This window comes from Numenius arquata, chromosome Z (genome assembly GCF_964106895.1).
Source record: "Numenius arquata chromosome Z, bNumArq3.hap1.1, whole genome shotgun sequence".
In the NCBI taxonomy this organism is placed as follows: Eukaryota; Metazoa; Chordata; class Aves; order Charadriiformes; family Scolopacidae; genus Numenius; species Numenius arquata.
Genome location: NC_133616.1, coordinates 43,055,287 through 43,199,465, shown reverse-complemented (window position 1 = coordinate 43,199,465; position 144,179 = coordinate 43,055,287). Strand labels below are relative to the sequence as shown.

Below are 144,179 nucleotides of genomic sequence, written 5' to 3'. Positions count from 1 at the left end.
GAAGTTTACATCTTTATGATAAAGCTATCCATATTACTGGATCATGAATACACTCTGACCTAGGGACTGAGCCAAGAAGAGAAATCTCATCTATTTTTTTAAAATAATGAGATTATCTTTCCTACCCTCACACTAAAGTGTCTGTAGAAATTCATCAATAACGCTCTCAGAAGGTAACGTCTTGTCGATCTCTCTGTTCATGTACCACTGAAGCAGAAACTCACCTGTCTTTCATTGTTGTTTGTTGCATCAAAGTACAACATTTTGATGGCATCAGTAATATGAAAATGTCATGTAGCTCCAGTTGCAATGTATGCATTTGCCAGGGTCATATACATATAGTCTGAAGGAATTACAGTTACTTCTCTTTCATATAATGGACTACAGGTGGTAAAGGAAGAGTAAGCAAGGAATTTAGAAGGAAATCTAACCAGCATATGCAAAAGTTTAGCCAAACTTTTCACTATGAATTTTCCAAATAGGGAAAAACACCTCCTCCCCCCAAAAAAACTAAGATTAGGCAACCTTGCTCAACGTTATGATCTATCTAACTTTAAGGAAATGAGTTAAATAATAAACTATTTGAGTGCTCTAGAGCAGATTCTAAACCACTGATAGAGTCAAGCTCATTTCAGACCAAGTGGAAGCATTACAGCAACAGAAAGGGAGTGACTTACGGTGAGAAGCTTTCAGAAATCTGCCAAAGTTTGGATTTAGCTAACTGCTCCTAGAAGAGGTAGCTGACTTGAGTGAGAGAGAAATTAGTGCAATTGAAAATGCTTCTGAAAATCTCATCCTTAATTTATTTAATCTGTTAAAATAACACCAAATGGAAATTTCAAGAGAAAAAAACCCCAAACCCACCAAAACCAAATTTGGCTTTTTGACAGAATGTTTGTTGGCTGGGACTAGCAAATAAAAAATAAAATTAAAAAAAAAAAAAATAAAAAAAAGAAGGAGTTAATCTGAGAAAATCAATCATCTAACTCCATTTTAATTGTGGTAAATCATAGACTATATAATTAGTGGAAAAGTACATTTTTTAATGGTACTATCACAATTACAGGGTGAGATAGTTGTACTTTATAAAAAATTATATGTTATGAGAATGATTGACAAACGTGATTCATACTTTTCCTGGGTACTCCAATAAAAGTTTTTCAGAAAAAAACCCATACATATTCGTGACTAAGCAGTAACATAATTCAGAGGCCTACTATAAATCACAAGATAGTCCTAAACATACTTTAAGAATACTGAAGATTGTAGCCACTTATTTTTTGAAATCTTAATTATTTTTTAAATTGCCTATTTCTTCAAAGCATTTTAGACACATTGCAGCTGGAGAACAATCTCTACAAATTAGTAAGAGTTTTCCTCAAAAGTCAGGAATGCAGTTTTTGTTTCAATGTCAGCAGCTGTTTAAAAATGTCAAGTAAACACTGTAATATAGAAACTTGCAACCACATCAGCTTTGAAGTATTTAGAGTTCCCTTTTGATTACAAAGTTATAAGAATTCATATTTCTATGGTTTAATGCTTTGAGTCCTTTGATTAACTTTTGCTGTGTATTAATGATATTAAAAATAAGCATATCCTCAAAGTCTTTTAAAGAAAAAAGGCCTGAAATGAAACATATGAAATATCCTATTCATGTATGTAGCAGCGGTGTTCATTGGCACAGTTCTAGCCCTTTTTAAGTTAATGCATTGGTCTTACAAGTTACTTCAGTGCAGCATGAATGCTCATGCAATACTGTTATCTTCTGAGTCAAATGTGTACTCATTTTGCTGAAAACTTTTCCTTTCTTTGTTGCCATTCCTCTTTTTTAAAGCAGTATCCAGAGGTTAAGTTTTAGCATACGAAGTTTAGAAAACAGTATTCCTACTGGTCACACATCTGGTAAACTTCTTTTTTTCCTCTTTACAGTATGTAGAGGGAATACTGGAGTAAGAAACAGGAAATGTCACCGTATTTTTGGGAATAGGCTGAATTGCTTCTTTTCGATATACAAACAACATTAAAGGAGTTTTGGAAAGAACAGGCATGGTTTTTGAAGTGCACCTTTCCAATGTGACTTACTGACTTCTTAAATTTTAGACTATTGTGGTGGATTCTCCTTTTGCTGAAACCTTCCATGAATGTCATTATGAATTTTTCTCAAATGCAACTTAAGGACCAGCAGAAGGAATAATTTAGTGAAAGGTTATACCTTCTGTTTTATACATGGGATCTGATAATTGTACTGCAACTGCCTGTTGTGGATACATTAAGTCATTGTAATTTTCCTTCATGACGTTTATGAGTTCCATTTTCTTGAGCCTGCCTGATGACAGAGTACTAAGTGGATTTCAAAGTGGGATTAATTTGTAGGTTTAGTACCCAAATCTGTAGCAGTCATCAATAATTCTTTCTCTACTGTGAAACACAAGGGTGCGGAACTTGTGACCCAGAGGTTGAATACAGATCATGACTCTACTTCCTCAGGCCCATTGCCATCTCTTTTTATGCACATTTATTGGCTATTACTAGAGTATGTGTTAGTGACTGTAAAAAATCTTTTAAAAGCTTATTTGGCCCTGAGCAGTGAGGGTTCCTCTCCTTCATCCACTGGTAGTATCAAAACTAGTATCAAAGATTAAATGAGCAATTGAAAAAAAGAATTCTATTAGTGAAGGAGGATCAAATTAGAATGAACTTCTCTCCTGAGTTCACTGCCCATAATAATGACTTTATTTGAAACAAAATTATAGGAAAGTGCCACTTTAAAATATGCCCTGTGTCTATTTCAGTGTCAAGTTGAAGCAGATGCTTTGTGGAATGATGGGATGGTTGGAGTGGATGTATTTGAGAGCCAGAGATATGCTTTTAAGATGAGCCTCGAGTGTTCTTCTGAACTGAAAGATTTAACTGGTAAGGCAGCGTCCAGTCTGTTGGAACACATTCTGGAAAATGTTACAACCTTTTTTTTAGGAGAAGTAGCAATCTCTCAGAGGGATGATGCGGTCTGAGCCTTACCGAGACACTGTCTCTGAGGCTGGAAGTCGGGTATACTTTACAACCACTGCAAGGCAACTTCATAGAGACTTTCCTGTGCCTATATCATTCTGTTTTACATGAACCTTTCTGCTTTGTTCTTAAAAGAAACCTGGTCTTCCAGCTGGGCTCCTCAGAACAATTTTGGCAATAAATCACAACTAGTGTGTGAGTGCTTTCTTCACTTGTAGAACTACTTCATGAAGCAAATATAACACAAGTAGGCTGGCTGCAGATAAAGTTTGTGTTTTATTGCAAGAATTCTTTGAAACATCAGTGAAATTATCTGTAAAAGACCACAGGCTGGCCTTCTTCCAGGCAGTATTTTGATCTAGCGTAAAGCAAGCTAAATTTAAGAAAAGAAAAAAGAAATTCAGACTTTTGTTATTTACCTGGGCATCTAAGCATGACTTGCCCCTGTTCTATCAGCCCTGTTAAAGGGTCACATCAGTCTTTCCTACTTGTTCTTGGTTACTGATTTGTATCTTCTCCTTTATGAAAACGTTAAGAGATACCCATAATACAGTAAAAGAAAAAGACATCAACCTCCTAATTCCAAGAAAGACATGGACATTCCCCTTGATTTTTTTTTACATAGACAAAACCAGAAGATAGTAGGGTGGGTTTTTTCCTCCTTCATTTCTCTGGAGCGCCTACACATCCCCTCTTGTGTAAGAAAATGTGTAGTGAAATAAATTAATACTGGATTTTTACCCAGCATATAAAATAGACAGGCCTTCACTTCCACATAAATATTCCATAAAAACATTGAAGAATGACCTGCATAATTCAGTGTTTGGTTGAGTCTTTACCATTTTTTCTTCATTTGTCTGCACGCTGTTTTACTAGCCAATGATCCAGAGAGAAAGAAGAAAGGCTTAAGCCATCTATAACTTTTGTTTTTGGAAAGATTGTAAAGATCAGTCAGATAATTGTTTGCCTGGAGTAAAATTCATTTACTTCAATGAAAAACAAGATTAAAAACCGTAAGAAGTGCAGTGGCATTTTTAATCATATATCTCACTTGTGTGTATCTTTTCAGGAGTTTACAAATTGTAGATGGGATCTCTCAGCTGTGAGTGCCATTGTGTACATCAATTCAGAATAACATTGGGCATGTAGAAAAATTAATAGACAGTTTGATATCTCTCTGCTTGAACATCCAGGTCCTAAAATTTAGCACATTTATTCCAGTAGGTCTATTAATTTTTCCTATTCCATTATCCCGCTGGGGAGAGCAGTCACATAGTCTTTTTCTGCTTTATTTCTGTATATTCCTAATAATATGTCCCATCTCCTAAATGGACTCAGAGCTCTAACTTTAAGCCCAGTCACTCTGTGATACGGCCAAATAAGTAGTGTTGTCAGATTTGGGGGACTGCCATGTAGCGTTAAGATACAAGTGAGCTTTAAACCAGTGACAGCAGTAACAATCTGACTGCAGCAGAGAATTGCTCACAACAGGCAAGCTGATGCAGGAGAGAAGTCACCTTTGCTGTACTGAGCACTAGGATTCGAAAAATGCAACCAAGCTCTCATTTGTTAGCTGCTCTGTGGTAACTGTACATAGATATCCCTTTGCAGCTGCAGAATAATTCAGTTCAGCTTGACTGGACTAAATCAGCTCAGACCATGTCTTATTTGCATGGGCTGAGAGCAGGCAGAAAGGTGACTTAGCTGACATGAGCTACATGTTGTCTCACCCCTCAGTTAGCAAAGTGTACATCGCTGTATTTTTATGTGATTTTCTGTGGATCTTTTCTGTAGATCTTTTCCCCTACTAGGTTTCTGAGTTGTATAAAGATATCTTCTAAAATAACCGTCTTGATGTAGCACTGCACAAGATTTGAGTAATTAAAATGCAACTAGTGGTTTTCTCACCTTGATAAGTGCATTCAGTTTTGATTAACTAATCTGAAAAAATGTACTGGAAAAGTACAAAAGAGAAGATAAAAACATTGAGAGGAGAGGCACAGTGGAAGTGGAAATCTAAAAAGAGTTTTTGTTGTTTTAATTTGGAAATTAAACTCATTAGTAAGAAAGACATTCAGATATACTAAGTAGAATAAAGAAGATCAAGAGAAGGTCAACACAGGAAATATTTTATTTTCTCTGAATATAAAACCTAAAGAACTTTCAGTAAATTAAAATGTAAACTATATATATATCTGTATAGTTTTAGGTGGTACCTTTGTATTCTGTGGAACTCATTGCCACAGGAAGCTACTTATGTAAATAAGTATTTGCAGAAATGTGCACTGGATTTACACTAGCTGTGATAAAATTACAGGAATTACAATCTTTATGCTTTAAATCAGAATGTGAATACCTCACCTCTGCAGAAAACTTTTTCCTGCTTTATACTACTGCAAAACTAGTTATCTTTTGTTATGTGCATACCTTCCCCTCAGATATTTATAATTATTTTGAGACAACCAGATCACACGAATCACTGTTTTTTAAAGGTTATTGGTGGATTCTTTGTTCCTAAATTATTTAAATAACAAAGTCACAGACAGCTAATGTTTCAGCCATGACAGCCAGTAAAATAATTGATTAAAATATTTAATAAGCTTGTGTGCAAGATGGAACTCTAGATGGAGCAGTTCCCTTTGTTTGGACTTGCTTTGCTGGATTGATAATGATTTCACTAAGTTAGTATCTATTAGTCAAATGACTGGCAGAAATATGATAGCACAGTTCTGTTGCAACATTCAAACTTAGATTGGATTTCCTTAATAAGAAGCTTGTGTATTAATATAGGAGGAAAATCCATAGTGAGTGTCCATCTTCCCAAATTTATTATTTGAAATAATGGCAAAAAATATTTTATGAAGTAACAAGATTGTATAGTGCAGCAAACATTAATTCAATGTTTCTTGTCAACCTTGAATATATGATTCACTTTAATGGAAAAATAACATTTAGAAAAGAGAAATACGGAAAAGGTCTAGCTAAATACTGCAGTTATGGGAACTAAACTGCTGTGTTATGTACCAGTGGCATAGGTGTTAAAGCACCTCAAAGCTCTGCTTGTTGCACTGCTTAGAGGGAAGCTGCATGTGGTCAACTTTCAGTCCTGTCTCGTGGGAGAAAGGTAGAGGGTCGCCAGTGGCCAGGCTTTCCCTTCTGAGTTCTTGTCCACAATCAAGACCTCCAGGAAAATATAACCAGTTATCTCAGAGAATTCTACTCGGGCTTCTGGAACCACCATGAGGAGCATGTGCAGCTGCTTAGCACTGTGAATACTACCAGTGTTCCCTCACCTGCACTCCTCTATAGCTTTGTAGGACACTTCCCTAGCATACTTCCGGAAAAGTGGTCCCATTCATTTAGTTTTCCTTCCCCTCCCCCCAATACTTACAGCAGTCCAATCACTGCAAAATCAAAGATCCAAACTACAAAAAAACAAGAGGAATAACTTCCTTTGGTCTGATTGCCTCTGTTCTCCATGCAAAGGAGAACAGAAATGGTAGGAACTTAAGTTCCTTTTGCTAATAAAACTCTCTTCCCAGAAAACCAGATGCAAAAGAAATGGCCTTTAACACCTAACCTCCCAAAAGCAGAGTGGATGCTTGAAGTAAAGCTGTGCACATTAGCTTAATTATCCTTCCCTTCGGAATCAGACTTCAAGGAAAGCAGGCCTTGGACTCCTGCTTTTTTTTAATGGTCATTCCTCACTTTGAAACTAGCCTCAAACTACACAAGTAAAATTATATCTAATGTGCACAAAGACTAGCTGATAGGAAGTTAAAAGTATTTATTCCATAGAATATACAATTCTTTGCACACATAGAGTAATAAACACTTCAAAAAGGAAGGCTTTCATGCCAATATGTAAACGCTTGCAATTCAGAGAATGACAATGATAGTTCTTCTTGCTTTTCATTTGCTTTTCAGACCTCAGCCCTTTACACAGTCAGTATCATGGGCCAAGTTTCATTAACGGAGACTGAAAAGAGATGGCAAAATTACAGGACTTTATTCATTCATTTTTTTTAATCTGTTTTAACAGTCTGTGATTTTCTTTACTCTCCCTAGGTCTTCATCATACAGTACTAATAAAGTATTGTGATGTTATAATAAACCTGGAAGCAACTTGACTCACATGTTCTATCAGAATTGATTGCAGTATTTCTCATCAAGCACTGTAAATGTATATCTAATGTAGCATTGACTTTCTTCAACAATATTGGCTCCCAACTTCTCATGAAAAATTGCTTTATTTAATAACTCTTGCAACATAATTTCCTAACATTTAATGTATTCCTTCTTATATGCATATTGCCTGCTGGTTTTTCCCCGTATTTAACAATTTCCCCTTTCCCTCTGTCCCATTCCATCCTATCAAGTGACACATATACTCCATATTCTGCCTTCTTCGGAATTTGTTTATACAAAAACTTATTTTAAAAAATTGAATGTTTAAAAGGGAAAAAAAATCCCTAATGTGTTAAAAGAGGAGGTATTCTAGGGTGTGGATTAATGACCTATTAATATTCCTATTTAATGGTTTAAGTCAATTGCTTTTCATTCTGTCCTGCCTGACAGCACAATACAGATATGCATTCATAGGCTATTAATAAATGTCCCTCCAAGACTTTTCTGCTAAACTGCAAGCCTTCAGTAGAGTACATATTCAGGGAAAGAATAGGACTTGCTGGGCCTCTGGCTAAAAAATGCCACATTAAATTTGGAGAGACAAGATGCTGGGGCACATTGCTAAATGTAGTGCTTTGACAGAAAACAATCCGTGGGATACTTCTGTTTGCCAGCGGTTGCAGTCTGAGTCAACAGAAATATTCTCTACCTCTCCTGATCTAGTTGAGTTGTGTCATTATAGATAAATAAGTGATATGACCTGACTTTATGATTGCAGCACATTAGTACTCCACATTCATATGTAAGATAAAATAAAGTGGGATACACATTTTCTAATTGGGAATTTCTAAATCAATATTCATTCTAATAAAGGAGCTATGTTAAAAAATGAATATGAGTGGTTGGCAGAAAGCAAAATTATGCCTGGAAGAGCTTACTAATCACAAAGGAAATCAATCACTTCATTTCTGTGGAGCAAGTAGCAGGTAGCAAGATAAACACCACACTGTACCAATTTAGTTGTGATCAGAACAAGGCAAAAGATCGGAAAGATATATGTGGTTTTATGAAAGGTTATGAAATACTGGAACATTAACTCTAGCGTAAATAAATAGTCGATTTTTCTCAGGTACCTAACATCAGGCCAATCACAATATATAGAGTAAAATTATTAGTCAGTTCCTTTGGAAACAAATCACAGTTTTTCCATTAACTTCAGTGGTGGTGAGAGAGGTGTCTTTACTGAATTTAAGCCTCCTGCACATCTGTAGAGTCAAATCCACAGCTGAAAAAAATCACTCTAACTGTGCTAAATAAATTAAATCCAGCAAGGATCTGACCTGAGCGCTGACTGAAAATGTTGCTTCTCAGACACAGATGTCTCCTGCACAGCTTATACAGACAGAGCAGTCCATATTGAAGCATTAAATCTCCATTAATTCATTAATTATCAAATTGACTATGAGCTGAAGATTCAGAACTTCCATGGTGTTATTCTTTTAAAAGTCTCTTTGTTGTAAAGCAGTGTCTGTTGCCAACACTCAAAGAGATACTAATTGGTACACATGGAATAATATACCTTTTCTTAATTCTCTAAGGTTTCTAACTAAAAAAAAAAAAAAAAAAAAAAGAAAAACAAAGAACACACCTCACAATAGGAGCAGGTTTAAAGCACTGGGAAGAAAACCACATTTTTGGAACACGTCTAAATCAAGTTTAAGGATTGATTTTTTAAGTTTTGAATATTATTGTTCTTTCACTGAAACAATATCCAGTTTTCTAGTGAAGATCCCAATTCCACATGAAGTCATTGAGATTTAAAATAATTTAATGAAGGAGAATCTGGTTTCCATCATTTTATTTCAGGGCTCACAGAATCCTCTAAATAACCACTTCATGTAACATATTATAGAACTCTTTAAAAACAAGACTTGCAGTGGTGTTTCTGGGCATCTTTATCTCTCACAGCACCAAAGTGTGTATGGGGTTTCTCAAGGACACATGATGCAAAGAACAGCAGCATTGGTAATTTGAGGATTATGAATAAGGATTCCTAAATTCAGGCAACCATCTAATAGACCTCTCACTAAACTTTCTCAATACTGTCTCACAAAACACTTTCAAAACACAACATACTCTAAAAACCCCTCTGTGGGCCCCTTGAGCACATAGTACAGTAGAAACAGAGTCTAGATGTTTTGTCTAAGCAAGAGCAGGCATAGTTCAAAGCAAGAACGTAAAATGCATTATAAACAAGCTTCAGTTTTCACACCTTCCTAAGTCTGAATCTCTGATGAAACTCTCCCTATGCTTTCAAGCTGTAGTACTATGAAGAGAAGCGAAATGTTCTGGCTTTTGTGTTTTTATTTTTACAGCAATAAAGGAATCTCACTAAGATAGATTTCTTATAAGATAAATGCACGAGCTATCCCAACAAAGCTATTTCATCTAATTATGTGTCCCAAGGCCAGGACTGTGTCTACATAACTTTGCACAAGAATCTTCATGCTTGTCAACATACCAGTAGATATCTGAAATCTCTCCTGAGACCTTTAAGCCTTACTCTCCTGTGTTGAACAGATTCCACCATTGTCCATCGTAAGAAATCTGACTAAAGGAAGGAACGTAAGTCATCAGTGGTCCTTACTTTACAGGAACTTATGTGGAGAAACGGCTCAGCCCTATGATTTCTGCTAGCTTGAGCACTGAATATTTCTAAGCACTTACCTGGTTTTGGTCACATAACCCTAGTGTCTGCACAAGGAGAAGAAGAAACAGTTGAGTGCTACTGACAGCTGAATAGTTAGTGTTTTCTCTGATAGATGTCAGCAATGGTTGCTATCTGATTGCTGCAAGCAATGTTTTCCAAACAGCAGGCAAAATTCTCCCTGTCCAGATTTCAATGGCAAAACTCAGCTGACTTCACTGGGCTCAGGATTTCATTTAGTGCCTCTGTATTTTAAAACTCAGAATTTGCCAGAGGCATACAGTCCTTCAGAGATAAATAATTCTTAAAAGACAGAATGAGAGACAAAAACCCATTGCTTTCCTAGCAGCTAAAAATTCTTCATTGCAATGACTACAACAGCAAAGAATCTTTCTCACTCTATCTTAAGGGGATTTATAGTGTATATGAAGTGTAATCGCTCTTCAGATCACAACAACCTGTTTGTTGCGTTCAGGTGAGAGCCACTATTCCTATGTATGCAATTGGGTGATCTCTCATAACTATTGTCCTGAAGTTTGACACTGCTGGTAGCTCTATTTCCCATCAGTGAAGCTTCACCTAATCAGGGAGATGGAGGTTTTGTTTTGCTCTTAGTGAAAGTGCATTTACCTTTAGTTAATATCTGCAATTTAACTACAAAAAAATATTAAAGTAACCAATAATGATTTAAGAATAAATGAACAAGTTAAAAAATTCACCACTAAGCCTAACAGCTCATTCTGTAATTTCACTCCCACTGTCACTAACCCCAGACATTCAAGGCCCAAGGTAGTGACATTCTCTGGGAAGTCCCATGGTTGTTGTTTAGACAGATTATAGGTCCTGATTGTCTGGAGAAGGGAGTATGACCCTACATCCCCGCAAAATTTTTACTTTCAGATGATACAGAAAGGATTGGCCAGTGGGGCTTTAGTGTCATTCTTTGATATGCGTTTTTGGTATGCAAATAAGATTCATTCAATAGAAGATGGAATATTTCCTCCTCATTCATCTTGAAATATCAACATAATATCTGAAAAAAGCAAGGGTAAAGGGACCTCATGCTTCTAAAGATTCAAATCTCTTTGATAAGGATCAAAAGTACTGGAATCATATGAATTATATTACTTGTAACTCCAACAACCACTTCTGTCATGTAAATATATACACACATTCATTTGTGTCTCATCAAAAAGTGTCTGTCTACAGCCACATGACTTGTATGTACATAAAAAGTGTCTGACTGTATATCTGGAGTGGCAGAACTTGAATAGACAAAGGGTTGTACAAACTGGCAGTATTACTTAATGGTGTGTATGTACATGCTGTAGGAAGGTGAAAGAAGTGAAGCAATCACATCCCTCTCCTACTTTCTAATCTGTGATTAAACCAAGTTGATCTTACAGCCCTCAAGTGCTTTTCATATTAATGACATAATGTTATTCATTACTTAGTTTTAAAATGTTCAATATACTTTATAACAGGCTAGAGTCTAAAATGAGGTCGGATTACCACATCTTTTATCTACCAGGTTCTGCCTCTACGGCAGAAAAAAAACATTAAAGTTTTTTTCATTACTGTATGTTGACTGTATTTTACATCATAAGTTTTGAGCCCAAAGCAGGGTAAATACTTGACATGAAAACCATACTTTTTTCTACAATACTGTGTCTTTCAATCACCCAGTGTTTTATTTGGCAAATAGTTTCATGCAAAGTGGAATGGAGACAGAAAGCAGAAGAAAATTTATTTTGTTGCCCCCTTTGAACATGGTAGCATAGATTTTTGTGATTTTTTCAAAATAATTTTTATTCTCATGCAATAAATATGAATTTGATGCTTGAATTTGTGTTGACTTTGAATTATTTCCAAATTACTCATTACAGCCATGCATAAAAATTGATCAATTAAAAAAAATTTAAATAACAGTACACGTAAAAAACCTAAAAATTTTCACATGAATACGTCTGTTTCCTTTTGTGTGAAAATCTTGTAGGTTTGGGTGTATACTCACAGGCACAGAACACAATAGGCTTCTTAACCCTAACTAACTTTATACCATATGTTGAGATGTGAATCTTTTTTGTAGGAATTACAAGCACTTAACATTTCTTGGTTCATTATTTTCCTCTCAAGAATTTCTTTTTCTTCTAATTTTATTTTTACAAAGAAAACCAGAAATAAGCAAATAGATTTTTTTCTTTTACTTGACGTATTCTGATTCAACAAGTCAAAACAAAACAAAACAAAACAAGAAGGAAATCTTCATGACTAAAAGACAAGGGAAAAAAATAGAAACATATACATGGCTTTGGGTGAATACAACAGATGTTAGTTCCTCCAACCATAATCCACAACATCAAGTAGTCCTTAAACACTTTGTGGGGAAGTGGTTTCCAAAATGCCTGGATTGTCATGATACTGTGTTTGAATTCTAACTATTACTCATTTCAGTTAGGTTCAGTTTCAGGAAATCTGAGAAGCTTTGAAACGTATGTGCCTACATTGCTGTCTTCCCCCCCACCCCACCCTGCTTCTTTCTTTCATTATCTTCTCCCCACAACCTTTTCTTCATTTCCCTTTACCTCATTCAGCTTTCTCATGCTGGCATCCATAATGAATAAATTCACTGGTACAGCTAGGAATATATTACTGTTGAATATTCCCTGCGGCAAAGTTCCATCAAAATTGCTTATCAGTGACAGATGCCCACTCAGACATGCAAAACTGCCTAACTCAGTCGTCCCTTTCCTACCCAGTTTTGTGATATGTGAATGAAAATGGAGGTGGGAGGACAACAGCCTTTGCCTCTAAGGTACAAACTTTTTATTTTTAAGTGTTCTAATTTTTCTAATTCCCATGCAGGCTACTGAAAGTTTAACTATTCCACATGTGCTGGCATCCACCAGCCAGTAAAAATAAAGCCAGCTTGAATAACCTCATTGTTTGAACTGTTTTACAAAATTGATACTCAGGACATTCTTTCAAAAAAAAGGAAGAAGATGGGAAATAACACTCTCAGCCTGTATGAATAGTTCCTGGTTCACTCATGTTCACACACACACGGTGCAATGCCAGCATTTTCTCTAATGATGGATTCAGTTCTTTGCCTCCTCTAGCTTTTTCTGAAAGACAGGAAATCTCTTCTGCTTTAATACCACTAAACCACATTATTTAAAATTTGGCCATCGCTTCCACAGACACGGTGGTTCAAGTGCTAGTGGATGAAAAGTTGGACATGAGCCACCAATGTGTGCTCACAGCCCAGAAAGCCAACCGCTTCCTGGGCTGCATCAAAAGAAGCGTGCCCAGCAAGTCAAGAGAAGTGTTTCTGCTCCTCTACTCTGCTCTTGATGAGACCCCACCTGGAGTAGTGTGTCCAGCTCTGGAGCAGCACAGGAAAGACATGGACCTGTTGGAACGGGTCCAGAGGAAGGCCACAAAAATGATCGGAGAGATGGAGCACCTCTCCTGTGGGGACAGGCTGAGAGAACTGGGGTTGTTCTGCCTGGAGAAGAGAAGGCTCAGGGGAGACCTTATTGCAGCCTTTCAGTACTTAAAGAAGGCTTAGAAGAAAGATGGGGACAGACTTTTCAGCAGGGCCTATTGCAATAGGACAAGGGGTAATGGATTTAAACTAAAAGAGGATAAATTCAGACTGGATACAAGGAAGAAATTTTTCACTATGAGGGTTGTGAAACACTGGAACAGGTTGCCCAGAGAAGTGATGGATGCCCCATCCCTGGAAACGATCAACAGCCAGTTGGAAAGGGCTCTGAGCAACCTGAACTAGATGACCTTTAAAGGTCCCTTCTAATCCAAAATACTCTATGATTCTATGTGTTCATGGAAAGGCATAGCACATACCTTATGCAAGGCATGACCTAGGCCTTGCTTAGAAAGGGAGATAGGGGTATTAAAGCCTGGTTCATCGAAACTCACTGAAAGACATGCTCAAATGCTGTCAATCAAGTCTGTGCCACTACTTAGCAAGTCTGAGCTGCTTTGTATTTGTTGGGAAGAAGGGTAACAAAATGAGAAGTTTTGCATGGCTTTGCTGTGCACAAATCACAGGAAATCTGGTCAATTTTGATCAATTTTTTTTCCAGATATGAAAAGCAACTGCAGACTGTCAGGCTGAAGTATCTTATTTTACATCAAGACAGCAGAGAAAAGAGGCTGTTTCCGGAGAAAACAAAGTGCCAGTATATCTTTTACTCTCCTACAGTGACTGTGTCATAATAGAAAGAAGTATCCTATTGCACTGAAGTAGCGCCTGTCCCTTTAAATGAAGGATTTCTGGGAAAGCAGATGAGACAGCTGAAACTTAGTACAACCACACTGCAAAAGAGTTCCTCCGCCTTCTTTTTTTCTTTTTTTTTCAAATTTAACTCTTTATTCAAAGTCAAACGCGGGGTGTAAACCGAAACAAAAAAAAGCTATGTGAGTCCCACACATATCTTGAGGAAAGCTCTACGTTCTGCACACTTAACAATGCTGTTGGATGAAATGTCCTGTGTACCTGGGTTCGAATTGAAGTTTGCGCCTTTGTTCTCTTGCCAGTATTTTTATGCTATTACAGAAGATTATTGCATCCATTTTTGCCACTCTAGATCTCCAGCATGCTTTGTAAATTTGAGCTTGGCAAAAATGTATTTTAATACAAATACAGCAAAGGAGAGAAAGAGATTTTAAAGAGAATTGTTCTAGGCTTACAGTACAGACAGTCTAAAATACAGTCCCCCAGACCAACTTTCTGCAAGCAGGAAATGTTGAAAGCTACCGAGAACAGCTTTCCCTTTCCCGCTCCATTTCTCTCCTTCCTTCTCTCCTGCACCCCTATGCCATTAATTCAGCTCAAAGATATTTTGCACAGGTGTTTATGTAACTGTGATACACTGGGAAAATTCCAACTCAAATCGATTCAGCTCAAAGATCTCCTAACCACACTTCCATCAGCACAGTGGGGTGGTCTAGATCCATAGTAAATGGCCAGTTCAAGAAATTCTGCAGGCTTCTCTAACCTCCAAAACCAGGCTCCTTAACACTGGTATGTATCAATGAATCCATTGCTAGTCATGAATTTCCTGTAAGGAAAAATATTGCAGTTCTGATGCAAGCAGGGTAAAAGTTTAAGTGACTGTCTTGCTTTTCTTTTGCCTGTGGTTTGCATGGAAAACACATCTCCAATTGTTTTACCATAAGCTAAGTTGGTTCATCTAGTTGCCACTAGGTAATTTAAAAGTGGCTGAGGAGATATTTAAGTCCCAGCTATTCCAAAACATTACGCTGCAATGTTGCAAAAATTAATGTTAAGAAATAAAATTAGCTTAGTAAAGGCATTACAAAAGCTAAATGCTGAATCATTTTTTGATGCAAAATAAAAAAATATTTGGGGAAATTGCTCTCTTGGCAAAGTTACATACATTCATTTGAAACAAAGGATCATTTAAAAGCAAAATAAAGGAATCTGCGGTGCACATAGTCATTGAGAGTCTTTGGCTGTAAATTCTCCTTCCTTTTCTCTGTGGAAGCACATGTCTTTGCCTGCTGTTCATCAGCCTTGATTTTGATGGGGTGATTTTTAGTCAGCTGTCTCTATCATTTTGGCACAGACAAAAATCCTTTAAAAAATGTTACACTTCATCAAAGTGTATCATGAGACTTCACGGTCATTATCTCAATGGCCGCTCTGATGTGCTACAATTGGCAGGGCCACAGACGGTGGGGGGTGTATTAGAAGAAAGCCAGTGTTTCATGTGGAAAGCTGGCAAGCCTCTCCAAGCTTCTGTCAACAACTCAGCGGTCTGATCCGATGCACTGAGTGCTGATTATGCTCTTGTTTCTGTAGGAAGTAAACAAGAAAATGAATTCCACAGCACAACACAGCCTCTTTGTATCTTCAAAATGGTGTGGCTGGAAGCCGGCCAGCCTCGTCGAAAGTTTGGCCATTTGTGTCATCAGGGCCCTGGTACTGATGGAGGTTTTGATTACAGCTTGGATCCAGCACAGAGACCTTTCATGGACAACCACTCAGCAAATAAAGGCATTGATAGGTTGTTGGGTCAATTTAGCCATAAGGGTGCAGAGCAAGGTCCTTTTGAAAAGACTAATGGATTAGCTACACAACCAGCCCCACTGTAGGGCCTTATTTCTCAAGTAACTTCATGACTGCTTTCCAGCTTGGCAGGGACTCTCTTCCTCTAAAGCTAGCTCCAGCTCATTTTTGTTATCAATAGTGCAGCTCAAAGGATTAGACACAAAGAGCTTTACAATTTAATGAAAACAGCTGTTGAAACAACAATTAAGGCAAACAATAGTTTGCATGAAAAACTATTAATTATGCAAAGTTATGCAGAAAGTAGAATACTCTTTTATTCATAACTGCCTAATGTGACTGACAGAAAGTTAGACACCTTCTCCACTGTTGATTTAAAGGTGTCAACAAGTGGTGTCGCCTATAATAATATTCACTATTTTTTGTTAGCTAATGGTTTAAAGGCTGTGAATTCTCTGTGGCATGGCTGCAGCAGGAACAAGTAAAACAGTAATCTAATGAGCTAATATTTCATGTCGAGGCAGTGCTGAGCTCTGAAGTTTACTGCACTACTTTACTACGAACAACGCTTTACACAAGCAGTATGCCCTATCACTATTTACATATATTCTCTGCTTTTGTACCCTGCCCCCTTTACACAGTGTCTTCCATCACGTGCCTTTGCGGTGATGCCTTAAAAACAGGCACTTGGCCAAATCACTCACCACAGGTTGCTTTAACAATATCCACTTGATACCCTCTTCTTTTACTTAACTGCTAGCCCCCTACCTTCTTGTCTCCCTTCTCACCGACTCAGAAATTCATTGCTTCTCTATTTGCAGTCTCCATCCTTGACTAGCAGTGCTGAGAATTGACTTACAGTCTTTTGAATGCAGTATGTTTCACGTCTTGCCTCCTTACAGCACTTTGAGCCATTGTACCAAGAAGTCCCATTTAAAATGTTATTAACTTTGCAGATATAAACACTGTCTTATGCCTCCAACTACTATTTATTTCAGGCTGCCAGTTAATTGGCATGCTCTAACACCCTTATTTAAGCCAACTTGAAAATATTGCTTCAGAATGCCTTGGGAATTTAACTAATTTCATGCTAGAACTTAATAAGTAGGATCCCACACTCTTTCATATCTTCAATAATCCATTAGGTGACTGTAACTCCTTTCAGTGACTGGATGAAAGCTTTATTAGTCATAGGGTCTCTACTCTAAACATGTCACCGGAATTTAGTACAGTATCAGCACTAAAATACAATTGAATTTCTGACTAAATAGACTTCCAATGATGTCACAGAATGTAGTTTTGTTTATCCACTTTAAAAGCTTTCTACTGAACAGGATTATAATTTTATTCAAATATCTATTTTTATTTCCTTTAGCAATTTTAATTTAGCAACAACTATATAGTACTGACATAAAATAAAGTTAAATAAAATAAAATAATTAATCCATATTGGATCAGCTTGTGAAATGATGCAAATGGAGTTGTGCCAAATTATGTTATTTAAGAATCTCATCCAATATTTAAACGAATGTCCTGTAAAGCTGCTTCCTTCTAAAGTCCACTGCATAAACTTGCTCCCCTCCCCCACTTCATCTGTTAAATATCTTTCTTTTCCCCCTTTTTTTTTTCACTCTGTTTCATAAAGGAAAGAGTTGTTTTATCCATGCTGGCTGATGCTTTTAGATTGGACTTTCTGTCACCACTGTGTCTTTAGCAGCCTGCAAGAGTTCATTAGCACACTTGCTGGCAATAATCCAGTTGATGTATATTTGTTTAAAATCTCAAAAAAAAATTTATTCTGAGAAAATGCAAACTAATTTTTGAATGGTAAGTTAGACAGAAAGCAAATATCCTATACAGCAAGTTGCAATTTATATTTTTCACTAGAGACTTCTAAACAGCGTCTGAAATTTGAAAGCAATTATGCCAGTTATCCAGATGTGATTTTTCAATCATCGTGGGTTTTTAAATTTTTATTTTTTTTTAATTTTTTTAGCAGTTCTTATTCAGTGGTACTTCTCATAGCTGTCACACTGGCACGGCGCTCCCATCTCTTCATTAGTCATTCAGCTCATGGAGCTTAATTGGACAAGGCTAGAGCGAATTTGACAAACATCACAGCAGCAGAAAAAGCAATCACTCTTTCAAGATGAAAATTTGTTTGATGTCTTACTGTGTAACTCATTTACTCTCCTTGGGCATCATGTGACCTGAATGTTAATCAGCCATTGATTGGCTTCTTTCCCTGGACAGTCACATGGTGAGAATATTAATGGGCTGGGACCGGTAGCAGCACTGGTAGGCAACCTTTGGATTGGCTGCCAGGTTAAGATAGGGAGATAAGTGGGTGCTTGATGAACACTTGACAGAACTTCACAGAAAATTAAGGCCCTAAAATAGCATGAGAAAGTCTTGTCAAATCAAGCATGATTATCATTGAATGCTTAAGGAATTCATCATCTGCATGAAATTGATACACTTCAGCACCAGCAGGCCCTGCAGTCAGCAGGGACTCATCAGACTTTTATTTATATGTGTTCACTAAATCACATTAATTCTGAGAGCTAAAACATGCTAAGGATGAAGGTTATTTTCTGTTCAATCTAATTTATCTATGACAATAATCATCACTAATAATATGTCAAATTAGATTGCAGTTATTTTACGCATGCATGCTGATTTGGAAAATAGTGTTAAACCATCCCATAGTAATTAACAATTGGTAAAGGTGTGCAGGGCCTCAAGTCACCAGCCTATCTAGATGGAAAATTACATTTTACAGAAAGGAGTTAAAGTTATGTATCCTTACCTAATTCTGAATATAAATTATAACCTGTAAAAAGCAGATGTAATTTTTTAATGATGCTATTAGGGCTAATAATAATTGAGGGATGTGTGTCCCTCTCTCCAAAGTATTTTGGGCCAAATTCTGCTCCTCTTGAAATGGAAAGGAGTTATACCATGGCTTCACAAGAACTAACAATTGATTCTTTGTTCTTCATATTTTCCTTTTTTTTCCTTCCTCTGTGGGTTAACTTTCTAATCATTTACCGACAGCTTCTAGCTTTTAGAACAGATTTAGCAAGGTTCTGTAACTACTTATACATGAGTCTATTCACTGTACAAGCATTAACAGCAGCAGTGGTACTGTAATTACATGTATTATAACAATGCACATTCTGTAACATCTGCCAGTGTTATTAATTTAATACATTCGGATCTTGATGCGATGTTGGTGGGTGGGTTTTTTGTTGTTGTAGTTTGTGGGTTTTGCTCACATTTTTTTCCTTTTAGATGAAAAAAAGAAATTGTGCAGATTAACCCACCCAGAATCCTCTATTCTTAGGGAATCATTAAAGCAAAAACTGCTTCTGCTGAAACACTCTTAATAGGAGTTCTTTTTTTTCACAGTAGGTATTTCATGGTACTGATTGCTTTAATAATACTTTTACAGTCTCTTGACTTATAAAGTATTACTGTATTGCAAAATACTTGGTTTTAAACTGTCTGCTTGGTAATGAAGTTTTAAGGGACCATTTATATCCTTTTTGGCTGGTTTGGTTACAAGAATTTGCACACACACACATATACACACACAAAATCATGCTTTGGCTTACAGAATTACATTTTGAAAATAAGGGGAAAATAATCTGTTGTTTCTTATTTTCCCTACTCTAATCTCTCATGATCCTGGTACTGCTTCTCTCTCTCTTTGGAGGCCCTCTTTATTGATTAAATGAATCTGCTCGAAAGGCTGGTTCCCAGGCTCTTTGATCTAATCCGATCTGATCTTATCCGATCGCTTCAGCAGGACATTGGGGAATTAACAATAAGCAGCTTTACCACAAGTGTTTAATAACTCAACACAATCTCCTTATGGCTCTGAGCTGCTCATGTTCTCATCCAGTCAACAGCTCACGGTGTAACAGATTGGACATCCCTCTGAACCTGAGGAATTTTCATGCACTGTGAAACTAATCGCTTCAAGTTCCTTCATAAATCACACAAAGCAGATTTCAGCATCTTAACAAATTGAAAAAAAAAATAAAATAAAAGGAATGGGGGGAGGAATTCATTCACTGAGCTAAAGACCGGGAAGGGGCACGAGGAGGGGAGGAGGTATAATCTAAATTCTGTCATCTTATTTAATGTGTTTCTCATCTGCTTAACTTTCACAAGCATAAAATAATTCAGGCAGACTAAAGCTTTACAGCCCTTCAAGCTCACACCGACCTTATTTTTTTTCCCCTGTATGATAGAAAACGTGGTTTCTACAGCAGTTGTGTTATTTTTGTCCCTGTAACAACCCTTGAGTTTGCTGTTGGCATGCAGTTAGGCAGGTAACATGTGACATGGAGTGGCAAAGTATTTTAACTTCACACTACATGTACCTACTAACAATGCATGGAGGACCAGAAGGGATGCCTTGATGCTGACAGGAGAATCAAAGTTACTTCTTTGGAATTTGAGAGCAGTAGCATCTTTAGAATGGATCCAGTGTGAGATTTGTTTAATCCTTAGACCTTTCCATGTCACAGCCCTCCGGAAAAATTGAGTTTTATTTCCACTTTCCAAGCATCATAAGAAAAATCAACACCAAACAGACATCTGAGTCTGTGTAGGAGGTAAGGAAAGAAAAGGGGTGATTCAACAGAGAACACCACCCTTGAGAAAAGGCTCAGTTTTCAGACCCATGAAGAAGGCATTACAAAACCTGGCAGTTTTGCTGCGTAGCCAGCTTGTGTGTCCAATGCCTTTGAGATTCAACTGAACAAGTTAAAAATGTATGCAACATCTCAAAATTAAATTCACTAAGTACTTTGCACAGTCCTACAGTGTCAAGAAAGAGCATTAACAATGTAAGTGTACATATCCACTGTACACAGGTTTATCTGAAAGATTTGTGAACCTGATTGTAACAAAGTTTTGTTAGAATTTTAAGGAGACATAATAGATGCTTGATTACTGGTTTTGCTGCCAACATATTTATCAAGTTATGAAGCCTGGATTTGCAATACAGGTTCTAAATAATACCAATTCTAAATCTATTAATTAAAGCTATTAATTTAGCACTTGTTTTGGAAAGCCATTATCTACTGTCCGAAAGTTCCTTGCTGGATTCCTTACACTCAGAGGTTATTCTACAGTGTGGCTTGTAGGTGAAAATGGATGCCTAGCCAAGGTACTGTAAAAGTGCCTCATCTTGCTCAGATCGTAGATCAATGGGAATTTCTAAAATTATTGACACTGCAGTTCATTTTCAAGTACATTTTTGAAAATAAATTTTTAAATTCAAATGCAGTTATGAAATTCAAATACAATTCAATGATTCTCCTATTACTCCCTTATACAGACTACTGAAAGTATGTTCATAAAGGATTTAAGGTCAATCGCAAACTCTTCTGATCTCTGGTTCAATTAAGAGGCATTAAGAAAATCTTGAAGGTTAGCCTGAAGACTATGTGTGTATTGTTGAAGTCATCTGAATCTTTAAAACAATGGCAAGAAATGGTCACATCTCCTATAAACGGAGCTTTCTTCCATACATAGGTTTGCTTTCCAATTATGAAAAATACTTTTTGTCTGGTTGATGTCATGGGGTGACCGTACAAGGGACCTTTAACTGCTTTTTCTCAGTAGCAATCATAACCCACCAGAGACTTCTTTATTCTGTATTTACTTGACTTTGATATTTACCAGTGATGATGGCAAAGCCATGGAAAATTTGCTGAGAGTTACAATGTAGTGATCATTTGAAAACCAACCACAGAAACTCAAAAAATATTGTGTGCTCATCATGGATGATTACTAGAAATCAGCCCAAGGAAGAAACAAAACACAACATACCTTCTTAAATTTATTTAGATGAGGATATTTTCCTAGCAATGAAGCAACATTAATAGAATTTATATATTATGCAGATGCTTCAACAAGGGGAATTAATTCTGTTGTTGTGCTGGGAGTCCACTGGGACTTAACATTGATTTATAGTACTTAGACCTAAACATTTTCCAGAAATGTTGTTCCATTTGGTGACTGCACTTTTCAAAAGCCACCAAATTAACAGGACTGACTTGTGTAAGTGGACATATGAAAAACTCTTTTCACTATTTCTCCTCATGCAAATAACCACAAAAAAGCCACTAAACTTGGAAAATAATTCTGGAAAATATTGTTATATGACTGACAGTTTGGGGCTTTCATGACACCGGCTGAGAATTTTCCAACAAAACAGTTTTTTTCAGAGCACTTTTTCAGAGCACTTATTTGTCACAGGAGGGACAAGAGTTCTTTTTTGTGAACTTTTGATGAAATACAGTCAGCATTCCTTTTGAAAGGTATTTCTTCTCCTGCCATCTCTCCTTTAAAGCCTAAAACTCAACGAGTTTCAGTAGCATACCTGTTGTACAATTTGCCCCTAAGGCTCTGGACTGTGGCTCTAGACAGCTTGATTTGTGAGCCTCACAGTATTGTGAAACAAAAGTCTGTAAGCCTGAGAAAACCCAGCAGCTCAGCAGGAAGTTTGGAGACCTCAAGAATGAAGGCTTGAACTGATGTTCACACGACTTCCATGTTTCCTCGCAGAGCTGAACACCAACCCTCTTCTTCTTTCATGTTTTCTACACAGAATGTTTTGATTAATTCTGAACTAGAATAATTTTCATGGGTGTTTTTCCCACCCATATTTTGGTTTTTCTTTCTAAACAACTATTTTATATTCCAAAAATTGAACTCTGGGTGGTTGTTGTTTTGGGGTTTAGTTTTTGTTTTCCAAATTTTCCTGCAAAATAGAAATGCTGATCTTTGACACTATGCTTGTAGCTGTTGGATCCTACATGACTGCACAGTTGTGTCATTTTGACATCTTTCAGAATCACAGCACTCAGATCTTGCTTAGTGTTTCAATGCAGGACTGTAATGGGAATAGATGCTTGCCTATAGCTGTTTTCTCTCTTGGTTTATTAAATGGTATGAAGGAAAATCCAGAATTTCGCCTTATTGTGAGGGCCAAATGTTACTTGGAGTCTTACACTTCAAAAATACAGCAAGGCTAAAGACATCAGTCTCTGGCAAAATCTGTCCTATAAAGAAAACTGCACGAGTGTTCTCAGCTGCACAGGCTGATATAAAGTTAACAAACGTACTGCACTCACAAAGCTGGTTTGTCAGAGAATGTGGAGACAAGCTAAAGGTTTAGACCTTTATATTCATCATTCTCATTGCTCAGTCTCACTTTATCTAAAAGACATATGCCAGGATAAAGACCATGAATTACAGCCAGTACCTCTGGAATGAAGAAACTTTAAAACCTACTAGTCAGTGTAGAAATGCTTTTTGTATGTAAGAATATGAAAGGAAACTAAAGGTCTTCACAATTTTTACAATTTTATATCCCTGCTTCCAAGACCAAGTGCTTTGATTGCACTAACACAACATGTTTATATGGGTATAGTAAAAATAAACGGAACCCTAACAAAATGAAATTTTGTATATAAGACGAAGGTTAAGAGCAAACCACAAATGGCAGATATTAGTCATGGCTGTTTAATACCCATCTGAAGGTAATTCAGATATCTAAAGATGAGAAAGTTATAGGAACTAAATGCAGAAGTGTTAGGTCATTTATCCAGCTATACTGACTTTATCGAGAAGCTACATTTCTGCCCTTCACCTATGGCTGCTCACCAGTGTATAGCAATGGGTAGGGCAAATCATATTTCATAGAAGTTTAATAATGAAGGAGGTAATGAATGTGCTTTCTTGGTGATGCACTGATTGACCGTGCCTGCAAAGTATGAAGCAGTGATATGCAGAGATATTATAGCTGAAATGAAATTAAAGCAGTGCATCCACTTCCTTGCAGCAGAGCCTGTGCAAGATACTTGCAAGTATCTTGCAAGGTACCACATTGCGCTATGTTGGCACAACCCATCTTTGAATATGGCACAGGTTCCTTGTATGCTTTAATATTTAAGGATTGCAAGATACCAGAGACTTTTTTGCCTGAAAAGTATAAAACAGTACTTATTTTTCTGTTTTTCTCTATACTTTACTTGCTCACATGCCAACCACTGAAATTTGGAGATTTCCTACTAACTATACCGACTATTGTGTCTGAACTGCCTACTTATCAGAGCTTTAATGTACAAATTACAAGGCAGAGCATCTGATTCTTTCTCTTTCCTATAAGACTCCATATGAAAGTAACATGGTATAAAATCCAACAATGATTTCATGTTCTATAGTAGTAAAAATACAATTTTTTGACGTATAGTATCCTGAAAGTCTTGGAAAAAAGGCTCCCTCTTAAAAACAGAATACCAGGCTTTCCTAACTGTTTAGCTTTAAAAATACAGCGCTAGCATTGTAAGAAACATCCTCCTTTTCAATGTCACCAAACAGGCAGTTTTGAAGAGCACACATTGTAACTGCGTAATGAGTAATTAAAACCGAAATTCAAAGTAAGCACCTCTGTTTATATCAGAAATGGTAATGAATTGTACTCAGGACTTAGACCTGAGCAACTGAGGAAACCGTGAACCATGCTACTGCTTTTCAAGTATTTCTCTCCAGGTCAACTTTGAACACCCAAAGTAATACATAAGGTTAGATTAGGCTAGATTAGGTTACGTTATATTTTCTTCTTTTTACCTATATTTCTGTTACTGAGGTCAATGAGCTCCAGTGTTTTGAAATGAGCCGTGTACCTGATCAGTAAGTCCCAAGTTCTTTCTTTAGTCTTTGCAAGGACATGAATTATATGCTTGGGTGCTAGTCTAACGCCTGTGAGTCCTGGTTGGAGGTAAAACAGTTATCTAAGCAAGTTCCTTGGGACCTGTAGATTTTTTGAAAGGTGTCTAGATGCCTAAAAATATGATAAAAATATAATAAATCTATAGGGATTCTGCAGCCTTTGAAAATGAAACTAGTGATGGGATTACTCTGTCCAAATCGACATATCTACATGTAAACTAGTTTTCTGGGCTTTCCTTATAGTCAGCATAGAAAGGCAATTCTAGGTTGCCATTCGCCTCACTCTAGGGCAATTTTTTTTGCAGTAACTTAGATGAATCATTTTCTGGAAGTGCCCATTCTGCTCTATTGGCCCTCAGAGGCTCTTAGCTAAGACAGATGTTCACACTGTAAGGCATCTAGGTGAACTGCATCTCTCTCTTGGTGGTTGCTTGCATCTCTCAATGTAAAAGAAAATCTACAAATCATCCCACCGCGTTTACAGATTCTTAAATTCTGACTCTTTATCTACTTAGCAAAAAGTGTTGCTACCCTCCAGCTTCCCCAGTTAGATTACAGTACAGTGATATTCAAGGTTCAAAAATTATTACAGCAACATGTAAACACATTCTTGATATCAAATATTGCAAAAAAAAGCATTCTTTCCTAGCAGGCTGCTTCCATTCATATGTAAAAGGGCATAGTGTGTTATTGAAAAAAAAAAAAATCCCAAATGAAAGCCACAAATTGGTAAAGAAGTCTATAAAATAAAAAGTGCACCATGTTTTGTCTGTTTTTGAAATATGGCCAGACTAAACCATTAAAAGGGGATCTTGTTGCACAAAATCTGCAGTATTAAACCACAAAGCCACTACACCAAGAATGTTGTGCCAAACAAAACATATCAAAACTAGTTATGCTCAATAAAATCAAATGAATGTTCTTCATGCTTAGAACACTTCCTGATGTCAGGGAAAATACATCTGAGTTCATTTAGATACGGTGAAGTCGTTTGGTGTCAATCCATCCATTAAAAACAAAAAGAATGAAAAAAGAAAAAAAAAAACAAATTCAAGATAGAAGAAAAGGAAGGCCAGGTAATTTTTCATCCAGATTAGTAGATTAATCACCACTTCACACAAGCAGACTGATGCTCAGCCAGTTTCTGAACAACAACCACCCTAGAAAACATAAAACCCCCAAACAACGCTTTCTTCTGCTAAACCAGCTTTATTGCTGAGCATGAGGTTACGTGGTATGAAATATCCCTTTGGCCAATTTGGGTCAGTCGTCCTACCTGTGAGGTTGGACAGAGCAGAAAAAAGAGAAAGTCTGTGCAAAGACTATTTAATAATGGACATTTGTGTATTATGAACACTGTTTTAGTCAAAAATCCAAAACACAGCACCATACTGTCCGCTAACAAGACAGTTAACTACATCCCAACCAGACCTAGTACAAACATTGAAACAGTTAAATAGCATAATATATAATACATTCAAATAATTTCTTTCTATAATAAGTGTATCCAGTTGCATTGCTTTTATCAGCAATCATTACTATGTGTCATATGATACGCTTCACTCAAAAGGACTCTGGTTTTCTTCAGTGCATTCCAGTTTCTCCACAACTTCAATCCTAGAAAAAACTTATTAAAAATACTGCTTTGCAATACACAAGCCTTTTTCAGTCTAGCTGAAGGATTTCTGTCAATTACCTAAACTGTAATGAATAAAAGAATGTATTACATTAAGTGCTGTATCTGACTTTCCTTGGTGTGCTTCAGAAACACATAAAGACAATAACATTGTCCTCATTTAGAGAGGAAACAGACCTCATTATTCACCTCTTTGTAAAGTTCTTGTTCCTGGCAGTCAGATAGCTGACCTTCCTATCTGAGCAAGGTGTTAAAATAGTTAACAGATTTGTTGAAAGTGACTGGTAACAGAGAGCCTACGGTTAACATAATCCTCTACGGAAAACTATTTGCTGTTCTAGCCACAGTAACCAAGGCAAGGCTGTCTTGTGAAATCAGGTCCTTGATTATCTTTTATGCATCATCACAGGTCCAATAACAAACTGAATTTTATTGGACACTTCATATCTCCCCTCTTCCAACCTAACACACACGTGCTGTCTTTTTCTGTATTAACTTGACTATTTAGAAATCATGGACTTTGTGGCTGATTACATTGTCATTTTGGGAAAGAAATAATCGAAGGCTGCCTGTACTTTTTAAATCATTGTGCTTGATTCTGTAACCTGCCCTTTTAAACTTCTTCTAATAGGAGTATTCCTACTGAACGCAGTAAACTTTCATAGGCAAGAATTTGGAAGACCAGGCTTTACTAGGTGAATAGAGTTTACGTGCACAGTACAAAGATCCTATTAGTAATAATTCAAAGAGCTAGTGGCCAAAACACACTAATTTTTACAAGCATCTATAAAATAAAGACTACTACCCTATTTACTGCTGAGAAGCAGGGAGATCAAGCTGGTTTACTCAAGATAAATTTAATGTTATGGCGATTAACCTTTTACCATCCTTAGCCAGACTTTTATGAAAATAGGCTGGTATAGCATTCTTGTGTATGAAAACCTGAAGGAATGTAATAGTTAATCTGAGGAACATTTTCCATGTCTTTCTCAAGAAAAGTGATGAAAAGGCTTGTGGAGAATAGTGTAATTTCTGCATGGTTCTGGGAACAAAATTTCCACAAGAATTTTAAAGTTTTGACATTTTTTGCCTTCATCTTGGAATGCAAAATAGAAATCATGTAAACGTTTATGAACTAAAAATCTGAAGAAAAAAGATTTGGATCTGATCTGTTAAAACTTTCAAATTAGACTCTATTTCTCTGTTTATTCATCCACCTGTTTACGTGTATTGTAATTATGAATATTTACAATGGTTTCTCATTGAATAGTCATTTTGACCTGAAAATCAGAATATTTTCTAAGGAAATCTGTGGGCAAGTTTCTATGAAAAATCTTCAGATTAAAAATGAAAATGATACAGTGAGGAGGAACGATTATCTGTTTTAATGCAAATCCAATTTTGTCCATTAGAGATTTGAAATAGACATTTCATCAATGGCATGATAAAGGCTACTGCATTTCACCTGCACCTGCTTGCAACAGTTGAGCATAGAACATAAAAGTTCTTCAGAGTTTAGTAAAATTCATATAGTTATAAGCATATGTTATTATATTGCAAATTTCATAAACAAAACTGCTCTCTTGTAAGCACAGTTTCTGGGATTCATTAACTTAGTCATACACATAGTTTGTACAAGACACACAGAACCTTCATGTAAACTAATGCAGCATCTTTTAAAAACACATTAAAATAATGAAATTTAATTTGAAAATAACCTCTGTAAAAATATGATGCATAGTTAAATAATGAAGTAAATCAGATAGCTCTTCAAGGAAGATTAATTAGAAAAACTGATGGACGTAACTGGCTTGAATGCCTCTGTTTCCAAAACATTACAAGCTACAAACTTCTGTAACTACTCACGAATTCTATAAACAAGAGTCTATTTTAGACAGAGTTCATGTCAGATGCTGGTTTCCTTTAATCCATGGAAAATAATAGCTGCGGTTAAGGATTTATTTTGCAGTTATCATTTTGAGGAAAAAAAAAAATTCATAAAGCAACAAGAATTAATGATTTCCTTATGACCCCCAATGTATATTCTGGCATCTTAAGCTTTTCCTGGCCTTTCTCGCAACCTACCAAAGGGAAAAAAAAAAAAATTAGTCTGGAAAAGTTATTTTGTTTTATTTGCGGCTTCTCAAAAATGAGAAGTAAAGCAATATTGGTAATAATTTTTTTTTTCCTGAGTTATACACATGCAATTAGTGACTCTCATGTAGTCCTAGACAACTAGGAAACTAGAAGAAACACTTAGACCTGTCACCTCCCTTTTGTATGTGGATGGGAAATAATTCAAACAACTTCCAGTAGGAAGAATTGCTTGCACATTTTCCTGCAAAAGTTTCATTACTCTGTATGAGTTGGTATTGCAATCTAATTCATCACCTGGTCATAACTTCACCATCTCTTGGCACTACAATCTAAACTTTAAATGACTGTGATACTTCTTTTGATTCCTGAGTGAAGGCAATTGTGTGTAAATCACACAAGTCCTCTAAGTAATCCATAGATATTGCAGTGTTTTAAAATCCAGTTCTTGTCCCATTATTCCAATGCAATAACTTCCCTGCTGTTACTTTAAACATTGTAAATAATTTCAGTTCTTTTGTAGTAATTGGAAACTTATGCGATTTTGTGGCTTAATATTGCATATGTAAATATAGGTTAATTGAAATTGCCAACTAATAAATGTTCCTAATATAATATTCATAAACTCGGGATATTTCATACAAATATTTGGTTGCATATGAGACATCTGAATTAAATTTTGCTTTGAATTAAATAAAAAATAAAGATGCTCTCATTTCATTGCATTAGGCTTAAAATGTTGTACTACACATTGGAAAAGTGAATGAATTTACAGAGCAAGATTAAGGCAACTATGAATATTAGAACATGCATAATCATATTGCTCTTCTTCAGTCTTATTAACAATTTATGCTATTAAAAAAATTATCTCTGGATAAGAAACTGCAATGGTTGGTAGTGAAAGGCAAAACACAATCAAGTTTCTCCTGTCAACTTTCCTAAAAACGTCTCTATTTCAGTATATATCTGTTGCACTGAAAGTTATGTCCTCAGCTTGCTCATGCTATGTTTTGCTTACAGCTTCTGAAAGGCAGCAGGTGTGACATAGGACTAGTAAATTTGCTAGTCCAAATAAGAATTTTTAAAAAAATAAGAATATAACCTCATGAAAATGTAAGCTCACTGCACTCTTTTTTAATACGGCATGCTTTGTAAGAAACACTGTTGCACAGCAACCATCAGGCAGGATTACCACTAAGCTAAAAAAAGTCACTAGCGCTCTAAACATTAAATGTGCACTAACACTTCAGGCAGCCTTTTCACCATTGCCTGCAGTCGGTGTCCATGGGTAACTGCACTGATGGCCCCAGGTGATAGAGCTCGGGCAGACTTTCCTCAAAAGTACTAGCTGAGATATCCGAACTAACAAGACAATGACCAGACTGCTGAGATGGTGAATGTGGGGTGGGGTAGGGAGAAAAAAAAAAAAAAAAGGAAAAAAAGAGGAGTATAAAATGTAGAAATATTTTTGCCAATAGGGTGCTAACTTGAAAGCAGAACAACAGCTGTGACATAGCTTTATGTATTGTTCCCCTACTGTTTCTCACCTCACACTAGCTGGCTAATGTATAAAAGGGTGATGGGGTTTGTCCAGCATTAATGTAATTATAAAAAAAAATGAAAATTATCTGCTACTGATCTTGAAAGCACACAGACATCTGTAAGCCAAGAGCTCTTGGTTTTATTAAAACTATTGATGTCCTGTGAATCGGTTGCAGTATTTGGTGGGTAGATACTTTGGGGTAACCAGCCTTTTGTGTCTGCACTCGAGTGTGCAGTGTCATTGTCTGTGAGTTTACAATGGCACAATACTTCTTCTAGCCATAGATCTACCAGCGTTTCCTGTCCATAGCATTCAACAAAGTAGTGAAGAAGTTGCATGTGATTTCTTTCACCAAGACACTTTCCACACCTGAATTCTCTGAATTAGAAGAGTTGCTGGCTCTCAGGCCACAGAGAAAATTAGACTTACATCTGTACAGACGTGAGGGTTGTGTCTGTGTACATAAACCTTTTTCATGTCCATCTCCCCAAATAGCCTGACCTTTTTCTTAATGCACATGGCTTTGAGATGTCAGCAATCTGTCAAAAGCTGAAGACTTGGCGAAGGCAACTTTGGTTAGTAAATTGGTCAGCATGTGTTTTCAATATGTATGCTATTGGTTTAATTAGGTTTAATTAACAAGTGTTTATGTCTGTTGTAGAGGACAATGGCTATCTAGCAAAGGCTTATTTATTGGCAACATATGGCATTCTGGTGAATGATTGCTAGAATAACTGTAATGAGGCATTTAAAAGAACTTGTTCAGTTCAGACTCTTGGAATACTAAAAATGTTTTTCAGATATCTGTGTAGTCCAGGAGGTGCCTCTTAGATACGTTCTTTGAAAATGGGCCTGGTGTTCCTTGCAGCAACTTATGACCTAAGGGGATGGGAGGTAGGAAGAAACTGTCATAGTATTAAATGAATTAAACAAAAATTTGCATATAAAACAAGAGAGATGCCAGAAAGCATAACTAATAGCATTATTTTAAAAAATTACTAAAATTCCTTCTCTATATCCTAACACTGTTAGGTATGACCTAGACTTTACAATGATAATCAAAGAAGTAAGATCTCTATTTCAAGTGACTCTGAAATTTAGCTTTAACTTTAAGTAATTTGTAAAGTAAGTCACAGTTAGAAACGTATACTGCTTATGGTATCTGTGGTAGTGGTTAGTACTCACAGGTACTAACTCTAGTTAAAAAGATCTGCCTCTAAAATTTATCTAAGAAAAAAAATAGGTACATCGAACATAATAACAGACACTGGTCTGAGCAAATTCAGATTTTGTAATATAATGCTTTTTAATGGGATTGGCCAGTAAAAGCACCAAATTCAGAACAATAGTTCGCCATTAAAGTTAATCTTCTGATCCAGAATAGATGCTGACAGCATTTTTTTCTGGATTTTAGCTAGGAGCTTGTTGGCAGTTTAACTGCCTCAGAATACAAATCTTTATTATTTCATGGAATTATCTTGAATTTTGCCTGAGACAACAGGGTGTTAGCCTTCATCAAAGATAATTTTTTTTTATTATATCTTTGAATTCTTGCTCTCAGGCCTGTGCTTGCAAACCAGCAACAGGAAAAGAGTCACACCAGTTCTGGCACCCTTGTGGCATAAAATGGCATGCAAACTGAATTTACAGGCTTCTGACAAGATTGCCTTATAAACGGTAATTTCCAGGAGCAGTTCTTCATTCTAGCTTACTCTTCTCGCTGTCAGCCACATCCTTGATAATACTGACAGTAATCTACACTGTGCCCTTCCCCACCCCTCACAGAAAGAGAGATACATCTCTTGTCTGTAGGCAGCTGCCACAGCTCCTTTCCCTCTGAGCTGGCAAAGTATGTGGTCTGTTGCTGTGCCTTTCAGGCACAGGCAGATTTTTGCATGCAGTCCCATAGGGTTAGGATCTTTGCCCACCCAGGTACTACACAGCTAAATTTACTCGCCCTCCTTTTCACAAATTTCTGCAAGCTTTAGCTTGGCCACAGCTTAGGTAAGAGGCCAGTGTCTTTCCCCCATAAAGATTAAAACTTCCATATATCCTGTTTTCCTAAGGCCGTGTTGGCAGTTCTACACCTCAGCATAAGGTATCATACTTGTGAGCTTACTCTTAAGAGGTTTAGAGGGAATCTGACCACACCCTCATGTGCATACTCACGTTTTAAAAACTGCAGTTAAAACGTTTTACATTGAAAAAAACTTGTAGCTTATTTCATGCTGGTTGTGCTTGAAACTCTAACATCAAGGTTATTCTTAGCTCTAATTTGAACACGATTTAATGTGATGGTGTTAAATGAAACAGTATCTTCAGATTATATTTTGCTATCAATTCACTCTCCTATACTTACAGTTGTTTCTTGTTTGTCCCCTTGAACAGTTCTTTCAGACACGCCCTTTGACTTCGCTTCACAAATGCAGAATTTTGCATTCATCTTTCCTAGAAAGATAAAAAGTTTTCAAGAAGTTCTTTAAAGAAAAATCTTTGCTCTTCTTTGAGTCAATGCCACTTTACTCATAAAAAATGCAAATGCCATAAACACTTGTTGGAAATTAAGAAAGTATATACTTATAAAGATGGTCTTTGGTTGTAAGAGGAAGGAGGATGATTATTGCTCTTTTACCAGGTTAGCAGTCAGATTCACTTCCCAGTGGTACTCATACAGTTGCCTATAATTTTTTCCCCTCACATCAATGTTGGTGTTCCCACGCGTTTTCTACCTAGCTACATTGGGCAGCTCCTGTATGCAAAGGGCAGCCTTTGCCTGTGGAGTTTAAAAAAAGACCCTGGAGTATAAAATAGTAACATGTATGAAGAAGCACTTCAGATAAGCACTTCAGGCGGAGAGGGACTCTTTGTCAGGAGATGTAGTGACAGGACAAGGGGTAATGGTTTTAAATTGGAAGAGGGGAGATTTAGATTAGATATTAGGAGGAAATTCTTTACTGTGAGGGTAGTGAAGTACTGGAACAGGTTGCCCAGGGAAGTTGTGGATGCCCCATCCCTGGAAGTGTTCAAGGCCAAGCTGGATGGGGCTTTGAGCAACCTGCTCTAGTGGGAGATGTCCCTGCCCATGGCAGGGGGGTTGGAACTCAATGATCTTTAAGGTCCCTTCCAACTCTAACCATTCTATGATTCTATAATCAGCAAGTATCCTTAGGAGGCACTTAATAAATAAAAATTTTGTGGGGAAGTGCTATATTGTAACCTCTTTCCTTTCTTTTTGCAGAACATAATATGTGACAATCCTAAACTAGATGAACCTAGTACTAGGTTCTACTTCAAAGTGAATACTTATTATTTTTTCTGTCCCATCTTTACATTGTTTTTCTACTTTACAGATAATCCCACTAAAACTAGGGAAGGGTAACGAAGCTGACTCAGTATATTTAATTATAGTCTACTATACTGTTATGCCATTGCCAAGAGCTAAACATTATCAAATACTGAAATGTGTTTACAAGTGACAAATAAGATATTTAAATTTTAGGGGACTGCATGATTCAGGAGTATGGCAATAGGACACACACCACCGGTTTAAAGATCGTTGGTTCAAATGTGAACAAAGACAATTGCGGGATCAGAAGTCCTAGTGATTACTTCTGTGAAAGTATTTTATCAGTATATCATTTATAAAGAGATCTGCCAAAACCTCTAAATCACTGAAATTTAGCCAAGGCTGGGTAAAAACAGATGGCATTTCAGTTTTTTATTCTGAGAAATTCAGTTTTTTATTCTGTAAAATACTCTGAGGGGATAAAAGCTCACAAAACTGATTTTTATAATGCTGGCAATATGCTTTAGAGAGGAGAATGGAGGAACTATTATCCACTAATTGAAATGCTATTAATCACATGCAGTATGTAGGACAGAGTTGATTTTAAAACTATCATAGTCCTTCAGTGCCTTAGGAGCTAAAGATTCATGTGAAGTTCACATATTCAGGGCAAAAGCAGCCCCAATACAACTCCACAGAAGTCAGTGACATTATACCTCTTACATGAGGTTTGATTTTAGTATGCACTTTCTTGTTTTAATAAGTAGGCCTGCTGCTTGATTGATACTACATTCATAAAAAAAAGTAAACAAGCACATTAAGAAAGTTAGGGGATATTTTTTGAAGGAGAGTATTTTTGTCATTACCTTTGTAATTGGGCCTCCACAGTTATTATTACTGGAATACTTGAGGCACCATTTTGTACCCAGAAAACGTGGACATCAGACCAGTTTCCTCATCAAAGTTTTATCTGGAGGCTCATAGCAAAATGCATTTTCAAAATAACAGTTTACTAGTATCATGGTAGACAGAAACAGTTCAGCAGTTTTGTTACAATTGTTTGTTTGTTTGGTCAGATGCTATGTGAACTAGAAAAGTCCTCTGAAATATATGTTTATTTGTGGAAGGTTAAGAGACATCTTCTGAGAAATGCTGTTGTGCTTATGAAATAGTATTTCATCAGAAGATGCAGAAATACTTTGAGAGGTTAAAATTAGCTAGGATGTTTTTTTAATCCACTCCAAAGAAGGCAAGGTAAAATAATATATGCATAAAAATTATATTTGAAAGCAACATTAAGCAACACGAAGGTGGAAATTCTCGCTGTCCAAAAGGTCAAGAAGCTCCAAGCCAGGTTTCTCCTTGTATACATAACGGTGTCCCTCATCACTTCTGAAGTTTGTGAAGGTTTTAATTATTTATAATTGCCTAATATACACACTGAGTGAATTTTCATAACTTAACGGTTGACAAGGAAAAGCATGTGTTCCTTCCTACCTTACAGCTTGTTGAACAACGTGTCACACAGGCCTTTTAAGTATGCTACAGCAAAGACGGAAACAAAGAAAGTATCCTCACACACAAATGGCTTTGAATTCTTCAGGCTGAACCCTTTCCTGGGAGAGTACTCCGTCAGCTGGTGCTCAACTGAAACATGGTGCTATGCTGGTAAAAAGGCAATGAAATTCACTTTTCTTTCTCCCCTCTATTACTTCAATGCACTTATGAGACTCTCCCTTGCCCAACTGTCAAAAGAAAAAGCTGATGCCTGGGGCTGTGTGTGTTGGTGCTCCCCCACAGTCTTGGGCCTAAGTGATGGACTGGGATAGAAATTAAGACATCAATTGTCCTGAAATTTCCCTACATCCTAGTTGAGGCAGCTCTGTTTTCTATCCAGTGCTCTTATAAGACCTCACCTTTCACACCCATGGTACCAGTAGCCTGAATGTATAACATGAAACTGTGCACTCACTGTGGACTATGAGGAACAAGTGCCTAAAACCAAGGGTCATCAAAAGTCCTAAATCCCCACATGGACCTGGGCCTCAGCACATTGCCTGAACATATCCCTACCCAAGTCAACAAAGGATCAAGCTGCACTACAAATAAGGCTTCAGTTTTACTTGAAATGTGGGGAAAGTGCAACTAAAAATATTAGAACATTTTTTTAACCCAGAAGGCTCTTTAAATCTTTCTCCTTTCTACTTTCTTCAAAATCCCTGACTGTGGCCTTCCTCTTAACACCCAGCACAACATTGCACAGAACCAAGATTAGCCGTGTCATAGTGAAAAATAACCATCTGGCAGTCCTGGTGCAGTGTAACAGTGTGCTACTTTGAAAAGAAACAGCTCATTCTAATTGTGAACAATTAGTTTCATATGTAATACTGTTACTGTGTTTAAAAAGAACTTGGTTATCACTTTCCCTAGGAGGATCAGTGACATTTTTCTATAATAAAGTGGGTGGTGACAAAACTGGAGGGGTGTGTGCAACGAAATTCAAATTTTGTCCTTCTGTTCAGAAGTCTCCTTGCCTGCAGAAAATTATATAAAAAAAATATCTAGTGCCTGCCAGAAATTCAATCCCAGGTGTCAGCTTTTTGCCTCAGAGCAGTATTTCCGTTTACCACTCCTCTTCTGAACTTGTCACACAGCAAGGCAAGCACTGCTGCTGACATGACCCTGATAGGCTGACATACAAACAGAAATGAAAATTATGAAGTTCAGTCTCACACTCATTGCCTGAATGCCCTTATAATGATGCTATTCAGGAGGAGTGTTTACTATTGAAAGTGGTGTTTGCTCTGTATGTCTTGCATAAGACTATCATCACATTTTCTCTAACGTAAAGTGACTTTCAAAAGTTGTTTTAAACACTGAAGAAGCAGGATTAAAATTGGGAAACTACTTCCCTTCTGTATGCTGCCTCAAATCAAACAAAACAAAAGAACAATCTCCTTAACAGTCTTAAACTAGTTCCTGTAGGCCAAACAATGCAAGACCATACCTGTGCAGATAAAAAGGAGCGATAGAAATAATAATTTAGGATATTATTCATCAGATAGTATACTACTCATCAGATGTTTGATTATATAGGCCTTGAACTTCCAACACAGCATCTGCTACAGTAAAAGCTGGTGTTAAAAAGCAATGACCTTAAGATGGGCAGAGCTTTAGTCTCCATGCTGTAGCTGACCAACTTTGTAAAATCAGCAAAAGTTGAAGTTAAAACAGACATAAGAATAATTCAGAAGCTCTTTTCCTCTCCTCCTACTTTTTTCCATCTAGAAATAATTCCACTCCTCCATAAAGTTTTTTAAATATAATCCACTAATTAGATGATGATTACACACTTGCACATTTTACCATTAGGTTTCATAATATTGGTTCGTCTGGACACTAATTGTCCTTTCAGTTCAAATAAAAAGCTTACCTAGCATTTATTCATTATGTACATTTCTGAATTTTCCATGACACCAGGATGCAGAACTTTGGCATGCATTTGTTTTGTGTAGTTCATGGAAAGACACTTTTGGAGAGCCCACCTTTCTCTTTTCTTTTCCTGCATTGCATCTTTCATGATGACTCAGTCTGCAAAGAAGGTAGATCGGATTTTCTTTGTCTGTTAGAAAAGAAAACATCTTCTAGGAGGGGTGAATGTAAAGTCTAATTTCACATTGTGAGTCTTTGAGACAGGAAGTGTCTTGTTTTTCCTACGTGTTGTGTGTATCACAAAGGGATCCTAAGCCCCACCTGGGGTTGCTAAAATAAGGAGACGTGAATGATTTTCTGTGAAAGGCACATAGTAGCACAATCATATGAATATAGATTTTGCAGCATAAAATGTCTGCCTTACATGTAAGGACACTTTTTTTTTTTTTTACAGCATTAAACAATTTCTATTCTTAGAAAACAACAAGAGAAACCAGTAGTCCTGGAACATAGTAATACCTAAAAATTTTTCACAACCTCTATGAATTAACATATGAATAATTCCAATATAAATTAATATAGGCACTTGCAAACCCTTGAAAAATGGGTTCTATGTAACGGAAATGGCAAATGTGATGCTCTAGTAATTACCTCCAAACAGAAGCCAAAATCAAGTTGCAATATTTGAAAGAAAAATATTTAAAAGAATATAATTGCTAAAAAGTACTTAAGGTAAATACAAGGCTCAAAAGGAATTTTAGTTCTTAAATTTGTATTCTAAATTGAATCATCTTCCAGTCTCAAAGAATTTATTTTTCTTTAAGTAAATTGAACTTACTTTAAGGATCAATCAAAACTCAATTGTAATATAGCATAATGAAGTCCCATACTATAAAAGATACTGAGAACTGAAAGATGCATGTGAGCATTTTTGCCCTCTCCTCTCCTCTCCTCTCCTCTCCTCTCCTCTCCTCTCCTCTCCTCTCCTCTCCTCTCCTCTCCTCTCCTCTCCTCTCCTCTCCTCTCCTCTCCTCTCCTCTCCTCTCCTCTCCTCTCCTCTCCTCTCCTCTCCTCTCCTCTCCTCTCCTCTCCTCTCCTCTCCTCTCCTCTCCTCTCCTCTCCTCTCCTCCCCTCCCCTCCCCTCCCCTCTCCTCCCCTCCCCTCTCCCTCTCCCTCTCCCTCTCCCTCTCCCTCTCCCTCTCCCTCTCCTCTCCTCTCCCACTCCTCCTTTGGGGTGAGTCTCAGCACAGCTGTTTTAGTGGTGGAGAGCACAGGCAGAAAATAATGTGCCCTTATTCTTTTGTTCTAGCAGTCTGTTTACTAGCCTGCCAGACAGTCAGACTTTAGGGAAATGTCATTAGCCACCTGCTTTTACACACTCCAAAATAAATATCTATATCTGTGTTTTTCAGAAGTAAAAGGTAACACAGATACAAAGAATATAAACAGAGACATGTTATTACTAATGAAAGGCTTTGAGCAGTAAGGAAGTTAACTCATTTTCTATGAAGGCATTTTTTTTTAAAAACTGTGTTTACTTATAGAAGTGTATTACTGGAAATGAGAGACAGGTAATTGTTTCTTTCAGTGGTAAACATCAATTACTACTTTGTTTCCAAAGGAGTTTCACATGCCCTCTAAAAGCTGAATGGTATGTAAGGTGAAATCCAAGATTGGAAAGATAGAAAAGTTAGTTGTTGATTTTAAGCTTAGTGAAGAAGACAAAGAGACAACAGAGCCATGTGTTGGCATCAGACATGCATGATGCAGGAACATTAGTCATGTAAACAAGGGAAACTGAGAGGATTAATAAGATAAATTATACCCTAGTTATCATTACCTGAAAATCTGAAAGAAAATATTCTATTTAAACAGCACATTATGTGTTCCACAAACAAAGGATAAAAGGTGATAGTCTACCTAATAAAACAGATTCTTACAGCTAAGTTACAGGTTAAAAAGGAATGGAGTCTATGATCCTGGTTTTGCAGTGGCATACATCTGCCTGCTTGCCTACTGGCAGGCATTTCTCTTTTAAGTGAAATCTCTTCTCTTGCACTAACCAAGAATTTGGGCCAGAATTTTCAGGCACTAAACCTCCAAATAAGATATTTTTCAATTTAAACTCATAATGATATGATTTACTAATAGTTGAAATTAATTGTTGAAATATCAGAAATTTGTGCTTGCTTTCTTAACTAGCGCTGTTATATAAGATGAACTGTGTTAACATTAGTCTATAATATGAACAATTAAAGTTTAATATTTTAAATCTAAATAGCTTATCTGTCAGTGTTTGAAAACTATCTTACATGGACAGCACTTGCTTTAACCTATTGAAGGCTTGATTCCTCATCACTTACTTACTTAATACAACATTTCGTCATCAACTGGCAGACATGGGATTAACCAATACTGGAAAATGGATGGGTTTTCTTTACATGGAGATACCAACAAAAGGACGCTCTGAGAGAAGAAATTCCACTGGAAGCCTTTTGCAGAGATTTTGTTAATCATTGACTGAGAGCAATTGGTACTAAACAGAAGATAAATTTTGTTGTCACCTCTTTTTGTGTGTTTTAGGAAGTATTTTGTGGAATATTTTGGCATGAAGCATGCAACACACTTTTGTTTCAAGGGAAAGATGCACCTTAAGTTCCATAGATCAAGGAATCCTAGCCACAAAATGGAAATTCTGTTTTTCACCTAGCTTGAACTTCTGCATAACGTTTTGCCCCACCCGGTAGTAATCCTGGATTACCTGTCTGGCTGGTATCCACTCAGAGACAGAGGTGTTCTCACAGAATTTTTTTCATTTTGCAGAATCAGCATTTTCAGATGAAATACTGCTCCATTGGAAGTTTTCTACTGAGCTTTAAAGGTAGTAGCTCTATCTCACACATCTGCCACAAGAAACCAAGGCTATTTGTCTGCCGGCCATGTGCCTGAGCACAGGCTCTGTGGCTTTATGCTGCTCCTAAATACTCCCCAGAAGTATAAGCAGTTTCTCAATTACTTTTTATTTTGATGCTAGACCAGAAACTTTCCTGTTGTATTTCTACTTCTTGAGGCCTGCCCACACAGTCTGTCTTTGGGACTTGCCTGCCATGTCTGCACAAACTCTTCTATGTCTTCTTAAGTGGGTACATCCATCTAACAGGCAAAGACTACGGAAGTGGAAGCCATGTGCCTCATCTTGCCTAGTCAGCAGCCAAATATCTATGGATTTTAGGAATGCATTTTATATTGCATAGCCCCCTTTCTTGACAGCCACTGCCTTGAAATTCTTATAGGGGTCTGAGACAGGGAAGCATGCTTACTCAAGAGTCCTGCAGATTAGGATCTGCAGAAGTAGGATCCTTCATAGAAGCATCCAGATGTTGCTTTAGGTTCTTAGTGGATGAATAGTTTCATAGCATTTTTTACGGTTTTCTGGAATCCTATACACATTAGTTCTTTACAGGCAAAATCAACTGTTACAGAAAGAGACGTAACACTATGGTAAAGTCCTGTCTCCAGTGACTAGAGTCTAGAGAGTCTATCAGTACAACAGAAGATGCATCTGGTCACATATTGGAACAAACCACCTGCCAAAGTTATAAAACTCACCTTTAAATTTATAGAGTCCCAAGAGCCTCTGCCATTCTCTGAGTCAGACTGAATAAAGCACACTACAAAAGAAAGATGGTGTGTTAAATACCTTACTTTACTCTTTTTGTCACTTCTTAATGCTTCGCTCCCCTCATAATAAGAAAAAAAAAAAAGGCTTTTTGTTCCAAATTTTGGGTCTTTTTTTCAACTAGAAACCTTGAACAGTGGCAAAAAATCCTTCAAGAAGATATGGAAGATACGGAAGTAACCTGGGCTTCCAAACAAAATATTTCCAGAAGAATTAGCCCATGAAAGTCCATATATCTTTCAACAGTTAATGCCCTTCTTGGGCTACTGCACACCAAACACTGTGACTTTTCAGTGCTAGTAAGGCCTTCTTGGGTATTTCTACATATTAATCTGTAGCAATAATGCTTGCATGGAACAAACAGCAGATGACTCAAGGGAACATCAAATTTTCTGAAAAGTTTAACAGATAATTTTAATAAAAAATTAAATTCCTTTAGGAAAAGTGATATTTTTAAATATGTTTTAAGTTATAAGTGCTTTCAACCTGATAATGTGCAAATCTGCTGAAAGGTATAGTGGGATTATGTTATCAAGAAGCAGTGAGGTTAAATTACAAGATGCAGAAATTGCACGTCTCTTCTTTCAAGCAATTTGGATGTACCTGTATTTCTATAACAAGCCTTTTTTTTTTTTTTTTTTCTTAATAACAAGATCCAGAATAGTTCATTTCTGAAGGACAAGAAAATAAATATACGGTAATAACAATAATATACCAGGAAGTACCGTCAAGGTCATTGAATACTGACAGCTGTGCCAATCTGTTGATCGATCTACCAATTCCAGCTGAGATTACTATGAAAATGTAGGTCTCAGTCCCGAGGAATTATCATCCATGATTGACAGAGGTATTTTTTTCCCATTAGACTTTAGACATTAGAATTTCCCATTTTTTCCCAGACTTCCTTGGGGACAGACCAGCTCTTTGCTTTTCCTCACTATGCTGGATTTCAGATGTGAGAATCTAAATGAAGAAGGACACCTGGTAGAGGTTTGAAACAATGTCTTGGTAGATAGAGAATTGTAGAATTGAAAGATAATTGAGTTTGACTTCTACCACACAACAGCAACTCACAGCCATTAGGTTTCTTTCTGATTTAAGCAAGGCTTATCAATTCCCACTAAGCTTCATTCACAGGTTTGGGAAACTTGAGTCAATGCTTGTAAAATGGATAATATGAAAAAAAGTATTCCAGAAGTTCCCTTTGCTAAATAATGCAGGACTTGAACAATAGCATAAAGAGAATCATACTCATATTAAATGAGCTTTATTATTTCAAACATACATATAAACACGAAGGAACACCTGTAACTTGCTGTTTATTAGAAAGTTCAATGTGTATTTGATTTAAAACCTAGATTGATTGATTTTTTTCATACTTCCCACAATTTTTATCATTTAAGTATACTTAGAAGAGTGCTTTTTAGTATACATAAAGCAAACCATGCACTCTATAGAAATATCTACTTACATTCCCCAAATTGCTATGAGTTTCCACAAAAGATTGTCTTATAGTTCTTTTTGGCTAAAGACTGGGAGCAACTCCACCAGAAAGAAAACGTGACTTAAGACCACACATTATCAAGGTGGCATGGGGTTGCTAGTATGAAATCTGTGTGTCTGCTATGTGTTCCTTCCTTTTGCAGTTACTGCAGCTTTATAGGTCTCGACGTATAAAAATATAAAGCTGTCATCCATGATGCCTGGAGTTCTTTCTTGTCATATTGGCTTTGTTGATGTATCTCTGAGTACATCAGCTATCTTTTACTATTTCTTCAGTTGCACCTTGTTTCTGTCATGATTTTCTCTATGAAATGTCAAAGCAAGTATTTGATGAAAACAAACAAATAAAAACCAAAAGGAAAAGAAGTGAGGTATCTTTGTGGTCATATCTGTCTATGCATCCAAAAATTTTTCAAGAAGTAGAGGGAAGTTGTGGCACTACAGATGGACCTGCACAGGATCTTTCCACATCAGAAAGCACTGTTAGGCAGCTACCAAGTCCAAGCATCTTATAATAGCACCCTCTGTGACACAAGGAGAAAGGAACCACCAGAATTGTTCCTTGAAAAGGAACATAGATGCTAGTCTGTTTTGAAAAAAACAAGCTTCTCCTCTTGCTGTTGTGCCTACTGGCTATCCTGATATTCTGTGGAAAGGTAAGACAGGGTCCATGATAGCTGCTGTTACTTCTCTCTCATGCTGGCACTCTATCATGTTGTGTTGGTGTCATTTCAGCAGTTTGCACTAATCAGTAAAGTAGGGTTGTTGTTCCTGTATGGCAGCAACTGTAAATGCCAAACAAAAAAATCAATGCTTTGACTGTTGTTTTTTCCAGTGGAGGCCTCAATAGTACCCCATTGCAATGGGTTGAACTACCTCACCCTTACGGCAAAAGAAAGTCAGCATATTGCAAAACTACATGCCTTCTAAAAAGCTTTTTCCTTGCAGAAAAGCTACAAGGACTGGTTTCCATGAAACTACTGAGTACATGGTTGACAACGAGCTCTAAATGAGGTAGTGTGGACACTGGAAGTGATCTATTGGTGACCTAATTGCAAAGCAAGTTGCGTGTGTGTGCCTCTTCACCGTATTTTACAATGCTTCCTACTCCATTTAAAATCTTTTTCACAGCTGCTATGAGCATAGATCCATGTATTTTGAAGCAGAATCCTAAACAGGGTTAGCAAAGGACAGTTTGGTCACATGAGTCTTTATTCTGCCCCTTAAAACTCACCTCTGACAACATGAAAGAAAGAAATAAACTTGCACTACTTATTTTTTAGTGTTCTTAACCCTAACCTCAGTTCCTACAAAGATGGCACAATAATCAGAAAGGCTAAATTAAAACCTAGGCATTTTTCAAAATACTCCAAAGCAGTTATTAAGAAGTACTTGCTCTTTTAGCCAACATTTTTAAGGTATTCTAGTTGCCAAAGATATAGTTCTAAATTTAAATTCTATGTAATCTTTTTTGTTGGTAAAAAGAAAAATCAAAAGGGATAAACTCAATCTTGGTTATGTGACTTCTTCCCTTCAGTAACCTTCAACACCTAAAGAAGTTGTAACTGGGCCCCTGGTACTTCGTTTCCAAACTACAGACTTCTCCCTTTTGAACTAAAAGGAGAGGTCTTTTATCAGTGAGCTGTAGCTGAACCTGTAAGTCCTTACTGAACTGAAAACAATCACTAGACACATAACCAGCTCTATCATAAATATCAGAAATCCCTCAGTCTGTCAGATACCCATGGAAAAAAGGCTGGGTTTACAACTAACAGGGAAATGACCGAGCCCAACCTATTTGCAACCAAATGATTAATAACTCCACTTGACTAAATCCTCTTTCTTAAATACTTCTGGCACATGAATATTCAGCAGATTTAAGTAAAAGATAAGTGTTAAGTGGTAATGCAACAACAGACTCTTTGATCTAGTCTTTCAAAAACAAAATTTTGAATTAGAATATTTTTAATATAATGAAAAAAAAAAGCTAATTTTTTTCTTGCTTCACAGAAACATTCTCATTTCCCTTTAAAGTAAATTGCTAGACATCAAGCCAAACATTTTTTCCAATCTGGAATTACAAGACTGGATGAAACAGGGTTTCATAATTGTGGCTGTTTTACCCTTAAACCTGGGGATGTTACTTGGCATCTTAAAAAACAACAACAACAACAACAACAACAACAAAACCCCACACGAAAAAATCAAACCAACAAAAAACCAAAAAGACCCAAACCAAACCATCTAGTGGTGCTTTTGTGGGACCAACCAATATGACTATATACATCAAGTACCACAGGAATCTCTGAATTGACTGGCTCTAGTGTTCTTTCATAAAACCAGTGGTAGTTGCTGAATTCCCCTAACAAATGACTGATTCTTTCGTTTTGATGTACAGCAGCCAGAGAGCAAGATGTAACCTTTGAGAATGCCCCATTGTAACGCTCTGCACCCTTGCAAGACACCTCTTTTCCCCTTTCACCAGTAGGCAGCAGGAGTAATGCAAATGGGAAATGAGGGAATTTTTCTGTAGAACAGAAAAAACACCATCTCAGAAAAAGCATCCTGTACTCCAAAAATAATATCTGAGAGATTCAAGTTAACAGAAGAAATACAGGCATATCACTATTCCATATGAGCTATAATATTCCATTCTTCACTATACTAAAATTTCAGTGTGGTACTGAGTACAGCAGACAGATATTTTGCTCTTGCCTTCCAGACCCAGTGTGAAACATACATAAGCTAGCTACGTGGTCTCACAGTTTACCCTTTGTATGCAGATGAAAGGTACATTTATTCTCATGTGTTCCTTTAACCAGACTCAAGGATGAAGATCAGTCCATAGCTTTTTTGCTTCACATCTAGAAATGTAAAACATCATGTCAGCCTCCATTTAATAAGCTAAGGGTCCAAGCATACACATCAGCTAGAATATCCTTTCCACCAATACACAGTCAAATACTTTTTATAATTTCTTTTATTCTGCTTAAATTGATCACAAATCCCAGTGGCTTTCCATCTCCACCATCATGAAGCATCTTTTGATTAGTCTTGCATTCGCTCATGTGAATTTATGACTGTGTGTGTTAGTGTGCACACGTGTGCATATGGAGGGAGAGAAAAAGTTGAACAACACTTTCTCATATTTAAAAATGTGATTGTTAAATCCCATCTGAATGAAGCATATTGCCCCAGAAAAGGATAGACTGGCTTGAAAGGAAAATGCAACAATGAAACAAAATAGTCTAAAGCACAACTTTGAATCAGTTAATGTGGTAGCACTTTTACAGCTGAGTTTGCATTTAATAAAACCAGATTCTTTCCTGAAGAGGAAGGAGTATATTTTGTCTTATTTTTGTATAAAAGTTCAGAAATAAAATAAAGATGAAACAGGAACTCTTACACTGCAAGAAGAATGTTTCAAAATTTTTTATTATATGATAAAAAGTTAAGGTCTTCTGGACTCTAAATTACAGAATTATCCTAAGGTGCTTTATTTCTTCTTATGCTGTCAACAGATACTTATGGTTTTATTTAAACTATTCTCCAAGTACTGATTTGGTGGTAGAAGCTACATTAATATGTCTGTTTTTGCAGATACACACATTTGAAAACAGATGATCTAAATGAAGGTGGTATTCCTTCAGGCAGGCTGTTTGCATTTTTGCATTTATCAACATCACTCCAATACTTCCAGTGTGTTTTAACACTTTCTCAGGTGCCAGTTGCAGTTTGCCATTTATACTGAGGAACAGAAGGTAGAAAATGGTGAAAGCAGACTACAACAGCATTCCCTGGCATCTGATGCTCTAACAGTGACATTTTTAAGTGTTCTGTATTCATTTTAAATAATCATTTGGAACAGGGAACGAAAGAAAGAAAGAAAGAAAGAAAGAAAGAAAGAAAGAAAGAAAGAAAGAAAGAAAGAAAAGAAAGAAAGAAAGAAAGAAAGAAAGAAAGAAAGAAAGAAAGAAAGAAAGAAAAGAAAGAAAGAAAGAAAGAAAGAAAGAAAGAAAGAAAGAAAGAAAGAAAGAAAGAAAGAAAAGAAAGAAAGAAAGAAAGAAAGAAAGAAAGAAAGAAAGAAAGAAAGAAAGAAAGGAAGAAAGAAAGAAAGGAAGAAAGGAAGAAAGGAAGAAAGGAAGAAAGGAAGAAAGAAAGAAAGAAAGAAAGAAAGAAAGAAAGAAAGAAAGAAAGAAAGGAAGAAAGAAAGAAAGAAAGAAAGAAAGAAAGAAAGAAAAAGAAAGAAAGAAAGAAAGGAAGGAAGGAAGGAAGAAAGAAAGAAAGAAAGAAAGAAAGAAAGAAAGAAAGAAAGAAAGAGAAAGAAAGAAAGAAAGAAAGAAAGAAAGAAAGAAAGAAAGAAAGAAAGAAAAGAAAGAAAGAAAGAGAAAGAAAGAGAAAGAAAGAAAGGAAGAAAGAAAGAAAGAAAAAGAAAAGTGAGGGTACTTTGGTTAGACTTTCAGTTAATCATGGCATGAACCAAAGTTTAACACCTCTGGATCAGGTTCTTTCTTCCAAACCCTTTGGGTTGACTGAATAACCTGCCTGGGAATTTAGCAGACCATGTCCTACCTCATGCTGTTGTATATGTATACATGTATGTGTACATGTGTTACATTACCAATATATATGTATGTATGCATAAATAACTTCCTGATTTACTGAAGAACATACGTCTCTTTTTCCAAAACAATCAAGAAACACAAAATTATACCCCGTGTTGTGCAACCTTTTGTATCATATCTACCATTTTCTATACAACACACTTAGTGCCCTAAGTAGTACCTGTGAGTCCCTTTTTCTTCTTAGCTGATGTAAGAGAAAAATGGAAATAATATTTGTACATCTTTGCTGTTATTTTATTTGTACAGGACGCTTACAAAATTGTGTTTTCCCAGAAAATTCGGGAAAACATAACACTATTTCATTCAAGTAACACTTTAAAAGTGATACATCTTATTCACAAGTGGGAAACTAGTAGTCATATTCTAGATAGAAAATGGGTTCAATCAGAGGTTTAAGGCAACACAATCTATAAAAGAATAATCTTTCTGGCTTGGGCCAGATGCTTGTAGTCTAGCTTTTTTGTAGTACTCTTCTACTCATTACGAAAATATCTAACTAGGCCCATGACTTCATATAATTTTTCAAATGTTTTCAATGAAAAAAATTATAATCCAGCAAAGCAAATATCTAAAGTAGCACTTAAAAATAAATTAAATTTTATTTTCCACTCCCTCATGCTTTTCAAATACTTATTATCCAGATAAATGTGTTCTTTGCTTTTGCTGGAGATTTACTGCGGAGTTTCAACTTCTTGCAATGATATAACAATGTTCCAGGGGACCGACAACATAATAAGCTGATTGATTTGAAGACTTCTATTTTTAAAGTTCCACTACATTCCCATTAGAAGTTAAAAATTCTGTGGAATAAATAATATAAAAGTAAGTGATAGAAAACTACCTAGAGAAAGACATATTTTTTTCTGAACTCAACAGCTGCTGATAAAATATTTTCCAATATTGTATTTTCCAGATAAACCATATTCTAGCACTTCTCCATGCAAGTAAGTAACCAGTCCCAGATGTCCTTTACAGGCAAAAGAAGGCGGCATTCATGCAGGGCAGCAAAATTATGAAAGACCTTAAAATAAGAAAGAGTGGACAAAGAGGGACAAATATTCCCTACAGTAAAATTCTGCAAACTACACCCAGCAACATTTCTGCAGTTGCACAGGTTTCTTGAGAAGAAAGCTAAGCTTGACAACTAGGTTAAGATAGGTGATTATGGATGGTTGCTTTTACCTCTCCTTACATATCCCAGCAGGAAATCTCTCAGTGTATCTTAGGACATCCAATATATTTTACTACACGTCAGGTACTTGGGATGAAATCCTATCCCAGCTGAAGTTAACAGGACTTGTTGAATGCATAGAGCAAAATATTCCTATTCTTATGCATAGAGTTGATATTCCTATAGTTAGCCCTGTACTTTATGCATTGAGAGTCTCTCATGCTTTATGACCCAGGAGACAGGGATGCATATCAACTTGATTTATGATATTAAGCAAGGTAGGGTGATGCATGGGCCAGAGAAAAGGACTCCAGGTTTCTGGCCATGATGCAACTGGCAGCCCATATTCAAGGGAAACTACTGGAAGACAACCATCCCACTGCTATACCCCTTCTTCTGTACATGACCTGTTTACCTCCTAGGGCCTTCTGTGAGGTGTCTCACAGCTTGGGATAGAAGTAAGGCAGGAAATATGCTTCCCATTCCTATTGTTTTCAAACACAGGGGCAAAATATGCCAGGCTTTGTTGAGCAATTTGCTTGCGGGAGTTTTGCTCAATTGAGGATTCAGAAGTTGTCTTGTGGTTTGGCTGGCGAGTTTGGAGAGAACCAACCAATATTCAAAAATTATTTAAAAACATGTGTGACCTTGTCTGCACCATCCGGACAGTTCAGCGGGAGCCCTGTGTGAACCACTTAAAGAAAACTGGTTTGGAGCATGGCCTTTTCTCTTTCCATAGTATCTCAGCCCTATGACAGGCCTAAAGTTGAACAATGACCCGTGATTTGTTTTTTCCCCATATTTATTTGGGTTTTTTTGGTCAGTGGAACTGATAGCATAAGAAGAAAAACTGTAAAGCTGTCTAATTCAAACTAGAGCATGCAATTTCAAAATAAAAATATCTACTTACTTAGATGGCAAATTGTGATAGATGTTTGGGTGTCTATCTACATTCAGATATAGCACAATTTATAAGAAACACGGGCAAAATCAAGCTCCTAAGGATGTAAATAAAGACAAAATGGATGAAGCTTACCAGATTAATTAACTAGATGAAATATCTCTGCTCTTTTAGAGGACTTGCATTGAAGTAACTGCCCTTCACTGTAGGTAGTACATCTCTCTCGAAAATTAAATGCCATAATTTGAATTGTTCAGCAAGACTGCAGAATCTGCCATGCAAAATGCATGCAGAAAATATCCCTAAATGCATATCCACCCCTTCCTTTTGTTAGACAAATATTGCCTAGCTTTGTTGAGCTAGAAACAAAATCAGGGAGGGGAGAGGTGGGATGGAGGGGAAGAAAAAGAAAAAAAAAAAAGGCAAAGTATTGTTGGTACTTTACAAAGCAATAGAATGTTTTCATAAAATGTGCCTGACTTCACAGGACCTTGCTAATAATGGGCTATACAACCAGTGGCTTTCTACAAATCACCAAATACTGTTCTTGTCTTTTAAGGGCATCTCACTTGCAGATGTCAAGAACACTGCTATTGAACCACCTTCAGAGGACTAATCATATCTCTCTTTCATTTAAGTGAAATATCTTAATTCAAAAGCAAAATGCTGACATTTAACTGTTATCTGTCCATATGGGCAATATGAGAACATTTAACCCAATGTATAATTATGCTAAATGGTGCATATGCACATCTGTATGCTGCTTACTCCCTGCTTCTCATGGTTTGCATTGGTGAGATTTGCAAACTATTTTGTTGCAAAATTAGTTAAGATATAATGATTTCACTGACATGATCCAGTCTGTTCTCAAAGTACAACCTACTGCCAGTTTTAGGGCCTAGACATTCTCCTGAGCTGTGCTCTGCAGTCATGTAACATTGCAATTTTCTCGTGGTAGTATGGATGCTACCTAGCTCAGACAGTTGAGCACCTGAGTATGCATAAGCACGTTAACAGAGAGAAAAGTTACAGCAGAAAATGTGAGAGGCTGGATAGAAAATATCTTACTACCAACTGTTGAATTTATAATGGTAAATTACAGGTATGTGATACTTTTCACTGCTTTTGAGCTCAGATGAGCTTAGATGTCAAATCATTCTTGCACAAACCAAAAACAAAAAACCAAAACAAAACAAAAACAACAAAAAAACCCCCAAACAACAACAACAAAAAAAAGAAAAGGAAAAAAGCCCCAAACCACACAGCCATCCCCTCCCCACCCAAGCAATTCAGCATACAACATCCTATCTATACTGTACTCATTGGGCCTCTGTTTTCACAAATAATGCCATTTCTGTGACTTTGGATGCTCTCTCCTCAACAACTAGTACTAATCTTAACTCTTCATCATGCTTTCTAACTGCTAAATATTCAGATATTTGGATTACTGGTGCATGGTTATTGTACTGTCTGTGTAACCATATCATATGGTTTTCTGCAGTAGAATCTTTATTGGTGTTTTAGACACAGTAATATATAAGTGGAATTGCATGGGGTGGATCTGTTTCCTGTTCTTTATACCAATTTTATAGTGGGTAAAGCCACTGATTACAAGCATACATGTTTATCAGAAAAAATCAATAGTTCCAAGACATGTCTTTTTGATGGGATGCTTCATTTGAGCATTCACTTGAGGGCTGAGTAGATGATCCATATTAGTGATAGTTCTACATGTATGTCAAACTATGGAATTTATGATTTCATATTCTGGAGGGTGGATATGCTCTATTAGCAATCACAGTTGTCATTACATATTAGGCTTTCAGGATACAAACTGAGACATCTGCACTGAAAGAAGTGGAAGGGTAGTAAGTTCAGAGTGAGAAGAAAAACAGAGAAGTGGGGGTTTTTTGTGATTCTGTGATTCTGTGAAGTGGACAGTGCTGGATGACTGAGACATTTAATTATTTTCTTCTTATACTGTGAGCAACTGTAACTCTTTACAATCTTGCCTGAAGTTCAAGGGTGGTTTTCTAAAGAAATTTCCATGTTTGTTAAGAAATGCATCACATTGGCACCGAAATGTTCCCTCCCTGTATAATTCTTTCTCTCTCCCCAGTTCTCTTCCCCATCACTATCCCTGCCCAGCAACTTCTTTCTCATAATCTCTCCACTTCCCACTAGACCCTAAAATACATATTGGTAATTTCATTCCCTGAAGAATACAAGAGCCCAGAGCTTTTATGGCATGGGGAAAGTTGGAAACAGACCTCATGCCTCCGTGCCACCAGTGCTGGAAGAGCATGCCTGCAGATGTTGCAGCTGTAGCATGCCAGCGCATTACAGCATCCGCATTATGAAGAGACAGCAGGACAGCACAATCTGCTCTCATCTAGACTCCACCAGACTGAAATCTGAGGTCTGGAGTAGAAGGTTGGTATGAAAGCAGCTCATATGGGGTTTATAACCTCAGTGTAGGCAAGAAGTCAAATTCTGAAGAATTGAGAGGCAGAAGTACTAGAGACTCCAGCCAACTTCCAGTTGAACCTGATTCCTATTGGCTGACAGAGAGTCATGATTTTGCACACAGTATTTCTGTATCACATCTGTACTTAAAAGATTCTTCAAGGCTGTTGCTTTCATACACAGAGAACAGATACTAGGGTAAAGGACAAGGCTTCATGTACTTTTGCAGCAGCAAACTGTTGTTGTTCCTAACCCTGAAATGCCAGGGCACTTGGAGCCATCTCTCCCTCTCAGATAATCTCTTTCTTTCTAAGATGAAACTTCCTTCCCTCATTGCAACAAATGTTGTGGAAGCAACACTTCCACAAGACCATTTGTCTCAGTGCTATTTCCCCTGTGGTTTTAAGTCTAAGGATCATTGGTGATCTGTAGACTCTTTCTAAGATGCTATTGACAGCTTAGAGAAAAAAAATAATTAAAAATTCTGCTATTCGTGTCAAAAGAGAATATACAGGGAACCAAAACAGGCTGGAAATGTTTTAGGATTTTGCAGGTCAATGAAAAATAGTGTGCCACAACAGGTCCACTGAGGTGAAATAGCTAACTGTACTTCTATGAAACACTTCCCTTTTAGGTAACTCCCCCAAAATGGGATAAAACCCAGTCTCCTACACTTGTGTAGCCTCATTGGTAAAAACACATGTGTTTTGCCTATGTATGTTGCACACAATCTACACATCCCACACGCATGGCCCTGATCTGGTGAAGACTGACACGGAGATATCCTTTTTCATGGAGGTACTGTCCTTGACTTCAAAGAGAATATTTCCAGGAGTAAACTTAGTCATGAGTGTGACTACAGGATCAGGGGGCTGGTTTGAGCATGTGTCCACAGTTACTGTACCAAACAGACACGCATTGCTCCTTTTGCTGTCATCTCCCGTGGTGGAGGCCTCATTCTGCAGCAGACTGAAGTGTGATATGCTGGCAGGTGGTCTCTATTAGAAAGGTCATTGACATTGTCAAGCATCTTTTGAAAGGTGACATTGCACTAGAAGGTTATTAGGCCAGAGCCATGAAGTCCACAACAATTTCTCTGACAATATTGTAAACACGTAATATATCTGACCCCTTTTTAGACTTAACAAAACACAGGAGATTAAAGTTCTTCTGCACCTCTTTCACCCCTCCATCATCCATGTATACACTTCCCCTAAGCTTTGTCTTGAAGTACCCTGCAGAAGTAGTGAAGTTGTGAAAGAGCTACTTTAATTATAAGTACCATAGTAATGAATTCAAGTGCACTCATTTATCATAAAGGGCTTCCCCATCTGTCTCTAAAGTATGCTCAAAAATGCTGTGTATTTGATAACATGAAGCTTGAGAATTTAACACATTTTATTTTTAAACACTCCATTTTGGTTAGCTTTTTGTAAGATAGTACAACTGCATTTTGACTGAAAGAGCAGACTGGGGTGGGTGTGTGTGTGTGTGTATGGAGGGGGGTGTGTATGGCGGGGGTTGTGTCTGTGTGTGTGTGTGTAGGGGCTCTGTGTGTGTGTGCATGCGTGTGTGTGGTCTCTTCCTAATTTATTTGCACTTCAACCCATTGGGATCAAGCTGCAATCCCTGTAGGCAAAAGAAGATTAGGGAAAGCGACTGACTGTTTTTTCCCAGACACAGAAGGGAAAGCGACTTCTCAAGTACCGCAAGTTTTTCTGGCCACTGTACAAATTGTTCCTGAGTATGGAGAGTTTCCAAAAGACCTAATTAGCAACTCGCTGCAAACATTTCTTTGCATTAGCTAATGATCCGGCTACACTTGTAAGCAAACAGTACCAACATATCTAATCAATGCAGAAAAACCAACAGAATGCCTATTAAACATCTGGATGTAATTTTCTAGTTAGACTTCGAACAAAACGAAAACATATGCAGGTTTCTTTGATCTACGCCTCAACAAAGAAATTGTCGATAAAAAAAACATACTGGCCAGTCAATGTGTCATTTTCATAAAGCCTGGTCATTTCTCTTCAAATATTCCCAGTTTAATTTTGTTGGTTTCCTGCAATCTCTAATTTTACCATATTGTGTGAAACCACAAGGGATTCTTTGGATCCAATTTTATTTGAGGTTTTACTGCTGCACGATCTGCTACTGATGTTTTTTTGAATTCAACTCGGGGAATTTTTAAGGATGAAAGAATGGGGGAAGGGAAAACAGACATGATGGTAAAATGACACAGTGCAACTTTTTGAACATTCTTGCCTACAAGGAAAGCTACTAATTAAAAAGAAATCAAATTACAAAGAGGGTATGCAATGGCTATTAGCCAAAAGATAGCGAATAATTAGAAATGTAATTGCTTTACCCTCCTCACATCATTTGCACTTCATAAATAAAGAAATATTTTAAAAGCGATATTGTTTTGCATGCCCTCATAATAATTATCGTTCTTGCAGCTGTATAGCTAGTCACTACTATACTACATGCACTGTATGACACAGATACTATTTTTTTCTCTATTCCACCTGTGCTGTCCTGCCATTAAAAAAATCCTAACAAAACCAGAAACACCTCTTCCCCCATGCACATACATAATTTTTAAACATACTCCCTGTTTCTCTTTCAGTTGAAAATCCAATGATCTCTCAATCTGAAACTTGGAAAGCATAAAATCTATTGAATTCTATAATTGCATTCTCCCCTGATTTGCTCTGCCTACATAGGTAGTAGAACAGTGGGATAAATCACAAATTTGCTAAATTGTTTCCCGCCCACCTGCAGCAAACTCCTAGTGATTAACATCATCAACATTTTTATTATATGTGCCAGTTTGTGGGAAGTTAAAAATATTGCTTGTAAATACCACTGTTAGCAGTAAAGGAAAAAATATAAACAGTATGGTAAACAGAACATCATATAATATGTCATTTCCCTACAGAACAGATGCTACATCTGAAACCCTTTCAGTACATTCAAACTACATTTTGGACCTGATACTGCTTTTTTGGACTCAAAGCTCCAACTGCTTCCAGTGTGAGTTTTCAGTACATAGTCAATGCAGGATTAGGCCCTTTGCTGTACAAGGTAGGAACACTACATTAAAATGCTTACAGCGAAAAACGATTTCAAACAGCTGAGTCAAATGGATGATTAAAACAGAATGGTTTGGGGGGGGGGGTAACAGTGAAGGCAATCTTTTTATTGCATTTTTAAAACATGAGACAAAGGTTTAAACACAATTATTTACAATCCAGTTAGAGAATTGTCTAGAGTATGTACAGTATTGTGGCATAATGACCTGGTACAAAATACTACCTTGAGTTGAATACAGCTCTTTACAACACAGCCATATTTTGGCCTGTCTTTCAGTGGTGTAAATAGTGAGCTCTGCCATAGAGTGAGGATGTATAGTTTTCTGGGATTAATCGAGATTTATACCGATCTAAGAAAAAGGAAATTTTAATGCTCTAATCAGACAAAGATGATGCATTATAAATTAGTTAAATATCAGACCAAGTCGGTATTGTTCATGCTATGTAACGTCAGTGGCTCTCGTTTGAAAAAAAAAATAATAAAAATCATCACAGTCGATTCTAGTACTGCTTATACAGCTTTTCCGTCTCAATTACAATGGAGAAGATTCAAAACACCCTTAAGTGTATGATTCCAGAATCTAAGTAGGTTAAAAGCGCTCGTTTAAAAAAATCAGGAAAACTGAGCTTTTCTGTTTCTGTTAAAACATGCCTTGGACATTTTCATGACGACAAATAAAGGTTACAAGACATTTCAACTTTCACGTGGGCGAGCAATTAAAAAAAAAAAAAAAAGCTTTTGTTTATGTTCCAAAACATAGTGTTGTTTTAATGTCATATCTGTTAATATCTCATTAACAACTTGTGCCAGCAGGTTAAGCAAAGTACAACCAAAGTTAGGTAAGTGTTACATTATTACAGATGCCATAGCTACTAGGTACACACACAAAGTATATAATAATAGCTTGCATTTTTATGGCATCTTTCATCTGAAGATCTAAGTATTTTATAAGCATTAATTAATTAAGCTTTCTAATGCCATGAACAGAACAGTGAATTGGCTTGTCCAAGGCTACAAGGGAAGAGCTGGGAACAGAATGCAAGATTTTTAGCTTTACTTATGCACACGGAACACCAGACAAGTTTACATTCCTGTCCAGGGAACCAGTCTATCAAAGGTCACTATCAAGGGTATTTTGCCTCATGTCTTAAAAAAAAACATTAAAAGTCCTCACATTTATTTATGCATTCACAAAAATGTACGCATATATACACTAGTATATAGTTTGTATAAAAATACACATACATGCAGACACTTATAGGTGCAGAGAGTTACATGGACACATATACATGCACACAGACAAACACACTAAGACATATATGCATCTGTTTTCAGTGTTAAGAATCTATGGTCCTGAAATGAAGTCCAAATTGCACTGGAGAAGACTGAGGAGGTTTAATTTTCTTTTTCTTTACTCATTTCTATGTAAAACTAGGAATAACATAGTATGGAAATTAGCACTCTGAATGAATAAAGCCATGCCTTGATACCACAACATATCAAATTCCATATCAAATTTTAAACATAGGCTGCTCCTTCTTTAGGATACAAGATGAAGTGTAATACAATTCTAAGTGTAAACATTAATGGGGAATTGTAAGGAAGTGCAAATTATCACTGTGTTTAAAAGATGCAATACAACATTTTAAGGCCTCCTTTTAGGTAGTATAGAGGAATACTAACAGCGTAAGTGCATCTCAAGGCATTGTTTTAAGTTGGAAAGTATCAGCATTTCACACTTTATGGTGCAATTCTGCTACGAGTAAGCTGGTTGTTAATAGAGGACACCATTTGAAGCTTACTTCCCACTGCAAGCTGTGTCACCATTCGTCATCTCAGCAGTCACATACCCAGAGCCTGCGGTATTTGTTTGACCCTCATCTACCTCAAGTGCGCCTATACACATATTTAAAGATACTCATGTTGCGTTTACGACCGCAAAGTTCTCCACAGCTTTCCTCTAGCAGACCCCTCTTACAAAGAAAGACAACTTTCCCATGAGGGCAGACCAGGGGGTCACCCCGGCCAACGTGTCCGCTGGTGTAGTCGAGTGACGCAAACAAGCCTGAGGTTTTGTCCCTCTTTACGGTATTTTCCGTGCAGCTGTGCGCACCGTCGGCAGCTGCTACCGCAGGCACCGGCCTCCGCACACAAACGAGGGGGAGGAAGGCGCCGTTATCTGCCTGCCTGCGCTACGAAGGACATCCCGGGGACGGGAGAAGCTCAGCCTCTTCCCCGAGCGCCCCGGGCCTGGCCCGCTGCCTGGCTGTGGGGGCCACCTCCCGCACCCGCGGACCCCTGCGAGCCCGATACACCCCCGCTCCTCCCTCCCCCCCCTTCCGCCCTCGGCGGAGCCTCAGCAGAACGAAATCTACAGCGGGCTGAATACACTCAGCCCCTCCGCCCCGCTCCGCGCCGCGCCGCAGGCCCCGGCGGAGGGCAAGTGCGCGCAGGCGCCGCGCGCAGGGCTCGCTGGAAGCCCCCACCTCTGCCCCGCCCCTCCGCGCCCCCGGTCCCACGTTACTTTGATTGACATCTCTGCCGGCTCCGCTCTCCTTTCCGCCGACCTTCCCCTCCTCCCCTCGGCTCCGCGCGCCGGGCGTCCTCCCATTGGCCGGCTCGCGGCGCTCCCGCCGCTCCACCAGAAACGGTTCCCAGCGAAAGGCTGCGAGGCGGCAGGGCTGAGGCTGCCGCCATTGGTCCGCCCTGTCGGAGCGCGTCAAGACCCCACGTTGGTGCCGGCGCCGGCGATTGGGTGGCGGCAGGGAGCTCTCTCCGCGCGGCGGGGTGGGCGGGGCCGCGCGGCTGGTTAGCTGGCGGAGTGTGAAACCGCGTGCTAATGTAAGCGGGGCGGGCGCGGGACCGCGGCGCGTCCTGGCCCGTCCCGTCCCGATCGCGCTCCGGCCCGTCCCCGTCCCCTCAGGAGCGGCGCGGGGAAGGAAAAGGGAAGGAAAAGAGACCGGCGGCGTTTCCGGCCGCTCGCCCCGGGTGCGGGTGGTTTTGGGTTTTTTCCCCGGCGGGGAGAACTTTAGCTCGGGTCGGCGCAGAGGAGGAGGAGGGGGATGCGAATGAGGATGCTGCTGAGGTGGATGATAATGATGATGCCGCCGCTGCGATGTACCGCGCTCGGGGGGCCCTGGTGAGACGCACCCGCCCGGAGGAGGAGGCTGCAGCGGTGCCGTGGCACGAAGGAGCTTCCCGTCTGATTTAGCCCCGATACGGACGGTTTTATCTTTATATACTTTTTTTTTTTAATTTATTTTATTTTATTCCCCTCCCCCGACGGGTCCAGTCCGGTCAGCGAACGTTTTTGAGGAGTTTTGTTGTTCTTTTGTCCCGGGGAACCTCTCCGCGAGGAACGGGGGAGTCTCTGCCGCCTGTGTGGTTCCCCCCCCCCCCCCGCGCTCTGCCCTCTGGCCTTCCGTGCGTGCGCTACCGGAGCTACTCCCATCGGGGCCGGCGGTGCAGAGCCCCCCCCTCCCGCCCCCTTCCTCCTCCTCCAGCTCCCGCCTTCCTCCCTTCATCGCTCCAGTGACCTGGCCCCTCCGCCGACACCCGGGAACAGCGCGTCCCTTCCCGGAGACTTTCTCGTTCCCCGCTGGCTTGCGACGGTCCCGCCACTGACAGACAGACACCGCGTCCCGCTTCCCTCGGCTGCATTTTTTTCCCCTCCTGGCAAAAAGAGGCACGAAGTGCGGCGAGGAGTCGCCGCCGCTGCAGCCCGGGGCTTCCTGGCCTTACAATCGCATCAGCAACTTGCGAGCCCACGAAGGGGAAATCGTTCACTCCCGGAGAGCGACGGGGCGGCCGCGGCCCCCCCCCAACCCCGCCCCGACACTCCGGTCCCGTCGGGTCCCGTCCCGCCGGAGGATCGCCAAGCGGCGGTGACGGTCCGGAGCGCGGCCCCTCCGCCCCCCCCGAGCGCCCCCAGCCCTTCTCGGAACAGCAGCAACAAAGGACGCGGCGGCCGGAGGATGTCCCCGCGGAGGGGGCACTGAGCGCCGCCTCGCCCCGCTCCCGCCCGCGGCGGCGGAGGGAAGGCGGCCGCCGCCGGCTGTCGCTGCTTCTGCCCCCGCGGCTCCCCGGGCCGTGAAGCCGGGGCAGGGCGGGGGTGGGGAGCTCGCCGGGAGAACCGCGCTGCGAGGGAGCCCCACTGCGGCCAGAGCCATGTTCCCCCAGAGCCGGCACCCTGTAAGTACGGCCGGAGCCGCCGCTCAGTGGGGCTGGGGGCGTGGGGGCCGCCCAGAAAGCGGGGCGGGGGCTGCTGGCGGTGGCCTGGGCAGCGGCAGCCTCGGACCCCCCCACCCTGCTTGACAGAGGGCAGGCAGGCGCCCTCCCAAGTTTGTCCCCTGCAGGGAGGAGCGGCGTGGCCGGGGATGGAGGGATGGGGAGGGGGGGCGGCGGGTAAAGGCGGACCCCCTTTTGTTTCGCTGGCAACTTCTGTGCCTTGGGAATGACTGCAGGGGGTCGCCGGCGGGCCGGAGAGAGCTCCCCGCCCCGCCGAGCTCAGCGCCCGGGCTGGGGCCGGCCGTGCCCCCGGCGGCGGGGGTCGGCGGGGAGGAGCCGGCACGCCCCGCTTTCGGGTAGAGGGCGGTGGCAAGGAGCGGGTGGGTCGGGGCCGGAGCGGCTCCCCGAGCGCCGTCTGCCTCCTCCCCCCCCCTGCAGATGAGGGACGGGAAGGTGGGTAAAAAGTGCGCGGCGCCCCGGGGTCGGGGCGGGCCGGGCTCTCCCTTCCTTGCCTTCCCTCTAACCCTCCGGCCTGGCCGCGGCGGGTGGCGCCGTCCCCCTCATCCCCATCCCGGTCTCCATCCCTATCCTTTTCCCCGGTCGGCCGCGCCGTGTCTGAACGTGCCTCTCTCTCCCGTGCCGGCCGCCGCCGCGCCAGACCCCGCACCAGGCTGCGGGCCAGCCTTTCAAATTCACCATCCCGGAGTCGCTGGACCGCATCAAGGAGGAGTTCCAGTTCCTCCAGGCGCAGTACCACAGGTGAGCGCCGGCGGGACGCCCCGGTGCCGGGGGTCGTTGCCGCGACCCCGGCCGGGTGCGGGAGGGGAGGCGGGGGATGGGGGGCTTGCACTTAAGGGCCGCGTCCAGGCGGTGGCGTGCGGCGTCGCGGCTGAGCCCCGCCGAGGGACCAGGCACCGGCGGCGCGGGGAGCCTCCGTCCGGTCCCCGTCCGTGGAGGGGAGGTGGGGGGTGTGTGTGTGTGTGTCCGGAGGACGGGGCGATCGGGAGGAGGCAGCCCTGCCCTCCTGCCCAGGGGCGACCCAGGCACCCGCGAAAAGATTGTTGTGTCGAAACTGGAGCGGTTCGGCGCTTGAATGCATAAAAAACAAACAAACAAAAAAAACCAAACCAACCAAACAAAAAGAATTTGTTAGGGATCCTTCTGCGGAGGACTTTTTAAAGTATATCGAGAGAAGACCAGCGCTATTTCTGTGGCCCAGAGCATTAAGGAAGCTAATTTTCGTGTTTGCTAATTTGTGTGTAGTGTTAATTCAAAGATTAATACAATGCTAAGGTGGTGCTTGAAGAGCCAAGAAGGACTGTTAAAGCACACAAGTACTGCAGTACTAACACAACTAAAGGTGACGTGAACCTACTGAAGCTGTGGCATGCGTTTCTGATTGTTATGCTGTCCTTCAGGCGTTCTTACTGCGTTTGCGCTTGCTACTGAGGTCCCTGCAGAGATACAGGGTATGAGCTCTTGCATACACAGGTTGTTAAGGGCCATTTATTCTTAATTTTGTACTTGTGTGTACCTGCAAGACCTGGATAGGAATAAAACCTTTCCAGGTTTCCCAGTTAGAAAAGTGGTTGGTTTTAATTAGATTTCTTCTTCCTTAACTATGATACTGTCGTCTTATCTAAAATCATTAACTTGTTTAAGCCATTTATTTCTTTAGAAATGCAGTGTAAACTGTAAACATTCGATATCACAGCTGTAAGTGAAAAATGCTGGCTTACACACTAACTGTTCCCTAGGTTGCTTATTGGTGTCATAAAAAAAAAATATTAAAACATCAGCGTGCCAGAGAACAAAGAGAATGTTAAGGCATTTGCCCTCAGTGAAAGTAGTCAGAATTATACCCTTGTTAGTGATGAGGTATGCAAGTACTGGATGTAACTGCTTTTCATTTATGAAAACAAAAATAGAGAACTCCCTAGTAAATGATAATAGAAAGTACTAATTTTCATGCTGTGGGCAAGATAACTTTAGAGTACTTAAGGTTAAGGATTATAGACATAGTCAAGTTGTAATTGTAAATGTGTTACTGTTCAATAATTTACTAAATGCTCCATACAAAGAAATACCTCTATTTTACTTCTGAGAAGTAGTAAATTTAGAGAAATTCAAATTCTGTTACAGCTTGAAAGTTGTAGCACTTCATAGCAGCTCTTTGTCAAAGCATGAAGATGAGATACGTTTGCGTCCTGGAAACAGTTTGGGTCTCATACAGCGCCCATGAAATACCTTTTCAATTTCCTGTTTAGCCTTTGTATTTAAAGTATGAATTAAGTCTTTTCTGTGTTGGTTTATGAGGTTTTTTTAATTAGCTACTTCTGTTAATAACAAATAAAGTGGGTAGATGTCAAAACGAATGACATAACAGTTACATTAAAGTGTGATCTATTTTGTAGCCTTAAATTGGAATGTGAGAAACTGGCAAGTGAAAAGACAGAAATGCAGAGGCACTATGTGATGGTAAGTATATTAGGTTTTTCTTTATTTCAGTAAGTACCTCCAAATGCAATGTAAGCCAGCATAAGAAAATAATGTATGCTCCTTTATTTGCAGTATTATGAAATGTCGTATGGATTAAACATTGAAATGCACAAACAGGTAAGGCATTTTGTTTTCTAAACCACAAAATCTGCAGTCTGTCGAATGCACTTAAATGTAGCTGTTCTGTTTATGTTTGGATGACTGTATCATGTGTCTGGATCAATAGGCTGATTTGTAGCTGTGATTAGTAAACCTTTGCCTACCTGCTGTCAAATGAGGTATAGATTATGTTGAGTGACAAGGCGTTCTTGGTATTGGTCCTGAAAGACATTAGCAAAAGTAGGAAAGGTCTTTTGTCTGTGGTTTCAAAGATATAATTCAGTGCTTTCCTTGGTTTTCTTTTGTTGGTGGTAGAGCCTTTGATATGTAGAACTGGTCTTATGTGTCTGTAGCATATGTAGCAGTAGTTGCTCAAATCCTTGCCATTTAAAGGTATGAAAAGATTAGTGACTCGGAAAGCTCTAGTTATGACTATGAGTTTGCAAGTTCCCATAAAATTCACACTTATGGCTACTATAATGGTGAATAAAAAGAGTATTGAACTGGAACAAGACACTAAGGACCTCGTAAGAGAAGAAAAGCTAAATGATTGCTCAGCCCAGAGGACCCTCAATTGAGTAGTCATTGTCTGCCAAATAAAGCATTAATGGCAGGGTGTAAGTATTCTGTAGATATGCTGACATTCACTTTTTCATCTAGATGCTGGTACAATAAGTCTTTCAAAAATCGATGGCCTCTTAAAAAAAATTATCATTAGATGAAGTTGCACAGTTGGACACATTTCAAAGTGCAACAATACAATTCTTTTGTGATGTGTATGTGCTATTTCATCTAAAACTCTTGTTTCTCTTAAATTAAAGAGCATGGCTGACCGGCTGGGGCACAGCGAAGAAATTGATTAGTTCAGGCTTCGGATCTTCAGTATATTCAAAGACTTTCATTAAACCAGTGAATTGCAGAGTTGAATTTTGCTTTTGTAACTCTGAACTCTTTGATTTTTGTTTTGTTTTCTCCAAAAAATATTATATTTGATAAGGTGGTATTGTAATTCTGTGATAACTTTCTGTCTGCAAGGCTAGGTAGGTATCCTCTTGGTTTTTAGAGATAAACTTGTTTGAATCCAAAATGATGGTAAAATAAGAAATATTGTTACAACTTTTTTTTTTTTAAAGTAATGCTCTGACTAGGTAGACAAAACAACTAGAGTAGTGTTTGGCTTGGATCTGTACTGTAGCTGCGTTAATCTTCCTGTCTTGTGTTTTAGAAGAATGTCAGTTTTTCTGAGGTGACTTTTCCAGGCTTTGTGGTTTGGACATTTCTTTCTTTCTTTCTTTCTGTGATTAATTTTTTTCCTCTCCTAAATGACTTTTTGGCACACTGTAACCTGTGAGGAAGTCAACATCTGTATAGGAGCCTCATTTGGTGCAAAATGGGTGTTTTCAGAACATCTTTGAAGAGAACATGTGACTTCAGTAAATGTACTAGGAATTAACTTCAGATAAAATCAATTAAACCCACAAGATTAAAGAGTGTCAGAACTGAGGTTTCCACTTTGACCTTAACATCTGTGTATTGCAAGGATTTAATGTTCTGTATGTATGGCAACTATAATTACATACTCAGTAGGCAGTGATACTTTGGAAGCTTTTAAGATTTATGACAGAGACGTATGTTGGTTCTAGCTGGGGACAGTAGCGCACGCTTGGTCTGTGTATGCTGTTAAGAGTAAGCTTTTAGGCCATAAATACGTTTCATTGGATATCAGTCTCAGATACTATGCTTCTACACGTTAAGCAATTCTAATTTCTGATAAAAGTAGCACCTTCTTGTTAAAGACTCTTGTTTTAGATGCCTGCAATGAGGATGCCAAACGGTGTTACGGTTCAGTATGTAGGTGGTCTTGGGGTTTTTTTGTTTCCTGTAATCTACCAATGACATCCTTCTGAATTTTCACCGCTAACGATAAATTCTGAGGAGGCTTTTGGCAGATAGTAATCATAATTCTTATTAAAACTGGTGACGTCTAGCCCCAAGGGTGTAGCCAGGCTCAAATTGATGCTTTTTGCTGGCTGATCACCAGCGTGGCCTAAGTGCTCATTATGTTGTAGAGAGGGCCTTTGGAGCTCTCATTACGTTTGACAGGAATTCTCTCTGGGGGGAAACTGGGCATTAGCTAGACTCCTGACAGGCTGAAATTATTCCTGCTTTATGGCTTATAACCAAATGCTAGCAAGGCATCATCAGGGGACACGAAAAATTGTCATTTCTGACAACATCTTTGTTACTGAAAAATGCAGTGATGGGGAAACTTTCCGCTGAACAAGCTTTAATGTTTTTAAGGCCTGCCTCCTATGTGGATGCTGCACTTGCTCCGTGTGAAGCCCTTCAGAGTGCTTGGGCTGCTGATTGAAAAACAAAAAATTACATTGCAGCAGTCTTTTTTAACGCAGTGTCGTGCATACCTCAGTGTTAAGGTAGAGTCACTTTGATAAAAGGAAATAGTTGCAGTTCGCCTATGTGTGAAAGGGTTGATTTCTTGTACTGATGTAGTTGCATCAGCAGTTTCCTCTTCATTTGATTTGCTACTCTATTACAATTTGACTAAAACAAAACTAGTCAGGACTTGAATGTTGCTTAAATCAACAGACTTAATTGAGGTGAACTTTCCATGTGCAAACAGAGCTTTCCACTTGAGTATGCTGCACTTGAGTCCAGAAATGGCCATTGTAAGGCTTCCTTCACAACTTTAGCTTTGGCATTTTGCAGTGTTTAATTGCATAATTGTGTGCTTAAATCCAGGTCCTGCTGCTGCATTTTAACTTGCTGGCTGAAGAGTGGTCAGGAAATAATCTTTTTGGTGTATTTTTGGCTAGTTTGTGGGGTTTTTTGTGGAATTTTGTGTGTGTGTGTCTTGTTTCTATGTGGGGTTTTTTTATTTTTTTAAAAAATAATTTCAAAGGTTAGTTCTTAAGGGGATGTTGTGTGTGGATTTTCATACTGTTTTCAGAGATAATTATTTTTAAGGTGAATAGTTACTAAGGTTTGCATACATGAAACAGAAAGAAGCACCTGAGGATTTGTTTAGGATAGGTGTTGATTCAGATACTATTATTCTATGTATCAAGAAGACAGAACAAATAAGGATGTTTTGGGTGGTCTTAAGTTTCTCTTCTGTGTTTATACTGTCCAAGTCAGATTTTTGCCACTGTGACATCCATTGCTGGCAAAGCAGATGCATCAACTCCTAGTGCCAAGATATAGAGTTGGTTGGGTGTTAAAAGTCATGCTGTACTTAAAGGGTTTCTGCCTTTGGCTATTAGGGCAGCGCCTCTTTATTTTCACCAGCTCTGTCTGTCATCTTCTGTCATAAGTCAGAAGATAAGGCTTCCTGTGCGTTTAATGCCTAGATTGTTTAGGTGCAAGATTAGCTCTTGTTCAGTGGCAGGCAGCCAAAGAAAGAAAAATTCTTCACTGCTGAACCAACTGACAGACTATATAAACTACTACAGCATGTGGGTTTCTGCTATCCCAATGGTGACAGCTAGGTTTCCTTCTCATTGGGTGGGTTATTGTGATCTCTGTGACCTGCCTGGAGGCAGACCTGTAATTCAGTACCTTCTCTCTTGTATAAAAGTATGCAAACTCTCAAACTGTGTTATGTTAACCAATCGTATAACAGTTAAATGTCTGGTTTAGCCTGGAATGTATTGCAGAATCATTTCTAATGCTCTATGGCAAAGGACAGAAGCTTTTACTGATATCTCATTAGAACATCAGTCTTCAGGAGCGGGTTAAATAGAACAGAATTAAGGAGCTTAGTTAGCTCTCTACAGCTCCTAAGTAGGATGGCTGTGCTATTGAAAGGGATTTAAAGGTAATTTTTTTTCTTTTTTTCCTACTTGCATTTTAATTATTGGAATGAAAAACTTCATGAATCCTTAAGGTTTTGGTGGTGTGCAGTGAGTGTTTCAGGAGCATTTTACAGTTGGCACTGCCATGTAAGACATGCAAAACCTCTTTTTAATTAAAAGAGAAAATGGTAAGGTTGATTCGGACAAAATATTTTTCACTTAAAAAACCTGTACTTACTTTACAACTGTACTTATTTAGAAACCCAGTATTTGTATCACCAGTGCAGCCACTTCAACCACAAGTAGAGTTGCCAGTTTGAACAGGGAGGAAAGACTAAAGTAATGACCTCAACTTTCTTGACTTTTGAACCTCATTTGAGTTCGAGACCAGCATTATTGTTATCTGACAGATTCAGGGCACTGTGTAAAATATCTAAAAGCTTCATGGAGATACAACCATATTGTCAGATATATCGCATCTATTATGTCAACCCCATATACAACTTAATCTGAAAGTATGTCACGGTGTAAACACTGTACATATGTTAAATACTGCCTGATCATCTTGCATTTCAGACTTTGTCTACCAGATTTCAGGTTCATCGCAGAACCATGGAGGGAGAGAGGGAATGTGTTCCTACCAGCTACGTCGTTAAGCTTCCCTTGCATTGATGGAACTTAGATTGCCAAATGTCTGTTGATGTACTTCATGGATTGGCTGAAGTGAACAAAAAAAAATTCCTGGTATTTTTTGGGGTAGGGAGAAGGGTAAAAGGGGAGATGCTTTGTGAATGTGCAGTACCACTTCTGTCACAACAGATTCCAGGGAAAAAGCTTAACACTTCTTTTTGAATTGCCTTTCCTCCCACCCTACTACAGCACTTAGGTCTTTGTTGCAAAGCAGTACAATTGCATTGTGTCTCCTGTGCAAAATGGAAGATAGGATCTTCTAGGTTTGATAGTAGGTCACTATTGGCATACAGTAAAAGCCTTTAAATACAATTTGAGGTTAACTGGTGCTTATCGGAAGACAGCACGGTACTGTTATTTTACAATGATAACAGCTTTGAGTAGAACTAATGAGGTTATCTTTCCACTTGAAGTAAGATTTAGGGATATCTAATGGCAATTATGCCAAACACTACTATTTTGAACTTTTGCATAATGCTTCTTAGTTGGACTGTGGATGTAGCTATTTGAGCAATAGTAGTTGCTCACATAGTTCCTTTCAGAAAGGGGAAAAACAACTGATGGAGAATTCCTGATTTTTCAGCACGTATTTGTCAGAACAGCTAGTGTAACAGGTCAGTCTTTATGACTACTGGTAAGCCATGGCTTTACTTTTTTAGGGTACCTGCAAGTTGGTCCCCTCTTCCGCTTGAAATTGCAACTTGTGCTTTTACAAGTATCAGATTTCCATTGTGACAACCCTGGGCAACACTTCCTAGTGTTTGACCCACCCTCATTATGAAGAATTGTTTCCTTCACTAACTGGACTTTACCTCTCTGCACTGGTGAGCATTGTCTGCCTTTTGTTCTTCTGCTGTGCACCTCTGAGAAGAGTCTGGTTTAGTCTTTTCCATAAGCACCTTTTTGTCAGCAGTCAGATCTCCTCTCCCACTAATCTTTCTTTTCTTGAAACAAAACAAATCTAGCTTCTTCCTGGTACATTGTGTGCTCCGATTCCTTGGTCATCTGACTGGTGTCACTTAGTGACTTGCTTCAGTTTGGCAACATCTTCCTTCTTGCTAAACAAGGGGAACAAAAAGGGGAACAATTTACTTTAATTATCCAGCTGGTTACAGTCATACTGTTGCATCCTAGTATGAGGTGTGGCCTTCATCAACACAAGGGTGTGGGGCTGATGCGTATTTAACTTGTCCCCCCCAGACTCCAATGCCCTCTTCTGCAAAACTACTTTCTAGTGTGTTTCTACCCTGGCTATGCTGTTATGGGAAGGAGGTTGTCCCAGGCACAGGGCAAAAAGCAACCTTTGTTTGCTTTGAACCTGGTTTCCACTATCTTTATTTGATGGGCCCTCATTTGCAGAACAGACAAGTGGCTGATGCCTGCCTGCTTCTTCAACGCACTCAAAATTTTGTATCTCTGTGTTGACTCCTTTTCAGGTTGGGCAGCCCCAGTCTACACAGTTGTGTAGCTTTCTTTGACCATCTTCCTTGCTTTCCCTCAACCTTTTTAATTTTTAACTTAGCATATTGAAATGAGATGCAGTTCTCAGGGTGCTAGTGAACCAGAAATTTTTATTATAACATAATTCTGTTTTCTGGATTTTTTTTTTTCATTTACTAAAGTTCCCAATATTGGATTTCTCTTTTGGCTGCCACAAAATGCTGAAATGCTGGAGTCACCCTTCACATTTGAGTTCTTGCTCATGAATAATGATTGTAAGCTCAGGAACCATCACTTTATGTTGAGGATAGAGATGGCTATTCCCAGCGTGTGTAAATTTTTGTTTATATACAGTTCTTTTCATTGCCCACTTAGACCTGTAAGGTCTCTTTGCAGTTCTTCAGCCATTGCTTTTACTTTGAATGAAATCTCTTATGGAGTGAGCTTTCTTACTGCTTGCTGTCTTTTCCAGGCTGCACTGCTGAACATATTCATAAAACAGATTGCAGTAAAGGGCCTCTGTGAAACTCCACTGGTGACCTGTTTATGGCATACTGCTGGAGATGATTGAAGAGTAGATTAAAGCTTGCTGAAATTGACTTTATTCTTAACTAACTCTAGTTTTAATCTGACTAGGTTTAAAAATCAATTATTTTAAGCTTGTCTGTTTTAAAAGAAGGCCTAGTGATGCACTTTTTTTAGTACTTAAGAAACCAGCCTGCCCTGTTGCTGTGTCAAGATTCATATAAACAAATGGAAGCAATGTTGAATTGCGTTGCTTAAACACAGTAGGTTTAAGTGAAATTGGAATAGAAAAGGTTTTATCGCATTATTTCATATGGTGGTAGTATTATAAGTTTGTAAGTGTTGAGGATTATTTTAGTTGTTAGCAAGCCTAGTTGTTATAAAATATACTTTCTAGAATGGGGGAGGCAGTTCAGGAAATTAATCAGTGTATTAGGTTTCACTGAACTTTTTATAATGATAATAGTATTCTGCAGCTAATGATAAATTGCACAGTGTTAAAGACTAATGTCTAATTGGGGATTGGCCGAGTTGCTCTCACCTTTCCGTTCTTCAGGCATGCGAACAAATTACCACGGATAATTAAATTACAAATTAAAGTTCTTCGGGAAGTGTTGGGTAGGCTTTGTGTCAGGGCTGCTTATCTGGAAATATCTTGTACTTCCCAAGTGATCTGAGAAACTAACTAGCCTTTTTGGATATGAGATAACAAAACAGAAAACTGAGGTTAACTTGTGTTTTGGTGTAGGGTTGTTTGGGTTTTTTTTGTTTGTTTGTTTACCCCCTTCCCTCAGCAGCAGGGGTGTCCTTTTTTCCTGTTCAGTCCTTTTTTTATTCCTCTTGAAGCTTTTTGATATTTGTGTAAACAGTCGGTCAAAGCAACTTACTTGTAAGGTGACCAGTCAGTGTATTGACAAGAGCAGACACAACAGAAAACTGCATTAGGAGGCAAGCCCTTGGGATTTGCGGTAAATATATTACAGAACACAAGTGAATTGCCGATACTGCTTGTTTAGCAGTTTGCAAGGGCAATGGTAGTATGGATTTTTGAATTAGAAAGGAAGGACTGTTCTTTCTCTGTGCTGGAACATCTAGTTGATAGCTGAGGATAAAATTGATTTAGAGAACAAAATGCTGCTGCCTTTATTTGTGCCATTTTAAAGGTTTCTATGGATTAGCAAGGAAAAACAAAAAGATAGCTTTCAGTTTTTGAGAAGGGGAGCAAGAATGGCTATGCTTGTTCAGCTGCATCTGGATTAGGTATTAAGTTTATGAGGAAATCTGCTTCTATTAGGTCAAGAAAAGGAAAGGACATCTGAAACAAGGTGGTTTTTATGATCTGTGGAAATCTGTCTATTTATGAAATCATTTTAAAGTGTTCTAAAACCACTGAATTACTGTGGTCTCTGCTCCATAGTATGATGAGCTCAACTTTTTTAAATGTAGAAGTTTGAATTGAATCCCTGGGATGAAAACCCCACAATTTCTTGGGGAATAAAACAAAACTAATAGAAAGATGATTCTTTTGCGGTGTTGCCACAACAGTTTCCATTTACAACAAAGTCTTTTGTTTGGCTAAAAAAAAAAAAGCTGACGTTTATTGCTGTTCTTCATATGTGAGTCTGGGTGTAAGGTCATTCTGATTTTCTGTTTTTGTAACTGGTTATAAGGTTTCCAGCTGTTACTCTGCAGACAGCTAGCTGTCTGTGGCCTCAAATGATGGATGTAAATTGCCAGTTAAGCAAACACAAAATCCTCAATTAACAAGACCTATGGGAACCTCTTAGGTTGCTTCCCTAAACTGAAATATGAACAGTAGAATCACAGCACTAGACGTGCCTCCCTGTGTCCTAGCAGGATTGGCTATACCAATGTCATTCCTGATAGGTTGCTTGTCCTATCTGTTAGCAAAGACTTAAAGAGTAGTGGTGACTCACAAGCTCTCTAGGTAACAGAGTGCTTTTATGTCCTTGCTGTTGAAGAGCTTCTTCAGTTACAACTTCAATCTTTTCTATTGTGGCTTCAGCTCTTTACTATGCATTTTCTTTGCCGTGGATAGGGAGCGCAGATCATCCCCCTTCCTTCCAGCACCATTTTGCATACCTCTACAGTCTAATGTTCATTCTCTGAATGTTATTGCCTGGCTGAAGTACAGTGCCCGACATGAGTGCAGTACTCCAGGGGAGGAAATTCTGTGCTGAGTAGCATAGGAGGTTTACTTAACGTACGGCTGGCTTACAGTGATGGTAGCCTTTTTTTCAGTAGCATGCTATTGAATTACGATCCGCTGTGACCGAGAGATTCCTTCCTGGCCCATTATTTCCTTTTCCTTTATGTTCCTGTCTAGGCGTGCTATGGTCCTTTATCCCTATTTATCCCTGTCCTTCCTTTTCCTTTGTAGTCCATTTTCCATTCACTGCAAAGTGAGTTCTGAAGCTATTCTCTGGCATATTCTGTCTTTCTCAGTTTGAAGCACTCTGCGAATTAAGGATTAGGGCAAATGAAGAGATCTTCATGCTTGTTAGTAGGAAATACTGAAAAATACTGGGCCTATCACGCATGCAGACCTTCTTAATTTGCAGTGGAGAGGGATGTATTCATATATAGTTTAATCATCAAACAGTTTTGTACTTGTTCCTGTGAAGTTTTAGCTGTGCCGTTTGTGGTGCCCCTAAGAGTGCTGTGAGTGTCAAATCCTGCCTTTCTTAACCATGATTACTTCACCTTTTTGAACACTGCATAATTCTGATGTTGTTTACTGCTGGCAAATACTTCTGAATTGTGATTTATATCCCTGTTTCACCTCGATGTTTATGGGTAAGAGGCTTTTTAATGCCCCAAACTTAAGGAATAGTAATTAAGCTGGAGCTTTGCTCCTTCATATGCTGTTTCCTGTCTGTTAGGCACTGTCCCTCCATAGTCCCCTGTGCACTTAACATTTGCTGTTTCTGCAAGGTGTCCACTAGCTGCTCAATCTTCACTAATGTGCTCTTTTTATTTCATCAGGCATAGCAAATTTGAAGACATTTTACTTGGAATGCTTTGATCTGTTAATTTCCTATTGAAGCTGCAGTGTTGACCTTATATAACTAGTAATTTATATTAATTATGTGATTGGTAATGGGTTTTGTATAGTTAAGACAGATGCAAAAAAACACAGACTTTTTGGCCTCCTCAGTGTCCCTTGACCACATCTTTCCTTTTCGAACTAAGGGGATCAAACATTATTTATTTATTTATTTATTTATTTTGTTCTCCAACTATTCTAACCTGTAGAGCAGTAGCTCTGCTTTAGCTGTTGCTTACTATTGGCACATGGTTACAAAAATACATGCTTGTGCTGTATGTGTTCATACTGCCTCACCTGACGTAGTTCCCACTTCTTGTTTGCGTGAAGTCAGGTAAGAATTTGGGACTTAGTCTCTCAGCACAATTCCATCCGTCCCCTTTTTCCTCTGTCCCTTACTCTGTTCTCAGGTGTGTTAGCTGTCATCCATGTCCTCAATATTGTTTCATAAAGATAATGTCAGCTCTCCGTAATGCCATTTTGTCTTCCCTCTCAGTAACAGGACCTATTAAGCTGATCTTACCAGTTGGCATACGCTTTCCTGAAGTCTTGCTGGCTTTTTCGTTCTTCCTTCCTGTCCTGATGATTGCAAACTCTGCAATGATTGTCAGTCTCAACCAATAGTTTCTATTTGGACAGTTTCATTCAGTTCTTCTCTATTAGAATGTAATCTAGATGGTATATTTACTAGGTTTTTTTCTATTCTGTGAGCAACAGAATATATATACAAAAATAAAAAAATGGGGAAGAAACTTATTGACATGTTCACAAGGTTTTGCTGAAAGAGTTCCAGACCTTTTTCCCCTGTAGTGAAAAAATCCATTAGTTTCACCTTCCGTCCAAATCCTGCCTGGTGGATAATTCTGCTAGTTGCTAGCAAAAGAGTTGTGAATCTTCTGAAATTGTTATTTATTGGCGATTCACCTGATAGCACCTGAAGCATTGATATGAACACCTTTGTAAGGCCTTGAATTGTTTCTCAGATGTGACAGGTTTGTGAAGCTGAGTTGTGAATGTCTGAAGTGCTGTAAAATGGTGAAATTATATGTAAGGTGTAAAAATGCATGTTACTTACCAAGTAAGTTTAATTTGGTAGCTATTTCAGAAGTGCTTGTGAATGTAGTGTAATGAATCTTCCCCCGGTATTTCAGGCCATTCTCTTAATGTGTCTTGCTTATTGTCAGATGGGATGGTTATGGTTCTAGTCAAGTACAGATTCTACTGCTATTGTAGTCTTACTTGAATGTTAATAAGGACTGACTCCTGACTGGGAGTTTTGTTATTGTCTTGCATACTGTAAATGTATGTGCTTAGTTTCAGGAACTTTATGCTCTAATGTTTAGAACCCCTATGACTCTAGGCACTTCTCCAGCTATGGAAGAATTCTGACTTTCTACTGCCATCCCAACAATAAAGTGGCTTAGTGTGGCAAGTGCTGTAAGGATGTATGCAGAAATTTGTATGCGGCTTATGGGAGTGAGTGCAAAATAGGAAGTAGTTTTAAAATAATGTCCTAAACAAAAGCAAAAGCCAAAAGGGCTCATTTCTGATAGAGGTGTAGCAGTTACAGATATGCTGTGTTTCTATGCCTCCTGTCTTTTTCTCTTCGTCTCCTCCTTGTCTTGTATAGTGTCGTGTTGCTCAGTTGTCCAGAGTAAATTAAGTTCTTGATGTCCTTAAGGGTAATAATGTGAAGCATGCTGGACAGTTTTGGAGATCATGCTGCTTCTAGAGCACTGTAAAAGCACGTGAGAGTGCAGTCCTTTGGGAAGAGGGGAGCTCATCCAATAGCATACTGTTTCCCCCAAAAAGCTCTACTCCCAGCTTGCTTCTACTGGTACTTTGGGCTACTCTGCTGCCTGATGGATACCTCCTGTGAGCCTATTTAACTTGCTGGTGTGGTGGTCTACTAAACTGGTCCTTTCCCTCATCCTGTAATAATGTTTTCTGCTTGACTAGTCAGTTGAGATGTTGGACAAGTCCAAATGTCTCCAGTGTGGTTTGAAGAAAGTGTGCCTCTGGAGGCAAAGGTAGCAAGACCTCTTCTGGATTAGAGTCAGCATCTCATGGAATCTAAATAAAAGTGGGAACTGTGTGTGCTGGAAAACAACTTGAAAGTGAAATAAAGCTGTGTGCTCGCTTCAAGATTTAAATAATTCTGTGTGTATTGAAGCTTAGCTTAGGCATGGAAACTAAGCTGTGGAACTAAAATTTGGATAAACACCTTTTGTAGTTGTGAGTGCTTGCGCAAGATGGGCTAAGGTTGGATTAAAGGAGAAATGTGATAACTCCTGTTTAGTCAAGTTTAAGAAGAGTCTTGACATAGTGAAGATGTGTGAAAGGAGCACTTTAGCATCCTGACAACAGCTTCTTTGTTGCCAGTTGGCTTGGGTTCAACAGGATTTACAGCTGCAAATGGGATGGGCAGTTGTGTATAGTGGTTCGTCGAGAGCTACACAGCAGCCTCTCTCTATTATTATAGAAGGCATTGAAATTAGACATCTGAAATACATCCAGTCACTTCACTTTACAGTTGAACGAAGTCCAAACCTGTAGTAGATGTTTGGCAAGTGTAGCTGTTGACTTGTGCATCATATGTAGCTTATGTTTAAATTAACATGACCTTTCTGTAATTTAAACTGACATCTGAGAGGATTCAGATAAATGTAGTTTAGGTATTGAATTAAAAAAAAAAAATGCTAATTTCACTTTGAAAACTATCTACCATTCTGTGGCTTTGTCATTTTGAGTTTTTATTCTGTTAATATTTCTGTTAGTTTTTCGTCTCCCCACTCCCACTTGCAATATGGTGATGTTTTGGATTTTTCATAGCTAAAGATTTTTCATGCCAGTCTTCTGGGGTTTTAATATCATCTTGTGGGTGGCTGATCTTGCAATTAAAATGAGTAGCACAAATGTGGGGCAGAGGGAAAGCTGTATTTGTTAATGATATGTCATATTAAACTGACAGCTTACACCCAAAATACAGAGATTGTTCCTGTCGCTGAAATGAACGCTACCCATTGCCGCTTGTCAGATTGAATTTCAAATATCTGTTGAGAATAAACCTTACCACCCCCTCCTATTGGTGAGAATATTAGTAATGACAGTGTTTATAATTTAAAATAGAGTTTGAAGGCCAACTTTCACAGTTTGTTGCAGGGTGGTTAATACGGCGGTAAAGGGGAGATGAATGTGGCTACTTGTGCGAGTCTATTACTCAGGAGGCCTGTAAATTTGATTGGCTGCTGCAGTTCTAGCAGAATCATTCGATTTGAGAGCAATAGAAAGATAAGATATCCAATTACCCAAATGATTTGCAGGGTTAGCCAACGTTGTCATGGAGATGCGAGTTGGAACAAATTAAATTTTAAGCAATAAAATAATCTTAAAGCACGTCTGGGAACAAGAAAATTTGGCAGTGGCACTTACCTGAATTGAATCTTAGCTTGACACGCAGTTGTTTGACATTGATATACTATGGGGGCCTAAACTTTTAAATGGCATGTTGCCTTTATTTTTTTTTCCTTTTGCAGCCATTGCCAAAACAGATTGTGTAGTGGATTAGTTCTAAATAAAAGGGCATTAAATAATATATGCATATCTCAGTGCTCAACATGGATTCAATAACTCATGAGTGGCAAAGTTCACAGAATGCTATCCTTAATCATTTGATGCTTTTGAATATTTAAGTTTTGAGATTTAATTATACCTCCAACATTCCCTTAGCCCCCAAATTTTTCGCAACAATTTTTTTGGAAGTGCTTGAGTCTTTCTGTAGCAAAGCTCTAACAAAACATGCAGAGAGCTAAGCATGTGAAATGTTTCTTTTATGTAATTGCTCTGTGAATTGTGTGTTTTGTTGTCTTCAAATATTTATATCACAAAAAGAATTAAGACTGCATAGTTCTACTGTACTGCTTGTTTCAGTGATTCTGCTAGAAAAATGAAAATACTAAGTGGACACTAAACTTTAGCTCAAGACTAAAATATACACATGCAGTTTCTTACCCGTGGACTTCTGAAATGTAGTATTTGACTGGTTTCTGGTTTGCAACAGGGATTAAAAAATGGTCAAGCATGACCCATAAAGCGGGCTTTTATGCACGTCTGTTAGACAGATGGAGATGAAAATTGGTCTGAGGTCAAGCCATTTGCAGCATTCTCATAGCCTTCGATTTTCTTCTCATCCCCACCACAGATAATCTCAAATGATTCAGTAATGACCCAAAGTGCAACATTGACCTTTACTCCCTAGTGGATTAGTGTGTTACATTCTGTAAATGGCAGGAAGTCCATTTTGTTCTTCCAGGAGTTGTTCAGTGTTGTATTTGGCTTTCTATGTGTTGAAAGTGTAAGTGGAGGCAGAGTACTTCAGAATTATCTTCTAAAGCTTTTGTGAATGTGATTTGACAGTATATTCTTTTCTGTGCGTGAAAGGCCGATTCTCTGATTCTTTTGCTTTTATAAGGAATGGACTAGGATGCGCTTTTTTTTTTTTTTTGTATCATCAGAACTTTAGGTTTTCTTGCTTTACTTTTAATTATGTTGTTCCTAAGCTGTATTCTTTCCAATTTAATGACAAATGTGATTCTCAAAATTGTGTTGAAATAAGTAAATAAAAATCTAATTAATGAGAATACATAAGCCATCCTTAAGAAGTGGTGATAGAGTGCTTTCAAATACTGTGACATAGGAAATATATCATAAAATTCTGTGATATACTGTGACGCTTTGTGATACAGGAAGTGCAGTTTGCAAGAAAGAATAACAAGCCTCTGACACACAATGGACACTTTTAGCTGAGCATTGTGTTGTAAAGGTAGGCCTGGACAGCTTTGTGGAGTCTTGGTACTAATAATAGACCAGCAGTCATAATACAATTGATTGTTAAAAATAATGTGTTGTAATTTTTGCTTTAGATCACCAGGGATGCTATAGCTAAAGTCACTACTAGGAAACATATGATAGACACAGATTGGAGCAAACACAAAATTATTACTGTTGAAACCTCTGAAGCTGAAAGGTAATTAGTAATTCGCCTCAGAGAAAGGTTACATTTCTTCACTCAGAAAAGAGAATGGTGGCTTCCATAGGCTAGGGCTTCCAGCATTAGTGATAAAATACACACAGGTGTTAGGCGTGGTGAGAAATATAGTTAGAGTTTGGATACTTGTATTAAACTTGAATCTTTTCCTTCCAGTGCAAAAATCTGTAGTTGTTTAAGAAATCGTGTTGATTTAAGTATATCTTACATGGTGCTTTGGAAAGTACAGGCTGTCAAAATGTAAAATGATCTGGAATAGACTACTGTAGAGGAAAACACTTACTTTTTTTTTTTTTTAAATAATGGAGAAGAAAAAATATTACAATTGTATATACGAGCTTACTCTTAATTGCTTCGTAAAATACCTTATTTAAATGAGTATTATATTTAGTAACTAGTCTGGCCGCTTTGTTCTTTGCCATTATGTTAAGAATTCACTTTAGCAAGAGACAAACTTAAGTCAAACACTTGAGTTTGACAGTGGTTAGGTCAAAACATTTAAGTCCTTAATTAGATGGAGCAGAGGCCAAAAAATTACATGAGTGAAGAAAAAAAATAATCCGTCAGCTCAACTTAATTTTACAAAATGCAGCTGAATTCTTTCATGTTAATTTTTAATGATACTTCAGAAAGGAGGGTAGCACTTCAGTCAGGGGTCTGACAAGCTTGTCATTTACAAATAAATCAAAAGACAATCATTACAACAGCAAGAACCAGTCAATGATGTAGTTTCGCCATTCTTTGATGGCCCCCACACTCAAGTCCTCTATTAAAAATTAATGTATTCAAGAGGCTCTGCATAAGAACACAAACAATTAAGGGCACTTCAGATGCTTTGCTAAGAGCTGCCACAGAGCTAGGAGGGCTTCTACAGTCTGCTTTACCAAGGAGCCAAAGAACGTGGGCAATTAGTTATGTTTGTCTATGTTCAAGCAGCTTTCTGCAAATTTTTCTTTGTTTACTTATTCTTCTGACTGCCCTACACATCTCAAGATCAGCAGTTGGATAATAGCTATATTGTATTGGGAGGCCTCTAGAAGTAACTGATAAGTACCTCACTTTTAGAGACTTTCAAATGCATGATCTCCAAATCTGGAATATATAGGTTATTGTAATGCCACCGATTACTGATGCCCAGTCTTGATCAATGAAGCTTTTCTAGACTACTTCAAAAATACTTTTTGTTTTCAAGAATGAATATACACATGCGCATATATACTCAAAGATATTTCACCTTGAAAGGTGAGTATACATTGCCTTTCGAACAGCTAAATTTATATTTCAAGTAATAAAAGTTCCTTTTTCTCAGTTCTGGAAACAACTCCTAATGGGGTTGTTATCATGCATTAAAAGTGCATAATTGGGCGTTAAAACCTAACTTTTGCAACTCACTAGAGAAAAAAAAAATTAATGTTATGAATAAGAATATTTTTTAGTAAACATTTGAGGGCAGCAAACATGTATGAGATCTGGATACATAATTTTAAGTACTTTATTTAACTGGGTGTGGGAAATAGTGCTAGTAAGGCAAAGTGCCTTTTAAATGGAAGCAGACTTTTGTTATGAAGTGTAGAATAGTTTCCGTTTCAGCGTAAATCTCTGCTAACTGGCACTTTTCACAGCAGCAAGAAATCTCAGAATAAACTTGTTTATGGCATGTACATTAAGTTTACCTAGCACTGGATGACTATTAAGGATACTGTTCATATATTATCATCAACAATGCCCAGCTTTGATAAAACAAACCAAGAAGGATACTTTTTTTTTTTCAGTTCCGGTGTTAAGTCAGGTATGATAGTACTGAGGCAATCATTTTCATGTAAGATTGACTGAGAAAGGGGGAAAGCTGATTATGCCCCCTTTTTTTTTTTTTTAGAAAAGAAATAAAAAGAAAAAAAATCTAATTGATCTAGGTTGAGACTGGCAATTATCACATGACACATTGCATTTTCTTGTCTTACTGTGTACCATCCTGTATGCTATGTAGTCATAGTGGAGCTCAGATATTTGGGACCTGTGCAGGAAAACCCAATACATGGACAACTTGCATGTTTTGTAGACTCTACTCAAAATAGTTTGGTGGTTTTTGGTTGGTTTTTTTTTTTTTTTTGAGCTGCAATAAGGATACTTACCTCTGTATTGCAGAATAGGGAGACATTGTGTAGACCATACAGGCCAAGGAACTCTTCAGTAGAAACCAAATTAGTTTCTTCTTATTTAAGTTTTTTCTTTTCCCTACTTATCACCTGCTATGATTCATCCTGGCTTCTGTCCTGAAAAGAAAGGTACTCCCATTGGTGTAGGGCAGTTAACTTCTTGGACCCTGAACATCTTAGCTACACATCAGCCAATCAGACTGCCACATAACAGACTTTCTTTCTGTAGCTGACATACTTTGCTTTATGGAGAGACATACTGGGTAGGTGAAAAAATGCCCTTTTAATATGTAAATTCTTACAATCGTGTGGGTTTTTTTACTTTGTTAACAGACAGTGAAGTTGTCTACAGATTTGGCAATAGTTAAGTCTGGTAACTGATAATAATGAAGCTCTTAACTTCCTTGTATTGCCTTTGTTGGTAAGTAGGTACTAAAGGCCACACTCAGGATGATGGATATTTTATGGTTGTGGCCCAAACAAGACGGAAACAGACCGCTGTGGTACTGTGTGTAATGGCAGCTGTTTCTGTTGAGCATAGAAATCTGTTCCCCATGTTGCAGGAGGATTAAGGCTTGCTGAAAGCAACTGTTACTTCACGTTTAAGGGGAACCTTTTTGTCCTAGGAAGAAACCATCCCAGAACTGCTTCAGAGACTCTAGTCTCTGCAAAACTTCAGCATGGATGTGCCAAATGCCAGGCTTTGGTCAGGTGGCATAGTTCAGCTTAGGTCAGAGAGACACAGTGTTTTACAAGTTTCAGTGCTATCAGCTATTTTCCTGGTGTCTGTCAGAGGTGAGGAAAGAGGTGTTAAAGCTTGCCAGCTGTATTTAGATCCCGAATCACCTGCCTGCTGAGACACACAAGCCAGGTATGGCTTTTGTATCCTAATTACTGCTTGACTGATGCATAAGGATCAGACTGATTAGAAGGCTCAGGGAAAGGCTTGGCAGATGAGTTAGCAATGTGTTCATCTGACTTCTTTGAAAGAGTTTGGCTTTGCTCAGACTTAGGCATGTCATGTCATGGAAAGCCTAACGGTTCTCAGCAAGGATGTCTTGTTTCTTGTGTCTTAAAAAAACCCAAAGAAATATCTACAAGGCTTAATGACATGACAGAGACTGACAAGCTGTTGCTAGTGCCTTGTATATAGGCTGTGTTCACTTCTAGATGCTGATTTTGGCTTTGTGCAGCTGTGCTACAGGAGATGGTTTTTAGGGAAAGCTGTGGGAGTTGTGCAAGCACCTTGAAGACTTGAGGGTTAATTATAATGGTGGTTCTCAATGGTGGGGAGTATATAGGTCTGAAAAGCTGTAAGCACAGGTAAGGCTGAGTAATGAGGGAAAAAGTTCCCTGTACCCCACCAGAAATTCTGTGTTCAGGTTGACATGCTCTAAGTGGGAGATACACAAAGCTGTCGAAAAGTGGGACACAAACACTTCGTCCTGCTGTCGTATCTGCTGCTTTCAGTGAAGGATTGTTCTCTGCTGGTTCCTAGCCTTATTGTTCTCCTGTTACTCATGGTTTTACTAAATTTGTTGTTATTGACTATCACATTTTCTGATCTAATTCTTTTTCTGCATTATTTTAATTATCTCTCAATATGGATGTTTTAGAAGTCTGTACCTTTTGTCTCCATTCTGCCTTGCTTCTGTTTCGGTATTTCTTTTGTATTCCTGATGGTGTGTTTCTGTCAGCAAAACTAATTTTACCTTTTAATAAGCAGATAAAATTGATCATGAAAGAAACATTTTTCTTCCATGCCTGTCACCTTCATGTTATGCTGCTTGATAATTGGAGTAATAATAAATCTACCTTTTAAAAGGCTTTATGTTGGATTTAATGGATTTCAAAAATGCTTTACTTGTTAATGAGCTATGTACAAGGACCAGATTTGTGCCTGAATGTGTATACAGATTAGGTACTTTAGACATGGCAGATGTCCTAGAGTAGCTAACTAAATCTCTGTCTCTCTAAATATTACCTATTTTGATTTGCCAGAGTATGAAGATGTGGATTTTTTTTGTTACTTTTTCACTGTGGGAACTTAATATAATCCTGTACAGTAGTTGATATATGGCAACAAAACTAAAACACAGTTTTAATCAAAATACTTTTCCTCTATAGACAGAAATCGCCAAGAGATTGAATACAATTTGTGCACAAGTCATCCCATTTTTGTCTCAGGAAGTAAGTAAAACTGTTCAGCTGTTAAAGTGCAATTATGTTGCTTTTCTGTTTGCAAATTAGCTAGTTTTAAGATGTTAATTTTATCACAATACACAAGTGTAAGGAACATCTGTTATAGCTGAAGTGTGCAAACCCCCTGCTAATTCGGTCTAACAAATCTGAGTTCAAACTAGTGACAATGGCTCAGCCTCGATCATTGCCTGAGGAGAGTAGGAGTCTGTAAAATATTACCAATGCAACAAAATGCTTTCATTTCTAATAATGGTGACTGCTTTTTTGATATTCAGTTGTCAAATGTGAATCTATTGAAATAAGCATGCTTATCTTGTCTACGTAATTTGTATGAAATGTTAATGTAATAAGTGAGCCGAGAGCTCAAATGCAAAACACTGTTTAAGGTGACAAGCCTACATCTGGTCGGAATGATTGCAATTGTAGCATATTGTGGGCAACTACTGTTACATTTTGAAGCCTGTTATTTTGGATACGCCTTTTCAAACTCTACAGTTTACAAGGAGCATTTGTAATTCTTGTTGAGTGCAGTGAAACACTTCTTTTTCCTGTTTTGAAATTTCAGTAGGTTTTGCTGTGTGGGCACAGAGTATATAAATGGTAAAATTGACACTAATATGAAGTTGACGTTATCGTCCTGTCAACTCAATTAGAAACTGATTTTTCATTTGCCAGAAAATTGATGTTGAAGTGTGATGGGGGAAGAGGTGAGCGGGTGGCCTTCAGGGCTCTTGTTTGCTTTTAAACAGATGAGAAATAGGGAACTGCTATCTTTTACCTGCATCAGATATCTTACAGTAGCTAGCCTGGTCTTCTGCAAACAAAACAGTTATTCAGGTGTTTGTGATCCTGGTTTGATTTTGGTGTGGTCAATACCTTAACATAAATTCCTCCTCATATCCCTTCTTCTTTTAATAGCATCAGCAGCAAGTGGCCCAAGCTGTAGAACGTGCCAAACAAGTGACCATGGCTGAACTGAATGCCATCATCGGGGTACGTGGCCTTCCAGGTCTACCTCCTACAGTGTGTATAACTTGATTTCATATCTTACTGCTTTGCTATTTTTAAAATAAGCTTAATATTTTGATATCTAATGCTGTTTTGATGTCCAGTGTTGCTGAAATGTTTGCCTTGCTTCTCCCAAATTTTAGCAGGGACAAAGTTAATAGTTTACTTTGTCAGAACATAATTTTGTGCAGCAATGATGTGAGTAACAAACCTTTTCCTGCAAGAAATATAAGAATTAGGAGAGTTGCTTGTTTATTTGTAGGTATTGTATGTCAGTTGATCTAGTTACCTTTGCCTCATGCTTTCTTGTGACACTTGAGTTCTTGGAGCCTGTGCAACTATTCATTCTTCTTTCTTTTCTCTTTCTTGTGAATCTTTCATGAATTTTAAATTAGGAAGCTATTGAAAAGAAACTTCACTTGCTTTTGAAGTAGTATTAATTGTCTGACACAGTGTTCTATTAGCCTTTCACCAAGTTTGTGCTTCTAAATATGCTGAAATAAGTTAATGCTACTTGCTTGTGACTGGTTGTCAATCACAAGTCATTTACTTTGTACTAATGAACTTTCTGAACCATACATTCCTTCCACTGCATGAGTTCATTTCCCCCGCCACTAAGTCTAGAACATTTCTCGTGTTTTCTGCCCTTCCAGACTAAGTGAAAGAAGTAGCTGAAACAAGAAGCCGTCTTTTCTGATTTTATTCATATGTGAGCGCCTTGAGCGGATGCAAATTACTCATTTATCAATTTATGTTAATTGCTTGTGAGAAGATGCCCTGCTGGTCTTTATAGTTCCCTCAGACACTTTGTAATGATAATTAGACATGCTGCTGTACGGATTAACAGTGCCATAGTCCAATGACGTCTACAGACAATGGAACCAGTTAATCCATCTGTGCTTAAAATTACATCCCAACTGGAGATGGAAAAAAAAAAATAGGAGTGAGGGAGGATTAAAAGAATGAGCCTCAGCTTGAAAACTCTCCTTTCATCAGTTTCTCAATTGCAGACCTGCAGTTGGTTTGCCTGTGGTAAGCTATTGGCAGTCAATTAGGTGAAATAAACTGGGAGGGTGACCTTCATTTCCTTTTAATAGCTTTTCCTCCCTGAAACGGGGAGCTTCAGTGGATTTTCAGCTTAAATTTTATTCAAGCTGCTTTATTACACTTGACAGATTAGCTTTGCATAAACATACCCCCCCCTTCAAATCTGAGCTTTTTTTTCCCTTCGTATCAAATTTTGACTGTTACTTAGTTGATTTGCTAATCACATCTTAGAAACCCACACAATTACATCTGTATTTGTCACAATCTCCTCTGTGCTTTGCTTGTGTAATGAATTACTTTATGAATACCTGATTTGATCTTTGAAATACAGCACATGTACATTTGTGGTATTTGATTAGTGAAGATTAGAGAGCTGTACTTTCTTGCATTTTTTTAAAGTGAATCACTTCTTTAGGATGAAAATGGAATGGAAAACACTTTTTAATGAACTAGTTCTAAAGAATATTTTATGCAGTAAATGGAAATGTATATTAAAATATATTTTAAAACATTCTTGCTGGATTTAGGGTAGTGCTACTTAGCCAAACTAAATTTTGCTAGCTTAAGCATGTTTTTAAATTCAGTACAATATAGTCTTTTAAAAGCAATAGGATCTACAAGTACCACATACAATTAAAAACTTTTTCTATGGGGGAAAGCTCTTTGGAAATAGGAATAGAAACCTTCACCTTTTTCATTTTTAAGTTACCTAAGAGTCACCAGAACAGATACTTGCCTGTGTCTTGTGAAAGACTCTGAATGATGCCATACAAATCCAAAACTGTGAATGAGGAAATGGATACGTTGGGCACAATTTTTTTTTGACCATGTAAATGCTTGCATGTACTTAATGCTAAAATTAGATGTATGTCACAGTGGCCTTTTACAGTCTTATGTGATCAATAATTATCTTGTGCCACACAATAAGTTTCATGCTCTGACATATGCTTGATTTTTTGAAAGGGACGGTGTGCACCCTGGAAATTCTGAATAGCATATAATTGGGTTGACAATTCAGTGGACCCTTTGCTCCTCCTCACTGAGCATGCAGTGTGTCAAGTCCTCTCCCCAGAGGGGAGGAGACATCAGAAGTCTGTCTGTTCCTACAAGCGGCAGCTGCACTGGGAGTGAGTGCAGCCCAGTTTGATAGCAGCTGTCAGTATTGTTCAGGGACCTGACTTCATGTAAAGAGCAACGGAAGGGCCATGCTGTTCAAGTGCAGTGTCTTTCAAGATAAGAAAAGAAATAGTAATTTAACAGTTTAGGCATCTATTATGAGCATGAAAGATCATGAAACTTCCTTTCAGAATGCAAATAGGCTGGAGCAATCTGTAACAGTAAAAGATGCAATCGAGTAGCCTTTGGCCTTATGCTATCAAGAATACTTACATACAATAAATTTTGAGCATAGGAGAAAAGTTTAATTTTCCTAGCTGATGTGCATGTGCATGGTTTCTCTTGATTAGATAAAATCAGTGCTTTTGTCAGGGTTTGACTTCTTTCCCCTCCTTTCTTTCTCTCTTTACGTGGTGTTGTTTCCTGACACTAGATGATTCAAGAGTTTCCCAATTGGCTTGCCTCAGTTAGAGCAGTTCCTGTTGCTGCTGGGCCATATGTGAGTTCTGGAAGGGAACAAAGCCTTTAATTAGTAGGAACAACTCTTTGAAATAAAAGATGATTTTGAACTATCTTTATTTTATACTTTTATATCCAGTTGAACAAGTGGAAGCCTAGCAGAGGACAGACTGTGAGGATAGGGACTTGTATTCTCATGGGACTGAGATCTTCAGAGAGTTTACCTACAAAGTCAGAAGCCAGGCTTTGGAATCAGTGTAACCTAAGCATGTAGAGAATAGAATGAATGAATTGACACATTTGAAAAAAAAAAAGTAATATAGTTGGACTCAGTGAGCTTGTAAGCAGTGCTAATTCTTGGTGTTGATTAAAAATTCTTACTTTAGGAAAGAACTGTGGATATTTGGTTATTAACAATCATTTCTCTGGCCTTATAGTTTTCCTGCATGTTCTTGAAGGCTTTAGCTTCCAGCCATGGGGTAGCAGTGTACCTCCTCAGCAATTTTTTAAAAATTACATTTTTTAATATTTTTTATATTAAAGTTGAATTAAGTAATTATTTTGCTAGATAAATAATAATTCAAAGGTTTCTGTATTGTTTAAAAGGTAAGTATACCTGTTAACTCCTTGGCACTACTGCAGCTGCAGACAGTGTCCACATTTAGGGTTAAGGGAGAATCCAGATCATGGTATAAAAGAATTAGGTAGATTACCATGAGGAAATTTTAATTATTTTTAGAGAGATATGATCTGGCTGGAAAATCAGAGGTACTAAAAGTTCGTTCTAGGAAGTATAAGGGACAGTTAAACTGGTCTATCTAGGTGTAAACTATGCAAAATACCTTAGATTTACTTTCAAAATAATAAACTAGGTGGTTTTATGAGTAGAATATGCAAATATCTGAATGGGAAATAGAAGCAGCAAACTGGGATCTTTTTTAGGATTGCATTTTAGTTGCATGATTGGAGTGTACCACTGAGTAGTCAGGTATGTCTTATTTTGCCTTTTGAGGTGGGCTGCTAATGGTGCTATGAAATACGTATCTTTTGGATTGACAGTTCTCTTGAGACAGATTGAGTTGTAGGCCTCTGAGAGGCCTCTCCACTGTTGTGTGAGGTGATTGGCTAAAGGATTAGCAAGATGTAGGATTATTTTTCTTCTCTTGCCTGTGGTTGCCAGCTATCTCTGAGATTGTACTGTGTGAAGCTTAAGAGGATGAGGCTAACCTCTTGAGGGTTTATTCTTATGAGTGTGTAGTTAATCCTTAGAAAGCCTATAAATAACTAGGCTCTATGTTTCATTATAAAATAGAAATACAGACTAGAGCAAAAATGAATGCAGAATTTAGTGCAAGGGAAGAGCTAAGCAGCTGTAGCATTACTTTAGATCCTCCTCAGTCATGATCTGCATTATGTGCCGAGGGAGGGAAAAATGCCTAGTGCTTTTAAATTAAATAAAATGGGATCTAGTGAGCACAAGACACTGTGTCCTCACTTTTAACATAAACTAGTGAGCCCCAAGTCTAAATTACTGAACTCTGGCAATAGGAACTCTGGCAAAAGTGTGGCAAACCCCTGGGTTATTCTCCATTTTATTTTATTTTTTTAAATGTAGAAACCTAAATTACATGCTAGGATACTGTCATGGTAGGTGCTTTTAGGATACAAAGGCTCCAGAATTTTAAACTAAGTTTAAAATAGGTACCAAAGGAAGATGGTATTTGTCAGCATGACGATTAGTATTCTCAAAATACCAGTCCTCAAACAGTAGTCAGATTTTTATTGTTAGTGCCACTAAGTTTGAGGAAAAATAAGAAAGCATTATTGATACGTATTGGTAGTTTGTCCTACTCAAAACAGAAAACCGGGGAGAAGATGTATAAAATGTGAACGAATAGATAGTGTTAACCAAACTTGGTTTCTGTCTGACACCTCCGCCCGCCTCCCTCGCCTCCCTCCACCACACACACTCCCAGCGCTCTGGACTGATGGGGAAATAGAGGACCTTGGAGCAGCAATATAGAGAAGGATAGTGTCTAAATGAGACAGTAATTTCCTGGAGAAGAAGATACTCTTGGTTGTTCAAGAGGGAGTCAAATGAGTCCAAAAAAATGTAGTTGAGCTGCAAGCCAGACCTCCCTTATCATGCAGGATTTCACGTGTGGGTGGATAGAAAAAGCTGCATCTTGGATCTTGTCCAAAAAGAAAAACAAAAGATCTTTAGGCCCCTCTCTCCTCTATATCTAATATCTAAGTTACAAGTCAAAGGCGAGACCAAGTACATGGTTACAAATTTGTGAATCTAAACAGCTTTCAAGAAAGGAGTGAAAGGGAGATGGTTGAAAAAAAAAAATGCTTTTAGCTAGAGCTCAAACCTGAAGATATGCAGCTGCAACTGTGAATGCAGAGAGAAGGTAGATTATGATGAGATGAACATGTGAGGTACTAATAGTGACTTGATATCACTTGCTAGATTACTAAGCAGAAGTTGGGGATGTGGGATGTACATGTTGAATGGTGTGGAGCTGTAAATTGGTCTGTTTTGCAGCAGGACAGAGGTGTGGGGGGACTGGTAAGATTAGAAAAACCTGTATAAGTGGCAACAGCAAATAGAGGACTAGAAAATTCAATGGAGAATGGGTTTCAGGAAGGGTTAGGTAGATAGAAGCAGAAGAGATTGATGTGCTAGAAGAAATGATTCCTTCCTTTTGTGAACTTGACTCCAAATTGTTCTGTTCAGTGGAATGGGAAGGACTAAAGTTGGGTCAAAATGCTGGAAGAGTACAATTCAAGGCAAGGATTTACAGAGAGTGTGTTCAGTGAGCTTTAATAAAGAGAATATAGAAGGGCTTATGGAAAAACAAAATGAAGGTTAGGGATGGGTTTGCTTTTGAAAGTGGTTGAGACAGAGGAGCATTTATATATATATATATATATATATATATATAAAATTCATTGGCACAGAAGGGCAGGTTATTTAATCCCAGAGGAAAGGATTGCTTCCTCCACAGAGTGATTCAGAGCACCTCTCTCAATTTGAAGCATATGGAGGCAGAATAGCTTTCCATGTTTGAAGATACTTTTTGTGAATATTAGTCACTTTTTTCCCTAAGTTAGCAAGGAACAAAAAGGAGACAGACTGAAGAGATGAGTATACCTTCTCTCTTAAAAATATCTGCTTTGCATTCATACTTGGTAAGACAAGTTGGAGAATTGAAGCAGGTGAAGAGTCAGTAGGCTGAGATAAAAATGTGATATGACCTTCAGTGCTCTTGACAAAAGCCTGAGATATGGTGGGTTTGGAGGAAGAAGGAGTTTGATGGGAAGAATAAATTGGTTCTCCCAGACAAAAGAGAACTCAGCTGGCACTGCACATGAGGTGAAATTAAGTGTAGCTTGGCCATGGAGTTGTACTGCAACACGAGTAGGAATACAGAAGGTTGTTTGGAGTTTACATGTTGAATGATGTAGATCTGTAAGTTGGACTACTTTGTGATAGAAGAGAGAGGTGTGAAGAATGAAACATACAGATCTGAAAGGAAATAAGGTCTAGTTTTGCACTGAGATGAACTGTCAGTGTGCTGATGGGAGAAAGAGTGAGTTCTTGGTGTGGACTGCACAGGCAAAACATACCTGTAACTGAGTGACTGTGCAAACATGGAGTTAGTGGGAATAGGAAAGTGCAGAGAGGCTGGATGGAGACATGGGTGAGCACAAGTACTATGAATATTAGACCTTTCTACTTCATCATTACTATCTTCATGTTCTGCAAGTTTTAAATTTCTGGAGACTAAAAGAGCCTGGAAGAAAAATAAGTACTTTTTAAGATAATCATATGTCAGTAATAAAAATCCCTAGAGTAATATCTTTAAGTCATTCCCAAATTGGTGCATGCTTGAACTAGTTGGTTTTGGCTGCTGTGGCAGCAGGAACATGCTTTTGACATGTTGGTGGATGGTAGTGGCATGCTAACAGTAGCTAAAAAGGCAAATACGTAGATTTGAGGTTAGAAGGTGAGTAATAGCAGGAACTTATAGTTGCCCCAGAAAAAAAATGTGCTGGCAGTTTCTGCAAACCAGAAGCAATGTGTGCTGACAGCTTCATTCTAGAGACTTAAGGCTTGCCTTTGAGTCTTCAGATAAAGCAATATGTACTTGTCTAAAGAAAAGCTTTGTTCACAAACTGACTTAAACTGACAGTGAGCAGAAGAATGTAGCTGGTTTCAAAAAAACAGCCTTTGTCTTTTCTGGACCAAGAGAATTTAAGGTCGTCTTCTGTGGTTTTGAATTTGTTACTTTCCTTTAGAGTCTGTTAAGTCCTTTGGTGAAGACATATTTTCCTGCACAAGGATACTTTTTTTCCATTTTTACTCTTGACTCTCTTGACTCTACCCTTCCATTCCCTCCTGCCCTGGGACATCTGTCCTTCATGAAAGCTTCTCTGGTTCCTAAGGGGGGAAAAAAACCTGAAACACTTATACAAGGACCCTTAGAACTTGCTCTCCTGACTCGTTTGTTTCCTTTTTTTGCTATAAACTGTTTGAGGCAGGAACTGTTCATAAGCCAGCTCTGTAAATATGTATTTTTAGAAGAATAGCTATCAGTGAAAAAGCTATATATGCAAACACACATAAGAACTTTTATATATTTAGATTATATATTGGTTGTTTATACTTTTATAGATTTATAATATATACATACTAGTATGTATAATATATAGCAAACAGTATATGTACTGTGTAACAATATAGTAATGATATAGTACATTAAGATATATATCATATATACACAATGACATATTTTAGAAAATGTTATGCATGTGTGTATATACATGTAAGGTTATGCTATCAAAAGGGCTTCTTTAACTCATGGGCTACTTGTGTTGCCAGCATAGCTGCTGATAAAAGCACTAGCCATGCTTCAATGGATCTGTACTTGGTACAAGCTACGAAGTTTTAGGTTGACTTACAGTGCCTAAAAGCAGTGGAGGAGGGAAGAAAACCCTTCTTTTCTGTTGGCAAAAGACCTTATGTGAATGCAGCTACACCAGTGGAGTGCTAATGCACCTTGGGGAGGAGATGTCGCTGAACTGGAAGAATTCCATCTGCTGGCAATATCCTGTGTCCTCGTTGTGGAGCTCTGCCAGCGTGGGATGATCCGCAGAGGCTCCACTGTGTAGCTAGGCTGCTACTGCAGATCTAATCTTGTGAAAGTGCCAGTCATGCTGGCAGTACTATATAATTATTCCCTCTATGTCAATGGGATGTTAAAAATCTTGACATTTAACAATTATCACTAAACTTTTGTTAAATAGTTAATTGCTGATCACTTTAGCGGATAAACAACTGATGGGCGCATTCACTGAGTGCAGTGACAAATCATTTGGGTGGGGTCACCCACATCTGTCATTCCTGTTTACAAGAGTGATCTTTTTGAAGAGCCCTGAAGTGTAATATCTCTTTATCTTTCTAATTCTGGTGCCTGGGCTTGCCCACCAAAATCCCAGAAGGAAGGGCAGAGAGACCTAGCTGTTTGAAGTGAGACACAAAGGCACAGCAAAAATTAGAGTTGCTGTTCAGCATAGTGTTAAGGAAAAGACAGAGTGCTGCTTGCTTTCTTGCAGTCTATATGTCTGTGATCTATAACAGTGATGTGGGAACTAATCAATGGCTTATAATCAACTCTTGGGAATTATTTTTATATATTGCTATTAGATTGGGGAGCACTGAGAACCTGTTTCTCAGTTCTATGGATGTAAAGCTAACTACAATACGAAAATCTAAAAATGGGATCTTGTGTTTCAACGGAAAGACTGTGTGTGTACTTGTAGGTAAGCTGGTACTAGCTATGTAATTTGAATTCATAACAACCCAAGCCTTTCTCCTGTTGAAAGACTTAATTTTTCATTTTTCCCATTTAACAAAAAAAAAATCCTCATGAAATACAGAACATATTCTAAAATACAAGCTAAAGAATATATTTAGTATTTATGTGTCTTACATAAATATTTTAAGGAGCTCTCTCAAAAAAAAAAGTTCCTCTTGTAGTAACGAAAAATTGGATAGAGAGTTTTGCTTGGTAGATGCAGGCTTCAGTATAACTGCTTTGACCCTTATTGCCTGTATGAGTTGCCTTCTGTGGGCTTTTTGGAGGTGACCCATGTACACCAGTGGTTTGCTGGCCCCATATTAGAATCTGTGTTCTTTTCCTGTGTTGCAATTTTTCTGTGGAATCTTTTTTTCTCTTTAAATACACCACCAATCAATAAATACTTATTTTTGTTCCAGAGAAGTTAGTGTGGCAGCTTCATGACTGCAACTAGTTTTTAATTTCTTCCTTTAGATAGAAAAGAACTTTTAGCCTTATAGAGCAAGCGTATGGGGAATTATGCTTGTGTTTATGCTAGCTTTCTTTACTTTAGCAAGATTAAAGAATATAGGTTAATCTCTAAAGCAAGGAGGAAAAAACAAATCAGACTCTAGGGCTGGCCAGGCTTTGTATTCTATGGCAAAACTGTGTAGCATAAATCTGTGAAGAAATAAATTTTACAGTGAAACAGGTATGCATCAGTGTAAAAGTGTAGTGAGGGCACTGGAGCATGAAGTGATTTTCTCAATCTTCATGACCCAGTTGAAATCAACATTGTTTTTCCTGTTTTGAGTTTTCTGAAGGACAAAGAGGATACAAGACTTGATTCTTAAAGGAGGATCCCATAGCAGAGGACTGAAGATGAATTTTGAGGAGGAAAATAACACAGGGAGGAAGAAATCAAGGGACCAAGTAGAAAAAGGAGTTAGAGGAAAAAAGATTAGACTCTAATTGAGAACAATAAACTTCATGTTGTTTTACAGTAGCTTCATGGAGTACTTTGGATGTGCTGAGGGTCTTGGGTTTTTGTTTGTTTTGTTTTGTTTTTTAATAATAGGTGAAGGTGGCAGAGGGGCTTAGTTTGTTAGTGCGCTTATAATTGCTGTATCAACAAAGCAGTGAAATATAACTTCTCAGCCTTATTTCAGTTACCTTAGAGATTAAGTTAATTTGTGACAAAGGGAGTGTGTATGTGGGGGAGGGGGGGGATCAGTTTTCTGGTTTATATAAGGCAATTTATGTGACCCCTCAGTACTTCAAAAAAAAAAAAAAGTTGATGTGCAATTGAGACTTAGTAGTGTTGTTTGAACAAATGGAAACAGGAGCTGTGAAAAACTTTGAAGAGCTTTCTGTTCAAAAATTTAACATTAGTTAATGATTCCCATAAGATTCCCATAGTAGAAAACAACAACAAAGAACAAACTGAAGATAACTTTTTCATCTTCTTTCTGAATTTCACATTTACTTTCTGACATCAATTCTCTACACAGTAAAAAGTTTTACTTACTTTTTTTTTTTTTTTGTGGGAGTGGAAAACTACTGGTAAGACCCAAAGATGCTATCCTATGCATCTTCTGTAATAAAGCATGAAAAAGGAACAGGATTTTTCCCATGAGACAGTTGTGTCTTTAATCATGCCATTGCCAGAAAAATTTTATATGTATGAAATATATGGCTTTGGATAGCTTTTGCCAGTACTGTCCTTCTGTGGCTTGAATCTCTGTAGTACAATGGCATTTTGCATGGTTTATAGATGGAAGAGGCTTGATGAAGACACTGTTTCTTTGTTCTGAAGAGACATTCTCTTCCTGCACCCAAGACACTGTGGCTTGTTGACATAATGGACAGTTTTCAAATAATTTCTACAGAACTATAAAGGCTCTGTTCTTGGATCACTAGGTAGAGATGCAGTGGTTGGCACTGTCAAGTTTGTTTATTGTGGTATAGTGTAGCTTCCTATCTGTCAGAATAAAATCTGCACATATAGAAGAAGTGGAAGTAAGAAAACCAAATGAACCAAAATAAACACAGATGTTTCAAAGGAATGAGGTAGAAAATTAAGCACAGATAGTAGCAGCTGACTCATTTTTTTCTAAAATGCGTTTAAACAGGGAGAAAACAGAAAGCAATAAGAATTGAAGAAACACAGAATGCCTGAGGTTAGATGGGACACCTGAACGTCATCTGGTCCACCTCCCCTACTCAAGCAGGACCACTTAGAGCCACTTGTGCAGGACCATGTCCGTATGGTTTTTGAGTATCTCCAAGGATGGAGACTCCACAACCTCCCTGGACAACCTGTGAGAGCACTTGGTCACCATCACAGTAAAACAAAGTGTCTCCTTATGCTCAGGAGGCCTCCTGTGTTTCAGTTTGTGCTCATTGCCTCTTGCCCTGTTATTGGGCACCACTGTAAAGAGCCTGTATCTGTCTTCTTGGTGCCCTCCCTTCAGCTATTTGTATACATTGATAAGATCCTTCCTGAGCCTTCTCTAGGCTAAGCAATCCCAGTTCTATCAGCCTGTCCTCATATGAGAGATGCTCCAGTCCTTTAATCATCTTTGTGTCCCTTCATTAGATGCTCTCCAGTATGTTCATGTCTCTCTTGTACTGGGAAGCCCAAAATGGGACACAATATTCTAGGTGTGGCTTCAACAGTGATGAGTAGAGGGGAAGGATCACCTCCCTTGACCTGCTGGCAATATTTTGTCTAATGCAGCCCAGAATGCCATTTACCTGCTTTGCCACAGGGGCACGTTTCTGGTTCATGTTCAAGTTGGTGTCTGCCAGGACTCTCAGGTCCTTTTCTACGTAGCTGCTTTCCAGCAGGACAGCCCCCAACATATATGGGTGCATGAGATTGTTCCTCCCCAGGTGCAGGACTTCACAATTCCTTTTATTGAACTTTATGAGCTTCCTGTCAGCCCATTTTTCCAGCCTCCTGAGGTCCCTGTACAGGCATATGGTGTATCAGCCACTCCTCCCAGTTTTGTGTTATCAGCACAAGAAAGCAAACTCAGAACTTAGTTCTGCAGATCGCTGATACGGTAGAAGATTAGGGTTAAATAGATCAGAAGGAAGTGTCTTGCAGGGACTGCTAACATGCTTTGTGATTAGTTAGTGTAATGGTGGTATTGGCAAGGAAAAAGGAAGATCCAAAAGCAATGACGAGGAAATACAGCTTCCACTGCTGAAACAAAGCTAGTAAATAGGGGGTAGTAAACAATCCATATTAGGTAGTTTATATATCAGTCTGTGCACCTATTATAGAATGGTCGGATTGAAAGAGATCAAGTGTACTGCCCTGACCATGGGCAGGGTCATCTCTCACTATATCAAGTTGCATAAAACCCTGTCTGTCCTGACCTTGAACACTTCAAATGATGGGGCACCCATAACTTCTCTGGGCAACCTGTTCCAGTGAGTCACCGCCCTTACTGTAAAAAGTTTCTTCCTTATGTCCAATCTAAACCTACCTTTTTCAGTTTAAAACCATTGCCCCTTGTCCTGTTACTACAGGCCCTGGTACAAAGTATCTCTTCATCTTTCTTATAGGCCCACTTTATATATTGAAAGGCTGCAATAAGATGACCCTGGAGCTTTCTGTTCTCCAAGCTGAAAAAAACCAACTCTTTCAGCCTTTCTTCATAGAAGAGGTGCTCCAGCAATTTTTTTTTTTTTTTTTTTTTTTTTCCCTCCTCTGAATCTTCTCCTCCAGGTCTATGTCATTCATGTATTGGACACTCCAGAGCAGGATGAAGTACTCCAGGTTGGGTCTCATGACAGTGGAGTAGAGGGGCAAAATCCCCTCCCTTGCCCTGCTGGCCACACTTCTTCTGATGCAGCCCAGGAAATTATTGGCTTTCTGGGCTGCAAGTGCATATTGCTGGTGAATGTCCAATTTCTTATCCATCAGTATCCTTAGGTTTTTTCCGCAGGCCTGCTCTCAGTCCCTTCATTTCCCAGCCTGTATTGATACTGGGGGTTGCCCTGGCTCAGGTGCAAGACCTTGCACTTGGCATTGTTGAACCATATGAGGTTCACATGATCCTACTTCCCAAGCTTGTCCAGGTCCCTCTGGATGGCATCTTGCCCCTCAAGTGGATCAACTGCAACACTCAGCAAACTTGCTGAGTGTGCATTCAGTCCCACTGTCTGTGTCATTGATGAAGATACTGAATAGTGTTGGTCCCATTGTAGACCCTTGAGGGACGGGACATCATTAGTTAATGGTTTCCACTGGGACATCGAGTCATTGACCCTTTTTAGATTGAGTCTCTTTGGATGAGATCATCCAGCCAGTTCCTCATCCGTCTAACAAGCTATCCACCAAACCCATTTCTTCAACTGAGTGGCAAGAACATTGAGAGGGACCATATCAAAGGCCTTCCAGAAGCCTAGGTAGGTGACTTCTGTAGCTCTTTCCTTGTCCACTGCAGTCGTTCCATTGTAGAAGAATGTGGATATATTCTTAAGGGATGTTGTTTGTCATCTTGCAGTATGTTCTTCCCTGTAGCTGAAACACTCTTTTGAAAGTACCTACAGAAACTTAAATGCAAATACGAATTAATCGCTTAGACTGTCTAATGAATTTACTTGTTCTAGGTGTGACTGTTGGTAGCTGTTGGTAGCACGGGTTGTGTGTGCAAGGCTTTGGATTTTTTTAGAATGAGGGAGAAGACTGGATCTGACAGGAGCATAAACTTGAGTTGTTTTTTTTTGTTTTGTTTTGTTTTGTTTTTTTGTTTTGTTTTTTTTTTTTTTTTTGGAATGTGGCATTTTCCATGTTTGTTTTAAGAATCTTTTTAAACAGCGAGCGAGAAGGTTATCACTTGGTTGACTAGCTGTATGTGCTCAAACACTGGCCCTCATGTTCATAGACATTTGATACAGGCTCTCACTTCCTTCTGCTACTTAAGCAAGTAAATAAAAAAACCTGAAGGTTTCCCTTTGGGAAGGGAGAGATGGCAATGAAATTGAACAAGTAGTGTATGTTTTTCTCTCATGTCTTTCTGCCTACTTGAGTTTTAACAAAATCACTTTTCTTCAGGTTTACACAAGTGACATGAAGTAGTTCCCTTTACATTTTAGGTCTCCAAATGACTTTTGGGTTTGCCAGACACTTTTTAGGAACACCTCTATGGAGATCAGGGGAATGTGTTGATAGTGTTACTAGTGCTAGTGCTTATAAGATTTTTTTTGAAAACTTTTTCCACTCTCAGGTGTTTATTTAGAAGTGCACAAGAGATGACAGCTGTTGTAGTTTGGGACCAGGTATAACCTTTTTTCCACTGTTATTATCACATCCGAATTTTTAATTCAGTGCTTTTTCAACAGATACTGAATAGCACATCACACATCTGTTTAAGAACAGAAGAATGCTTTAACTGTTTAAAGCTAGGAATTCAAAACTAGATTTTTAAGTAAGCCATGTGTGTTTGTGACCTCAGCAGAGCTACTTTAAGGTGAGAAATGGGATTGTAGGAGCTCATGCTCTGTCTTGGTAAGTAAGGAGCCTAAAGGAGGCATGTCATTGTTTATGTATAGTAAGTCTTTGTGAAACAGATTTCCTAACTCTGTCTGTGGAAGTCTCTGGCAGAGATTGAAAATTAATTCCAAATTTTATGTCCTAGTTAAAGAGCTCTTTATAGCTGGAACTTGCCTAGGGTGTTGTGGGAGAGTAACTGTCCTTCCTTTAAAATTTTTAGGAGATACTTGCTCAGAGAAGCAGGTGCTCTTCATATGTTGATTTTTGGGTCTTTGTGGTCTGGTTAAGGGTATACTGGGAAAAAAATTGAGGCAATAAAATCTGCATATGAAGAACTTCTGTTTTTGCAACGAAATGGTGGCGAACTACTGGTGTTTTTAAAATCAATGCTATGGCTAATTATCTCAGTGCGGTCACTTACCTATGCATCATTGCACTCTTCTCTGCCTTCCCACTTCCCTCTGAAAGTGGACACAGCCCTTGCTCTGTAAGTAATGATAATAATTGGTAGTAAGACAGGCCTGTTACTCATCCGTTTTTGAGCACATTTCTTATGGCAGGTGTCTACTTTTTAATTAAGCGCTAATGAGCATGCCTAGTAGACCATGATACTGCTGCCAACTTACTCTGTTTTATATCTCACTGCTGCTAACCTCTTAAAAGGTGACAGAGCAGGCATTAGTGTCTTTGAAGTGACAGGAAAGCAATTATATGCATAACATAATTGTTTCTAGGATCTGCTGTGACAAATGTCTAGTTACTAAATACATCTGGTGAGCGCTGCTGTTATCCATCTTCTTGGTCTTTAGTTTCTTCCTTTGTGTGCAGCACATGTTCCCTTTTCCTCTTCTAGAAAGATAATACAATATACTTCTAACAATTCAAGTTTTTAAGTAAACAGAGCATGAACTTCTGGAAAGGTTCATCTTTATCTATGTATCTTATCTATCTAGGGACAACTTTAAACCTATTATGAATAGATAATATATAAACAATAAATCAATATACTTTAGTCTTAAATAGCAGTGATCCTCACAGAATAAACATTAAACCACAGTATAACTTTTTTGGCTTAAAAGACCATGATCAGGTTTTCAGTCTTAAGTCTGTGTAACATAGTTGGATATTTAAGCATCTTTGGGTACCATTTTCCTTTACTACCTTCAGTAACTATTTTTCAAATTTGCTATGATGTTATGCAGAGTGATGTGTTTCCACTTACAGCTCTTGTATTCTGTTCTACACTTTAAACTAGACATTACTCCCTATCCTTGGTATGCAATACTGCCAGAGAAACAGGACGTAGCTTTTCTTGTCACATGCTTTCAGCTTCAGAACCTGTTAGAGGGGATTGATCTGTTCCTTATTTCTGGGACTACCCTGTGTTTAGGCTCCATAGCAGAGCCAGGGAAGTGGTAGGTAACGTGTCCCTAACAGTTTGATATCTAAAGACGCTAAGCTATGCTTCCTGAAATTATATGGGTTAACTTGTTTGCTAATTGAATGGAGCAAGAGAGGCATGAATAAAGGGAATCTTCATAGGCTTCCTGAAGGGATAGAGACAAAAATGGAAACAATTTAACTTAATTTCCCTTTTTTGACCTTCCTATGCCCACTCTGCAAAAAAAGCTAATTTGAGCTCGCTGTTGGAGAAGGGAGCAGGTTTTTCTCCAGGAAACAAATTTGGAAGGGATAAATCACTTTTTGTTCTTGGCCAATCGCACACCACAACTAGGTAATCCAATGTAATAGTGCAGCTGGGGACAAGTAAGGCCAATGCCATGAATGCAGTACAGTACTGCTGATGCATGTTTTTTCATGGCTAAAGTGCAAATGACTGACCTGGCTTAAGTGGTCAACAAGGAAGGGAACAATGTAGATACCACTTCTCTGAGAAAGCCTGCCAAAACATCAGGTTGTCTTCTGATGTGAGGAAACATGCTGGAAACTACTAAAGTCCTAATAAAGTCTGTGAGAAGAGAGATGTCTTCTTGTTCTTTGGAGGCTGGATCAAAAAACAAATGAGACCAAAACCACCAAAAAAAACCCCAAACAAAACCCCTACTTTACAGAGACTTTACAGTGCTCTTTACTGACATTTCTTCAGTTAAATGAGCTTTCAGTAGCAATAGCTGCTTGATTTTAAAGAAGGCAGCCTACTGCTTTTACTATTTCAAATAAAAATAATACTTCTTTCAAAATCTTAGTTTTGAGTTGTTGAAAACACATTAAGATAGAAGAATAAGAACTACCTCTCTCTTATCTTGCTTTTTAAGCATACTGAAAAGTTGCCAAGAATAGTGATCAGATATACATATTACAGTGAAGACTAGTGAGGCTTGTTATGCAGCACAAGAAAATAAATTCCTGATACATGGTGTGAGAAAGATTTGGTTAACTTGTGGCTTTATAGAATTAACTAAAGGGATTGCGGTAAATTTTAAGATTTGTCTTGTATATCAAAAATAAGTAAATGATGGCTGCTTTACAGTTGGGACAGCATAAAAGTGAAAGATTAGCAGGTTCGGGCCAGAGTTCTTCAGTGTCGGTCACTTGTGTCTACATAAATTTATAAACAGTGCAAGGCATGTCTTGGGATGGGGTTATGAGAAATAAAAGTGTAGGGGTGCAGTAGTTAACTAAATAGTAATAAATTAAGTCATTAATATGCCAGGAGATTTCATGCAGCTATTGTTGACCGTTTGTCTTGAAGAGTCTTGGGACCTATGGAAGCAGATAAAATATTTTTGCGTTAATTTGACTTGAGTTATTTTGCAGTAGCCTGTGAAATACTGTGAGCTTGAGTCTAAGTATGATTTCAGTAGCTGTCAGCAGTACTGTAACAACTTTGCCTTCTCTTACATGACCGCTGGCATTCACCAGGTCAAACTCTTATGTCTAGCTGAGCTCATTCTGTTTGGGAATTTGCTTATCTGTCTTCTCTTTGATCCCATGAATTGGGTGGTACTTCAGCTTTTTTCATGGTGTCTGCCTTCAGAAGAGGGATGGTGGAGCATGGCCAAGGTGGAGAGGTTTGTTGTGTCTTCTGTTCATACGCTGAGGCAAAAGGAAGCAGGAAAGGGGCAGAAAATCTGTTTACCTGTAACAGACTAAAAAGGACCTATGACTAGGTTAAAGATGGTTTTGAAACTTTATTTTCTAAATAAAGCTGTGCTTAACTTTTTGACAAATTAAATGGTTAGCTGAACTTGGAAAGTATTGATAAAACCATAACAGCTTTAACTAGAAAATATCTTAATATCTGAACTGTTGGGACGTCATAGCATTATAAGGACTCTGTTTCTAAAACTGCTTACAGGTTATTTTGCCAGGTTGGTTACAGGGTTGTATATCCACTCATTATGATACTGATCTTGCAAGTTGCTTTTGAAACAGATGAAAGTATTTTAATTCATTAATATCATGTTTCATTTTGGGAATTCCATGGCCTTATTGGTGTTACCTGGAATACCTGGATTTTAAGCTCAAAGTTCATTTCTAAACACAGTGATGTTTAATGATTTTTTTTTTTTCCCCAAAATCTTGGCTAGAATAAAATATAAATTTAACTATCCTAAATATGAAATTGAGCAGCATCTTTTAGCTTTTATTAAAATATTCAAAATAGAAACTGCTTACTATTTCCAAATTGAAGGAAGGGGTGGGGGGAGTTTAAGTGAGTCTTGCCAGTGACACTTGTTTTCTTTTGTTTTTTTTTTTTTTTTTTTTCCCAGAGCAGCAATACTCCTTTCTATAGAAAGGGAAAGGTATTTGGGCCTGCTGCTGCTGCTGTTTTTTTTGTCACCAGTGACGCTGTAGCAGGCAGTAGCTGCCCAAAACAACTTAAAGTAAATGAATATATTCCTCGGGCTGCACAGGAACTATCCAGCTAGTTGGATGGGGTTTTTTTGATTTATGGGACATGATCAGAACTGTCCATAGACAGCATGACATATGGCAGTATGTATAGTGTGGTGGGGCCAAGAAGAGAGGCTAGATTTAAAGCAAACAAACAAATGATAAAATCCACTGTTGATTCTCAAAAATTAACCAAACTTCTCCCTTCTCCTTCCCAAATAATGTGCTATGCATTGTTCTTCTGGGGATGATGATACCTCTGGGAACAGCAGCAGCAGTTGCAGGCTCAACATCTCTCCCATGGCCATGGACCTCCAGTGCCTCTAACACCCCATCCATCAGGACTTCAGCCTCCAGGAATCCCTCCACTTGGAAGCAGCGCTGGCCTTCTTGCCCTTTCTAGTGCTTTGGGTGGGCAGTCTCACTTGGCAATAAAAGATGACAAGAAGCATCACGATGCAGAACACCACAGAGGTGAGAGGCATGGCAGGCCTGATTAGGACACTGTCAAATTTGCACATTGCTGCAAATTATGTGCATCTCTAAAGAATTCAAGTTACATAGAATGAGAAAAAACTGTTAGCAAACTTAAAAATATCTGCATATATACCACTGAAGCAAAATTCAGCTTGGAAGTTTTCAGTATTTCAAATGGGGATCGCTAGGTGTCACTTGCTCTATAGTTTGCAGGGCATTTTGACATCCTGGCAAATGCTTAGTTGTAATACCAGTGGCCTGCACTGTATTGTGGAAAACTGTTAAACTGCATAATGGGTAATTTTTTTCAAAGAAAGTAATGTTGTTAAATGGGTGGGTGGGAAGGTAGGGGGAACAAGAAGTTAAATTTTGAAGTGAATGTGTCCAAACAAAAGATTTAGATAATTGCATCTGTTACTTTAGTTTCATAGGGTTAAATTCTACTACACAATTAAATATTGGGCAAAATTGCACTTGACTAATTTTTGAAAAGAAAATAATTTATTCTGTCATGAAATAAAACTAGGCTTTGTGTATGGTTAAACTGTAAATCATGTTTACAAAATACTGTAATTTTCAGGAAATCACTGTATTAGGAATGTGCAATGACTTATATAAATAAAAGCCATTTTAAAACTGTTCGCGGCTTGTGTTCTAATTTTTTTCCCCCCTTTTTTATTTCTGTTCTTGCCTCTGTGTCTGAACGGGCATGTCTGTGCATTTCTTGGTTACTGCGGGAGCAGACAGAGAGCCAGGCACAGTAAGTACCAACATTCCTGCAAATGTTTCCATTCTACATAATGTAATAATCAGACCTTGCAGTGTTTGTCTGTTTTGTCTTACTTTTAGTCAGTTTCCTGATACTAGACATATGTGTTTACTCTTATTATATCTCTTGGTTTATGCAGAACACCAAGTCATTTTTTTTGAGAATGGTATGAATCGGGTTTGTTTCTGAGCAGGATGATTTTGGGGAAGCTTAAATTTTAGTTTGCTTATTGGGTAGAGGAGAAGCTGCAAATCAAACAGAACATTGACTGCAACTTACAGTATAACATTATTAATCAGAGTTAAGGTTTTTCAGGTAGGAGTTTCAGGAATTACAGTTGCAGAACAGGTGAGAAATTTAAAATTCATGTGTCATGATAGTGTTTGGTCCTAGGGGTTTCTTTAACTGAATCTGTTTGTCCTACAAATGTCTTCACTGCTTAATTTGTGCTTCAGGTATAACTTCCATAGCAATGTTTTTGTGTTTGGTTTTTTTTTTTTTTTCCCCTTCGAGATTAGCTGTAATAGAATTGGTCTAAGACAATATTATCTGAAAACCAGCCAAAGAACTACTTTGTAAGAGCTTTTTATTTTGTTTTGAGTTGTGTTTTGAGTGATATTGCTATATTAATCTGTTGGCCATGGGTATGTGCAACTTTCAGGTCATTTCAAGTAACAAAGCCAATTCTGCTTGTTGATGCCATAGGTGAATTTGAGCTCTACTTTGTTTCTTTTTCTCAATTAGAAAAGACAAGAGCTAGGAAAAGTTATTTGACAGGTATCTTTATGGTACTATTGATTTTTATTGCTGATTTTTTGTTGGTCTTTTTTTTTTAATACAAGGAATTGACAATTATCACTTCATACATGAACTGCTAAAATTATTTGGTTAAAATTAAATCATAGGACTACATGGTTAATGGCTGGTGGGTTTTGGCTGATGTAACTCTAACCATCTAAAACTGGGTCATGTTATTGTGGGAATGCAGGCATCCCTACTATTGTGACACAGTCTGGCTGCAGGTAATGAAGCCAGGCAAAGTAAGCAAGTTTTGCAACTGGAGCTTAAGAAAGTTTTGGGAGACATCAATATGAAAGAACTTTGATGTCCACATTTGTTTCTCTAGGGAACAGACTGACAAAATTTTTCCCACTAACCTTAGATGTTCGTTTATCACTTGTCTTCCCACTGTTCTAGTATCCTGCTTGGACAGCATAGAAATGCAAATGTTCTGAAGTGCTCTATTTTATCAGTAATAATTTGTAGACAGTGAAATCTGACTTCTTTATGTGTTTGGGATTTACATTAGAGTTGGTGTTTATCTTTTGTCCTCATGAAAAACATTGAGCCTGTTTTCTAAGACTTAGGAAGTACTCATAAATTTTGCAAGAAATTTTTTTGCCTTCGTTGTTAAGCATAGATGTTACTATTGTTCTGTAAAGTAAATGCTCTTTTCTTACAGCAGAAAAATATTTTGTGTCCTTAGCTCTCTGTACTGTTCTTCACTTCCCAGTCTTGGAGGAAGGGGGCATGCACAATTGAATGCTACTTTGTGGTTGATATTATATGCAAGCTGTTTTGTGTTTTAATTCTTTTCATTGGGGGAGGGAAATCATAAAAGGAGTTACATGAAAGTCTGTGTACCACATGTATGCTTCTTGGCCTTTGTGAAGAAAGTATAATTTTCCATTATGTAGCTTGTAATCTAGAAGTTTGAATTTATTTAATTAGTTATATCTTTTATTTTTATTTACTCTGTCAACTTAAAAGTAAGTCAAATCTTATGGTCTTTATGGATGCAAATCACAAATTGCCTTTAGCAGGTGTGACTCACACAGAATAGCTGTGGGATGCTCCATTTCAGTTTAATCTGTAGCTGATACAAAGCAGCATGAAGGACCAGGATTTGGGTGGTCTGGTATAAATTTTTATGGATTCTGACAAACATTAGCTAGAAAATACTGAAATGAAGTGATTAAAATCCATTTAGGCTTCTAGATCTCCTTGTTCCTAATATGAACATGATAGTATAAATATAACTTAAAATGGTGGGCAAAAAGAGGGTGAAGTCAGCAGCTTTCCATCACTGGTAATTTAAAACAAAACCAAAGTCAAATTTTGGGTTGTTGATGTGTGTGGTTGCAAGAAGCATATTCAACAAATGTAAGTTAGTGATTCTTGAGCTGAGTAACTTTGAGTACGATCTTCTTGTGTCATGCTGGGGGATGGTTAAGCCCTACTCCCTCTTCCAATGTCCACTGTATTCCTGTCAATGAGTCCTGCCGATAAGCAATGGGATTGCTGAGTAACTGGTGTTTTTAATGTAGGTGTTAGACAAGATTCTGTTTTGCTTGCTCAACTATGTTCCTGTCTACATACAGATATCTGTAGATAGCACTTGTGTGTGGTGCAGCAGCACAGAGCCAGTGTAATGGTTAAATAAACACAGCGGCCCTGGGTTGGTGATTTGGGCAAGTGCAAGTTGTCAGCTATAGTAACGGGCTGTAATCACAGGTTGGGATATACAGAGAGCCGGTGAACGGCCAAGCACGGAGCAAGAGTTGAGAGTGTGTGTGTTTGGAGGAAAGGGGAGTGGGAGGGATAAGGATCCCAGCACTAGAGAAAATCTTAATTGGGACCAGGTGTGGTTGAACCATGAGCACAGATGTGATGTAAATACTGTTATTTAATTGCTGTAATGATTAGCATAAAATTAATTGTCAGTTCTGTATGTTCTTGTGAGGTGTTAGTGCTGTATGATAACTGGAGCTAAATGAGATACTGTGGGCTCTCAGCCTGTACCTCTGGCATACATACTTGTGGTTTGGAAGTAGTTCCTACGGGGAGCGGCATGGCAGTTCAAGAGGTGCATTTGAATAATGTGCGTTATATTCCTAATAGGAAATCTACCTTCTCTCTGTGCATCATGACTAGGTTTTCGTTTCAGATTTGCTGCTGGTGGTTTCAGTGTTTACATTTCCTGGCAGCAAAGTTGCTTTAGGATCCCAAGTTGCCTATTATACAGCCCTTATGCAGTCTGGTAGCTTTTAGAGGACGTAGTGCTACATTAGGCTTTTCTTCTTTTGGGATTTATTTGAAGAAAAGGGAATCACATGAATAAATTTTGAATTATCTGAAGAAAAATAAAACATTTACATGGAGTTGATTTTGTTCTGATCTGAAATTCATGATTTACAGATGCTGCATTGGTAATCCCTAATAAATTGAACTGCTAGTATGAAAGCAAGGATTATCCTCAATTGTGTGTCTATTAAAATCAGGACAAAACAATATCTTTTTGCCCTTTTTGTAAAAACTGATGATTTTTGAAAATCAATCCCAACTAAAAATTTCTGTAATATTATTAAAAATTATATTAATATAATAACAATTCTTGTCCTACTCTTGAAAAGAAGTCAGATGTTAGTAGGCCTGGTAGAAGAACTAAACAGATTTTTTTTATTTTTTTTATTTTTAAAGAAAAGATAGAGAGCTCTGTCATAGTGAAGCTGTTGCTGCTGTCTCCTAGCTGCCCTATGCTTGATAGTGAACGTATAGAAATACGAACTCTACCAGAGCTGAAATGAGGAAAGGTGGCTTTTAGCAGGCTCTCCTCCCTGTTCCCTGAACCTGAACATTGCATTGGTAAGAGTTGTCAGTAGTCCAAAGCTTATGTGATCATCCCTTTCCCAGTTGTTATTTTCATTTATTTCCTTTGTTACTTTAGTGTTCTGGATATACCATATGCACTACTTAAACAGATGCTTATTTTCATATTGTTGAATGAAATCTTACACAATTGGTAATTTTAATTACGGTAGTAGCTTATAGTAACAAGCTATTTTTTAATCAAAAGCTATATTTTACCTGATTTTAGACTCAATTGTTGGAACTTCCTTGTACTGCTAAAGCAAAGAAAATAGTATTTTTTAATTATTGAGTTTAGTGGTAATTTTTGCCAGAGCAACAGCATGATCTTACTTGCAACTGCCAGTATAGCTATTGAGAAATAAGCTGTTCTACAAGATCTTCTAGCATGGATGCCGTGATTCCACAGAACAGTGCTTTAAATGAATGTGTTAGGTTAGAGAAAGGCACTGTAAACGTGACCATAGGGGAGACATTTTGCAGAATAGGCTTGTGAGGGCTGTAGGTTATTGTTATATGTTTATGTGATAAGTAAACCACCAGTCTTTTGAGGAAAAATCAAATCTAATAATCTTAGTTTGGCATTTAGGAGACAATGCAAGCTAGGTATACCTATGAGTTCCTAGGTATGTTTTACAGTATTGAAATTCCACAAGACAAAGTGTACACAAGATATTCCACAAGAATATTGTCTGCATTGTCTAGCTAGGCTTTACATCAAACCTGAAAAAAATACCAGGTGTTGTAGTTATACATATTTTGATGCCAAAATTTACAAGCTATTCCCTACGCTTCTGTGTAGTAACTTCAAATGCTAAATTTCTTCCAGCAGCTGTCCCTCTGCCACTTTTCCATTATTCACACTTAATTTTGGCAGTGTAAAATGAGAAACTGAGTTTCTTCACTTTACTACATTTGCCTTTATTACTTTATTCTAAGCTCTTCAGAAGTAAAATAGATTTTTTAAAATTATTTTTGTTACGGGAAGTAGCTCTTAACTAAAAGACTTTCCACCTTAAGAAAATATATTTTCAATACTCAAATCTATGGTCAAGTTTGAAGTGACAGCTTGCTTCTTAAGATGTTTCTACTACTACAGACATGATTGATTTGATATTAAAATGTGGGAGATAAGTTTTAATGTTTTTCAAACTAGTGAATCCCTGAGTTAGTGTGCATCTGGGAGGAGATGAGGAGTTAAATTCAGACTGTATTTGTCAAGGCAATTAGTTCAGTGATCCAACAAGCCCATCTTTTAGCTGCGAAACATTGCAGTAAAGACATTATTTTGAGCTTCTTTATACTGAATTTCATTACACCCTCCTATATGCTTTATGTAAGCCCCTTGGCATTTGTTTAGCTTGAATAGTCATGAATAAAAGAGCTTAGAGTTGGCTTTAAAGTGCAGCTTCTGAAGTAGGAAAAAGAGGATTTAGATTGCCTTATGTAGCCTGTTTTGTTTTCCTTCTCCTTGGGACTAAATGTTAATGTCTGAGCAAAAGTACCATGGTGTCCTCAGATTTTAAAGGGGAAGCCAATAGTTAGTGCGCAGTTCACTGCTATTAGTATATGATTATAACATTTTAAGAGTAAATATCTCTGTCTCTTGGGTAGATCTAAGCTTTTCATTTGAAGGCTTCCACTTACAGTATATATGTCGGTATTAGGCTTTTCTCTTGAGAGGTATTTGTAAATATGTATTTACTTGTATATTTATGTGAGCATATTTTTATTTATGTAAGCATGTACTTGGGTTTTAGGAACTAGGCTTACCAGGTCTTTGTCAAAGGAGATTTTTTCCTCCACTCATTCAGTATTGTTCACAGCATTAACACATCACTGAACAAATTGCCCTCTTGCATATGCTAATCCTGCACTTAAAAGAACTCATTGTAACTCGTTTTAATGCTTTAGCTGGAACGGAGATGGAGATGGGAGTCGCAGGCATGTCAAATTGTCATGTGACTGAAAAATGTCTAAAATGCCTTTCTCTTTGGGTCAAGAGTTTGTACTTAGCATAACTTAGCATCAATGAAAGCAGTCCATGTAGTTTGAGGAAAAGATTAGTCTTTGCTTTGTCTTTTGTGTGTGTGTCTTGGCCTCAGTTTTTCAGACCCAGTCTGATTAAACAACACTTTAGCCTTAATTTCACACTAGTAGTGAAAGTTATGCTGGAAGTAAAAATATTTGATCTTTGTTTGCAATACATTTGTTGAAGGCATCCAATTGGAGTTTATGGCAGCTAACAAATGAGTACTGCTTAACCATATTTGGTAAATTTCTGTTACTTTAAGGGTGAAAGGCAAGTTGCCATATATCTATCCATGCCTGCAGGTGTAAACATACCAAAGCCTTATCTATTTATGATGGTCTAGAAGTGAGCGATCAGATTATATTTAGTAAGTCCCCTTTAGTATATACGATCTGTATATTTAAAAAAAAAAAACAACAAAACAAAACAAAAAAAACCCCAGAAAAACCATTATTACCTGCTCATGAATAAACAACAAACCTGCTTCTCCTAAAAAATAAATTCAGTCGAATTAAATAGTTAAATAGATGGTGATTGACAAGTGAACTAAACTTTTGATAAGTTGAACAATGAAAAGCCAAGCTTTTTAGAATGCATGAAGCTGTACATGTTTGCCTGGAGGACTTTGAGTTGAATTAAATGGAATGAAAGACTATGTAGGTATCACATTTTTAAAGCATTGATCACATCCAATTTGAGTTTTTAAGCATCTGTGAAGGAATCCTGAAAGGAATTTTTGATTGACCTTGTTTTTTGTCTTCACAGAGTAATTCTCTGTTGGTCCCAGACAGTCTGCGAAGCACAGATAAACGAAGGAATGGCCCTGAATATACCAATGACATCAAAAAGAGAAAGGTGGATGATAAGGATTCCAGCCATTATGTAAGCAAATCTGTGTCTAAGAAATGATTAATTTATTTGCACATACCATGCTTATATGAGGAGTAAAAGAGCTGTGAAGAACAAGGCAATGTGTTTCTTATGGCTGATATAATGCATGAATATATGTGCCAGAGAGATCATTATTCATATTGTGGGAAGAGCAGTGACTCAATAGTTCGGGCTATTGTCAAGTAATACTCCTCAACAGGGAGTAGTGACCCAGGAGTAGCTGTTTGGGATTTACAAGTATTCTGGGACATTTCTCAGAGTTTGAGCGAGAAGTCCTTTCTGCAGTGCTCCAAAACCTTCAGGTTTGTTTGAAATGGAGTATTTTGTTGGTTTGGGGGATTTTAGTATATTTTTCTAAAGCTATAAAGTATATTTTTCTAGTTATTACATACATCACTGAGTAATAATCACCATTGCAAATTGCATATGTTATGAAGGTGTACCAATTTACTAAGTTTGCTTTTGGTTGATATGGCAGTTTCAGCAGAAAGCAAATTGAAATATAAGAAATTCATAGTTTGTGTTTTTGACTAGCTTGCTTGTTGCTTGGTTTCAAAGAGGCACTTCAGTACAACAGTGTGGCCTACATGAACCACGGGAGGTTCACATAGGCTTTCAACTGCAAGTCTAAACGCTCAGCCAAATCACAGGATGATACTTGAACGTGCTTTAGAGACCAGGACTGGTGTGAAAGAGTACTGAAAAGCAGAACTTAAATCTAACAGAAGATACTCTTCTTTGACATAACAATAATGTAGGAAATTGTCTGGTTTATGTAAATCCAATCTCATATTACTTCCTGGTTACTGAAACCCAAGAGAAAATCAGGTGTCATTTTATTTCCTCAGTATTTGGTGGGCTAATTTCTCTCCACCTGGACCCAGAATATCTCTGAGCATCTTTTGGATATCCTTGGAGCTACTCACGATTTATGGGCTTACTTTCCCCTTTCTGCACATCGTGGTGTTGTACTACTGTTACGGTTTTGCAAATTGTATTTCCACCACCTTCTGATAATCTTGTTTTGATTACAAAAGTGTTTGGCAAACTTCCCCATGTTAGTCCCTCAATTTTGAGGATTTGATATTATGTGGGCATTGTTCATTTTAAATATTTGAAGAGTGTTTCTTAAGCTACATTTGATATTAAAAAAAAAAAGGAGAAAAAGCTTAACTTGCCTGTTTTTCTTATATTTTCTACTGGAAAGAAATTGAAAGTATATTATTGCACTGTAGAAGCAGTTTGTCTTAATCCACATTTTAAATGTGTGGTGCTGTTTGCTTGAAATGGCTTTTACAGATAAAGGCAGCATCAAAATAAAGAATTGAGGAAACAAGGATATTTGAAAGTCCCAAATTTACTCTAATCTGGAAGAAGATCTTTCTTTTTAAAGGTTCCCCAATTCTGCAAACACAGAGCTGCTGACTTTAAGCTCATTTTACATGGGGCCCTTGTAGGGATAAAGAAGTACTGCTTTTTGTCAGAAGGGAGATAAATGAGTTGTAAGAATTGTTGCTTTTGGAAATAAGATGCAAAATGCAACTTTATTTTTTCTTCTTTTTGACTTCATGTTAGTATAGTTTCAACCTGTGGGTTTGTCAGTGAGGAGAATCTTCTTCTATATGTTCGAAGTGTGTGTGTATGTATATTCTGATATATATTATAGTTGCAATAGGAGATGCCTTTGATAGTCCCAGTAAATTTCTATTTCTCAAGATGACAAAGTCAGTGGAGTGCACTTAATCATTGCTTGGCAGATATTTTTGCCCTCCTCAAGGGCGGTATTTCAGGTGAACAAGTGTCCCACCTACTGTGCTCCCATATGCTCAGATGTGTTCTAACCTATTCTTGCCTTCAGGGTGCTTCATACTTTTCAAGAGGTGACAGACTACTGGGGCTGAAGCTTTCCTGTTCCTTCTCCTTTTGCACCCTTTGGTTGGACAGCTTCCTGAGTGGCAAATAGAGCCACCTTTCTGTCTTCAGTGACACTCTTGGGTCCCTGCTATGTTTGTGGTATTTCTTGCAGCAATATTCAGCTGCTACAGAAGAAAGTAAGGGTTGAAACTATCTGTTGGGTTTTTTTAGGATTTTTTGTGGTGTTTTTTTTTTTTTTTAAAAAAAACCTATGGCCTGAAGTGAGAGGAAGGAACCAATGTTTTACTTTCTGTCTGCCAGTGTTAAGTGTGATAGCCCAGACATTCTGAAAGCAAGAGTTGGGGGACAGTTTGACCAATCTTGTATGTCTGATTTGTTTGCCTAGAAAGTTTTTGCCTAAAAGTATTGTTATTGGGAAAAACTTACCCACATGAATATTTTAAGTTTTGTCATTCACTTGATATTTTGTTCATATTTTTTGTTTTGGTTTGGTTTTTTGTTTTTGAGTCAAGATTCACCTTCTGGTTGAACCACCATGGTGCACTGTGGAAAACACTAGACCACAGTTTATCATAGGACGTGTCTACTGGGGCATCCCAGCCCATTTTGGAGGTGGGGACCAGAAGACACTTGAGTAACAGTTATCATGAGGCACTAGCGCAGCTCAGGTGAACACAGATTTATGTAAAACAGTCAAAATGCAGCTTGACAAGCCACAATAAAACATTTCAGTTTGGGAATGTCAAAGTATTTCAGATTTTTTAGGTAGAAATGTTGAAATGCCGTGGCACTTGTGAAGTTTTTTCTTCCCCAGAACTTTCCATTTCAAAACTTTCCTTTCTGTAAAAGGAGAAAAATTGTCCTGTTGCTTTGAGGAAGTTGATTCATGAAACAAATGTTAAAAGACTCAAGTTTTCTGCGACTTGGTGGTTTTCTAGGTATGCACAAGCAGTAATTTCCTTAAGATTAACATGTAAGATCAGAGTATGAACAGAATGAGTTTCTCTTTCAGGAGTAGTGATAACACTGTTTATGTTGGTAATAAGGAGGGATTTTGGACCATCTTGCACTGGTGGTGAGACCACCACCTTACAACTAGTTCTACCTTATTTGAGTTTTATTATTGAAGGAGAAATAAGGTGTGTTCTTGTTTTCATTGTTTACCCTATTACTAATAAGTAATGAAAGGCTGCTTGCTTTTTGTTTAGGAAAAACAAAAAATGTCTGAGATGTGTAGTCTTTCTCTCTGGGCTTTTGATGTACTAATTGAAATGAACACTATTTATTTATTTTTAATAGGACAGTGATGGGGACAAGAGTGACGATAACTTGGTTGTAGATGTATCCAATGAGGTAACTTTTTTCATTTTTGTAGTCTTGATGTTTGCCCAAAGGTGAAAGGAAAAGTGCATTTAGATGCTAGAAGAAAAAGAATCCTCTGTGTGGATATGTTACAATATTCACACCTTCTCCTTTTTGTTAGTACTGCAGTTACTATGTCTTCCTCTGAGCTTTCTCTGGTTGCTCTCTCAGCTTTTTCATCTACTGCTTTGTCCACGTCTGTTCTCTCCGTGGTTATGTTCTCATGCAACGCAGCTGCTCTGTAGTGGAGAAAGTTGTGGTGAGATGCAGGTGGAAGGCTGTGGTTTTCAAACTACTGTCTTCAAATGAAAAAGGAAGACAATACCTAACTTCGTACTTAATAGTAGGAGTATTATTAAAAACATTTTTGGTACCTTAAAAATGTCCCAAGTTAAAGACAGCATTTTCCAGAGATGTTTGGGTTTTAGAATGAAGTCAGCTAAAGTCAGAATGAAGTCAGTCAGTTCACAGAATTTTTCATAGATTGTAGCCACTTCTTTTCTCCAGGGCAGAGAATTGGCAGTGCCATCAAGGCAAAGGGACAGACCTTCCTTCCCGTCATCTTTTATTTCATACAATAAAGAGAATTAAGAAGCCTGAATATGGTAGCGAGATTCTTCTGCTCTGTGAAAAGCACAGGGAGAGAAGCTGACAGAGAAGTGTCTTCAGCAGCTCCAAATGCCCCAATTATGTCAGCCAAGTAGAAAAATGGGTATCCAACTAGGAATTACAATAATCCTTTCAGAAGCCCTACAGTGAAAGTGCTCGATAATCAATCAGTAGACTTAGTACGCTCTTATGAGGACTGCTTCCTCCCTGCTGCTATTCTCATGAGCCAAAGGAACATGGAGAACCTGCAGAGCTCTGGTGGCATTGTAGCTTGCTGGGCTGGCTATTTCAGGTTAAAGTAAACGCAGAGAGTGCCTCTGGACAAGAGAAAGTTAATCACCTGAGAGGTGATTTGCATTTTTTCTGTAGATATAAGTAGTGAGGCAATTGCAGATGGTATTTAGAAATAAGTGACGTATTATTGCATATAAAGCATGCATCTTTATCTCTTCTTCTGAAGATAGCAATAAGGAAGGTTTCTATGGCCTAAAAGAGATTATTGAAATGTTTGTTGTCTCTAACAGTGTGTGGAGAACGTACACAGAAAAAACAGAGCAAACTTACTATTCTTTGACATAGCTATAATGTAGGAAATTGTCTGGTGTATATAAATCCAATCACATATTACTTCCTGGTTACTGAAACCTGGTTACTGTTGGTCTTTCTTGCTGTTACCACATGCCATAGTTTGTACTTAGGTATACTTAGATTGCAAGCTCTATGCTTGGAAACAGTTTCTGATTACATGTAATGTAAAATAAAACGGTGTTACTTATGATACGAACTTACTTATATTTCTAAACTGATGAAGGGATTTCAACTTTTGTTCTATAGAGATAACAAAATGTCTTGTCATTTGAACTTGCTGCTTAAATTCTTCTAGTTTTTTTCCCATAGACTCCTTAAAAGTGTTTGTGTACCAACCCGTGACACAGTTCTGTGCTGTTCCTCCCTTCCTATTATTTTAGGATCCTTCCTCCCCAAGGGCAAGTCCCACTCATTCACCACGTGAAAACGGTATAGATAAAACCCGCTTGCTGAAGAAAGATGCCTCTAGCAGTCCGGCATCTACAGCCTCTTCAGGAAGTTCCACTTCTCTCAAATCCAAAGAAATGAATCTGGTGGGTAGCAATCTGTTGTCCAGATAAATGTTTTTTCAAAGACTAACTTTGTTCTTGCAAGGTCTGCCACCAGCTACTGGTGGCAGAAAGTACATGGCTTTAAACATTTGAACCTGAAATAGACTGTTTTTCCAGACCTTTATATTATTTTCAGCTTTCCTCCTCGGCAATATTTTCTGCTTCATTTTGATTTCTTGTATTTCCTACATTTCTGTCAAATGAGTTGCAAATTTATTAAAATGTATAAGAGTCACTTAAGCATTGTTAATTTTTTTTTCTGGAGCAATAGCTTACGGTTTATCACAGTCTGCATATAGTCACAAAGGCATTCTCCAGGCTTTTGTTAAACTTTTCTAAATAAGCTGTTACTATTGAAAACTTTTCCTGCAGTATCAGTAATAATTGGATCGGACTCTCTTTAGCTTTTGTGTCACAATTTTTTGATCAACTACAGTGGTACTTTGTTTTTGCACTTAGATTTGCTGTGTCCAACAATTAAGTAGTGAATCCAAGACAGTAATGAATTCAAGCTAAAATAATCTGGTGATAGATACTGTATTGTCCTGAAAAAATATTAGCTCAGACATTTATTTTTTTTTTATGCCAATGGAAGAAGAAAAAATAACTTTCTACGTTTCTTTTCTTATTTTAATTTTGTCAGCAATCAAAAAGGTCAGCATTTCTCTCTCACAAGTTAATGTTGTCAGCGTTGCATGGATTTATGAAAATTGGCTGAGGGACTAGGTAGTAGGTGCCCAGCATCCCAGCTGCTGTTGTGATAAATTGTATAATATGGCCTGGATTAAAAATAATACTCATTTAATTTGTTTAATGATACCAGCATGAAAAAGCCAGCACGCCTGTTCTGAAATCCAGCACACCAACTCCTCGAAGTGATGTGCCAACCCCAGGCACTAGCGCAACTCCAGGACTTCGTCCAGGCCTTGGCAAACCTCCAACAATGGACCCTCTGGTTAATCAAGCTGGTAATGCATTACCTCATGTGTTTTTATGGTTCCAAAATTAATCTTTTTTAACGTATGTAGTTCTGTGGGAATGTTAACTAAATATATTGCTTTGTTCTTGATATCAAGTGAAGGCTTGATGAGAAGCAGATGTTTGGATTATCAAGAGTTTGAATATCTCTCTATCTCTTATCCTTCTTTGTTTACTTTTGTCTATCTTTTTTTGCAAATAATCCAGAGACTGAATGCAATATAAAAAGACTTCTCAGAAGTTTCTGGTACTTATTCTGAATGCAATATCTTCTCCAGCTCTTTGAGTCTACTAATATTTGCTGCAGTATAAATCTTGACAAATGCAGGGGAAAGTTTACTTTTGCTATTCAGGCTGGTATAGCACAGTTGCCTCAGACATGAGCTGTGTAAACCATGTCTGTCAGCTTTACTGCTTAATTTGGCAAAGGGGAGATTAATGTAAACAGGAAATATTACAGAAATGGAAATAGGTAACGCTAGAAGAGATTGTTAGAAGTAATCAGCAAGTTCAGACTTCAGTAGATCTTATTTACACTGAAAGAAAAGAGATGATGGCAGCAATAAATTGTGGCAATGTTTCTTGGCAGGGTATGTGTGTGAGGGGGGGGAGGTTAGGTATTGTAGGGGGGAAAAAAAGGTCTGTTTTCTTCCCTCTATGCAGGAACATATAAATTAAACTACTTGATTTAATTATTTTGTAGCTGCAGGTCTGCGGACACCATTGGCAGTACCAGGACCGTACCCTGCTCCATTTGGAATGGTACCTCATGCTGGCATGAACGGAGAATTAACCAGTCCAGGGGCAGCCTATGCTAGTCTGCACAATATGTCACCCCAGATGAGTGCTGCTGCTGCTGCAGCTGCTGTGGTTGCTTATGGAAGATCTCCTATGGTAGGCCATACGTTGCATGCGATCTCAGTCATGTGAGTTGTGGTTCACTGAGAAGAGCTACATGCTTCATTTAGCACTTGAATTCCCAAGTTATAACAGCGCCAGAGGCTTGACAGTTTCACTGTGTGTTTCACTTTGCTGCGTGGCTGGAGAAACAAATTTGCACCTTGAAAACAAAGAATCTTGGTGTACTTACGTACATTTCCTTTTTTCTTCACGTTCTTCAGTGCTTTGACTGATTAAAAAATGCCAAAAATTATTTTATGCTTCAAATGAAAATGCAGTTTTCATAGCTACAAAGCATTTAATTGGTGCTGTGGACATTTGCTTTTCTCTTGCTCAGCCAGATCTGTGTTCCATACAGACATACCAAATGAATCTTGAAGCATGTAGAAATCTTTTTATCTATGTCTCTGTCCTTGTACATTTTTTTTTTTTTTTTGTGGAAATCAACATGAAAAGTTGGAGCCCAGTGGTAAGGTGTGTTAAGAATAGTTGCTGTTGTGGTTGTAGTAATTAAATGGAGCATAGTAGTTATAGCTGCTGTCGAGCAGAATAACCTAGGGGCCTGATGGTGCAAATGTGAGCTTGATGGCAGTTTTATGCACAGACTGACTTACCTACCTGTGAATTTGCAAGATTGGACTTAACTTTCTAACTGTCTCATTATTATAGATGTGGCTAATTTTTTCAAACTGGTAAACAGGGCTTTTATGTGACAATGTGGGAATTCTACATAGCATATGCGCTCCTTGAAGCAGTAAGAATTTTAACTTCGTTGTAGTGTTCAGAAGAAAAACTAAGTCTGTTTAGTCCAGAGTGTCTCTTTGGATTGTTTGATGTATGTATTTATTTGGGATATAAAAGTTTAGTGGAATTGCAGTATGTAAAGACAGTATAGTATGTTTTAGCGGTAGACAAATTTCTCTGTATATTGGGGCGTAGCTCCATGAGAGATCTCTCAGATGATGTGCCCACACAATGCAGTGCGAAGCCATGTGGAGATTCTAGCTGGGGCCAGAAGCTGCTTTCCAGCACCGCGCTGTGCCTGCCATGGGTACACACTGGTTGTCGCAGAGCTAAAGAACGCTGGTGTGGCTACATGCCAACACGCTGTGGCTACATGCCGACACACCATGGACCCTAATTACAGGGCTAGCTCTGTGCTAACACCAGGGTATTTGCGTTACGCTCAATGGTGTGAATGTGTGATCTACATTATTGGTTTTCTGTTCACATACGGATACTTCTAGCAGAAGCATGCCTAGGGAAAGCATCTTGTTTTTCCCCCTCACTAATACTGTGCGTAAAAGCCACATTTTGTTTAAAAGCATAATATCATGGGGGTGAAGAAAAGGGGCTTGCCAAATAAGAAATTGCAAGTGTGAGATTAACTCATTTTTCATTGTCAGGTTGGGTTTGATCCTCCTCCTCACATGAGAGTACCTGGAATCCCTCCAAATCTAGCAGGGATTCCTGGGGGAAAACCGTAAGTAACTTTTAACATTTTGGTAACATCTGCGATATCTAGAGAGAATAAAGTTACCTTGTGAACAAGCATCCCAAAGCAGGTAGTGCCTGGTTTCCTCCTTCCTGGGGGAAGGCAAGGGGACTACAAACTGGCAGTGGTAAAATATGTAAGATAAAAACATATTGAAACTAAACTTTGTACTATACTGAGCATAAATGTGTAGTGCAAACTCACAGGCTCCTTTTCTGGCACTTGTTTTATCAGGCCTGAGAGTCTGCAACTGTTGATCACAGTGGGTATATGAAGCAGTTACTTTAGCAACTGATGCTTGCGTAATGGAGCAAGCTCTTTAAAATGTTAGTGTAAATGTGCAGCTGGAGAGCAAAAGGATGACGATGCAGTTGCACGCAGCAAGTGGGGCATAGATGTAGGATAACTTCCACAACAGGTTCTTTTTACTTAAAAGAAGTTTTAATTATTGCTGAAGAGGTGGTTAAATAAAACACCTCTGTGATGCTGTGTCTTGTTGATGTTACAATGAAATAAATTCACCAAAACAACATATATCAAATTTTCCAGTAATTGGCTTTGGTAGGCTGCTGAGACTGAGCTTACCCATGTGCAGTTAAGTCATGAGCATGTATGACCTCCTAAAAAATGTGATTATTTTTTTAAGTATTTCTGAACAACTAGTCTGTGCAGGTACAAACAGGGCATGGACTGCAAATTTGACTAATCTGTTTTCCTGGAGATATTGGGCAGAGAGAAATATAACAGGGTTTTTGACACTCTGTTAAAACCTATTCTTTGTCCCTTCCTGCTTGGCATTCAGTTCTGTGTTCTCTTTCAACAGAAAGTTGCAGTTAGAGTGGTTTCTGTCTATCTAGGTGCTTACATTATTTTGAAACTCACTTTGCACTTCAGAAGTGCTGGCTATGTACTGCCTTCTTTAACAATCTATCATGGTTTAATTTCTCCTTTTGCAGCTTCAGAAAAATTTAGAAACTTACTTTTAGGATATTGTCTGAGTTATAAGACACACTGTGGTGAAAGTTATATACACACATTTCTGTTTGCTTTCATTTTGAACTCCTGTTAATAGCTAGTAATATCTTGTAATGTCAGTTATGCAAACATCCTTAAAAGTACAGCAGATTACAAGCGAAAAACGTGTGTACTTTCTTCTACTCTTTTTCTGTAACAGAAGTAGGAAAGCAGGAGACTTACATTCTGGATGGCTTTCCTAATCTAGTTTCCTTGTTATCCACCATGCTTCTGAGAACAACCTTAGCTATCTGTTGGCAGTGTGAGAAACCTGTTAAATCTTGGATTACTTAAAGATAAGTTGGTGGTATGTTGACAAGATTACTGAAGTGTGAGGGCTCAGTGAGATGGTGGTTTATATCAGATGGTGGTGTATTTAAATTTAGTACAGCAAGGAACAGGCTTTGTTCTCAAAACATTCTTTTATTAAGGGTCAGACTCATTCTTGCTGACTTAAGTAGAACTTGGCATACTTATATAAAATATTTTTGGAGAGCATATAATCCAGTGGTTGTAAGTTTTTACCTTTAAACAAGTATATTATCATAGAATAATAGAATGGTTAGAGTTGGAAGGGACCTTGAAGATCATTGAGTTCCAACCCCCCTGCCATGGGTACTAGACCAGGTTGCTCAAAGTCCCATCCAGCCTGGCCTTGAATGCTTCAGGGAAGGGGCATCCACAACTTTTCTGGGCAACCTTTTCCAGTGTCTCACCACCCTCACGGTAAAGAATTTCTTCCTAATATCTAATCTAAATCTCTCCTCTTTCAGTTTAAAACCATTACTCCTTGTCCTATCACTACACTCCCTCATAAAAAGTCCCTCCCCGTCTCTCTTGTAGGCCCCTTGAGGTACTGGAAGAATATTCATAAGTTTTCAATGACTTATTCCGTTAGTAATGCCTGTCAATATTTTATAATATAAGCCATGAAAACCTATTTTTGTTCAGTCAAAAATTTTCTGTGGATGAGTTCTAGTTGTTCCACTATTCAAGACACAAAAGCAGTGCATGTATGCTGCCATACTTTGTATCCTGGTATTTCATAGCTGGATTACAGTTGGTGTGGTTTTCTTTTTTAAGATTGTTTTATTTACTGTTTTCAGCACTTTATTCACACTGCTTTGTAGATTACCTACTTTGATACATACTCCTTAAACTCTGCTTCATTTGATGTGTTCTGTAATGGTTTTTTTGTGGTCATGTTACTTGGACTGAGTCAGTCATTTCCTCTGAAGTGACTTCTTAGCTTATTTTTATTGTGAGGCAAAGCTAAAATTCCATAAACTTAACTGATCTGTTATCTTTCCATTGGCAGAATTAGGACAATCTCTTGTTTTAATCTTGATTTGCTGCAGCTAGCTAGACGCCATCAGCTACCCGCAGTATCTTTGAGTATCTCTTACATTAGGCAAGTCTCCTATATTTTCTCTACAAAGTACATGGGTTATATGATCATGCAAACTAGTGGACTACTCCTGGTTTGTTTTCAAAATCTGCCTTTTCCTAGAGTGCAATTAAGGTGCCACATTGAATTTGTTTTATGATATGTGGAGTTTTAGTCAGAGTCTTGTTGCAAGTGGTACAGAGAATTTTCAAATTGAACTATTGAATCCCTAGCCATATGTGTATGCTCATGGCCACACATTTTTATCAATGGTTATACTGAGACTGTTTTGTTGTGTGTGTTTTTTTTTTTTTTCCACCCAGCCCTGCTTCCAAGAGAAAATTAAGTTCCTTGCTTTCCGAAGGCATGACATTTGTGATAGCACCTAGTTTTCTTTAACCCCTGTGTATACCAAGATCTGTTAATGACAAGCTTGTTAGAAAAAAATAGTAGCCTCTTAAGAACCTACTCCTACTTGTCCATCTGCTTTTATCAAGGGGCTGTTGTCTGCAAAGCTTGTCTTTTGCTTGACTTGTTTTGTTACTTGTTTAAATATGTGTTTACTACCATCTTTTTATGTTCCTGGATGTGAATCCTTCAGTTTTCCTCTAGGCAGTGTCTAACCTTGGTAGCAGTGGTACAGAGGTACTTGAGAAATTGGGTAGCAATCTAGAAAGTCTGAAGTGTCTTCAGCAATTTCTTAATAATATAAATAAGCTAGTTTTAGCATTTGATAGCAGGTTGTTTTGTGCTTGTTATTTTGGTTTTTTTAATTATTTCCTGTGAGGCTTTTTAGTCTCAGGTTTCTCATATTACTTTGATATTTTGGGGTACACACGTGTTCTCATATTAGTTGTTTTCTCTCTTCAGCTGCTTGTAGTTAAGTAATTAATTTTATGGACAAGGACTTGATATCTATATATGTCTATGAACGTGCATAAAAATTGGTTTTCATATTCTTGGTTTCAAAGTTGATTCCCATCAGTAGATTGTTCTTTTCTTAGCAACTCTTTCAGTTTTGGGTTGGGTTTTTTTCAGAGGGGTGGGTGGTGTTTTTTTCCTTCCAAATTGCCTTGAGCCATCACCTAATCAACAACTATGTTTGTTTTTAAGTTGGGGGTGCGAAATCAGTCCTAGTTTCGGACATCAACATGTAGTGCCTGAGTCTTGCACCCTGTTGTTTTGATACATTCAACTATGCCCTGTACTGTAAGTTCTTGGTGTGTTGCTGTGATCACGTTTTGTGCTTTGTATAGTCTTTCTAGCAAAGTGCTTATTTACCTTCTAGTCTTCTACAGCTGCTAATTTAATGTTCTTGTGGGTTTCTTCTTGATGTGAATCATACCTTCTAGTAGTTGGATTGTGCACTGAACATAGATTTTTCAAGCTCAGTGGTAAGATTTATGCCCACAGTATTGCTTCCCTGGTGTCCAAAATCGTGAATTAATGCTAGTATTGAGGATGAATACATTTCTCAGTATTTTTTTCAAATGAGGGTTTAATTGAAGCATGAGGTGTTACACACAGACACTGGAAAGAGCTTATAATATGTTTCTCATTTTAGTAGGAAAGGGAAATTTCATCTGGTAAAAGTTAACTCTTTCAGCTTCTAGTTGTAAGCCAAATTTTCTTTGTGCTTTTGGAAATAAATATACTGTTCTGGAATTGATTGAGGGAAAAATTAAAAAGATTTAAATTCTATACTTCACACTTGTTCAGTGAGTGTACAGTCAGGCATATCTTAAAGGAAGGTTCATTTTACTATATTCTAGAATAACAGGTTGTCCCCTGTCCCCATCCCCGTGTCCCCCCCTCTACCTCTGGATAGAATTATTTTATGACGTGTATGAAGTTAAAGATTTTGTTATTTCTATACAAATACCTTTATCCTTATTTCTTGGCATTTTTCTTATGTAATGAAACACTATACTCAGATATTCACTGTTTGTTGTGATAACTACAACTAAATATAAGCTGGAGTACAAAAAAGAGCTGAAAGTAAAATGCAGTCATCAGTAAAAGGAACTGTCTGCTTTTGTGTTTTGCAGTGGGGGTATTTTTGTGCTAGATATGGAATTCTGTTTGAATTAGGGGAATGATGTGGAGGCTTTTTTATTTATTTATTTTTAAGGCATGGTACTTTAAGCAGGCAGGAATTGCATATATTATGTCAATCTGAATACTTAGAATAGCAGGCAGGTAGGTTTGGTTGATTTAACATGTTATATTTCCTTGAATAGGAGAAAACTGTTCTGAACTCCACTCAACATGTCAATTGATACTTACATTAGATACTTATATGAAAATTGGAGGGCCATAATTACTGGATTTAAGCTGAGAAACTGGGTGGTATTAGTATCACCTATTATGTTGTAATGTATGGGAGCTCTGCAGGTTCTCAGGGCTGCTTTGACACAGATGAGTTGTCGTCTTTGGATAAGAAGAATATTTCTGTTATTCAGAAAGATTATAATCATAAGTGACAATATACTGTTTCTCAGAATGCTTTCCTAAATACAAGGCATGTAAGTTTGTCTTGTAACTGTTCTTTTCATAATACACAATTAATTACAAGTGTATATTAATTGATACGTACTGAGCTTGTTTTAGATTAACCTGTAGTTGCATTGCATAAGAACTTTCTCTTTGTTCACTGTGGTTGTTAGCCCAACATGAGGAAGGGCTATTTTAATGCTAATAGTCATTTGACCAAAGATGGATAGTCATGGAACCCAGACATTTCATAGAAGCAGAATGCTGTGAGTGAGACAGAAATCCTTGATTGTCTTGAAGCTGAACAGCTGTTTTTTGGCATACACTGCCAGCTCTGAAAGACCATCATAACAGGACAAAATGCACATTACATTTTTGTAATGTTATGGAATTCAGATGTCAATAGCAATTTGTTGAAGAGAAAGATGGATGGGCAAGGGGTAACTGTCAAGAAATACTTTGAGCTTTAGAGAACTCAAGAATTTACCAAATTTTAGTAAATACTGACTTTTAAGGCTAGACAACCAAGATGCTTGTTAGTTTTGAGAATTCAGGCCTGTGAGCATATCTAGTGCATTAAAAATAGAATAATTTTAAAATTATATATAAGTACACCTATGGCTTTGTAGCTGTAGCACTGGGGGCACAGTCCTCCCTAGAAGTAGCAGAGTACGCTCTCTGTCATGGTGGCTTGATGCAGAGGTAGCCAAGGACAACAGCCACTGAGCTGCAAATAGTCATTTGCACTGCTGTCTCTACTACTGTGTTCTTCTGAAGACAGAAGCTTTCCTTGTCTAGGGAGTGTCAATCTTGCAAGTGGTGCAAGTTTTTTTTCAAAATAAAAGGTATGTGTAATGAAAAGTTATTCCATAATACCTAGTAGATACAAGTTACTGGACCACATAAATATGCTGACAGTGGCGATGTTAGCATGACATGCCACACATCTTCAAGCAAACAGGAACATTTACTTTACTGTGTGCTTGTCTTGGCAGGGGCAAAAGGATTTGGCAATGTGTAGCCAGTTCTTTACACAGCGGATTGCTGATAACTTGCACTGTAGAAAAAGCTGTCTTGGCTTGTGAGAAACTATCACTGCTCTGTTTGTTAGGCCATCAAACTTGGTCATCCTGAGTCCCAGCCAGTCTTGGAAGCAAATGCCTGCTCATGATGATAAAAAAGAGAGATTACTCTTATGATCTATCTAACTGCACTTTAAACATGGACATACTAGTAAAATTCTACATGATTAAAAGTATACTGGATAAGTCTCTGGCTTTTCAGAATAGAATAGTCATCGTAATGCTACAGTATGCTTGAAGCACTTGAAAAATGTTCCTATTTTCTTCCCCCCACCCATCGTGGCAAGAACTGAGAAGCTGTGTATATGCACAGAAGCAGTTCAAAACGCCAATTATTTAGGTATTTTGAATTGAACAGGACATTTATACTGTAACCTTCCATTAAAAAAGTCATGTACAAGTGAGTTGTTCATCTTAAACATGCTGGAAAAAATTTCTTAATACTTTCTTAATTGTTTTTCTTCCATTCATGATAAAAGCAATGGTAGGCTGAGACTTCAAAGTTGTGCAGTTCTGTGTACTTATTGCTAAGAAATACTCTGCAACTGCCTTTGATTTGGAGCCCAGGATGGGGCCTAGCTTTTCAGCCTCTTAAGTGCTAGGACTCTTTAGTTGGATTCTGCACCTGAACCTGATCAGTTGTTCAGCCTTAGGCAGTGTTATTGCCACTCCTTTTTCTCCCATCCTGTGTCTCATCTGTTTAGTGAATAACTACTTTGGAACAGTCCTGTCTTCACTTTTCTTCACAGAAATGATACAGATTTCTGGTTAAGCCTGTATCATTACTTCATAGAAAAAAAGAGAAGGGGTCCTACAGGAAGAATTTGATATACTGTGCATCTTGTATACATGTAAGGGAGTGAACTTTGCATTTCCCGTTCCTGATTTTTCCATGATAAAAAGTATTTGCCATCTTTCATACTCGCTTATCCTTCATATTTCTGTGTATTCTTTGAGCAGGCTTTCAACTCTCATGTCCAACCATGAAACATTAATGAGATATAGGAATTGCATGTATATGCACTATTAATTTCTTCTTTGTTTAATACCAGTTAACGTTAACTAATTTTTACCCCTCCCTTCTGAGAAAACTGTGATATAGTGTGGCGGACTGTTTCCACTGTTACCTTCTGTATGAAAGAACTATAGAGTTCTTTCACCTCTCCACTTCTGTTTTAAAGGATTATCTTCTACTCTGCTCCTGGGCATATTCAGTTGCTTTGTGATGTCTGTTACAGATCCAGGCATCTTGTTTCTTCCTTCTTTTCAAACTGTGCAATACTTGGAAACACGCAGTAAAATACTTTGAAAATACTAGCTCAGACCTCAGAACAGAAGATTAAATTGAATTATCTATTGTTGGGTCCTTGGAAGAGGGATTCAATACTAATGCTTGAGCTACAGCGACTGAAGATTTTTAAGGAAGAAGGTATGTTTGGAAAAGAAAGGGCAATTATGAACACAAGAATATATTAGAAAAATAAAGATATCACTAGGGAGGGGATAGCTTATTAGTAAAAAAAAAAAATAAAAATACCCATAGCTTATCACTTTTTATATACTTTGGCCTCTTGAAGAATGCTGTTAATGTAACAGGAGCATCAAAACCTGGAGCTATGGATGTGCCTGAAACAGAAGCAGCAAAAAAGGAGCTCACCAGTATAACAAAAAGCAGCCTTTTGCAGTAGTATTTTTGTTACTATTTAAAACCCCCTGCACCTGAAGCCTTTATTAGCTGCTCATTGAGCCCTGGTCCTTGAGTAGAGCTGACTTTAAATGTTAGAGTGAACTTGAAGAAATAATTTTGTGTACTTTCTCCAAGGAAGAGTGCTTTTAGTCAGTGCTAGGATTCACTTCCTCAACCCTCAGTTTCCATATACTTGAAATCATGCACTGAATGAAAATAAAAGGTGTTGGAGAAGTGCCAAAAATACTTGGGAAACTGAGCCGTTCAGCTTTTCTAAAATACTTATTCACGAAAACATAATTATGAGAAGATGGTATCAGCCTTCTGATGAAAGTTGTGTGTAGCCACTCTCCATGTTTCTATGCACTAGTTACCAGCTGGAAAAAGCACTAGTTACCAGCTAGAAAAAAAAGCACGTGAGCATAGCTGGTGCTGATGTTAAAGATGAGGTCCAGAAATGGAGCAAAAGTTGAACTTTGGCTAGTGCTACTGCGAGGCAACAGGTGCAAGCCTCATGGAAGAAGTCTGAAACAGTAGTGCCCAATGAGGGATTGCTGCTGCAGGACTTGTGGTGCTGAGACTTGGAAACTGCTGGCCAGGCTGAACGATCTTTTGAATATCCAGGTGGCTGAGGGGTAGAAGCCATGACCTTGATTTGTAGAGTTAATGGTAGAATTTAAGTGCTTCCCCACTGCACGAGTACTTTAGATGAGGCAAGCTGAAATTATCTATTGTGAATCCTTGTCTCCCTCTGAGGTTTCATGTGCCTGTATTATTTGGCACTATAGCTCTGATTTTTCGTTAAAAAAAAAAAAAAAAAATTGCAAAGAAATCAAATTTAAAAATATTGCATTTTTCTTGCGGTATAGCACTTGATCTGGCTGATTTTTTTTATTTTTTTTTTTTTCCTCTCTTCTTTCCGTTCCCCAAAAGAGCCTACTCCTTCCACGTTACTGCAGATGGCCAGATGCAGCCGGTTCCTTTCCCTCCTGATGCCCTCATCGGTCCAGGAATCCCCCGCCATGCCCGTCAGATCAACACTCTGAACCACGGGGAAGTTGTGTGTGCAGTTACCATCAGCAACCCTACGAGACACGTGTACACGGGTGGGAAGGGGTGCGTCAAAGTCTGGGACATCAGCCAGCCTGGCAACAAAAGCCCTGTCTCTCAGCTAGACTGCCTGGTGAGTGAACAGGAACTTGTTCAGAAGGGTAGCTTCTCCTTGGAGACTCAATAAGGAAATAGCTGTCCTTGTCTGGATTTTGTTCATATTACAAGGAAATAACAGGCCGTTCTGTTTCCTGCTTTACATATTTAGCTGTCTTTTTTTTTTTAACACATAACAGGTTGAGTTGCAGAAAATAGTGCTGGTTCATTTAGGGATAAATATCATCACTAAGAGTCAAATAACAGATTAGATAAGATTTCTGAGTGGAGAGTGTACCTGATTTTTTTTCCTCTCTCTTTCCCTCCCCCCCTCCACCCCCTTCTAATCATGCTGATGATCGTTGTGCATGAGTTTAAAAGGAATGTAGCTTGGCTTATGCAGGGCAACAGAACTTTCCTAGGTGTTTCACTCACACCAGGAGTGACAACCTATTTTTTTGTAGGGGGGTAATAACCACATGATGAAATAATATAACAAGGTACCAAGGTCAGTTTAAGTCTTGCTATGATTTTTTTGGTGATCCACAAGTTAGACAGTTTGCTTCACTGTCTACACATCTGCAGGATACAAAAGGGACTGAAAAGCTAACTCAAAAAAGTTTATGACTCAATAAAAGATACGTCTCATTAGAAGCAGCACAGGCATTTGTGAAATGTTAACTGAGAAGACAACCGTGCTTGTTGTAAAGCACGGTAATATATATTCTAAATGAAAATAATTCTAGCCTCAATGTTGATCCAATTAAATGTGGTAGGTGGTTTGTTTTGGTTTGGTTTTTTTAGCCTTTACCCTATATTTACTGCTACCCTTACGTTAGTTGTCTAGTAGTGAAAGTATGGTTGCATATGTGTTCTGTTCTGTGACAGGTATGCATCTGGATGCAGAGTCCTAGCTGCCCTCATTTTAGTTACAGAGCAATAATGGATGGATAACTAAGCCAGCATTTCCACTGCACGACTTACTGCTCCTGTGCTGTGAATAAAAAAAAAGTAGTAGTAGTAGTAGGATTGCTGTTATGTTTTATCTTGCAGATCTTAATCCTCCATTTCATAAAGAACTGTTACCATGTTAATTTGGCAGCTGTTACACAGAAATGGATATCCAATACACTTAAAGGAATCAAGCTTCTGATAACTGAAAGTTGAAATGTTTTCCACCTCTAAATCCCCTGTAGTACCTCTCTATCAGCAATAGTATCACAAATGTGAAACTAATAATAGAAGTACAATAGGAATCTCGTTGAACAAAAAGGACCAGCATAAATCCAGAGCTAGTATGGGAATACCTAATATTTTAACTTCACAATGGTGAATGCAAAACAATATTTGAAAGAAAACTCCAAAACCTTAAAGGCATGGGACTTGAACTGCATTTTCTTATGGGGTTGCCTAAATGCCGAATGAAAGGTCATTTGCTTTAATATTTCTGTTGTTGGTGACCTCAGCTGATGGGAGTGCACTTGCAGAAATGCAAGCTTACTTTGGCTCTGTTTTTGTGTAATGAGATGGTAGACCTGCCATTCATCAGGTTTTAAACAGACTAGACTGTGGCAACAGGAGTCTGCAGTTTAATTTCTGCAGCTGGAGTCTCTGGTTAGTGATTGAAAATAGGCGTTTGAAACCTTTTAGGATCTGCTGGGTTCCTCTTCAGTACTTTGGTAACGGAAAAAATAATCTACTGTTTAAAACTTGGATGCAGTCAGAATCATATTAGTGGTCATTATTGGCAGGCATGTATTAACATAACTGAGGTGATTTATGTTGTACAGAACAGAGATAACTACATCCGCTCTTGTAAATTGCTGCCTGATGGATGCACCCTAATAGTTGGCGGGGAAGCCAGCACATTATCCATATGGGACCTGGCAGCACCAACTCCTCGTATAAAAGCAGAGCTGACATCCTCAGCCCCTGCCTGCTATGCTCTGGCTATCAGCCCTGATTCCAAGGTGTGCTTTTCCTGCTGTAGTGATGGTAACATCGCAGTGTGGGATCTGCACAATCAGACATTGGTCAGGTAAGTCATTACTTGTTTAGAGAAAACTCTAGTACGAGTTACTCTTTGGACAGCTACATAAAATATTTATCTCCATGAATATTGGTTTGTGACAGCAAAGTAAATAGTATTTCTTATCCAAAGAATGCGGTTTGCACACGAATTGGGCAGAAATTAGTTTTAGTACCTTCAGCCTAGTCTTGGAAGATGCACTCTCAGGGCCTAAAGGTCCATAACCTACAGAAGTCAGTGTAAAAGTTCCTATTAGTTGGGGTTTGTCTGCAGGTTTCTACAAGCAGTGTTTCTGCAGGTTTGTGATTGGTGTAGATTGAACATGCCTTTTAGGGAACTCTTGAGATTTGTTCTTTTTCTTTGTCTTAAGTCTTATTAAGTAATAAAGAGAATTTTCAGGTCTTATTTAGTGATGATAAGTAATAAAATTAATCTTACAAAAGCATCAACTTACAAGTTGAAAGTGTGGATCCCCTCAGTTCTTTAGGAAAGCAAAAAGGACTGTCTGGTTATTCATGAGAGAAAGATATTTGAGTTTTCTGGGAGAATTTGATCTCTAAAACTTTTAGAATGGGTTGCAAAGAGTATAATAAATGGATTACCATGTAAATTACTTTTTCAAATATTTTCTTAGATCTTTGGTTAATGAATATATTAGTAGAAGATTAAAGTGTCTGGCAAGTCAATATTCAGTGTCAGTCCTGTGACAGAGAAAGAAAAATTGGGCCATGTGTGAAATGGCACTTAGCTGTGTGGTTTACTAGAAGATAAATTTTGGTTTATGCTTACCAAAGTAATGGTGGTTTACAATATTATGAGATGAGAGAGCCTAAATTGGGAAAGGGGTTCATATTTTAAAAGTTCCAAACACAAACACTGAAGAATCTGCTTAGTCTGCTGTGTTTCAATTAAGTTTCCTGTATATCAATAATTAGCCTAAACTTGTGTGCAGAGGGTCATATTAATGTACATGCAAATTTTACTTTCTGTTGAACTTTTAGGTCAAAAAAGAAGATTCTAGTTATATGAAATCTTAGTTTGCCCTATGCAAACTCAGTCTCTGTAAAGGTGTGCTCTCTCCATCTATGACTGTCTTGCTTTTTCAATGTTTGTGGTAGGTGTTCCCACCACTTGCTGGCTGATCTTGCTTAATTGATAACACGTGGAAATTTGAGACCAGAGCTACAAAACCAAACATGCCGTGTGACCTTTCTGTGGCAGCTCTTAGCGATTCATACCCCTAATTCCCAAGCTAGTTGACTCCCTGCCCCGCCCTCCACCTTTCACATTAAGGCATAGGACTTTCCTAAAGCTAATTGCTGATGAAAAATGCAGGAGCCTCAGAAGGCTTTTGCCAAAGGATTAAGGAAAACTTGCGATGACCTTCTGGTTGCTGAAAGCTGAGAATTACTAATGAGAAGATTTTAAAACAAACTGCACTGTGTAGATTTTTGTGATCTCCTGCCACAGAGAATGCAATTTTGCTGACTCAATAACACTGGTGTTTAACTATCTGGATCTTTATCTGCATCCCTTCCTATTAATATCGCTGCTTATTATTTATCATCTTGACTTGCATCCAAAGGAAAATACAGAAGCTGTTTTCTGAAACTGGGAGATTTTTGTTCCCTCAGCACTTGTTTTAATCTGAGTTGTCCTTAGTGCTTTTAACTATAGTTACTGTACTTTAATGTTTTCACAAGCTTTTTTTTTCCTTTTCAAAACCTGATAGGAAGTATTTGAGTTTGTTCAGCTAGCTGTGATGCAATTAATTTCTCTGCCACCTGGAAAACAATAGTTTTTGTAATACTGTTGTATGTTATGCTCAGAAAAGAGGGAGGGGCGGATTTTTGCCCATCAGCAGACACAGAAAAGATGACATGCACATACAGAGTCCAAAACTAACACCACTACAGTGTTTACCTTGAGCTCTGGCAGGAAATCATTATTCAATCTGGTTTGTTTTATCAGGCAATTCCAGGGCCACACAGACGGAGCCAGCTGTATTGACATTTCTAATGATGGTACCAAGCTCTGGACAGGAGGTTTGGATAACACTGTCAGATCCTGGGACTTGAGAGAGGGGCGACAGCTACAACAGCATGACTTCACATCACAGGTAACTGGATTTCCCGACAGCTTGGAGAGGGTGTGTTTCTGCAGTGGGGTGGAAACGTTTAGGATGAAAGCTGAGATTGAGCCTAGTGCAACTGGCAGATTGTTCCCTCTCTTCCTTTTGGCTGTTTACAACACAGTAGTTTGGAGCTTTCATATGTTTAGCTTCCAGAACAGAATCATAGCCTGACACTACTCTCTTTTCCTATTTTTCTAAGTGAATAGGTAAGAATGGGTTATTTAGTCACTTGAATTTTGAACAGCAGTCTTGCTATTGAGTTTTATTTGGCTCTTCTCCCTCTCACAATTCATTTAACCACTGTTAACAAACAAACAAAAACCCAAACAAACAAAAAAACCAATAAACAGACAGTGTAAATGTGGTTTGATTTTCAGATATTTTCGCTTGGTTATTGTCCTACTGGTGAATGGCTAGCTGTGGGAATGGAGAGCAGCAACGTAGAAGTGCTACATGTAAATAAACCGGACAAATATCAACTGCACCTTCATGAGAGTTGCGTATTGTCACTGAAGTTTGCTTACTGTGGTAAGTTGCCCTGAAAACAGAATTCAAGGTCAGGACTCTAATTCATGCTTTGCTGATTAGTTTTTACATAGCCATAGCTCATTTGATAATCAAAACCTATTTAGTATCTTAGTTTCTTCAGTTATGTATAAATATCTCTGCTTTATGAATTCAAACATACTTATCTACAAATGACCATCTGTTTGTCTAAAGGCTGCTGTGAGGGTTGATTTGCGTGTAACAAGCTATTTCTATTTACAGAGTCTAGGAATTTCCTAGTATGCAAAAGCACAAGTGTCCATATTGATTGTAAGCAAAAGTACTATGTTGATTAGTGGTGAGAGCTTTTATAATGGGAATTAGTTAACAGATTTCATAGATGGGAGTTGAAAACGCCAAATATGTCAGATGTCTGTGTCATATGTTTTCATAGTCCTTCTGTTTTATATTCTAGGTAAATGGTTTGTGAGTACTGGGAAAGATAACCTTCTTAATGCATGGAGAACTCCTTATGGAGCCAGTATCTTCCAGGTGAGGATGATGGTTTTAAAGAAAAAGCTAGAACATTTGGAGTCCCAGGAGTGGACTCAGATATCTTCACCTATGTGATCTACCCAAAATAGGATGCTGAGATTAGAGTAACAGACTGGTTTTTTTAATGATGTAATATATTTCTATTTTTCTTCTAGTCCAAAGAATCTTCATCAGTACTTAGCTGTGACATCTCTGTGGATGATAAGTACATAGTCACTGGCTCTGGAGACAAAAAGGCTACCGTCTATGAAGTTATCTACTGAAAAATATGATGGGGATATAACTTTTAGAAGTTGAACTGGGCCAAAATTGTTCTCAATTGTAGAAGTAGAAAGGTTTTGCCTTTTAAAAAGGAACAAAAGTATTGAGGTTCCAGACCTTGCCATGAAACTACTCCGATTCTTCAAAATTGAAGGCAACATCCAGCAACTAAGTATTGGCTACGTGGACCAAACAGAACACAGAGGCAAGATGGACAGATGTAGCCTAGGGTTTTGACATAGTTTTTAAAAGCTGAGTCTACTGAAGAATGTTGGAGCCTTTTATTTTTTTCTTTCTTTGTGACCTCATGCAAATTGTTTCATTGCCTGAATATGGGGGATAAATACCTTTCAGTTCTTTGCAGTTCAAGTTGCATTCTGTCCTGTGTAGAGCAGTGGTGTCTCAGATGAACTTGTTTGCTGGTTTTGCATCTTGTGATATGTTTTTGTATTTTTGTTGAAGGTCAAACATTTGTATAAATTGTAAATATATTTAGTTTATTACAGTAAAGGCTTTAGTACCAACAACCAGTCTTCCCCCCCCCGCCCTTCCCCATCCCTGCTTACCCTGCTTATTTAAAATTAAAAACCTTTTGGGGATATAAGTACCTTTTTAGAAGCAAAAGCAAACACTATGTATAGTTTGAAAATGGTGTCTTACTCTTTATAACTCTTCCTAGATTCCTTTATCGTACTTCAAAGTAGTTGTTTTGACATATTAGGGTATCAAGTCTAGTAGATACTGTCTTGTGCTACAGAAAATTTAAAAGGCAATTTTGTACTAATTATAGTGTAAATATAAAAATTGAACATTTCATAAAGTTGTGCAGTTTATTTTAAGTTTATTCTGCTGTCCCATGTATATGTTCTTTGGCAGATACAGTAATATGTGCCTGATCATAAGTCATTTTGTCATTCCTCTAGAAGAAGAGATGACTTCCCTCTCCTTTCTCCCCCAGCTGAACAAAATTCATGTGAGACTACATTTCAACTAAGTACATCAGAGTCTTTATTCATTAACTGAGGATATCTGTGATTAAACAGAGCTAGATGAGTTGCATCCTTTGTATTTTACAGAGAAATGGTAGTCAATGACCATTTCTTTTTTAATGTCTTGTCTACAGGTAGATACTCAGGTAAATTTAATTAAATCGCCAAAAGTGTGAGTTTTACAGGGGATCACTTAAACAATGTTAAAACACTTGCAGGTCTGCAAGTTCAGTGAAATAACCTAAACTAAGTTAAACTTGCTTCTTAATTCCTTGTGAGAATATTGACAAAGGAATATTTTGATTTTAACTAATCCACTGTACAAATTAATTAGAATTAATTTTCCTGAGTGTCCCATCTTACGCAGGGCTATAGGCTCTGTGTATTCATACTGAGCAATCTTCAAGTCCTTTCCACTGTCGCATCAGTGTGTGACATCTGTAAAGAGCCATGCTAAGCAGCCAGTTACCAAAGCTATGCATCTTCAAATCAAGTTTTCTTGGTGTACTCAAGAGAAATGGATGAGGAGAGAATGTGGACATTTTATTCTGCCTATGTTTTTTCAGGTTAACAAGTTCTACCACTGTGTGCTAGACAAACCTAGCTGTTGCACCAGTGAGGGTCATTCATTTCCTACATTCTCTAATTTAATTAGAATTTCTGTTGCTAATGGAGACTACAGATGAACAGAAGAATATCTTTGAACAAATAATTCAGATTACACAAACTGGCAGACAGGTTAAGACTCATCTGTGAAGAGCTGTTTTCGCATTTTGCTAGCATTTGACTATGACCTATATCCCTGCTCTTTCAAAGGCACGTAACTAGGAAGAAACAAGTTTAACTTGACAGATGCATTGACTGGATAGGGAATTTCTCATCTGGTGGCAAATTTTCTCTCAATTTCCTGTCTGAAGAGACATCAGTTTTCTTTTCAATTTACATGACCATTCTACTGAAACCATTTTATAGCATCTAGAATTGTAATGGCCTTAATACTTAATAATTAACTTTGCATTTGAAATGAAAAATGTTAACCATTCAGGATAATCTGATTTCCTAGACACTTAAAATCAGTGTTCTATCCATATGTATCTGTATATTTGTCTGTTGCTGTGTTGTGAATACCTGTCTGTATGAAAATGGCAGACCAACTTAGATGGTGGTCATATTCCTTTCACACAGAGTGAGGCAAAAAGCAGAATCGTCAGGCTTTTCAAAGAAGTAATTATATTTTTTACATTGAAATACTGTGAAGTGCTATGTCATTTTAAAAAGGGAAAGTTTAAAAAAAAGATTATGTGCTAGGTTACTTGAACTTTACTGAACCTGTTTTCATATTGAAGTTTTTCCAAATGTCTTTGACTTTCAATGATCATTTGTTTAGCAGCACTGGCAAATTTGCTGTAATTAGGAACATTTGGATTTCTTCCAAACTGCTATCACCTTGGCTTTTACTTTATAGGTGTTCTTTTGCCTTTCTTAAAAGTTGATACCAGAGGAACCAAGAATGACAGTATTCTAACACATTCATGTAACTTTAAAAAAAATACACACGTATATAATGGATCTGCTTTAAGCTGCAACATAGTGGTTGTTAGTAAAACCACACTCTTGGCAATCAGCAGATTTAAAATCATGGTGTCAGGAAAATCATGAAACACCTTGTCTTTTCTTCTTAGCTTCTAGAATGCACAGTGAGTCAGAGCAGTTATGCAATTGGACATTATTTATGCATATGAATGAATTTAATCATATTTGTACAATATTTTTCTTGGTTGTAATTAAGAAATTATTTCTTTTTTTCCCCAGTCAGATCTACCTTAAGCATTGGGTCTGAAAACTTGGGAACACATCATACAATATTGCTCTCAATTTTTCATTTTTTGTTTCAGGTTTCACTTGCAGTTTATGAAACTTTTTTTTTTAATTTGTCAAAGAGCAAAGCCTATTCCACCAGCAGATGTAATTTTTAATGAAAAGATATATTTGTTGAAATCTTGGCATGTCCGCCTATGTTATTACCTACAAGATTGAAAACTTGTAGAACATAAAACTTCGGTAAATTCTTATACCCCTTGGTAAAGTAGTGGGTGGAAATAATTGCATATTGAATGAATAAACAGGCCAACCCAGACCAGCAGTAACAGAAAAGTCACTAGGAAAAGCACATGGAAAAAAAGAGGTACAGCAGTACTATGGTGAAGGTAATTAATATTTTTTTGTCAATTTAATTACAATTCTAAAAGATTCCTTTGATTGTCCCCTTTCTTTGTTTGCTGGGTGGTCCTCAGTATTCAGAGATGTTTGAATGCCACTCTGGCAAACACTAGTGCCAGACAGAAGCAGGGAGTCCTTACAAATGACATACTGGATGTTAGTGCAAACAATATCTGATGAAGAGGAGATTTTGTGGTAATATCAATTCAACTGAACAAAATCCTTTGCCAGCTCTATTTTGTATATTTTGTGTATGTGCACTAGCCATAACCTTTTATAAACCAATTGCAGAAAATCATTATATTATTCTACACAATGCATTTGTCAGTATGTCAGAGTACCTCCTTTTGATTATAGTTCCAAGCAAAAATAGTTCCCTATCAACCCACAAAGCCCTGGTTCTTGAGAGAGAATTTTCACTGCATTAATTCTTTTAAACTCATTTGGCATTTCAGAAGCTTTTGTTCCTTTAAAAGGAAGAGGGAGCACCAAATGAATATGAAGTTCATAGAGTGTTAAAATTATAGGGTTATTTTGTGATATAAACATCAAAGTAGAATCTATTGTCTAGTAAGTTGCTTAAGTAACTTAAATCCGGATTGACAAACCGATTTTTTTGGTGGTTTTTTTTTGGGGGGGAGGGACAGGAAGACTGCCCCACTCATGAGCCTGGGGGATTGTGTAATCTAGTTAGAGTAGTCCTTCGTATTTTCTATTATATTTGTGCAATTTTGAGTCGATGGGGAAGTTCCACCATTCTAGTGATTGAGAGGTGGATTTTAATGTTTTCAGGCTAAGGAAGATAACTGAATTCAGATTTCGCACTACTGATAAAGTGTTTACCCCTTAAGCCATTTCACTGGAGAAGCAGGACTGGCTGCAACTCTACCGTCTCTTTAAATGATTTTTTTTTTTTTCCTACCACAAGTGCATAGAAAGAATGTGAGAATGTAGGTCTATATAAGACTTGCGTCATGGTGTCCTACCAAAGAGGTCTTTTATTACAGAGTGGGAAGGATGAAGCAGCTTAGTGTAGGACCTGACGAACACCAGAATGGAAGAAAGAGTTCATGGAAGAGAGTACATCGTGGGATAAGGGAGAATGGAAACGTACATACGCACAGGTTCTAGTGGTAGTCTAACATGTAATCTACAAAATTCACCTAGAATGAGATTCCATGTATGCAATTTCACTGACTACTGTTTCTCCATAAAGTTGTTCGGGTATTTCTGCAGACTAATTCAAGGACACCCGAGCTATGTATTGGAACTGGAAGCAGGCATTTCTTTGACATCCATAAGTAGTCAGCTAATCCTAAGAGGAAAGAGAGTTAAATCACAGCCAGTTCTCAACATTTCCCATTACCTAATATTTCTGTAGCTCAAGATCAGCTTTCCAGCAATTGATAATCCCATTTTCAGCAACATGCTCCCAGATGTCCCATTGCAGCTTAAGTGCTTAGTGTAGCATGGTAGATTTTGCTAGGGAAACCAGACATGTAGGAGCTGGGTGCTTTAAAAATCTGCCCTGTGAGTCTAGCTTGCTGACTTGTCTGAGAAGTTTACTCAGAATTTCTGTTCAACTATATAGGAGAGCTCAAACACTCACTTAAACATTTTCTAAACCAGCAAAAACTGCTTTGAACACACTTTAAACACATGGATATGGTAGGTGGTTTTTTTTTTTTTCTGTTAATTTATTTGATTTTTTTTTTAATAACTGCAAGAAAAGAACAACAAGAAGACGTGAAAGGAAAGAAGAATGAATGAAGAACTGTTTTCATAGGGCAGAATATTCTTAAAGATGCTGTATCTCAAAACAAAGGAACCTATTGCTTCTATGATACATTAATTCTTGAGAAAGCTAGATTTTTGTTCCCTTAGAGCTAAAGTGCTATTCTCGGAAAACTGAATACCAAAAAATTGGTAGTGTAGGGACAAATGTTAGTTATCGTTTTCAGATCTGAGCAGAGTTTTGTTTTGGTTCCTCCCTCTCCCTCCCCCACGTATTCCTTATTGTCAGGACCCACAGTTCACTCCTAGAAGCTGAATAACAGGCTGCGCCCTTTATGACTCATGCATTGGTAAGATTTCTGCTCCTAACAAGTCTGTTGGCCATGTGTAGACTACAGGAGAATCTCCATAGGTAATATCAGCCAGTCTATGTTGTAATAATTTCCCTTCCTAAAGCAAGCACCCAGAGATAAGATAGTATCATTCTTCTATACTCTTACTGTTTGTGGAATTGATGGTTGGTGTAGTTGGCTTGCCACAGAAAAATTCTGTGGTGGCTTCTGAGGTCAGATTTAAATTTTGAAATGTTTTCTCTCCTAAGAATTCACATGCAATTTTGCCCACAGTAAGGTTATGCTGACTCAGAAGAGATGCTGCAAGGAGCACTAGGCAGTGTTGCGTAGAGCGTGGCAAGGATGGCCTTTGCTATGTTCACAGTACAAAGGCATAGTATTTCTTGAACCTCATTTCTATCTCGTTTTCTGCCAAGAATGAGTTAGAGGCAAAGATAACACATAGTTTAGGGATTAAGTAATCAAACAAACTGTTATCGTTATCCCTTTTGTATACTCTGTCATTAACATAGAAAGTAGAGATGATAGCTTGTAACAGTAAATAATAAATGCTGGGTTTTCTTCAAGGACTGATTTTAATAGCAGTTTAAAAAAGTAAACAAGCAGAATGAATGGGTCATAAATGGAAGTTATAGGCACCTTCCACTAGACCGGCTTACTGAAAGACCCATCCAGCCTGGTCTTGAACACCGCCAGGGATGTGGTATCCGCAACTTCTCTGGGCAACCTGTTCCAGTGTTTCACCACCTTCACAGTAAAGAATTTCTTCCTAATATCTAATCTAAGTTTACCCTCATCCAGTTTAAAACTGTTACCCCTCATTCTACCACTACACTCCCTGATAAAAGAGTCCCTCTCCATCTTTCCTGTAGGCCCCCTTCAGGTACTGGAAGGCTGCTATAGGGTCTCCCCGGAGCCTTCTCTTCACCAGGCTGAACAACCCCAACTCTCTCAGCCTGTCCTCACAGGGGAGGTGCTCCAGCCCTCTGATCATCTTCATGACCCTTCTCTGGACCAGTTCCAACAGGTCCCTGTCCTTCCTCTGTTGGTGGTCCCAGAGCTGGACACAATACTCCAGGTGGGGTCTCAACAGAGCCATGTAGAGGGGCAGAATCATCTCCCTGGACCTGCTGGCCACACTTCTTTTGATGCAGCCCAGGATGCAGTTGGCTTTCTGGGTTGCCAGCGCACATTGCCAGCTCATGTTGAGCTTCTCATCAACCAACACCCCCAAGTCCCTCTCCTCAGGGTTGCTCTCAATCTATTTTCTGCCCAGTCTGTATTTGTGCTTGGGATTGCCCCAACCCATGTGCAGGACTTTGCACTTGGCACTTGTTAACTCATAGTTAACCCATAGCATTGGGAAACTTCAAAATCACTTGTTACTTTTCTGGTAGTGAGCCTAATTTGTTTAAAATAAAATCCATCTGCTCATTTCGCAGTGTTTGTCCCACTTCCTTAGAGAAATCCACAGTGGGTTACTTCATTACTTTAAAAATTGGCTGCAGTTATGATAAGCTAATAACTCTTATTTTGTGGTTTGCTGTAGCAAGATATTTTGGAGAGCAAGATATTTTGGAGAGCAATGAAGCTTCCTTCCCTTTATTCTTCAAAAATATTCCTGCTATTGTTATTTCTTGCAGTTGGGCCTGAGCATTTTCTTAATTAGGTTTCAAGTAAATATATCATCTGATGGCTTTGCAAATTCAATATATTTTTGATTGTTGACGAATCAGCCAGACACTACTGCTAAGTATGTAGATGACCTTAGTGTCAGTTAGGTATTTGCTAGCATGCCATGTATGCAACGAAACTTTGGAGTTCAGTGATTCAAATTTTGTGCCACATTAAATTTATTTCCTGGAATAAGTTTCCTTTGTATACAGGGACCAGTCTACTACTGTGCTCCCCTGTGTTTTCTCCTGAATATGTACTAGTCCTCTAGAGATGTTTTATTGCGTTATACATACAAAATGCTTCTACTTTTCTCTGTCTTTCTGATTGTTAATTATGTGAGATGTGTATTTCTGGCAGCAGTTGAGTGAATATTCACTAAACTGTGATATAATTGAGTTTTTGAATGTGTGCTTCAAGAAGTTCATAGACTTGTGTAGAGAAATCATTAATTTTAATTTGTTAAATTCAAGATTGTCAAGTCTTGATATTCTTTTGTGGTTTTATCAGCGAATCTGTTTAAGAAAGTACTTCTGGTTTTTGAATGGCTTTCATAGCATTTTTTATTTGTTTATGTAGACGCTCTTCTTTGTTGAGTGCAAGTTATTGACCTGGTATTCTATTTATAATTCTGCTTGGTTCTTCAATATTTTATCTAGCTGTAACTTATTAAAAACCACAAATATGAAATGGGGATATTAATGACAAGTGGTTTAAATGTGAGAACTTCAAAATGCATGTTAGAATATTTCAACACTTTATTTACTGTAATTTTACATTTTTTTCATTACTTAAGTAATTAAAAAAATTCCTTAGGGTTGAATTTTAGTAAGATTTTATACATCTCAGTACTAATTTTGTCTCCCAGTGGACAGTAATAATTTAGGTGGGATTGTTTTTACTCTATCTAATTTAATCTTATTGGGGGGAGGGGAAATATTAACCTTGCAAATTTTGCTAATTATAATAATTTCATTAATATTGTTGGTTGTTTTTAATAATCTCCATGCCTTCAGAAACTTGTTCTTCTATATTTTGAAGAAAAACATACAGATATACAGGGTTCTGTAATAGAATGTGTTTACAGTATTTATCCCCTGGGTTTGCTGTAATAGTAGGGGGAAGTACAGTGACAGATATAACTTGCAATAGTTGCTAGCATTATGTGCCTTTGAATCATTTTCTTTAATTCTTTACTATTTTTTTTATATCTTAGCTGAGGGTTAACAGCTTTAAATCAGTTTCATTTCTATTAAAGTGGATATGGTGATACATTCTTAGAGCTTTACTAGTTTTACTAACTTCAAATAATTTTAAATCTGTAAGGAAAATGAACTGATTGATTGTAATGTATTGAACTGATCGTAGACTGTTGAATTTAACTTTTTAGGTTTCAAGCACTGCTAGAGTAGAGGAGGAACTTACTGGTAATATTTGGCTTTTTATTATGCTTTCATTTCATACTGTATATGATCAGTGGGCCTTTCTTACCACAATAAGTATGCTCACTGTAGTGGCTTTTTTAAATGTTCCTATAGTTTGCACTGTGTGATTCATTTGAATGTAGCTTATAAATCAATCCCTTGCTGTAGGCATCTGCTTTGTACCTTGACAAGTATGAAAATAATCAAAAATATCACCGTATTTGACAGTGAGACTGTATATTTCTGTTTCTGAGTGTGAATAGCATTTAGTAAGGCTTGTCTAGTTAAAAGGCAGTTAAACTAGTAATCATACATGATCTGTGTTTAACTGTCATTTGTAGAAAAAGTGCTACAAAGTGATATGTGGTGATAACAAATTCAGAAGGAAAAGAATATGAAATTCAGATAGCAGCTTGAATGATTTGCTGTTAGCATGGGGCCCAATAGCACTACAAAGCTGTAAACTCTGTCTTTCTAGATTGCCCAGTTAGGTGGCAGGGATGCAATTTGTCTTTTCTGAAGCCGCCTGCTGCTTGCTAGCTCCATCTCCTGTCACAGCCTATTAGCTCCCCAAGAAAATTGGTGGGAAATTGCCTGCAGATTGTAGGAAATTGCATCTCCAGGCCCTGGAAAAAATGTAGGATAGCACAACACTGATCCTCCCAGAGCAGCTATTAATCCAGCAAAAGCTGACCTTTGGCATGGTGTGAAACGACTTTGCTATTTGCTGAATAAAGACTGTATTATATGTGGTTGAAGGAGGGTACAAATTATTATCCTAGCTATGCTTGTAGCCAGCCTGCTCCAGGAAGCTTAAGTATTAGTGGCAGGTTTTGTTGCCCCTCACTCCTTCCTGTTGGAAGATGGGAGATGAGATGTGAGAGCTTTATCCAGAAATTTCGTTGTACAGATGGGCAAAAGCCACTGTGATTTAAATGAAGTTAGTGCAGATTAAATTCAAGGGTTTAGTGACAAAACTGAAAGATAATTTGTGACGCTAATAAAAAAAAAAAAAAAAAAAGTAATTGCCTCTGCTTGGTCTAGCCTGGCTCTGAGTAAGAACAACTCTTTGGCTGTTTCATTGTAAATGTATATCCATAACAAACATTTGATTTTGTGGCAGTTACAGTGAAATTGAGCTGATTTTTACTGTAATTGCTGAGTTTAAAAGTCATGAGACACACATTAGTTCTGATAGATTTTAGCATTAAATCCTTGCCACTAGAAAACTCACCCCTGTCTTGTTTAAACAAATTCCCATGTGTTCTTTGTGATGTGATATCAATGAGTTTCATCCTCTGTCATTTCTACTAGAGCTACCTTTCTAATCTTGTACTTTACCTCAATTTTATAGGGCCTTTCAATAAAAGAGTTGACTTTTCCATGAATCCTGGGAGAGGGAATATGTAGAATTAGTTTGCAACATAAAAAATAAATGCCAACATTTTCTTTGAGCTTGCAATTGTACTTAGCTGGTTCAAAGCCTCCTGAGGAAGATGTGTCTGTGAATCAGAATGATCTATTGATCAGAAGTGAGCATGGGGAGGGCAGCAGCAGGGAAAAAGTCATTTTGCAATCAAGAGCATCACTGTTTTCAAACTCAGCTGAGATGTGTTGGTAACTGGTGGCTGCCCAGGGATCTGAGTGGAATCAATACGTTCATTTCCTATTGTATTAGTGTCCACTGAGGTAAATGAGCTGACAAGGCTTACTAACACTCATGCAACTGATTAGAGAAAATTAGTGGCCTGCCTTATGGAGCTGAGGTGGAGGACCTGAGCATAGGGTAGCATGACAAAACAGATACTGCTCATAGTTCAAAGCACAGCTGAAGGGGATTAAGAGCACTTCATGTTATAGGGCTCTCAGGGCCCCTGTTTGGAATACTTATGACCATGCATGCACATGTATGTCAATCTGAAATGCTAATTTGTTGAGGCATTGTCTTTCTAAATTAGTTATAGCACCTTTTATGGAAGTTATGCAATTTAGTGCTGTGTGTCTTTTCTTGTAAAACACAAATACAGGAACAGAAGAGCTATGGTGCTTGAGCTTTTATTCTGTATTTACAATAGCTGTTCATCTTCCGAGGTATTACAACTAACTGCATTCTCAAAATAAACCTTGACATTTAGTAACAAATGTGGGTTTTTTGTATAGTGCAATACCTATTTAGAATGAGCAAAGAACACTTAGAGGACTCATAAAATCTGCCCTGTGTAGAGGACAGCTAACCACTTAATTTGCCTTGTCTTGTAACAAACTAACTAAATTGAGTGATATAGTATTCAGAAATTCATTTCTCCTGGTTGATGAGATTATGAACACTGTTACCTGTGTGACTACTTTGTCTGTAATGAGGCCAAGCCTTTACACTACACAGAACAAGGAGGTAACAAATCATTCTTGTGTGAAAAACAGAAGCTTCTTGTCATAAATTCAAAGTTGCAAGCTCTTCCTTTGTTGTGGAAAGAAAAAAAATTCAGTCTGGGCTGCGAGGGATTTGGAGCACACTAAATGCTGCTCTGGATAGTTGCATGGTTTAAACGAGGGTTTGTGGGGAAAAGCAGTTCAGAAAAAACAGTTCTCAGCCAACACTTAATAGACTGGAAAAGATGTGCAAGCCATAAGTAGCACCCTTCATCGTGTAACAGCTTGTGAACTCCAGCAAAAGACAGGACACTAAGCTGTGATTGCTTTCTTTTTTTCTGTAATTAGTTCAAAGAGAGTTTGTTGTCTGAGCTCTGGTCAGTCTGAGTTTGGTAAGGCCGTGTTTTTCGTATTGCATAAATACAGCCAATAACACATCAGAAAAACAAAATCTGAGTTCTTTAATCAGCCTGAATTATTTTTTTATTTTCTTTTTTAGTTATGTCTTCCTGTGTAATGCTTCTCACTTGGCACACTAGGAAATCACAGCTCTTTTTGCTCATCTTTGTTCAAATTTCCAATATTCCAAATGTCATAAAATGGTTCTAATTTACTGCAGTGTCCTGTTGAATGTCAAATATTTTGCTGGTGTCATTTTTCCTAGCCCCAGCAAAAAAAATTTTAACCAGAGTCATGTTCATAGTCATTCATTGAAACAATTCATAATTTTTTTTAATTTTTTTTTTTCCAAGTTCTCCATCAATGGCTTCCACTGGGTGTTCGATTTTTATGAAATTGTTGATCTGACCATTCCTGGGTGCTACCAAAATATCCTTTCTTCTGCACTGTACCTTTCTGATACTCCAGCTGTGAGTAAACCAACATAGTCCCCACCATTTGCTGTTAAAAGTACAACACTATGAGACAGAATCCAATAGTGCTTGGTCCGGTTATCCAAATAGCTTATTTTTCTATGAAATATCCCAAAACTTTTCTTTATATTTTAACAAAAATTTGGCTTTCTACTTATAGAAAGGTACTAAGCAGGCCTATAGCATGACCACAGCCCTTCTTAGGGCTTCTGGTTCTAGGACAGCATGGGGGTCAGGTTGAAATAGGGAGGAGTGAGCAAAGATGAAGAGAAAAGCCTCACTTCTGACCATGTTTTTCTCATTAGGACTCAGCTGTGGGGTGGGAGAGTCTGGTGGAGCACATGGCCCCAGGGAGCACATGGCAAGGGTTTGGAGGGGCCCAGGTTCCATGTTCTGGTAGAGCCCCTGTAATGTTGGTGGAGGGGGATGGTTGAGCAACAACGTGTGCACAAGGTGGTGGGGTATAGCATGATCTCCAGCTTGCCCAGCCAGCCCCCATGCTGCGTAGTGAAGGGGCTGGGGCTGGGGTGCTGGTCAAGGAGCTGACAGATGGGGAGCTGAGGGAGGTGAACTGACATTTAGGGCCTACTGGGGGAAATTTTGGGGAGGAGGCTGAGGGCAGTGGGAAATTGAGTCAAAAGATGCAGTATAAATAAATCTCTTGGGGATGAGGATGAGCTAATAAATTCACAAATAAATAATTCACCCCACTATTTGTTGTTTGGGGTCCTGTCTCATGTAAGATTTTCCAGGGGCAAGTGAAGAAAAAGACCTGGAAGAAAGGAGTTTGTGGGGTTGCATCAAGTGTGTGGCTTGTTGTGGCTGCTTCCACTTCTGGAGTGTTCAATAAATTAACAGCCAACTTATCTCCCTCGCCTCCCCCTGCAGCAACCTGTTCTGCAGCAGATTTGAAGTACCTGAGGGGAAAGAATTGCACACCCTGGCACTGCTGCCTCTCTCCAGCCAGGGCGAAGAACTGCTTTATCTGGGGCTTGTTTACTGGAAAGGAAGGTGACTGTGGATTGGATTGGAAAGGAACATAATTTTTCTGCCAGCAGGGAAGACTTTTCCATTTACAGAGGAAATGGAGATACATTAGAAATAGCACACTCGAGCAGCAATGAAGATGTAACACCAGAAAGGTAAGCCAAGACTTTACACTTGATTGAAGAGATCTGGGTAGAATATTACATTTGTGTTATCAAACCAAGTACAGCAAAGTCAGGACATACTATTGTCGTTCTGTTTTTTTTCTTAGTACCCTCAGGGAAGAAGGCAGTAGAAGTGCAAATATGCAAGCAAATGTTTATCTGCGTGTTTGATAAGTTCCTGAGAAATGGTCATATCCAACCAGGCGATGGCTAACCATTGTGGTTAAACTGTGATGTGCTTTTGGCAGAGACTTCAATGTTCTGGTTTAAGCCAGCCTGCTTGTACTTGTTCTAATGAAAATAGGCTGTATATAGGTACCATTAGAGGTCCTCTTCTCTGTTCCCAGGAAAAAAACTTGTAAGGAATTTTGCCTCCTTCTTCAGGAACACAATATCTAGAAAAGGCTGAAAATTCTCAGTGCAAATATGTTGATGATTAACTCTTGATCAGTCATGCTGGAGACTTTGGAACCTGGATCTAGGGCAGAAAATAGATGAGGTATTTGCCTAGGTGAAGACTTTGCCTTTTGCAGCACAGGCAACTATGATGTGACGGTAATAGCTCCTGGTTTGAAATTAATACAGGCCAGCATCACAAAGAGCTGAACATTGTATGGCATTTACCTCCAAAAAAAAAGAAAAATCCTTTGGCAATCCTACTGAAAATTCTTTGCTCTCTAATCTTTTCAAAGTGATAAATAATACGGAAAATTGTATCAAATTGTTTAAAATCACTGTTGCTTTTCCAGGGCTAGTACTACGGAGATCCTTAAAAGTGGGTTTTATGTTTGTGTGGGTTCTGTTAATCTCATATATAGTGTCAGAATCTTCTGTCAGTAACAGAATAGTGTTCTGCTGTCTTGCTTTGAAATGTTTCACAATATGTGCTATAGCAAAGTGTCTTCCCCACTACAGTACTACTTTAAAGTCTGAGGCTTATCATAGCAATTTCCTATGCTTTCATCCAAAGCCTGAAAATATGCCTCAAGCAAGATATTCAATCAAAAGTAAAACATTGCTAGTTATTTGACTATCTCTCCAGCTCCTTGGGAGGTAGCTTGCTGCTATGCCAATGTGAAGAAACTCATGTTACAAAAGCAAAATGAAAGAAACCAGAAATTAAACAATAAGAACAGCTTCAGCTCTAAGCAATTGTCTGACTGTATTATCCCACAGCAATCAAGTTTTTCCTTCTAGAAGAACTTTAATTTGATTTTACTTTCACTGATTTATTTTCTGTTGCAGCTTTGAGCTTTTTAAAGGAAGAATTTCCTTTTTGAATGTCTCTAATTGGGGAGGATTTGAAAGGCCTGCCTAACATCTGTAACTCTTGTAATCATATTTTTTCCCCTTGATTTTTGTTTGTCTTGGGATTGCACATAAGCAAAATATCCATTTCTCTCTTATCCAGTACAGAAGAACAAGTGTGATGAGTGGGTTGGGCTGCTGAACTATTCTGCATGAATTCGTAAACCAGGACTGGCCTCTTTAGACAAAACTAGTTAGAAATGGTATTAAATCACAATCTGCTGGGTATTGGGAGCTTAGGAGGCTACAGTTTTTAGTATCTTGTTGTACTGGAAGAAAGAGCTGTTTTGTTATATGTTAGCTTTGCAATGAATGTCATGTTGTGCAATCAATATGTGCTTGATTTCCTGCTGCGGGTGGAGGGAGGTCATCTAGTAACTACCAATTCAGGCATCCAGTGGGAAATCTATTAGAAAAAAACCCCACCCTAAAACCACCAACCAACTGGAAAAAAGCCTTTCTCTTAGGGTAGTAGACCTACTTGCTTTACCGAGGGGAGTATAACGCATGCACATCCACCACAGGTCTCCTCAATTATATGCCTATGCCAGCCTTTGCTAAAATCTAGTTATTTTTCAGCCACTTCTCCAGTATTTGTCCCATGAAACTACCCCACTAGCTTCATGTCTTCTCGTTCTTGCTTCCTAGTCTCTGTTCATGACCACTTCAGTAAAACCAAGGAGGAAATATAATCCTTCTGTTGTAGTTAATCATAAGGGCTTCTGACCTCCTGCAAGCTCCTTTTTCCACAAAGCTGTTCTTACCGAAGTTACTGATGAACAAAATTTAAGTTGGAAGGTATATCTGTATGTCTTGCACAACATCTACTCAGACAGGCACAGCTTCAAAGTTAAGTTGGGTTGCTTAGGACTGGCCCAGTTGAGTTCTGCATAACTTAAGAATGAAGATACCACAGGTGTTCTGGACAACACATTTC

General features: G+C 38.2%; 1 protein-coding gene across 8 annotated transcripts; it reads left to right on the top strand.

Annotated features, from left to right (window-relative positions):
* The first annotated feature begins 58,258 nt into the window (after positions 1–58,258).
* On the top strand, positions 58,259–129,961 carry LOC141476967 (transducin-like enhancer protein 1). 8 transcript variants are annotated; one of them, XM_074165946.1, is made up of 20 exons: positions 58,259–58,282; positions 58,977–59,077; positions 60,733–60,796; positions 60,890–60,934; positions 79,781–79,843; positions 80,774–80,848; positions 98,971–99,172; positions 99,919–99,935; positions 106,390–106,506; positions 109,690–109,743; positions 111,330–111,482; positions 112,324–112,468; positions 113,182–113,372; positions 114,785–114,861; positions 123,470–123,719; positions 125,473–125,720; positions 127,683–127,830; positions 128,223–128,373; positions 128,807–128,883; positions 129,042–129,961. In XM_074165946.1, the coding sequence occupies exons 1-20, from the start codon at positions 58,259–58,261 to the stop codon at positions 129,147–129,149; spliced, it is 2,310 nt and encodes a 769-aa protein (XP_074022047.1). In that variant the 3' UTR covers positions 129,150–129,961. The 8 variants fall into 8 exon arrangements, with proteins under 8 accessions (XP_074022047.1, XP_074022048.1, XP_074022049.1 ...); XM_074165947.1 differs by lacking the exon at positions 99,919–99,935 and adding an exon at positions 100,976–100,984 and having other exon boundaries at positions 98,971–99,179; positions 106,392–106,506; XM_074165948.1 differs by having other exon boundaries at positions 98,968–99,172; positions 112,324–112,423.
* The last annotated feature ends 14,218 nt before the right edge of the window (positions 129,962–144,179 follow it).

Bases quoted from the DNA above. Each gene is read 5' to 3' on its own strand.
- LOC141476967 (XM_074165942.1), top strand. From the start codon at position 58,259: ATGTTCCCCCAGAGCCGGCACCCT. The intron at 58,283-58,976 runs GTAAGTACGGCC...CCGCCGCGCCAG, and splicing joins TCCCCCAGAGCCGGCACCCT to ACCCCGCACCAGGCTGCGGG. The intron at 113,373-114,784 runs GTAGGCCATACG...TTTCATTGTCAG, and splicing joins CTTATGGAAGATCTCCTATG to GTTGGGTTTGATCCTCCTCC.